Genomic DNA, 121,896 nt, shown 5'->3' with positions numbered 1-121,896 from the left:
TATTTTCCCTCTGACTGTTAAATGCTAGATGGTCATTATTTTAAGAGCAATGGTACCACCTGGGGTATCTGGGAAGACATCAATCAATATAGAAGGATGGCATTTTCTCCTTAATCCTTTGGAAACATATATATTTAAAGTGTAAATACCAACTCCATTCTCATGCCTTACTCCTTTTCTCTCCTGATAGTATCAAGATATTATAAGTTCAATTATTTTTTCAGATGGGTCTTTGCTACCCCAGAAGGGCCCCATTGCCACTTGAACTAGCCCTTCATCAGAAAAGAAAATGCTGACAATGTAGAAATAAATGATAATGTTTTATAAATATTAACACCACAAAAGATGAGAGCAATAAAACTACAGGCTGCTTTGAATTTTGTACACTGAACTCCTTTGAATTTAAGCATAATAAACTTCAGCCACTTTAATCAAAATGAATCTTAATGATTATAGCATAGTCTATATTTTTTAAAAAGTGTGTGGGTAATAGTTAAAAAAGAAACTATGGTCTCCGTGAAACATAATTTAGTTTTTTTAAAAAATAGGTTGGTCAACACTGCACATTTCTTTATTCCAGGTACTCAGAAAGATACGTAACTGAGCCAGCATTGCTATCTCGCATGAGGTTTATATCTTCACCTTCAATTAAAGGGTCCCATTGATCAAAGTTTCTCTGAAGACCTGGGAAAAAATACAAATATACACAAATTCTTTGATTACAGAACTCAAGGGATTAATGCCTAGCAATTATAAGTAGAAATACTCTTAAAATTAAAAATGGTTTCAAAAAGCTTCATGAAGAAAGTAGCATTAGGAAATTATTATCAACTGCTTTGTTGCTCTGCAGGAAGATAAGATTTAAGTAACTCAGGTTTCAGTAGACTCAATATAAAATCAATCCCAATATAAATTTTAGTCTTAGCAGATTAATATATGTTATGAGATAAAGCATATGCTACTATACTGTGAAAATATGATAGTCCATTTATTTGTAATTAAATCCTGTGATTCCAAATCCTATGATTTTATCTGCATAGGGAACTCTTCAATTTGGATACACACAATAGTGTATTATGACTATTATATGGCATAATTCAGTTTAATATGCGTGTGTGTGTTAACAGGCCACTTTACATGTATGTCAATGACTGACATGTGCAGCAATCTTAATCATGACATATAAAATTTTGTGTTGAAAACTCTCATTTTCATTTCTACATAGATTTGCTAATTCTTTCAGTTTAGATAAAAGTTGTATTTTTAAATTATAAATTAAATATCAGAGGTTTCTCAAAAAGAACTGAAACTTGAAAATAAATCACACCACCTTGATGTTAATGACTATTTTAAGAAAGAACCCATAATAGTTTCTTACCTAAATGCTTTTGCAAGAAAGCCATTGAAGCTTTGCTTGTTAGACCAATGGCTACATCTGAATTGATATCTCCTTTTAATGAGAATATGTATCCAAGTATTTTACCAGTCACAAAAGTAAAGTCAGGAAAATTCTGATGGACTGAGCCCCTGCAAGGAAAAAATGACACAGAAATGATAAGTCTAAAGTGGATATGGTTTAATGATACTGCTAGTATGTTAAGATAATATAAAGGATACTACATAAATTGTGGGTTAGCATGATTAGCTCCATGACTGACAGCATGGTATGAATGAAACCCAAATTATATCTCTGTTATCCTCAGCTAATGCATTTCATAGCCATAGTGGTCTCATAAATAAGTGCCCTTGGTTAGATGTGTGTGTGTAGTGGTACCTGTCTGTAATCTGCTGAGGGTGGTAGGTCCCGTGAGCCTTGAAATCTCTGAGCTCTACTGGGCTTAACACTTATCAAACATCTGATCAGAAATGGAGGCATAAGCAAAGCTTCTGTGCCATTCAGTAGTGGGTTAATGAGAAGAGACTACACATCTAGCCAAGGCAAAATAAGAAAAATTCAGTCTTGATAGAATGGAGGCTGGGGTGGGGGAGAGACACTGTGCTAAGTGATTTACTTCATATGATTCTCACAAAAACCATGAGAGAGAGGTGCTATTATCACCCCCAATTGAAACTGAGGAAACTGAGGTAGACAGAAGACTTACTCAGGAACACACTGCTAGAAAGTGTCTGAGGCAAAATTTAACATAGATCTTCCTGACTTCTGGCCCAGTGCTTTATTCACTGTGACATCTAACTGCTGATGGGAGACTAGGCAGCCCAAGAGAAGCAGAAATAGATAGATGATAGATAGAAGATTGGTATGATAGCTGTAGAGAGACAGATACATACATGCAAATATATATATATATATATATATATACACACACATATGTAGGTTAAGTAATAGATGCCTTTGGTCAAAAATGAGAAAATCAGGATAGTTGTATGCAAGTCTTATTTCCCTTCTGAGAAAACTCACAATGCCCTTCCCTGAAGATATTTTATGCAAGAAAATGCTGCCCTCTAAAACAATTGGAATTCAAACTGTATTATAAATCTATTCAGTGGCATCTTTACAAGCTAAATATAATGATCAAAAAGTGTGGGTAGCAAAGTATGATAAAGACTGGAATTTAGAAATATAGGTTCTAGCCATAGTCCTAGAAAGAAGGCAAATAATTAATTTCCCCTAGAAAATAATGTTCTTTCCCTTTGATATAAAATTGTATCCCAAGAGTCCATATGAGAGGATTTGTGGGGTTTTGGAGAAACCCAAAAGATAACTAGAAAGATACTGAAAAAAGGTAAGTCATTTCTAATGATCTACAATTTGGTGACCTTTTGAGAGGATGTGAAAATAAGTACCTTTTAAGTTTCTCCAAAATTTATTTCAAAGATCACCTTACCATATAAATTAAGAAGGGAAAAAATTTCCTACCTCAAAGCCTCACTTGGACCCATGAAAGACAATGCTATATCAAAATAAAATATGGATTTCCAAAAGGAAATGGGATGTGAACTGTATTTAAATATAGAATTATCTTCATCTTAGCTAAGTACCTTTCAAGTTTCTCTAAAATTTATATGATCTTTGAAATAAATTTTAGAAGGGAAAAAAAAATTTCCCGCCTCAGATCCTCATTTGGAGTCATGAAAGACAATTTTATACCAAAAGAAACTATGCTAATTAAGTTAAAGAACTGTATTTAAATATAGGATATCTTCATCCTAGAGTTGTGTATTTGATATATCAAAATGTGATGCCCTTGGGTCATCACATCATTTCATGTATTTTCTCCATGGTTTATATATGCTTTGTTACCACACTGCAGCTTGGACAGTCACCCTTGGACTGCTTGGTTAGGTGTTGGTTTGTTTCCTAGCAACACCGAGCATCCAAGCATCTAAGTTAGAGACCTCTACTCCATCCCATTCTGGAATAAGAATCTTTATATTTTGAAAATTGGCTAAGCTGTCACATGGATATCTGCTTATACTTTTACCAGTTATTGTGTATTGGTATTTCAACAAGAAATACATTGTGTCAGCCATTTATTTCTCTGTTAATCTCAATCTTACCTTCTCAGCATGCCATAGAGTCACCAAGAAATGAAGATTAAAATCAAATTGGCCCTTAAGTGTTACTCAGTACTTAGAATCGCATCCTGCCATCCTTCCTTTAAACCAACTGTTCAACTTAAAAAGGTCTATATTTCTGTGGATTATAATAAGACATTTCCTATTACAGGAATCTTTAAAGGGAAATGGTAATACTTTGACAGTATTGAGAGTACATGCCTCTTATACAAAGACAATAATGGATGTTCTCAGAAATGGTATTTCTACTTCTGTCAGGATAGTGTAACATTGTGGGAAAGTAGGAAAGAACTGAATTTGAAATCAGGATACCAGGTGTCTAGTTTTAATTCAGGCAATAATTACTATGTGATCTTGGACAGATCAATTAATCTCTCTAGGTTTCAGTTTCTTTATCAGCAAAATGAGGATGGTGGGGGAGAGGAGGGAAGAATACTTGATTTCTAAGCACCTTCTCACTTCTGAATTATTTTGTGCATTTTTCCTCCCTTCCTCCCTCCCTCCCTCCCCCCCTTCTCTACCATGTGACTTTTCATTTTATGATTCTGATGCATTAAATAGAATTTTGTGGGCTTATTTAACATTCAAATGTGTAACTATTTCATTGGGGAAAAGAGGTTTTTTAAATCTCACATCCATTTTACCTTGAAAATATAAAGTAATAAGGGCAGCTAGGTAGTGCAGTGAATAGAGGACCAGCCCTAAAGTCAGAAGGACCTGAGTTCAAATATGGTCTTGGACACTTCCTAGTTGTGTGACCCAGGGCAATTTTTCTGTCACACTTCCTTCCATATTAGCATTATTTTGCAAATTCGAAAATTATTCAGGTCTCAATCAAAGCAAAAAAAAAAAAAAAAAAAAAAAAAAAAAAGCTAGTGTAAGATGAACTAGCAAAAGAAATGGCAAAACAACCCAGTTTCTTTGCCAAGAAAATATCAAATGGGGTCATGAAGAGTTAGATGTGACTGAAAAATGACTAAAGGACACTATCTAGTTCCCTAATTTGGATATCATATAGAATAGAAATAGCATGTACAATATGCAAAATCTAATTGCACATATCATATGATTTATATTTACTTCTAAGTCTATCTAGACATTGACTTTTTTCCCAATGTCTTTTCCCATAATCAATAAAAGATGAAGTCTTAACATAAGAATCCTTCTATCACCACCACCTTATCACCAATGTATTTCAAAAATTTTTTCATTTTTTTTCTCCCATGCTTAGTTTCTTGTTATAGATCAAACAGAACTGTTTAGTTATACTTACTTGATTGTGATCATTTTTGTTTCTTTATCAGATAAGTAGAATTGTCTCATTTTCATGACATTTTCTGCAGTCTGGAATCTCTCAGAGTTGATAAAGAAGATTGGCTGGACAACTTTACTGTATAATTCTTCACTTAAAGGGTTCATCCATGCATCCAGGGCAATGGCACATCTGGGAACATTTCATTGAAAATAAAAGATCAACATGTTATACCCTTAATTGACAAGAAAGCCAGCTGAGAATTCCATCATACTACTAGTATTTGGAGACAGGGTTGATAATAGTCATTTAATGAACGACTCTGGTGTTACATTTAGCAAGATACATTATTATTTATTGTGTAAATGGGAGACAGGAGCTTGCCTCCCCCCTCCTCAGAGTAGCTCAAATCATGCTATAACTTATGTGCTTTATAATGAAGTGTTGCTGGAAGTTACAGAATTATGAATCATTAAAATTTATAGAATTCATAATTATGTATAATTATTTATAATTAATATTCATAGAAGTTGAGTGTTAGAAAGGAACCTTAGAAATCCTCTCATCCTCCTTACTTTACAAAGGACACACTGAGGCATATAGATTTTAGTGATTTGTCCAAGGATCCAGAGTGAGTAGCAGAGTTGGGGAACCCAAGTATCTTGATTCCTAGTTCACAACCATCTTCAAATGCAATTTAATAAAAGGCCTTTTCAGTGTAAAATGGGTAATTCATTGAGAAACCATTATAGAATTGAAAAATGAAAATTATTAAAAGTTATCAGAATGAGAATTCATGGATGTTGAGATGATATTGAAGGAATGGGAGTATGTTATTCAATCCACATACACTAGGTGTGCAGTTGACTCTCTGAATAGTATAGCAGAAAAGATCATGAAATTAAAATTGGAGCTATGGTCTTAACTTTGACTGAGACCTGAATTTTAGTTTTCTCATTTGCAAAATAAAGCTAACATGGAAGGAGGGTCAGACAGAAAAGCTGTGATATATTTTTGGGAGAAGAGAGACAAAAGTCATAGCTTTTCTTGGAATTCTACAGTCAAGCCTGTACTGACAACTCTAGAATTTTCTAGCCAGCATGACAGTTGCTGGAGAAGAAAGGGGTAGCTGGACTTAAATTAAGATAGTTTCCTTAACTGTCTGTTTCTCAAGTCCTTCCCTATTAAAGATATAGAACACTGGGGAGGTTTACCTTAGCTAAGGAGTATTATAAATCCTAAACTGTGTTTCAGATCACATATTAGTTGACAGTTTAACTGAGAGCCCCCAAGGAAAAGTAGTGATAGTTCAAGGTGATATAACAGGTCTAAGAAGACTTCTGAAGATGAAAAGCTGTTAACAGAAAAATCTAAGAAAAGGTCAAAAGCAGATCTGAACCTGTCCTTCCTGGTGCAGTCAGGCTAAATAAATAGAAAAGATTTTCATTATCCAATGACAGAGAAATCTAGTTGAGAAACTTACTGAAGAAAGCTACACAGTTAAACTGAGAATGATGATTGAGGATAATTGCTGACTTCCCTGCAGGGATGAGGCTTATCAATCACCGCACCTCCAATATACAGAAGGAACTGAATTGAGTTGCAGGTGTCTCTCAAGTGTTTTCCTAGGGACTAGAGGTAAAGCACCAATGAGGCAGAAAAAAATCAGAGAAATAGCCTCTCTCATGTGGGGGAGAGGTTAACAGCCAGAGCACTCCCTGTTCACAAGTGGATATTGAATTTTTCTTAAAAAGCTGATGAAAGAGCTGTAACCACAGAACCCCTACATGCGTTGTACAAGGTTAGGGGACCCCCCGAAAAAAAGAACTGATGGCCATAGAAGCTGGAAGAAGGCCAAGGAAAGCAACATTTGGAAGAAAAAAGAGAAAAGCAATGCTTCATTAGAAGCAGAGCTCAACACTTGGTGGAAATCAGTGAGTAAAGAAATTTCAAGCACATAAAAGTGCCAGTAACATTAGTGAAATATATCCATAGCTTTGCAGTTTTAGAGGTGTAAAGTGTCCCCTTCAATGCAAGTGCACTGATCATGTATGAACGTCTCATCTGTGACGCCTATAAAGGTACACTATTTACTGAGTGTGTATGTACTTGGGGGAGATGGAGTCAAAGTATACAGTGGAAAGAGGGAATGAATTGCTTTATTTGCATTGCTATGTATTTGCATTGCTATGTAAATCCCATTATTATGAACTGAATGTGATCTATCTAAATGACAGATTTTTAAAAATCACATCAAGGGATGAAGGCTCATCTCTTATAGTTTAGAAAGAATTTTGACCTGGAACCTGGAAAAAGCTACCTGGATGGAAGAATGAGGGCTTCCACGGATGCTACAAATGAAAATCCCACCTGCCATCATAGATTATAGAGTTTTGAAGGGGTCCCTTAGAGGCTAGGAAGTCCAACTCCCTCATTTTATAAATGAGAAAACTCAGGCAGAGGTAAGATAAATGACTTCCCCAAGATTGCTGAACTAGGAAGTATCTGAAGCAGAATTAGAATCTAATTCTTTTTGACTCTTAAGTCTAGTGTTTTATACCTATTATCCTTTCAACTTTAAAACCTAAAGTGTTATACAAATTCAAAATTTAAATATATTTATGAAACAAGATAAACATAATACTATACTATGTCTCACCCATCTTAGAAATTTAACTTTGTAGAACAAATAGCATAAGGATGAACTACTTCACGTATTAAAAGAGCTGAACAAATTAAGAAAAAATCCTGAATAACAGTTTTTTAGTGTGCAAAAGAATAGGGTGAATAGCACAGGATGCTTTCCATAGAGGACTCAATAAAGACTGAAGATAAAATATAAAACTTAAGGAAATCCCTTGTATTCCATAATTAAACTATTAAAAAAATTCACCATTAAAAATTACATTGTCTTCTTGCTTTATTTTCCTTACCGAAATCTGTTGTCTTCACTAAGAGATTGAATAGCTGTGGCTCCACCAAAGGAATGTCCCATTATTGCTATTTTATTTTCATCAATAGTATCCTGTGTAGAAAGTATGATAAACTCAGAGTTTTTATAAGATGTCATTTGAAGTATAGAAAAAATATGAAATGGTTTAATTATTCATATTCAAGCAGTCATCCATTCAAAAAACATTTTTCAATTAACCTGATTTCTTAGAAAAAATATATTGATGATTTGTGAGGATGCCTGATTTGTTTGTTACTTGCCTCAACATATTTAGTGATCTCCTCAGTTCTCATGAGTTAAACAATCATCTCTAAATGTATGTAAATCAGCCTTACTCTCTTTCCTAGGCTATCTTTGAAACAACATAACTCATTCTATTATACATTGATCCTACCTATTCCTCCTCCTCTCAAAAAAAAAAAACAAACCAAAAACAAAAACAAAAACAAAACAAACCAAAACCAAAAACACAGACACATTATTTTTTTCCTTTTCACATTTTGTTTATTTTTGTTGGTTATCAACCATCCATATATCAAGTTGCCCAGAGATTAGGGCACTAGATGGAAGGTGGTACTTTCAACAAACAAAGAAAACTTTATTCTCCCATCACCATATCCAAAGTTTATCAATTCTGTCTCCACATCTCTCACTTCCAATCCTTGTTCTTTACCATATTAATTCAAACTCTGTGCTCTGATTTTCTTCCCTCACTAGTTAAGTAACCCACAGGGTTTGCAATACCCCAAATACCCACATCTGGTGTCAGGAAGACTTAATGAAATCTGGCCTAAGTTAATATCTGTGTGACCTTGGGCAAATCACTTAACCCTACAGTGTTTCCTCATCTATAAAATGAGCTCATTTTAGGAAGGAAATGGTGAACCACTCCAGTCTCTTTGCCAAGAAAGCCCTAAATGGAGTCACAAAGAGTCAGACATGACTGAAAACCAAATTTTCAAATATATATCCCAGCCTCTTTGAGTTCAAGTCCAAGTTCGAGCCTTCAATTGCTTATTGGCTATTTCAATCAAAGTATCTCATTGATACAGGTGTCTCCAATATAGCTAAAATATATAGCTGAAATTATCTGAACTTACTAAAAATTTGTCAACTTCAAAATTATTTCAATTTTAAAGTTTTCTTTAATTGAAGTGATCTGAATTTATTAAAATGGAAGCTATTTGCATTTGAAAATGAAAATTAGCTGATCTTACTATAAACTGAAATTATCTTCTACTACCCTAAACTCAAATTTCCTCCTAATTTTCCTATTTTCTGTTAAAGGAGGGCACTACAGTTTTGACCATCACCAAGATTTGCAACCTTGGAGTCATCATTGAATTTTTACTTCATTTTCTCCCTTCTAATCTATCACCCTCCTTCCCATTTAATTAGTTGCCAAAACCTTAAATATCTATTAAGACCTATTACATTCTCTACATTTGTCTATATTCAAAGATTCACATCTGAACCTTGGTTCAGGGATGTCATCATTCTCACCCTGTCTTATTCTTCATCAGCTTCCAAATTTTGAGGTCCCACCAACCCTACTCTGTTCCTTCACACAGTGTCCAAATCTTGTTCCTAAAACATGAATCTGATCATGTCACTTCAGAAATCTTCACTTATTTACTACTGACGTTAGGAAAATCTTCAGCCTGGAATCCATGACCAATCAATTACAAGGTATCTTCCAACTTTCACATTTATTTCCCCCCCCTTCCCACCTTCACACAGTTTACAACACAGCCAAACTGAATTGCAAGCTATTTCCAGAATTCCATTTCCTGTCTCTGCAGTTTCATGAGCTTCCTTTCTTCACGCCTGTAAGAACACACATTCCTAATTCAATCTAGTTCAACAAATGTTTATTAGCACCTGGTATGTATAAGCACTATATAAAATACCTATTATGAAAGGCAGTGTGAAGTAATGGATAGAAAGTCTGTCTCAAAAACATTTGTTGTTGCTATTCAATCATTTTAATCATATCTGGCTCTTTGTGATCCTTTTTGGAGTTTTCTTGGCAAAGATACAGAATAGTGGTTTGCCACATCCTTCTCAAGCTTATTTTACAGATGAGGAAAATTGAGGCAAATAGGGTTAAAGAGACTTGCTGAGTATTACAATGCTAATAAGTGTCTGAGACCAGATTTGAACTCAGGAAGATGAGTCTTCCCAACTTTAGGCTTGGTATTCTGTCCATTGAGACACTTAGCTGCCCCCTCTCAAGAGAAGATTCAGATCCAAGTTTGATGCGGAATGGTTGATCCTGACCCTGAGCTGGTCACAACTTCTTAGTGCTTGTGGGTAGTTCTCTAAGATTATAAATTTCAGAAAAGACTGCTAATGCAGGTTAATAGGAGGAGTTTTGTATGCTGTGAATCTCCTTGAAAACAAGGGTTATCATTGTCTTTCTTTGTATCCCTAGTACTTAATGTACTAATACCTGACATACTATAAATGCCTGTTAACTTACTGACTCACTCACTATACCATTGAAATCACAGGTCCAATGTCTGGTTAATATGATGATAATTTATATGTATGTGATGACACTGGACTCCCTTGAGATTCCATAAACAAGACATTCACTTCATCTCTTCTCTCTGGGCATTTTCTCTGTCTGTACCCCATGCATGGAATGTTCTGATTCCCTCACCTCTCACAAATGACTTTGTTAGCTTTTTTCAGGTCTCAAAATCCCATCCTCTATAGGAAGCCTTTCCCAAACCCTCTAAATTATGCCTTCCTTCTCTTAATTATTTTCTTGTACATAGCTTCTCAGTACATATTTGTTTCCCTATTGGTCTCCCTTATCAAGTCTTAGACTCCTTTAGGACAAGACCTCAACAATTCGAAGTCTTTTGCCTTCTTTTGCTTTTCCAGTGCTTAGCGCAGTATCTGTTATATAGCAGGTACTTAATGTTTAGAGACTGATCGATTTCTTTTTTTAAAAGGAAAGTTGGCTTTATTGACTCACCTGTAGTTGCTGCAAGTTAAAGGTGGAATTCAAAACATTCTCCACTGTTTTCCCCTCATTAATATCAAGGATCAAATCAAGAGCTTTAGAGCATTCTTCTGCTCTTTGAAGTACCTGGTTATGATTATAAGAAGTATAAACATCACAATTTCACATAAACAGAAAAATATAAAAGCTTTATTTACTTGAGATGCAGAAAAAATAATGAAGCCACTAAAATGATCTTTTCTAATCATGTTTAGTTTAATGGTACAGAATACATTAGCTTTGTGGAGACTAGAAAATTATTGTCTAAAAATTGCACTTCTCAAATTAGAGTGCCTTATATACAACCTATATAAAATTGCTTATCATCAAAGGAGCAGGAAGAGGAAAAAAGAAAGAAAAATTTGGAACTCAAATATAAAATATTATCTTAATAGACTTATTTTCACATGCTAATTAGAAAAAATACAATTAGAGTGCCTGATGCAATAAATAAGAGGCATCATGGCTTATTGGAGAGAAATCAGTATGTCAAAAAAACCTGACTTCAAATCATTCCTCTGAAATAGATGGCTGTGTGGCCAATGACAAGTCACTTCACTTCTTAGTGTCCCAGAAAACTTTTTTAAGACTAAGATACAGAATTCATTGCTGATCTGTATCAAGGGAGAGAGTTATCACACATGGATGATGTCACAGGTCTGGACCTCAACCAAAAAACTCCCAAGAAGTATGATACCATCTGCCAGAATTTTGGTTACTTTTATTTATATTATTAAATGCAAATTTATAAGGAACAGTTCTGTGAATGGCCATGGAGAACAAAAAATAGAAATGGAGCTTGAATGTGGGATATTAAATTAAATTGCATGTTTTTTTGTATGACTACGTTCAGTTTTTCCATACCTGTTGGTGGCGTTGGGTGTACTCCGAGATCTCTGAATTGAGATGCTTATAGGGAAGCCAGGTCTTATTATTTCTTTGTAGAGCAAGTTCATCTTCAAAGTAAAAAGTTGCTGATGCTGATTCATCTCTATATGGGAAAAACATCATTTCATTTGCTTATTATTCTCTTCCCCTCACATGAATTTTTCTTACTTCCTTACCTCCCAACATTCTCTTGCTGTTTTTATTCTAGCCCTTTCATTCTAGTCTGTAACACTCTATTAAGAAGACTTAAATTAAAAAAAATCCTTTTAAAAGACCCTACACACCAGTCTGATGACTAGTACTTCTTCTATGCAAATATGTTAGGCAAAACAATGATTGGGGGGGGCAGGATTCAATAACAGCATAGTGACCTCATGACTGTGGAAGCACAGATCAGGGAAAGCAAGAGCTACCAATAGTAGTCATAGTGCAGAATACACCATATGATTCTATGCTGAACCAAGCTCATCTCACTTGTGATGTGCCTAACAATGGCATAGTAATAAGGTAGTAATCAAGAAGCTGAGGTATGGTTAGTGACATTGTTGAGAAACATCTCTGTGTGTGGCAGTATTATGTAGAACATGTATTTCTAAATTAGATAATAAAAATCTAAGTCCTTTCAGATTTAATAATTTTAGAGGAAAGTAACAATAACATTGATTTCTGGGTCATAGGAAATGGGTTCAAATTCTAGTGCTAATAATCAGTCTCTGAATAACTTTAGGCAGTTTAATCACCTTGACCTCAGTTTCCTCATTTGTAAAGTGTGGAAGGTTGAATTAGACTACTTTTAAGGTCCCTTTTTCAAGCCCTTTCTAGTACAATCTGATTATACTTGATATCTATCTAATAAGGAGGAGGGCAACTAGGTGACATAGTGGATAAAATGACCAGGACTCAAATCTGGCCTCAGATACTTAATAACTGTGTGACCATTTAACAGCTTTCCTGTGTTTACTCATCTGTAAAATGAGCTGAAGGAGGAAATGGTATACCATTCCAGTATCTTTGCCATGAAAATCCTAAATGCAGTTACCATGAGTTAGATACAACTGAAAACAATTGAACAACAATAACAATATAAGCAATATAATTTATATATATATATATATATGTATGTATGTATATATACATATACATATATCTGGGCATGGTTATATTTGTTTGTTTATAATTTATTATTAATATCAACATAATTGATATTAATATATTAAACACAATGTATTTATATTTATAAGTAAATTTATAATATGAATATAATTTATAATATGGTATATTTATAATTATAAGCAATATAAGAATATAATTTATATAATGCTCCAAGACTTGCAAAGAACTTTATAAATATTTTCTTCTCTAGTCTAAATCAGTGATCTTCAAGCATAATCTAATAAATTATTTTTATATTTGATTAGTAGGGTAACTAGCATTTATATAGCACTTTAGGTGTGCAAAACTTTTTGCCACCATTATTTCATTTGATCATCTCCACAAATCCTGGGTGGTAGGTGCTATGCTATCTCCATTTTATAGAGGAGGAAACTGAGGCAAGCGGAGGTTAAATGCCACAAAACTATTAAATGTCTAAATCTGAATTTGAATTCAAGTACTCCTGACTCCAAGGTCCAGCAGTCTACACACATTTTATTTATTTTTTTTTATTTTTTATTTTTTTTATTATAATTTTTTTTAAATTTTTATTTTATTTTATAATTATAACTTTTTTTTGACAGTACATATGCATGGGTAATTTTTTACAACATTATCCCTTGCACTTACTTCTATTCAGATTTTTTCCCTTCCTCCCCCAACCCCCTCCCCCAGATGGCAAGCAGTCTTATATATGTTAAATATATTACGTATAATTTAGATACAATATATGTGTGTAGAACCGAATTTTTTGTTGCACAGGAAGAAATGGATTCAGAAGGTAAAAATAACAGTTTACATTCATTTCCCAGTGTTCCTTTTCTGGATGTAGCTGGTTCTGTCCATCATTAATCAATTGGAATTGGATTAGCTCTTCTCTATGTTGAAGAAATCCACTTCCATCAGCATACATCCTCGTACAGTATCATTGTTGAAGTGTATAATGATCTTCTGGTTCTGCTCGTTCTACACACATTTTAAACCAGAGCTGAAAATTTTTCTCTAAGGTTCACTGAAAGTCAGTGGTACAGTTATAATCACCAAATATGTTTGAGTTCTTTGCATACTTGTGATCACATGAATTTTAAAAAGTTTTACACACACAAAAATCAATAAAACTTGTAAGAAAAACACACATCAAAAATGCCTTTTTGAGTTGGCTAAAAAAGAAATCCCCTACAACAAATGACATTCACACACATACCTGTGTTCTACAGCAGCAACTATAAATCCATGAGATGCCAGCTCAACTCCAAGAGCAGAATAAACTGTCCTTAAAAATAGAAAGTTGACAAATAATTACATTTGGCATAAGTATAAGAATTACTTGAAATATCAAGGCACATAGCACTGGGAATAGATACACTCTGAGGTCTCATTTAATTAAATATTTGACTTAAGGTTAAGTTGTTAGACAATCATTCTGTGATAATAATATCCAAATTATCTTTTAATACATATATATATATATGTGTGTGTGTGTGTATGTGTGTGTATGTATATATATACATACATACACACATATTATACATACATATATGTATGTATAATTGTTTATTCATTTTTCCCCATCAAAGGATATTACTATTTGCAATTCTTTCCATTGGAGATCACTCCTTTAACTGTTTGACTAAATTCACAGGGAGAAGGAGGATTGATATATCCCTTGCTATTTACTACTTCTTTCAAACTACCACCTTGTTGGGTCACTTTTTGCAAGTCCACATCTTCAGTTTATACTTCTCTCCAACATGATCTTGGTCTACTGATAGCCAGGATATTCAAGTAACTTCCAAAACATCATCATCATCATCTGACTCACTCCCCCCTTCTCTGTCCATAGCCATTATTCTTGATATCATTCCCATCCCTTACTACACCCTGGCCTAAAAGTTCCTTGGTCTCTCAATTTCTGTTTTATTTCTACCTCAGTTTAAGCAGTTGCCACTGTAGCTACATTTTCAATCATGTCATCACTGGAAAAAATTTTACATTAAGATCTTGAACTCTGAAATTACTCCTCCTTGGAACAAAACCTCCCATTCATCTGTAGAACATCCCAGCATCCTTACTTAATCTGGCTTTCTTCATTTGTAGCTCCAACCCTTTGGTTTCTTTTTATTCTCACATTGAATCAATAACCTTCTGGATTCTTTTGTAGTCTAACTCTGCCTGTGTACATTGTGCATTTCACTGCCACTTCAGCAGTGTTCTCAATGGTGTCTTAAAGAGACAGGCACAGTAGATAAGGAACTAGACAAAAATACTTGGTTCAAACATACGAGCTATATGATCCTGATCAAAGCCCTTAATCTCTCAAGAGTTCTAGGTGATTCTTCAAGACTATAAACTTCAGATAAAGTGATGATATTCATTGCAGAGCATTGTTTCTTCACCTAATAGGATTCCCTATTCAATCACCATACTTTATATCATTTTGTTTCCTAAAGTTTTCATGTTACTCAATTTGATCAATTCTTAACTCTGACTTATTCATACCATATGATTTCTTTGTCATAATTAATGATTTCTGACATTGTTAGCAAATGTAAAATCAAAAAAGGGACAATTTTCTTCACTAAAAATTTATGCTTCTAAATCTCATCTGGATTCCCTTCTATTGCTAAATATTTTAACATTAATATCTTATTGGAAGTGGAGCCGAGATGTAAAGGCAGGAGCTCGCTCCTAAACTGTAAATTCCTTTAAATAATGACTCCAAACAAATTTTAGAGCATCAGAACACTCAAGAAGATGAAGAGAACATTTTTAGCTGAAAGCAACTTAAAAGGTTAGAAGGTCTGTGACAATGTGGTGGGAGTCCACTGTGCAGTGCCAGGGCCAACCATGCCAGCACAACCATGGCCCTAGTATCAGCAAAGCAGAACACTCTGTTGCTTTAGCACACTAGATCTTCCAGCTGCAGTGGAGCAGGGACACTCCTACAAGCTCCCCAGAAGAAAAGAGTGTTTGTGGTCAGATCTCTGAAAACAGATGCACAAAACCCCTGAAACTTGGGACAATGCTCCCTCCATCCTGGAAACAGAACCTTTAACAGAGTTAAAAGCCAATTAATAGGTAGAGAAAATGAGCAGATAACAAAAAAGTTCTGACAACTGAAAGTTATTCTTAGAAACAAGATGACTTTGAAAGTCAGGTAACAACGACATTTCATGAAAGTGCAAAAGAATTGTACATTTCTGGCCAGAAGCGGGCTCTACCCTTCTAATGGAAAGAGGGAGTCCTAGATACAGAAATCGACAAGCTTTATGCTGTTAGTTTGTGGCAGTTCTCTCCCTTCAAAGAATGGATTGATCAGTTCCCTTTAGGGCTACATCATTTCTTACATCTTACTCCTAAATATTTTGTTCCCTGCCTCCCTTCCCTTCCCCCCACACCATACTTCCCATGCTCTGTTAATGCAGGGCGCGTCAGCTTATTATATCCATGAGGCTTATTAAAGCACGCTTAATAAAGAAAAGTCTTTTCCAGGTCTTTGGTCAGTTTAAAATAGCTTCTAGTCTAGACACCTTTATCAAAAATTTGGAACCAAATGAGTCTCTTCTGAAAGCTCACTGATCAGTGATATTTATTATCTTACATAACACCTTGAGGCTTGCAACATTCTGTAGAAACTTATCTGCTCATCTTTCTGCTGGGCTTATATCCCAAAGAGATCTTAAAGGAGGGAAAGGGACCTGTATGTGCAAGAATGTTTGTGGCAGCCCTCTTTGTGGTGGCCAGAAACTGGAAACTGAGTGGATGCCCATCAATTGGAGAATGGCTGAACAAAGTATGGTATATGAATATTATGGAATATTATTGTTCTGTAAGAAATGACCAGCAGGATGATTTCAGAAAGGCCTGGAGAGACTTCCATCAACTGATGCTGAGTGAGATGAGCAGGACCAGGAGATCATTATATACTTCAACAACAAGACTATACAATGATCAACTCTGATGAACGGGGGCTCTCTTCAACAATGAGATGATTCAAACCAATTCCAATTGTTCAGTAATGAAGAGAGCCATCTACACCCAGAGAGAAGACTGTGGGAACTGAGTGTGGACCACAACATAGCATCCTCACTCTGTTGTTATTTGCTTGTGTTTTCTTAGTTTTTTTTTTTTTTTGATCCAATTTTTCTTGTGCAGCAAGATAATTATATAAATATGTATACATATATTGGATTTAACGTATATTTTAACATATTTTGGACTACCTGCCATCTAGGAAAGGGGGTGGGGAGAGGAGGGGATAATTTGGAACAGAAGGCTTTACAAGGTCAATGTTGAAAAATTACCTCTGTATATGTTTTATAAATAAAAAGCTTTAAATAAAATTTTAAAAAAAGGACAGAGAAAGTTATCTCTTTAAGATTTTGGAGGAATTGAAGCTTAAACATTCTGTGGAAATTTAACTTTAGGTTGTCTCTCACATGGTGACAAGGAAAATCAAAACATATTCAGAAAATGATAAAGTCAAAGCTCTGAGACACATACAACCATAGTCTCCAAGAAATACAAGACTTGGGCTTAATCCATGGAATAGTTCAAAGGGGATTTTGAAAATCAAGAGAGATAAAGGAAAATTAGGAACATTGAGAAATACAAAAATCCAATGAGGAGAAGAATGCCTTAAAAAGCAAAATTGGCCAATTGGAAAAGGAGGTACAAAAGCTCACAGAGGAAAATAATTCCTTAAAAATAGAATTGAGCAAATTGAAGATAATGACTTTGTGAGAAATCAAGATACAATAAAGCAAACCAAAAAATAGAAAAAAATGTGAAATATCTCATTGGAAAAACAACTGACCTGAAATATATATTCAGAAGAAAGAATTTAAAAAAATCATTGACCTCTCTGAAAGTCATGATCAAAAAAAGAGCCTGGACATCATCTTTCAAGAAATTATCAAGGAAAACTGTCCTGATATTCTAGAATCAGAGGGTAAAATAGAAATTGAAAGAATCCATTGATCACCTCCTGAAAGAAATTTTGAAATTAAAACTCCCAGGAATATTATAGACACATTTTAGAATTACCAGGTGTCAAGGAGAAAATATTACAAACATCCATAAAGAAACAATTCAAATATAATGAAATCAAAGGATAATACAAAATTTAGCAGCTTCTACATCAAAGGACTGGAGGGCTTGGAATATGATATTCCAGAGAGTAATGGAGCTAGGATTACAACCAAGAATCACCTACCCAGCAAAACTAAGGATAATTCTTTAGAGGAAAAAGTGGTCATTCAATGAAATAGAGGATTTTCAAGCATTCATGATGAAGATACTAGAGCTGAATGGAATATGTGATTTTCAAATATAGGATACTGGAGAAGCATAAGGAGGTAATCAGTAAAGTGATATCATAAGAGACTTAATAAGCTTTATTAAGCTCTTTGCATTCCTGCATGAGAGAATGATATTTGTAACTTATTAAAACTTTCTCATTATTATGGCAGTTAGGAGTTGTATTTATAGGCAGAAGGTAGAGATGTGAGTTGAATATGAAGAGATATTGTTTTAAATGATGAAATTAAAGGGTGAGAGAGAAATGTACTGGGAGAAAGGGAAAGGGGGAAGTGGAATGGTACAAAGTATCTGCCATAAAAAAGAAACAAGAAAAAGTTTTTATAGGGGAGGGAAAGAGGGGGAGGAGAAAGGGAATTTATTCAATATATTATTATATATATTTATTCAATGAACCTTATCCTTATCAGAGTTTGACTCAAAGAATAAATAACATCTATACTCAATAGGAGTATAGAAATCTATCTTACCCTGCCAGAAAATAGGAGAGGAATAAGATATGCGAGGGGGAAAGGTTAGAGAAGGGAGTAGTCAGTATCAAAACACTTTTGAGGAGAGACAGGATGAAAGGAGAAAGAGAATAAATGGGAAATGCAGTTAGCAATAGGAATTGTAAAAAAAAAAAAAATCAAACCAAATTTCTTTATTTCTCAAACATAGAAGAAACTGAGTCAAATTTATAAAAATTAAGAGCCATACCCCAATTGATAAGTGCTCAAAAGATATGATATGCCCATAAATTGGGCATTTAACATAGTATGATATATGATATATATTAATAAACTATGATATATGTTCATGATAGAATATTATTGTTTTATGGGAAATGATGAGCAAGATGCTCTCAGGAAAAAAAAAAAAAACATTGGAAAGTCCTCCATGAACTCAAGAAAAGTGAAATGTATTGTATGCAAAGTAATGGCAATGTTCTGGGATGACCAGATGTAAATGACTTTCCTATTTTCATTAGTACAATCATCCACTACTGCTCTGAAAGACTTATAATGAAAAAAACCTAGCTATACTCAGAGAAAAAACTGATATCTCTGAATCCAGATTGAAGCATTCTCTCTCTCTCTCTCTCTCTCTCTCTCTCTCTCTCTCTCTCTCTCTCTCTCTCATTTTTTTTCTTGAGGGATTTCTATTTTCATTAGGGAAAGAAATCTATGTTTTCTTTCACAATTTGATTTTTATGAAAATGTTTTGCATAATTTCACATGTGGTTTCTTAATTGTAGGTGGAGATAAGGGAGAACTTAAAATTTTTAAAAAGAAATGGAAAATTTTTGTTTTAAATATAATGGGAAAATATAAAATTAAATTAACTTAAAAAGTAAAGAAATATCTTATTTATTTCCTACCTACATTTCTATAACAGCCATTCCAAATGTTTTCCATTCTCAAGTTAGCAATTCAAGCTCTGAAATTAACTAGCTATATCACTTCTTTAAAATATATAACAAATGACTATTAAGAGGAAACATCCAAGAGCATTACATATCCTACAGAAAGAAAATACTGGAGAAAGAAATGGCAAGTCATCCTAGTGTCTTTGCCAAGAAAACCCCATGGACAGGGTTGGTACGATGACATGGTCCATGCTATCATGAAGATTTGGACATGATTGAACAACAACAGAGAAAGCAAAGCATAAAAATACCTATAGCTGAAGCTGGAGAGGCTGAAGCATAGTGTAATGATTAAGAGTCAGGTTCAAGTCCTGTCCCTGATAATACACAGAGGATATACGTGTGTCACATGATTGTATGCAAGTCACTTAATCTCTTGGTAGCCAAGTAAAATAGGAAGTAGAATAAGAGGAATTCCCTTCATCAATGTATAATTACCACCTTTCTCCAAAAAATATATATTTTTAAAAAAACTAACATATGGTTTCTTTAGGTTTATAAAGATCTTCACATCCATTATCTTATTTGAAGCTTACAGTTCTCTAGAATCAAGATTTGTTGTTGATTTAAAAAAAAATTCTGATGTCCATTGGGGCTACTTTTGATTTGCCTAAAATCTATGATTCCCAGAAAATAGAACTAGCTTGGACCTCAACTCAAAAACTCAAAAATCAGTAAGTCCCCATTAAATTTTGGATAAAATACAAAGTCAGCCTGGCATTTAAGGTCTTTCTCCAAATACCATAAAATGATTCCTTATCTGCATTTCCAAGTTCATTTTATACTACTACTCTTCTTCCTAATATTCTACTCCCTCCCTGCACATTTTAGCTAAACTGTACAACAACTGTTCCTGAACTCAAGATTCCTTCTCTCACCTTGCTAAGTACCTGCTACAAGAAGTCTTCCTCAATGCACGGAATATACTGTCTTCTCAATTCTACTTTCTAGAGTCCTTGCATTCCTTCAACATTCAGGTAAGGTATAGATTTCCCTGAACATCTCCCTAATCACCCTCAAAGCTCACATTTTTTTTTTTCTGGAACCCTCTCCCCTTTTGACTTGCCGGATTTATGATACCATGTTTTTCTTAACCTAGAAAAATACCCTCCACTCTTATGACACCTTCCCCTTAGTATGAGTTCCTCCTAGAACCTCTAATTAAAGGAAATTCTCAAGCCAGCCATCCTTTACTCCTTCCCAGATTCCTCTACAGACTCAGAACTGTGACATTATTCCCCTGTGTAGGTACATTTCTCCCTTCCCTCACCCCATACCTTTATCTTTTGCTCCCCCCCTCCATGCAGAATAATTCTCTAGATGGCCCAATGGATAGAATACTGGACCTCAAAAAACTCATCTTCCTAAATTCAAATCTAATCTCAGACACTTAATAAGCTATGTGATCCTAGTAAATCACTAAACCCTGTTTTCTTCACTTTCCTCATTTATAAATTGAGCTAGAGTAGGAAAATAGCAAACCACTACCCAAAACACACACACACACACATACACACACACACACACACAAAAAAAAAAATCCAATTGGGATCATGAAGAGTTGAGCATAACTGTAAAAATGTCTGTACATGCATAAAATGTAAGCTTCTTAAGGTTAGGAACTGCCTTTCTTTATCAATTTGAATTTCAAGCACATAACACAGCACCTGGAATATAGTAAAAAACTATATATATACACCTGATACCTGATTTCATTCTCTCTTCAAAATACCTCTTTTTTATACTATTTGTTTACATTCTACATCATAATTATAGAATATGTACACCTTGAATAAAAGGACTATTATTTTTTGTCTTGATATTATTTAACTTGGAGCCCTTGAACATAACACATATTTAATAAATGTTTTATTAAATTTAATAGAGAGGACTTCATAATCAAGTGGTAAGTGATTACTGATTGGATTGGGATAGCACTGAGTTTAAGACCTTGCTGCTTTTTTATTGAGGAGAAATAAGAAAATGGTTGCTCCTAAAAGAGACCCCATTATTTGCCCAAAAGTTACCTGAATGCTCCAAGTCCATGAGAAAAAATAATCAGTGGATATTTTTCTCCATTCTTCAAAGGGGCATCCCAATTTGCAGGAGCTGTCACTGAAGCTAAAAACACAATAAAAACAGACCATAAAATGTATAGAGTTACTTTCAATTTTACTATGCAAAAGTTATCATTGACTTATTTTTTCTTTTTTTAGCAAAATTATGATCTGTGGATACTTTTTTTGTCTAAGATTAATTATAAACTTAGAAATAAGGCACTTTTCATAGACATGAAAAAGAACTGAATCTTGTATTCTTTACAGAGGTCACCTTATTAATCATTAGAATGTTTTTTTTAGTAGATTCAAAGGTGAGTTGTCATATGGAAGACTGACCATTATTTTTCTTTTTCAATGAGAATGATAGTGGGAGAAAGAGAAGGCAAAATTTTCCCAAAGCAAGACTGCTTTGCTTACCAGATTTAGCAGTGTGGATTGGGAGAGTTGCTCTAGAAACTATGTATGTGCTACAGTTATTATTTCCAAGTTTTGACCAAACCATAGAGGAAAAACCATAAAACAGAGGTCCCCTATATGTATGTTTACCATTCACAAATGTTCCTGCAACACTTCATCCTAGTATTTTTTGTATTCTTATCACAGTCTACTTCTATTGTGCTTGTTTGTATTTCTATATGCCTCATTTTATTCATGCTGTGTGTAACTTTTTAACTCTAACATTCTTGAAATAAAGGCTTCTTCATCATGGTAAGACACTATGCTTGGTACCAGAAACACATAGCCTATGCTCCATAATACTAGTTCAACTGTCTTAGTTTCTCAACTATACAATTAAAACTAATATTTACCTGAAATACTTCTCAGGATTGTCATATAGAGATTTAATGATATACTTGTAGAATACAGTATAGAGAAGGAATTAAGGAGAAGTAATGCAAAGAGATGGTGGCAAAAAAGAACTACAAGTGAATTTTTTAAATGGATTAGTGACAGCAAAGGATAAATGATGGATATCCCAAGTGGCACCAGTGATTTTTGTGGCTTTATTTCCCAATGTCAAGAAAAACTGAGGAAGATTGATAGCACACTGGCTGGACACTGTATGATAAATTTGTGGGAGTCGTTAGATCAGAATTATATTAAATATGAATAGACAGGCATGGAATGGTTGAAATCTGCATCATTGGAAGGAAACCCACTGAGATTTCAGAACTATATGAGTATTTTGAGTCATCATTGTGAAAGTGATTTTGCAAAGTCTAAAGTGCAGAAAAAGAATGTGAGATTTTAAAATTTGTATTGTTGCCTTTAAAAACATTATTTTGTCTCATGATCTCCAGAGGATTTGATCTTTATTAACTGATTTTGGATCAGACACTCAATAAGCACCTACTATGTGCCAGGCACTAAACTTTAAGATTCCTTTTGTTATAATTCTTAATGTGCTTTGGTTTCTCTTTGAGCTTTCACTCATTCTTCCATTTTTATGATCATGCTTAGTTTATCTGCTTGTGAGGTTTTTATTTAGCATTTCTCTCAAATTTTTGACCTTTTGATCTCTTTCTTGAATGGATTGCTTAACAATCCCCTCTGGGTTCTATCTTCACTCTTTGGCACTTCTGCCTTCAATGAATACACAGACTTTCTGGTCAAGATACTTCCTTGTTTTGGTAGGCTTGGGTCTTGACCATAGCAAACAAACTACAGAGGGAATAGAATGGTCTCAACTAGGCTTAGGGGTCCCCTTTTTCTAGAGCATAAATTTTTTCTCATAGCTCAGAGCATAGCCCTAGTCTTTTATACCCTCCTTCCAGCAATGTTCCTATTCCTTTGCCTGGTTGGGCAAAATCAGTGCCTGTTGCTTTTTGTCGGGTTGGAGGTACAAAATCAGATGAGTCAGTCATGGGAGATTCTTATAGTTGAACCCTAAAGTCACAGTTTTCATGTGTTCACCACACCTGGGCATAGAGTAGATGGAAATTTTTAGTATTAGAATACATCTCTGATACCTTTTATGAGTTATTTCTTTTTTAAAACTTTAGTTGGGGTCTTTTTATGTCATGTACTCACCTGTAACTATATCTAGTACATTATTTACTATTATGAAGTTTTGGAGTAATTGTTTGAAGAAAGCTATACTTCCAGATAAGTTATATACTTATTTTTGTGACTTGATAATTTCTAAAGAACTCCAAAATAAAATTTAATTTGGAAAGTATTTTTAAAGTGCTGAAGATGGCAATCAAGAGTGTGAGATCTGAGAAGGTGGTTAATATCAGCTCAACAAGAAATGCTTTGACTAGATTAGAAGGAAATGTATCAAAGGGATACTTAATAAATTTTGGAGTTAAGAAGGCCGGGTTGAAATCATGGCTCATATACATTATTGTCCCTGTATGGTCTTGTGCAAGTCATTTAATCCTTCAATGCCCAGGTAATGCTATAAGTCATACATCTAAAAAAATTGCTTATAGGCAAATCAATCAGCATGGATAAAAACAACAAATTTCTTCACTGTGAATTCCTTATACCACTGAAATCATACTTCCTGTTTCCTTCAACTCCCCAAATTAATGATAAAGTTGGGTAAAGAAAAAAGAAAGATTGTCATAGTAAAATTGGACAATATAAAAAAGATTGGATGATATTAATAACTGACATTTGCAAGTAGTGTTTTACAAACATTTTCTCATTAATCCCCCTTTTAACTTTATGGTGAACATTAATAAAAGTTTCCTAGGTCTAAGAGCTGGGAAAGAGCACAGAGAGCATATTCATTTTACATAAATTTAGTAAACTGAGGCTGGGGGAGATTGAAAAAGTCTTTGCACTAGATCACCCTGGCAATATATTTTATATCTCTACTACAAAAGTAGGAAAGCTGAAGCTCACAGAATTAGATACAAAATATCCAAGATCCTAAGTCATCTTACTTTGTCTATCACTCCACTTTACCCTATTTTCTCATGCTGCCTCTCTAATGCTAGGACAAATGTAGCTTTGATAGAGAGAAAGAAAGAAAAACTAATTTTTTTTGGCAATATTGGAATTGTATACCTGAGCTTAGTGAATGAATTTTCTTAATTCCTTAGATTGGAGTATGAATGGCAGGCTGTAGGGAAAGACCTGTTTGTCTCTCTTCCATTCTCCTCCCTTCAATTTGATACCAAAGCCTACTGTGATGCCCTCAAAATCGGAACTACAACCAAAGCCATGAATTAAGTCAGCTTTTCAGATCAGATAATAGTGCTGGCTTGGAAGTCAGAAAGACCAATATTAATATTCCATTTCTTATACAGTTTAATTCTGACACCCTTGAACTTGTGTGGGATACTCAGTTCTTTCTCAAATGAGGAAGTTCTCATTACTTAGCCCCTAAAATCCCAGACCTCTCTAGCTCTTTAATCCAATGATCCTTTCAATTTACAAGCAGATGGGAGAACTAATGTAGAAACAAAAAGAGGAGGTACCAAGGAAAGTAAAAATCAGTTAAAAGTCCATTGTCCAGTAATAGATGCCTAACTGACAAGGGTATTTTAAAAAAAATCCTTGAGTCAGCAGAGGTAAGGAAGCTCAGCTCCAATAAATCATTATGATCATAGCTTTTAAGAATTCATTTGGAAGTGATTCAGGCCAATTCCAGTAGACTTGTGATGGAGAGAGCCATCTGCATCCAGAGAAAGAACTATGGGGACTGAATGTGGATCACAATAATAGTATTTTTCACCTTTTTTTTTGTTGTTAGTATTTTCTTGTTTGTTTTTTTCTCTCATTTTTTCCCTTTTTCATCTGAATTTTCTTATGCAGCATGATAAGTGTGGAAATATGTTTAGAAGAATTGTTTAACCTATATTACTCATTGTTTAGGGAAGGGGAAAGGGAGGGAGAAAAATTTGGAACACAAGATTTTACAAGGGTGAATGCTTACAACTACTTTTTGCATTATTTTGAAAAATAAGTTATTATGAAAAAGAACTCTAACGTATAGATATTTTTAGATGTTCTCAAATCTTGGAACTTTAGAAAAGTGGAAAGAGCCCCTGACGTCCATTCTTGTGTTTGCCACTTTCTACCCATGAGAGCTTAAGAAATGATGTTTTTGAACCTCACTTTTCTCTGCTGTATAATGAAGGAGTATGAAAAAAAAGGGGGGAGGAGGTGGTCTTTCCTAATTATAAAGAAATGATCATATGAAGTACTTAGATATGACATTTTCAGTTCTGGAAACTTGCTTGCTTTTTGACTAATAGAAACTGTTGTTGACCTGATGGGTAATAAGACAGATAAGCCAGTTTTTTTCAGGCTTTCCTATATCTCTTTGGAAAGGGATGGTAGTGGAGGAGGAAAAGAAAAGTAGAAAGGGCATAAAAGGAATGTAAAACCAACAAATCCTTACCAAAGTAGTGGGTGATGAATTTGCCCATGAGCTTGTGCATTCCAAGAAAATTACTAAGACCTCGAAAATATTCTTTATTGGGGATCCAGATAGTGCTGTGATAGTCATCATCATCTTGGGAATCATAGGAAGGGTAATAGAGACGCAGTAAGCTGCCCTATAAGGGAAAGAAAGGAAGGTGCTTTTAATTAAAAAAAAAGTAGAAACCACTTAAAGCTACTGGAGGAGAAGAATATAATGCAATTAAGACTGACAAAGTATAAGAATTGTAAACAGATTTGGAAAGCCCACCAAAAATTAATTCAAAATGAAAAAAGCAAACTGAAAGAATGGAGTATGCATTGGAAATGCATTGGAATGCATGAGGAAAAGTATAGAACATCAAAGGGACAATATCAGTGTGCTGGGGACTTAGAGTGGCTAAAATGGTACCAGGATACTTCATAATAATATCTAGCATATACATAAGCTATCAGCGTAGCCATGTGGCAGGCATTGTGCTAAATGCTTTACAAATATTATCTCATTTGATACTTACAACCACCTCAGGATGTAGTCTTTTCTCCATTTTACAGTGATGAAATTGAGGCAAATAAGAGTTAAGTGACTTGCCCACACAATTACTAATCTTTGAGGAAGGATGTGAACTCAGGTCTTTCTGATTCCAGGTCTTGCACTTGTCTATCTACACTGTACCATCTAGCTGCCCCTACTTTATGCAGTCGATTTAATGTCTGTAAGTGTAGATAATGACTAATTTGTATTAATATTTAATATTAACTTTTTTTTTTTTTTTTTTTTTTTGTTTAGGTTTGTTTTATATTTTTTATTTTATATATTATTCTTACCCCCATTATTCCCCCTTCCATTGTACATTTTGCTGACCTGTTTTCTTCTTCTGAGTTTATATCTTTTTTTTTTTTTTTTTTAATTTTTTATTTTATTTTATAATTATAACATTTTTTGACAGTACATATGCATGGGTAATTTTTTACAACATTATCCCTTGCACTTACTTCTATTCAGATTTTTTCCCTTCCTCCCCCAACCCCCTCCCCCTGATGGCAAGCAGTCTTATATATGTTAAATATATTACAGTATAATTTAGATACAATATATGTGTGTAGAACCGAATTTTTTGTTGCACAGGAAGAATTGGATTCAGAAGGTAAAAATAACAGTTTACATTCATTTCCCAGTCCTTTTCTGGATGTAGCTGGTTCTGTCCATCATTAATCAATTGGAATTGGATTAGCTCTTCTCTATGTTGAAGAAATCCACTTCCATCAGCATACATCCTCGTACAGTATCATTGTTGAAGTGTATAATGATCTTCTGGTTCTGCTCGTTTCACTCAGCATCAGTTGATGTAAGTCTCTCCAAGCCTCTCTGTATTTCTCCTGTTGGTCATTTCTTATAGAACAGTAATATTCCATAACATTCATATACCATAGTTTACCCAACCATTCTCCAATTGATGGACATCCATTCATCTTCCAGCTTCTAGCCACTATGAAAAGGGCTGCCACAAACATTTTGGCACATACAGGACCCTTTCCCTTCTCTAGTAGTTCCTTGGGGTATAAGCCCAGTAGTAGTATGGCTGGGTCAAAGGGTATGCACATTTTGATAACTTTTTGGGCATAATTCCAGATTGCTCTCCAGAATGGTTGGATTCTTTCACAACTCCACCAACAATGCATCAGTGTCCCAGTTTTCCCACAGCCCCTCCAACATTCATCGTTATTTGTTCCTGTCATTTTAGCCAATCTGACAGGTGTGTAATGATACCTCAGAGTTGTCTTAATTTGCATTTCTCTGATCAATAGTGATTTGGAACACTCTTTCATATGAGTGGAAATAGTTTTAATTTCATCATCTGAAAATTGTCTGTTCATATCCTTTGACCATTTATCAATTGGAGAATGGCTTGATTTCTTATAAATTAAAGTCAATTCTCTGTATATTTTGGAGATGAGGCCTTTATCAGAACCTTTAACTGTAAAAATTTTTTCCCAATTTGTTACTTCCCTTCTAATCTTGTTTGCATTAGTTTTGTTTGTGCAGAAACTTTTTAATTTGGTGTAATCAAAATGTTCTATTTTGTGATCAATAATGGTCTCTAGTTCTCCCTTGGACACAAACTCCTTCCTCCTCCACAAGTCTGAGAGGTAAACCATCCCATGTTCCTCCAATTTATTTATGATTTCGTTCTTTATGCCTAAATCTTGGACCCATTTTGATCTAATCTTAGTATGTGGTGTTAAATGTGGGTCCATGCCTAGTTTCTGCCATACTAATTTCCAGTTTTCCCAGCAGTTTTTGTTAAATAATGAATTCTTATCCCAAAATTTGGGATCTTTGGGTTTGTCAAAGATTAGATTGCTATTTTTATTCACTATCTTGTCCTGTGAACCTAACCTATGCCACTGATCAACTAGTCTATTTCTTAGCCAATACCAAATGGTTTTGGTGACTGTTGCTTTATAATATAGCTTTAAATCAGGTACATTTAGACCACCTTCCTCTGACTTTTTTTTCATTAGTTCCCTTGCAATTCTCGACCTTTTATTCTTCCATATGAATTTTGTTGTTATTTTTTCTAGGTCATTAAAATAGTTTCTTGGGATAATATTAACTTTTTAACAAAAATATCAGGTGTTTAAAGGAAACAATCATAATGTTCAAGCTGAAAAGGGACATTGAAGGCCATATCTAGATCATTTTACAGATGAGAAAACTGAGGCTTCAGAGGGTGGTAAAAGCACTTTTGCCAAAGTCACACAGGTAGTCATTCACAAAACCAGAATTTAAATTTGTTTCGTTGACTATAGATTCAATGACCTATGCCTTAAACCAAAATCATTGGCCACTATTAGGCTTCAGACCAAGTCCCATTTGGGTCCTGATTAACTCAGATTGAATGTAAATAGCAGTCATTTCTGTTTGGGCCAAAAACCCTGAGAATCTTCCCCTCAGAGATTTATTTATTTATATATATTCCCCCCACCCTCAATTTGGACTAGATGACTAGGTGAAAGAGGAGGAATTGCTACCTAGCAGAGTCAAATTGAAACCTGTTGAAGACCTTAGTTTAAAAAAGCCAAAGTCTCCCATTGCATCTCTAGCCTTGATCCATATCTTGCCACTAGAGCCAGATGTCTCCAGAGGAGAACGTGAGGCAGATGACTTTGCACAGCCCTCCCTCACTTAAATCCAATTCACTTGCATGACATGGTATCACCTCCCAGATGTCCTGGTCTTCTTCAAGAATGAAGGACAAACAACAATGGGCTTTTCTTTGTAGTTTATCAGTCCTGAAGGATCAATGAACTAGTAAAAAGGTTACTTGATAGAAGAGTTGCAAAGTAAAACATGAATAAATTTTTCAATTCCAAGACCTTACCTTAACAGTGAAGTCGAACATCAAGTCTATGCATCCCACGGAGTAATTCCCTTTTCCTCTAGGGATCTGATGCTTGTCGTTGAACGAAGTACTCATTAGGTTCTTTATTTTATGATACCACTCTGAAAAACACACAAGCTGATTTCACTTGTCATCTGTTATATACAGCAGATCCTCTATAAGTAAGACATCTAGCCATAGTTTTGAACCCTTTATGTTTCCCCATTCCCAAACATGAAGAAAAACCTTACCAGGTTCAGAGAGGCAGAACAAAATTTAATATGAAGGCATAATTTCCTGACACTTTAAGGACATCTTTAATATGTCTCTGACTACTGCCTTGAACTATTCCCTTAATGTCCCCACCAGGCCAACCTTTTCATTAACTTCCTTTAATCTTTCCCTTCATTTCCACCAATGGGTATTCCTTCCTTTATGTGCTCAGAGACTTCACTCCACACAAATCCTAAAACGTCTCCTGTTATATTTGATTAAAACTCAAATCAAATTTAATCTCCTCCTTAAAACTCTATATACACATATACATACACTATCCCTCCATAACATGGGATGAGTGTATATAGATCTAGCTATCTATGAATCAAGGGATCAAAAGATATTTATCAAAGTGAATCCCATTATTTTACCCAACCTCCTATAGAGAACTAATTAGCCCAGTAGTATCTCACAGGGTTACAGGATCATAGATCTATTAAAAGGGAATTTAAAGGCCATTTAAGCCATCCTCTACAATCAATTCAACAGCAAATTCAATTTAAAAACCTTCAACATTCCTTAAGTAATTATCATGTGCAAGACATTGAACTCACTGCTTTGTCAGCACGTTGTGGCTAATTGTGGAGAACTATGAGGACAGAGATGTGATCATTGGTAGTTATTCCAGTTCTTTTCAGTGGAAAAATGTCCATCAACTTCCTCCACACAGGTTACCAGTTTGTGATTCATCCTTCAGGGACTCATGCCTTTCAATCTATTTTCTATAAAGCAAGAATTCATTTGGTCTGATCATTCAACAACAGTGAGCCAGATGGGTGATACCAGCACCAAGGATTGTCCTCAAATTCAGTTGTCTCAAGTTCCTGAACTTTTGGTGAAGCTCTTACTGGAGAGCTAGGTGTTCAACCTGGACACATAACTACCCCTGTAGATGAACTTAAAGAATATTCTTTATCAGGATTTTTCCTTAGAACCCTTGAAAATTTTCACTTTCTTTTGTAAGAGTAGCGTAGCTACACACTCAAGTTATTTACAATCAAAATAGCTTCCTTCCAGAGAAAATTCAAAAGGTGAAATGTCTTCATAACTTCAAATTGCCATGGCCAGTTGACTGTTAGGATACTGCTTCTCCCAGTAGTTTGGGGTCTAATAGGGCCTGGTGGCTATGCCTACACAATTCTCAACCCAAATTATGAATAGCCATGGTGACACCATACTTCAGAAAACTTCCAGCTCCCACATCTTGGTCCACGGAAATCTTAGGGAACCTATGGTTACCAAGGAGTTCTGTTTCTTCACTGGCCTCTTCTCACTAAGTGAGTAAATTGTGAGGATCCCAAATATCTCTGGCAATGGCTTTCAGAAATTCCAGTTCTAGTCAGACCTTCTGATCCTGTCCTGAGGGATTTGGAAGAGGTTTTTAAGGGAGACCCCTTGGACCTTCCGTGTTAGTCCACAGGTCCCCACGTCCTCTACTGGTAGGCAAATTTGGAAAAGGAGATCCCTCCTTGGGGCTTTAGGCCCAGGATGAAGAGGCATGTAGGCCAAAAGGGCACCTTGGCTAACCAGTGCCCATTTGGCTGCAGGAGGATCTCAGCAGCCTATAATTTTGTTTGCCCCAATGAGCTGGGGCACCGGATATCCACTGACATAATAATGCCCAACTGTTACAGTGCTGAAAATACTGTTAAGAATAACTTTCAAATCACTTCAATCTTTACTTCATAAACACTTTGCTAGCAATGTTTTTTTTTTTACACAAATTTTAGCACATGCCACATAGTTGTTAAATTTAATGTTTCATTGATTATTCTTTGGCAACCACTTGGAATTTGGTTTACTGGTTGGTTATTGACCTTTATTCTAAAGGAGGACCAAAATGACATTACTATGTGGGAGTCAAGTTACAGTGTATGCTGCTGTGACTGATCAGCCAAGACAAGTTTAGAATGCTCTACCATAGGTTGGGCACAAATAGTCCATGTGAACATATGAGTAAATTCTTTAAATTTACATAACTCACATTTCTTTTAAAGTACCTCAATTCTTCTTTGCTCCTAGAGCATAGCACCTTCTTTGATGAGATAATGCAATGCTGGGCAGTGCAATGCCAGTATCTTCCATATCATTTAATCAACTTTAAAGTTTTTTAGAGATATCTTGAAAAAGTCCTTTTATTGCTTCTTCTGACCACCACATAAGCTCTTGCCTTAGGTGAGTTCTCCATAAAAGAGTTTTATGGCAAGCATATGTTTGGCATTCAAACAATGTGACTAGTTCATTGGAATTATACTCTCTGCAGAAGAGTTTGAATGTTTGGCAATTTAATTTAAGAATGAACCTCATTGTCTGGTACCTTATCTGGCCAGGAGAGCTTCAGAATATTCCTAAGATAATTCAAATGGAAGCAATTCAGTTTCCTAGAATGGGACTGGTATACTGCAGCTTCACAGGCATACAATAATGAGGTCGGCCTAATACCTTTAGTTTGACAGTCAGTCTAATACTGTTCCTCTTCTTTTCCACACTTTCCTCTGGAGCTTCCCAAACACTGAATTAGCTCAGCATTGTGTGTGTCAAACTCATTGTCAATGAGTATACCCCTGGAAAGTATACTGCTAAGGTAAGTGAACTTATTCATAATATTCAAAAGTTCTCTATTTGCTATAACTGATGATTCTATATATGGATGGTGTGGTGCTGGCTGATGGAGTACCTGTGTTTTCTTATTAGGCCAAAATTAGGACAAGCAGGAGAGAGAATCAATCCATACTTTGTTGTATCTCAATTTCAGAGGCTGTGTTGAGTGCATAATCATCTGCAAATAAAAAAATCATGACCCAAATCTCCTCCTACTCTAGTCTTGACTTGTAAGTCTTTTCAAGTTAAATATTCTACCATCAGTATGGTAATTGACCTTGACCACATTTGTCCTCATTTAATGTGTTTGACAGCACAGTTAAAAACGTCATGCTAAAAAGCATAGGAGCAAGTACAGAGACTGAAAAATGTGAGAGCATCATCCATTATCCAGGATGCAGGAAAATATATTGATCTGCAACACTGATGAATTTCTCCAAACAACCAAATTTTTAAATAATTTTCTATAAACCTTGACAGTATCAAAGGCCTTGATTATATTGGCAAATGTTGTATACAGACATCTATTCTGTTCCTGGAATTTCCTGGAGTTGTTGGACAGCACAACTCTCTCTTAGCCCTTTCTGAAGCCATACTGGTTTTCAGGTTATCTTCCAGATGAAGAATCAGGCCATTAAGGAGAACTCTGCAAGAATCTTGCCAGAAATGACTTGAGAGTGATCTTTCACTTCTGCCCCCTGCAATTGTTATAGAGAAATATATTTCCTTTATCTTTATAGACATGGACCATAGAAGCATCCTTGAACACCTGGGAGATAATTTCCTCTTGCCATATAACCCAAAAACTTTCAGTTAGCTTTTGTTTGAGCAAAGGACCCTGCATTTTGTAAATCTGAGCTGTAATAGAATCAACAACAGGTGCTTTGCCACAAAAAAAGAGAGTAATGATTATTCTAAAACTTTTTTTCAGTTGGAAATTTGCTCAAGAGACTTCAACCTGAGGTAAACAATTAGTGGCTTCAGCATTGGTTGATGACAATCTGTTGAGAACATTATGGAAGTATTTTAGCCATTATGTGTTTATCACTAATTAAAGCAGCACCATCAGCACTGAATAGTTGAGCTGCACGATAGGTTTTGGACTCATAAATATCCTTCAAAGTATCTTTGGATTTTTACTGTCAGTAAAAAACTAAATTTCATCCACCTTCTTACTAAGCCAAGAATCCTGCATTTCTCTAAGCCCTTGCTTGTATTTTACTTATTATGGAGGTAAATGCTGCCTCTTCCTTATGGTAAAGCCTATGGGACTTCTATAACAAAAAAGGCATACCTATATAGGAACATACCAAAATCTGAAGCATCTCATGAAAACAACCCAAAGAGGAGGGATATTTGTGAGATTTTCAATCCAGATGAGTTTATAAAAGTCATTTTCTATTTTCCATGTTATTTAGTTTGGATTTAAAAAATGCAATTACCTGGTATTTTAGTATGATTTTTCCCATTTTTATTTTTTCCCAAATCTATTATCTTATCCATATATAATTCTTAATGTGGAAAATAACACTAGCATAGCCTTTCCCAAATTTCAGAGCTTGCTTATTATTTTCCATTTTTAAAATTTTATGTTTACTTGTTGCCTTCCATTTTGATATTTATGGAATCAGAATTTTAGAGGTAGAAAAGACCAAGTAATCTTAACCCCTTTATTTTATAGATGAAGAAACTAATACATCAGGTTACAAAGGAATTAAGTGGCAGTTGAATTTGAACCCAAAGTTCCTAACTCTAAATTTATCATTCATTCCATTGTACCACATTCCCCTATTTGAGTCCTTTATTTTATCATGGGGAAGGAGGATGTAACTTACAATTTTAAAGTTCCCTGGGACATTGAATGATTATATGATTTATTCAGGATCAAATGGGTAATATATGTGAGAGGCACAATTAGAATCTAAGGTTTCCCAGACACTAAATTCAGCCATCTATCCAATTTATCAGATTGTCTCACACATAATAAAGATATTCTTAGAAACTTATGAGATGCCTGTTTATTCTACATATTTGATAATTCCTTGGGCTATATATCCTATTATTTATTATGAAAAAATCACTTTCTTATTTTGTGTTTTTTGTCCCCTATCAACAAATGGGTTAATGCACCACTTATTTGTCAGTCAAGTCCAACTCTTCATGACCCCATGGACCATAGCATTCTAGGCCCTTCTTTCCTCTATTATCTTCCAAAGTCTGTCCAAGTTAGGTTTATTATTTCTACAACACTAAGTATTCATCTCATTCACTACCATTTTCTTCTTTTGTCTTCAATCTTTCCCAGGGTTTTTTTTTTCCAGTGAGTCCCTTCTTCCCTTTCAATGAATCATATATTCTCATTATATAGTGAAAATATTTAACCTTCAGCTTTAGTATTTGTTCTTTAAGTGGTCTGAATTAATTTCTGTAAGTAATGTCTGATTTGATCTCCAAGGGACTCTCAAAAGTCTTTGCAAAATCACAATTTGGAACATCAATTCTGTAGCACTCAGATTTCCTTATAGTCCATCCAAGCTTTACTTTCCTATGGAAAAAATATAGCAAACCTATGTCAGCAAGATGACACTTCTGCTTTTTAGTGTCCAAACTTTATGAGTATGGTCACTATTTGCAGTGACCTTGAGCCCAAGAATATAAAATCTGACATTACTTTTTTTTTTTGCATGAATTGAAGCAACCACTTGCCAAGTTCTTAGTTTTTGTTTTGTTATGTTAAGCTTCAAGTCAGCTTTTATACTCTCCTCTTTAACTATCATCAAGAAACTTCTTAATCTCTCTTCATTTTCTGCCAACAGAATGTTATCATTTGTATAATTAAGACTGTTAACATTTCTCTCAGCAACCTTAATTCCAGCTTTTGATTTATCCAGGCTAGTATTTTGCATGATGTACACAGAATATAAGTAAAATAAGATAACAACATATAGTCTTATCATACTCCTTTTCCAATCTTAAACCAATAAACCATGTTCTGTTCTAACTATTGATTTTTGATCTATATTCCTCCAGAGGAGTAAGATGATCTGATATTCCCATCTCTTTGAGGACTTCCCATATTTTGTTGTGATCCACACAGTCAAAGTTTTAGTGTAGTTAATGAAGTAGAAGTAGATATTTTCTGGAACAACCTTGCCTTTTTCATAATTCAGCAAATGTTGGCAATTTGATCTTTTGCTCCTTTGCTTTGTAGAAAAGTGCCCTGTTCTCTTGGTAATTCTCAGTTCACATATTGTTGAAATCTAACTTGGAGAATCTTAAGAAGAATCTTGCTGATGTGCAAAATGAGTGCAACTGTTCAGTAATTTGAACATTTTTTTGTAACTGACCTTTTTTAGAATTGGGACCTAAACTGGTCTTTCCAATCCAGTGGTCTCTACTGACTTTCCACATTTGCTGGGATAGAATGCAACACTTTAACAGCCTCATCTTTTAGGATTTTTAAGGTTGGAATTCCACTAGTCTTATTGTTACATTGTTTCCTAGAGTTCACTCGACTTCATTCTCCAGGATGTCTGGCTCTAGATCATTACTATGGTTATCAGTTATGTTAAGATGTTTCTTTTATAGTTCTTCTGTATATTCTTGGCACTCCTTAATCTCTTCCACTTCTGTTAAGTCCAAACCATTTTTGCCTTTTATCATTCCCATTTTTGCATGAAAGATTCCCTTAATATGTTTTAATATTCTTGAAGAAGTCCCTCGTATTTCTAATTTTCTGCTTTTTTTTCCTTTTAGTTGTATTGCCATTTAGGAAAATGTTTCTTTATTATTCTCTGCAATTCTGACTTCAGTTGGGTATACCTTTCCCTTTATCCTTTCTTTTTACTTTTCTTTACTTCCTTATCGTATAGTTATTTTGCTTTTTCACTTTTTCTTTGAGATGTTTTAAAATAATTTTCCTGATTATATGTGAAGATATTTTAGCACATTTTTACAAGATTTTGAGTTGCAATTTTATCCCTCCATTTTTCCTCTCCCCTATTCTGAAAATTATAGGTAATTTGATAAGTTATGCTTGTGCTATCATTGCTAACCATTTTAAAAGAAGAAACATCAAAAGAAAAAAAGAATAAAGTTAAGTGAAAAAAATATGCTTCTATCTGCATTCAAAGTCCATGTGTTCTTTTTCTGGATGTGGATAGCGCTTTCGTTCATAAGCTCTTTGTACTTATTCTGGATCACTGTGTTGCTGAGAAGAGTTGAGTCATTCATTTTTGATTATTGTATAATGTGTACAATTTTTCTGATCATTTAATTTTCCATCAGTTTGTACAAGTCTTTGTAGACTTTTTTGAAACTTGTTTATTCAACATATTATTGTACATTAGTATGCCATTATGCTTATATACAACAGTCTGTCTTGCTCTTCCCCAATTACTGGACATCTGCTCAAATCTCCACTATTTTGCTACCATGAAAAGGCCTTCTATACATATTTTTACATGGAGGTCCTTTCTCCCTTTTTATAATCATGTTGGGATACAGACTTAATAGTGGTATTGATTATGTTCAATTTTATAGCCCTTTGGAAATAGTTCCAGATTACTCTCCAGAATGATTAGATTAGTTCAGAAATCCAACAACAATGCCTCAGTGACCTAATTTTCCCACATCCTCTCCAACATTTATCATTTGTCATATTATCCAATCTGACAGATGTAAGATATTACCTCAAAATTGCTTTAATTTGCATTTCTCTAATCAAAGGTGAGTTAGAGCATTCTTTCATGTGCCTATATTTCTTTGCTTTGATTTCTTCATCTGAAAACTTTCCTGTTCATATATTTTAACCATTCATCAATTGGGGAATAGCTTGTGCTTTTCCCCTCCTTTATGATTTCTTTGGGATACAAGCCTAATAGAAACACTGCTGGATGGATCAAAGGGTATGCATAGTTTGGTAACCCTTTGGGCTCTCCAAATTGCTCTCCAGAATGGTTAAATCAGTTTATAATTCCACCAACAATGTATTTGTACCCCAGTTTTCCTGCATCCCCTCCAATATTCATTATTTTTTCTCGTCATTTTAGCTAATCTGAGGTATATAGTAGTACCACAGAGTTGTCATAACTTTTATTTCTCTGATCAATAGTGATTTAGAGCACCTTTTCATATGGTTAAAAATAGTTTCAATTTCTTCACTTGAAAATGATCTGTTCATATCTTTTGACTATTTAAAAATTAGACAATGCCTTGAATTCTTATCAATTTGAGTCAATTCTTAATATATTTTAGAAATGAGGTCTTCATCAGAACCCGCGAAAGTAAAATTTTCCGCTACTTTATTGGTTGCATTCTAATCTTGTATGCATTGGTTTTATTTGTATAAAAACTTTTAAACTTAATATAGTCAAAATTATCAATTTTTGTATCAATAATGTGCTCCAATTCTTCTTTGGCCAGAAATTCCTTCCTTCTCCACAGATTATCCTTTGTTCTTCTATTTTGCTTATAATACTACTCTTTATCTAAATCACGAACCTATTTTGATCCTATCTTGGTATATGGTGTCAGGTGTGGATCAATGCCTAGTTTCTGCTATGCTAGTTTCCAATTTTCCTACCAGGTTTGTCAAATAATGAGTTCTTATTCCAAAAGCTGGGAGTCTTTGGGTTTGTCAAACCCTAGATTACTAGTGACTGTTTTGTCCTGTAAACCTAACCTATTTCACTGATCGACTATTCTATTTCTTAGTCAGTGCCAAATGGTTTTGATGACTGCTGCTTTATAATGTAGTTTTAGGTCTAGTATAGTGTGCTTTCCCCCCCCATTAATTCCTTTGAAATTCTTGACCTTTTATTCTTCCAGATGAACTTTGTTATTATTCTTTCTAGCTCTGTAAAATTTCTTGGGAGTTTTGATCAATATAGCACTGAAAAAGTAGATTAATGTATTTTTAATTAATATTTTAAATTAAATTTTCATATTATATATACATATAAAATATATTACTGTATATAAAATATATACATTATATAAAATACAATTACTTAAAAATAAATTAATACATTTTAAAATCATTTTTATTCTATTAGTTAGATTGACTGTGTATTTCCCTCCACCTTATTTTTCCTCCTTTTGTCCTCTTTTTTCTTTCCCGTTTTCCCTCCTCAACAATATTTTGCTTCCATCTACCACCTCTCCTGGTCTACCCTCTCTTCTGTTACTGCCCACCCACACATACTTTAACTTAATCTCCACCCTTCTTACTTTCTTGTCAAGATAAAATTCTACATTCAATTGATTGTATATATAACTCTCTCTTTGAGTCAATACTGATGAAAGTAAAAGATTCAAACAATGCCCATTCCCTCTCTCCCATATTTCCACTGTAATAGATTATTTGTGCCTCCTCAGGTGAAATAATTTATTCCCTCTTACTTATACCTTCCTTCTGCATTCATTGTACTTCTCTTTCTTATCCTTTACTTATTTTTCTCTCAATTTACCTTACACCTGTACCCTTGATCTATGTGTATTCCTTTTAGCTATAATATAGTAGTACATTTATTTATTTGTTTTTTGCTGAGGCAATTGGGGTTAAATGACTTGCACAGGATTACACAGCTAGGAGATGTTAAGTGTCTGAAACCAAATTTGAACTCAGGTTCCCCTGACTTCTGGATTGGTGCTCTATCCACTGCACCACCTAGCTGCCCCAGTAGTACAATTGTTAAGCATTACAAGTATCATCTTCTCATGTAGGAATATAAACAGTTTAACTTCATTGAATCCCTTATGCTTTCTGTTCTTTTTTTTTTAACTGTTTAGTCTTCTTTTGGGTTTTAATATTGAAAATCAATTATTTTGTTCAATTCTCATCTTCTTATGAAAGCCTAAAATCTTTTTTATTTCATTGAATGATCTTTTTTTTCCTCCCTTTGAAGTATAATCCTCAATTTTGTTGAGTAGTTGATACTTGCTTGTAGTCCTAACTCCTTCAGTTTCTAGAGAATATCATGTCCTATTATTTCTGATCCTTTAAATTGCAGCTGCTAAGAACGGTGTAATCCTAACTGTGTTCCCCTGATATTTGAATTGTTTCTTTCCGACCACTTGCAATATATTTTCCTTGACCAGATAATTCTAAAACTCTCCTATAATGTTTTTTAGAGTTTTTATTTTGGAATATCTTTCCTGAGGTGATACTAGGGCAGTTTTCCTTGATAATTTCTTGAAAGAGCTGTCCATGTATACATATATTGTATTTAATTAACATATTTAACATGTATTGGTCAACCTCCATCTGGGGGAGGGGGTGGGGAACAAAGGGTTTGGCAGTTTTCAATGCTGTAAAATTACCCATGCATATATCTGGTAAATAAAAACTATAATAAAAAAAAAAAGAAAAATGTTGTCAAGTTTGTCCTTTAGATTATTTCTTCCAATAGTCCAATAATTCTGACATTGTTTCATCTGGATCTATTTTCCTTGTCAGTTGTTTTGCTCATGAAGGATGTTACATTTTCTTCCACTTTTTCATTCTTTTGAATTTGTTTGATTGACTTCTTGATATATCTCCTAGAGTCCCTTTGCCCAATTCTGACTTTGAAAGAGTTGTTTCCCTTACTCAGTTAGCATTTGAACTTCCTTTTCCACTTGTCCAATTCTACTTTTTTAAGCAATTGTATTCTTTTTCTAAGCTGTTGGTTCTTTTTTCACAATTCTCTTGCATTATTCTCATTTATTTTCCCAATTTTTCTTCTACCTTTCTTATATGACTTTAAGTCCTTTTTTCCCAAGCTCTTTAATGAGTTCTCTCTGACTTGGAATCATTTCCCATTTATTTTACTCTATAAGCTATTTTCTAGCAATGTTTCCAAATTATAGGACTTGCTTATCATTTTAAATTTTCTATCTTAATGTTTTATTGCTACCCTTCATCTTTACTGTATTCCTCTGTTCTTAAAAAAAATGAATGAAACCCAGCACAAAGGAATAATGAGGTACCAGTTTCTGCTTGATTTCAGGAGAAGATAAATAATGTTGGAATCTTATATGAAGAAAATGACAAAACGTTCTTTACTTTTAACCTATGGACACTAGCTGGATGTAGACCATTGCTAATCTTTTGATGCATTAATTTCCCAGACTGGGAAGCCCAGAAGGGCTGTTCTTGTTTATAAAGCATGTGAATTACCAGAAAGCTGTAATCCTTCAGAAGCACAAGTAGGCAGCTTCAAAAACTCCATAGTATTGGAGTTGGAGGCAGCATTCCAACAACTTTGGCACCTGAATCAGGTATATTAGGAGACAGTGTGCTGAAATTTATGAATCAGGGTTGGATGGGCCCACAGAGATAAGTTCTTATCCTACAGGCCTCAGGCAACTTTCTTTAACAACAAAGAACCTTCTGTTATAAAGCCAGGGGCCTTTCTGTCTATGGATGTTTAGTCTGACCATTCCTAAAACTATCTCTCCAGACACTCCCCTACCTACTTCCTTATCCTTGCTCCCCAACACATTCTCTTTCCCATCTCCATAGCAAAGTTTGTTGGTTGTTGTCCTTCATTCTTGAAGAAGACCAAAATGACGTCACTATTTAAAAATCAAGTTAGTATGTCTGACTCCGATCAATCAGACCAATACAAGCTCAGAATTCTCTGCCATGGTTGGACACAAATAATCCTTATGAACATTTGGAGAAACTTCTCTATCTTTGCGCATCTTGTGTTTCTTCTGAGCTAATTAAATTCCGTTTTGCTCATAGAGCACACCACTTTTTCTGGTGAGAGCACACCATGTGTCAGTGTCTCCCATGTCATGGGATCAATTCTAAACTTCTTAATAGAGACCTTGAGAATATTCTTGTGCTGCTTTTTCTGACCACCTTGTTAGTGTTTGTCATGTGTGATTCTCCATAAAATAGTCTTTTTGGCAAATGTACATTTAGCATTCGAACAATGTGGCCAGTCCAACAGTTGCACTCTCTGAAGTAGTTTGAATGCTTGGCAGTTAAGTTCAAGAAAGGACATCTTAATGGTGCAGTGAATAAAGCACTGGCCCTGAAGTCAGAAGGAACTGAGTTCAAATTTGGCCTTAGATACTTAATATAGCAAAGTAAAAAGAAGCTAAATTGATTCATATCTTTGGTGTCAAAGTTCCCCTTGAATAGCAAAACTATTTCATATGTAAATATACTGGATTTGGCATCAGAGGATCCATAATCAAATGTCATCATTTCCATCAGTTCCCTTACCTATGAAATTAAAATGTTGGCTTTACTGACAGCTCTAAATCTGTTTCCTTGTGATTCATCCATTCATTTACTAAGTAGAAAAATGTCACTATTCTAAACCCCAATTCCTCTGATCTCCCAAATGAGAACAATCTTTTAAAATCCTTATTGGAACAAGACAAATTAATAAGTAATCATTAAGTATCTAAAATGTACCATATACCATGCTAGATGCTAACAGTATAAATGCAATGAATGAAACAACCCTTTCTCACATGAAGATTACCTTATAGCTGGAAAAGACAATAAGATCACTAATTGGTTCTCCTCATAACACACAAAAAAGTTTTGGGTACAATGCAATAGAAGGCCAGAGAATACAGTAGGAGAAAGATGGAGAGGAGAAGCCTTTTAAGACATGTAAAAATGCCAATTGATTCTTTATATAGTTTTATCCTTTGTCCTGTCCTACCACTAGACTGCCTCTTTAGAGATTGAGTTACTCCTTGATACAGTACAAAACTGAAGCTACCTCAGTGGATGGTAGCTTGGTTGTATTTCTCTATGATTTCTTTTAGGATTGATGTTCCAGCATCTTTGGAGGGGGGGAACATTCATTCCAGGAATTTATTGAATTAGGGGATTCAGAGATGAAAGAGCATTAAGAAACCATCTCTAGTCTAATGATTCTTAACCTGAGGTTAACGGATTCAACCAATAAGATATTTCAGATTTCCATGAACTTGGATTGAGAAATTATAACTTTATTTTAATGTTAAGTTTATAATACTAGGTGCCCCAAAAATCTTGGTGCAGTTTTAAGCAATTTTAAACTTAGAACAATATATACAAGATATCCCAGAAGTCTTAATGAAATTTTAATACTTTGTATTTTATTATTTTTATTGACATCCTGAGTTTATTTTATACATTTAAACACATTCTGAGTAGGGATCCATAGGTTTTACCAGACTACCAAAAGAATTTATGATCCAAAACTGACCCAGTATAAATCTATTTTATAAAAATCATATATATATATATATATATATATATATATGTGTGTGTGTGTGTGTGTGTGTGTGTGTGTGTGTGTGTGTGTGTATGTGTATATATATTGCTGAGGCAGTTGGGGATAAGTGACTTGCTGACTTGCTCAGGGTCACACAGCTAGGAAGTGTTAAGTATCTGAGATAAGATTTGAACTCAGGTCTTCCTGACTTCAGGGCTGGTGCTCTATCCACTGCACCACCCAGCTGCCCCTAAAAATTCTATTTTTAATGACATGCCACGTAAAGAATATTGAGAAAGATATATTCTTAAAGTAGCTCAGCAAAATATTTGGCAGTAGAAAGGCCCCTGGTTCCAGAGTCAAAGGACCTGGACTTTATATCCTGCTTCTTATATCATTAACTCTTCTAGCCCTCAGTTTTCTCATCTGAAATTAGATCAAGAAAAAAAAAACTGAGAAAGAAAACAAAATCAAGCAAACAACAACAGAAAGAGTGAGAAGGCTATGTTGTGATCACACTCAGTTCCCACAGTCCTCTCTCTGCATGTAGATGCCTCTCTCCATCACTGAACGATTGGTACTGGTTTGAATCATCTCATTGTTGAAGAGAGCCATGTCCATCAGAATTGATAATCGTATAGTCTTGTTGTCTTATATAATGATCTCCTGGTTCTGCTCGCTTCCCAGTTTATTTCTTCCCTTTTAATCTTGTCTGAATTAATTTTGTTTGTACAAAAACTTCTTTGGTCACAAATTCTTTCCTCCTCCACAGATCTGAGAGATAAACTATCCTAAACTATTCTTTTAATTTGTTTATAATATCATTCTTTATGTTTAGATCATGAACCCATTTTGACCTTATCTTGGTGTATGGTGTTATGCGTGGATTTTTTTTTTGCTATACTAGTTTCCAATTTTCCCAGCAGTTTTTGTCAAATTGTGAATTCTTATCTCAAAAGCTGGGGTCTTTGGACAACCCCTTCCTTTTAAAGAATCAGAGGAAGCTGAGGCCTTCAGAGCTCCAGTGAACTGCCCAAGATTATGAACATAGTTAAGTGATGTCTTCTAAATTGAGACTCATATTTGAGTCCTTGTCAGCAGCTTCTTACCTGTTGATTGTATATGCTTAATTGGATCTAGATCTGGCCAGTCAAAGGGATAGACCTGCATCAAACATCCGCAGAGGCAGAAAATCACAGGCAGTTTGTATGATGTCATCTTGGAGCCTCAGCAAGTGTTGCAGCTTAACCTTTGTCAAAAATAATAATGAAAATTTAAAAATACATATGTGCAAAAGAACATTAAGTAGATAAAAAGAGCTACTAATGACTTAGTTTTATTCATTAAGGGTAAAGGATAAAGACTTTAGGTGTTAAATTATACCAAAAATTAATTATTTGGACTTTTTTTTTAGTAAGCTTAGTAAAAAAATATAAAACAATAAAATAAGGTGGAAATAAGGTGGAAACTTAATATCTAATGCACAACGTGGGATCAGGAATACTTCTTGTCTTTTTAGACAACTAAGTTTTATCTAGGATTTTGTATCTGTCTATAATTTGTGGAATATTCACATTGGGGCACCATGAACCATATTGTAATAATGTAATAATGTCCATTGCTTTTTTTTTAAAGTCTGGAACCATTTCTGTCATAAAAGCTGTCTCTTGCTCCCTGAGATCTATTTAGTGGTATGCTGGTAAATGCTTAACAACTACCATTCTGTGGGGAAAAAATGTACATAAGAGATGCACTTTTAATTTTAATCAGCTGTTTCTTGCTCAACATGACAGATATGGCCATATTGATCAGCATGATGAATATGTTTGGAAGAATTGTACATTTTTAACCCACACTGAATCACTTGCTGTGTAGGGGAAGTGGGAAGGGAAGAGGAAAGGAGAAAAACTTGGAACATAATGTTTTGTAAAGGTGAGTGTTGAAAACTATCTTTGCATGTATTTGGGAAAAGCTATTAAAATAATTTTAATCAGCATTACTAACACTTTCTCCATCACTATATTTAGTCTAGACAATCTTATTGTATTATCACATAGTCTCTTCCAGCTCTTCAAGATTCCATTTGGAGTTTTCCTGGCAATAATACTTGAAAAGTTTGCCATTTCCTTCTTTGGATGATTTTACAAATGACCACCTGAGGCAAACACAGTTAAGTGATTTGCTCATGGTCACACAGTTAGTTAGGGTCCGAGGTCAGAATTGAAGTCAAGTCCTCCTGATTTGCAGAGCCAGCATTCTATTCATTTAACTGTTTCTCTAGACCAAAAGGGAGGAACATCTAGCCAGTGGCCATTTAAGGCAATTGCAGGAGATGATGAGTTGAAAGCTAGGCACAAAAACATGACAGTGAATTCTATAAATTGATAATTCTGTATGGCCCATGAATGATGTTATAAGTATCTAAATGGCTCTTGCAGAAAAAAGGTTCCCTACCCCTGCTCTAGACAATCTACCAAACAATAAATCAAACCCTGACTTGAAGCATTTGCTATCAAGCTGGCTCTAAGCATACTCTTGGATCATCAAAATGGCACTGGGAGATAGGAAGAGTGATGATGATGATGCTTAGAATCAATATCACAAGAATTTAAATGACCACATTTCTGACTTCCAACTAACAAAAACTACTAAAAATGGAGATCTAATGCTATATTCTTTATTGTTCTGTTGGTTCGATCACTAATAACATTTCAAAGAATAATATTCTGTCTCAAAATAAACTATCTTGTTGCTGCAGGAAGGACATTTTCTCTTATGAATTTTATAATGATTTTTACAATCTTATCTTTTAAAAAAAAAGCTTCATTGATGTAGCTTGTTTTTTTTTTCAATAGTGGAATCATTTCCCCATATAATCTTATCCCCTTTTGAACAAAGAACATTTTTGCAAACCCAACCAATCTACCACATATCAATCTATTCAACTTTGGGAATGCAGGTATATTTTATTCTCCTTACTTTTAAAACCAAAATTGTTCGCTACCTCTTGATCTGTTCCTAGAGTTAGGAAGATTAAGTTGAAATCTGGCCCCACATACTTATTACCTGTGTAAGTCTGGACAAATCACTTTATTTCTCTTGACTCCATTTCGTCAATTGTAATATGGGGATAATAATAGCACCTACCTCACAGGGTTGTCATGGAAATCAAAAGACATAGCATTTCTAAAATGCTTAGCACATTGCCTAGTATATAGTAGGCACTTAATAAGTGCTTGTTCCCTTCCCCTTAACAGTATGTGTAATTTTAGATAAGCCACTTGATTTTTCTGGGAGTTAGTTTCTTCTTGATAATTGATATCATACAGATATGACTATTCAGTATAGTATCATTTATTTAAAATATTATTCTTAAATTTGAGTGTTTAGAAATTAAAATTGAATTTTATATTAAAAACTGGCATCATTATCTTTTTTATTAGCAATACATATATTAGCCCCTGAAAGTTTTCTTGTATAGATTTTTTGTCTACATTTCCTATAAAGCCATTTAGAAGATTTATCCAATATTGTACCAGAGGTCTTTTTCTTGATTTTACTTTGAAGGCATGGGCTATCTATATGTTTCCAATCTTAGTACTTGACCAGATCATATCTTCTTTTTCAATGACATCTTTTCTAATACTAAAACATTAGTATTAGTAAAAATCTTTATTGATTTTATATGGGACTTTGTAAAATACTTTGCATACATTCTTCTTATTTCATAATACTTCCTATGCAAAAGCTGGCTACCATACATCTTCCTTGGGTTACTTGTAATTTTGAATCTTTTAAGAAAATGATTGTTCCATGAGTCACAGTCTTAATGGCAACCCTGAAGAGTGTTTTAATGTCAAATTAAAATTAAAAGGTAGACTTCTATAACATTAAGCAATTTAAGGATACTGAAAGCACTATGAAAATTTGCAAATATGACTCAGATTGACTGCCTTATAAATATATTTTAAAATAATTTGATAGAATACCTATTTAGCTGCATCATACTTTGGTAATTATATAATATATATATATATATATATATATATATATATATAATATTATATATATATACATATATATGTATATATTATATAATATACTGATTCTGTGAATTTCAGCAACATTCATGTTGCTCCACATAGGCAGTGGTCTATTCAGCTTATTTTAGAATTTAGATATTTAAAGAGGCACCATTGTGCCATTGTGCATTTACATCCTTGAGGAGGCACTTGATAGAATCATTAGTACAAGGACATATACAAATTTGGAGCACTCGGAGAACTTAATATCAGTAAGGATTATAGGATCATAGATTTAGAGTTAGATAATATATTAGAAGATATTATTCAAGCTCTTTATTTTACATCCACTTGCCCAGGGTCCTATTGCTAATAAGTATCTGAGGTGTTATCAGAACCCAGGTGTTTCTTATGCTAAGTCCAACACTCTGTTTATGGTATCACGCTAACTAGATCCTTTTATATGGGCACTGTGGCTGACATTTTCCAAGACACAGATGACTTGTGCCTTCCCATTTTACACTGCAATTGATAGAAAATTTATCTTCATGGCTACATTTATTATTATTATTATTTTTCTTTTTTTATTAATTTTATAATTATAACATTTTTTATAACATTAGCCCTTGTACTCCCTTCTGTTCCGAATTTTTCCCTACTTCCCTCCACCCCCTCCTCTAGATGGCAGGCATTCCCATACATATTAAATATGTTATAGTATATCCTAGGTACAATATATATGTGCAGAACCAAATTTTGTTGTTGTGGTTGTTGTTGCAAAGGAAGAATTGTATTCGGAAGGTAAAAACAACCTGGGGAGAAAAACAAAAAATGCTAACAGTTTACATTCATTTCCCAGTGTTCCTTTTCTGGGTATAGCTGATTCTGTCCATCATGGCTACATTTGTTATTGAATCTGTTACAGTTTTAGTGTAGATATGGGAAATATCTTTTGAGGAGTAGAAGTAGAAGGATTTTTTTTCAGGCATCTAATGTTGCATTTTGATTTATTAAATGAACTTTAAAAAAATCATTATGTATTAGATTCTAATACCTTTGAGTTGACTGTATAACTATTAAAGGCAAGGCATAATTATGTTCTCTTGCTTTCCTTGAGGATATCCTCAATGCCTAAGCACTTAGCACAGTACCTGGCACAAAGGAGACTTTTAATAAAGGCTTTTTGACCTGAAAATGCTATTAGAAATCATTACAAAATTTAAAATCATGAAGACAACCAAACATCAAGAACAAGGAATATTTTTATAATAAAAAGAATACAGAATAAAAATTAACTTATAGAATAAGGTGCAAACACTATATTACATCCATGAAATTTGACAGATTAAAAAACACAATTAATAGCATCAATTAAAGAAAACATTGTTTATTGGCCATATAGGTTATTTCCAAAGTTTGCTATTACAAATAAAGGACTGATTATTTAATTTTCAATGACTTTTCCTCTTGGCACCAAAGGGCATGACCAACCTTATTTATCAACTTAAATCAATTTTTAAAATCAATTTACTCTAATCAATTTTTAAAAATCAATTATTTAGGAACACTAAAGGATCAAAAGGAGTGTCATACATTGAAATCAGAAAAAAGAAGAATGATTGCTATAATCTCCCATAAACCATTTTTCTTTACATTCAGAATCCTCTCGGGCTGTGTCAAAGCTAGTTATTTGAAATGATCTCAAAGATAATATCATAATATTCAATACTGGAATTTAGAGAATATTTATGCCATTCCATTCAATCTTTCTGTGAGTTCTATAGCTCTAGAATTTGTTTTGAGTCAAAGGTGTTTGGAGGAGTTTGGGGGAGAGCTCAAGAAGAGTCCATGCCTTCACTCCAACATCTTGGCTCAACTCATTGATCCCTTTTCTGGGATTTGGGTTTACCCGTTGCCAGAACTTGAATGTGGTTAGCATAACAAGTAACACCTTTAGATGCCAATGAGGTATCCAAGAAGGGTCTTAATTTGTTCAGCTTCTTCATCTATGTGAAATATGGACATTGATCATTTCTTAATATTCCTTCTACCTCTAAAATGCTCTCACCTTTCAAAATGGTGATGGGAGGATTTGGAGAGGCATTAAACTTGTGATATTTTTTCCAATCCAGGAAATCAGGAGTAAGTGACTTACACAGATAGTAAGTGTTTGAGACCAGGTTTAGTCCTTTAGCCACCTAGTTGCCCCACTGTTGTATTGTTTTTAATAGTAGACTTTAACTTTCCATGTTTTAATTCAAGAATCTCAGTGCTCCAAAGACTAGACCCTCTCCAGCTAATCCATAACAATAATGATGATGATAACAATAGCAATTATCATTTATATGATGCTTTAAGGTTTGCAAAGTGCTTTAGAAATATTACCTCATTTGATATTCACAACAATCCTATCTATTATCCCTGTTTTGCAAATGAGAAAACTGAGACAGACAGTGGTTGAGTGATTTTTTTCAGGTTTATGCAGCTACTAAGTGTCCTAAACTGAACTGAGGTCTTCCTTACCTCAGTCCACTGTATCACCTAGCTTACAATGAAATTTTGATTATATCTCTTGACTTAACCAGATTTCTTTGTCCTCACACTTCACTTTAAGATTCTTCACTTTTTATTAGTTCAATTGTGTCCAACTCTTTACGACCTCCATGGACCAGAGCATGCTAGGCCCTTCTATCCTCTATTATCTCTTGAATCATTGCAAATTAATATTCATTGTTCCATTATATTATCTATTTCATCTTCTGCCACCCCCTTTTCCTTTTTCCTTTAATCTTTCCAAACATTAGGGACTTTTCCACTGAATCCCATTTTGTGACCAAAGTATTTTAGCTTCATTTTCAGCATTTGACCTTTCAGTAAATAGCATGAATTAATTTATTTAAACACGGAGAGATTAGAGTGAATCTTTTTTAACATAATTAAAAAGCATAGATTCTGTGATGCTCACTTTTAGGAGAAAGAGATCACACACACACACACACACACACACACACACACACAAGCACACTCACGCCAGGAATTTAGTATAAAATATATAAAATATAAAAGCAAACATCCTGACCATATTAGCAATTTAGCTCAATTTCCTAATTCTCTACCTGCAATATTAAATAGTGAGAATTGAAGTTCTAAGTAATAATCTTCAATCTTTAAATCCTCAATTATATTTACTTTGATAAACTTAGAAGAGAAAGTGAATTCACTTACTGGAGTAAGAGCAGCAGCAACATACATTTAACACATAGTAGGGCTATTTTTCATTCTCTGTGGCAAAACTATCCATTCATAGCTTTTATAAGGCTCAGCTAAATTAAGTCTTGGCACTGAAAAGGTAAATCTTTTCATATTCTCCTTCTCTAGAAGGATAGAATAATATCTATAACCCAAAGAGGCCATTTTCTAGGCAATTGAGTAGGAGATGGAAGTCCAGGTTGAAGAGTTCCCATAATTTCCATCTGTTCATTTACTTTTCTTAAATCACTCAACATCTTCCATTTTCCAGATTTCTTTCTTACAACAAATACTGGGGAATTCCATGGACTTAGAGAAAGTTGTAAGTATCCTTGGTCAAGTTGTTCCTGTACTATATCTAATAAGGCCTGAATTTTATCACTATCTAAGGGCCACTGTTCTATCCACACTGGTGTATCAGTTTTCCATTGGATAGGAACAGGTGAAAGTGGTGGCAGGCCTTCAAAAGCAGCCCTGCCTAAAAAACCAAAGTACTCATTTTTAATCCAAATTGTTGTAAAATGTCTCTTCCCCACAGATTGATGGGGATTTTTTCAACTATAAAATGAGTAAAAACTCCTGTTTCGACTTCAAAAGTCCATCTCAAAGGGGTAGCACTAACTTCAGCTGCTATTGATCCTCCTACTCCAGATATGTAGATGCCTTAATCTTTGGCCAGTGACTGGACCAGTTGGCCCCTCCAATGACTGTATGATCTGCACCAGTGTCTGCCAATCCTTCTAATGGTATGCCATTTATATAGATAGTGAGCATAGGTCGGTCAGCTGTCACAGCTGCTGTACAGTATATTCCCGGGTTTTGTTGCTTGCAATTTAGAATCTGGGCGACTATCACCAGATTGCTTATTAGGCGTCTGGATCAACATACCTGATGCTACTACTTCTCCTGGTTGATAAGTCACACATTGTTTACCTGTGTAGTGACTGGGATATTATCTACACATTCCCCAGTTTCCCACCAATCCCACACATTCCCCCCAAGTTGTATGGATGTGTACTTGCATGTACAATTCATGTTTGTTACACCACATTGAGCCTGCACTGGCTGTGGGGAGAATCATCACTAATAGCCTGTGCTTTATTGCTATGTGCTTGTGTAATACCTCCCATGCTGATGGATTTGTGCATAACTGTTTCTAATAAAACCCTTCAGCCCAGAAACCCACCAGCAATCCCCATTTCCCTTTGGTGCTTTTCATCTCCTTTCCTGAGAAGTCAGGGACGGCATGATCACCTCCTTTTGGGGGTTCTCACCTCCCTGAGAAGTCAAGGATGGTGACCACCTGTGTTCTAAAACAAAAGAAAGTGAGAGATGTAAAGGATTGAAACTCTTGAGTTAATGCATTGAGATCAGATAATCGAGCACTTAAGGCTAATTACCAATTAGACTATAAGAATATGCTTGGACAATGACCCTTTCCACTATCCAGTGCTGGCCCAATTGTTTGGTGTATACAGAGAATTGTAGGAGGGACTAGGGGGGTGGAGTAAGACTAGCAAGAGTCACTTCTGGGCAGGAGACAAAGAGGTCCTGGAGATCCCTCATCCATCCCCTTCACTTCTACTGCTAAGACCAAGAATAAAGACCGAGGACTTTTGCTTATCCTGACTCCAGCTGATTCTAAGGTTTCCAGGGTGCTAAAGCAGTCATAACATTTCTTTTTCTTTTTTTTCCCACTGTTTTGTAAGTACATTCAGGAGGCAAAATGGTCAAGCCTACTGTGCCTGGAGGCAAAGGATCCATAGGCTGGAGAAGAACAGATTTCACCCCTCCAGGGGGTATCTCAGTTGTCCCAGCTGCATACAACTATTCTCTCCAACTGTAATCCCTTTTTCCCATCAGGTTGCTTCCTGGCTGATTGGTCATGTCTGGGTACTGAACTTCTAGGCACTCTCTTGGTATAGCATTGGCTGCCATCATGCCCCAGGCGTTTTTTGCCTGGGGCCCTGAGGCTGGGTCCCTTATCCCATTTCCCTGAATCAGTCTACATTCTGATGCCCAATGGAAGCCTCTGTTGCATTTTGGATATGGAGTATTTGGTCTTGTTCTCCCACCCTCTTTTCTCACTCTGTTTCTATGCCAACATTGAGCTTGCAGATGCCCTACTTTACCACATTGCAAGCATTGATGAGTCTCTCTGGAAACCCCTTGCCAAAACCCTGTCCTCCCATGTTGGGATCTTGGGAAGTCTGCACCATAGCCTGGCTATAAAAGGAGAATCACCATGCACTTCACCACACCCTTCATCCTCACTTAACTCCTCATGCCCTCTAATGATATTGCTATTAATCTGTTCATTGTCTTCCTCTTTTTCCTCACACTTCCTCATCTGTCTGTTCTTAAAATTTGTCTTTTTTCTATAACTTGTAGGATTCTTTAAAGCCAATTGTATTATAATATATATACATATACGTATATATATATATATATATATATATATATATATATATATATATATATATATATATATATATATATATATAGAATGTTTCCTTGAAAATTGAACGAGGACCTTTATCATTGTAGTATTCGCATAGTTGTCCTATCAGCTTCTAATTATCTGGCCCTATTTCTTCTTCCTTTAAGAACCAAGGGGACATATGTTCTAATGTACCCAAGAGTCTAGTGATCTGCAACCAAGTTATAATTAAACCTTATCCCTTGATCAATTTAAGCATGCTTTCTATAGCACCCCCTCAGCGTGGGAGTGGGGGTGGAGGTGGGGGAGAATCTTTTCCTAATATCTGCCCCATTTCAGCTAGAAAAGGTTGTTAATTTAGCCCTTAACAAAGTAAGTTCCCTGTTTGTCTATTAAAATACTCATCCTATTTCCTGGTCCCCAAGGACTTCTTCAGTGAGGGTCCTTGGTCCCATGTTGGGCACCAAATGTGATGATTGTTAGCACCCTGGATACCTTAGAATCAGCAGGAGTCAGGATAAGCAAAAGTCTTTATTCTTGTTCTCAGCAGTAGAAGTGATGAGAGTGGACAAGAAGGATCTCACCTCACCTCTTCATCTCCCGCCCAGAAGTGACTCTTGCTAGTCTCACTCCCTCCCCTAGTCCTTCCCACAATTCTCTGTATGCACCAAACGATTGGGCCAGCACAAGATATTGGGAAGGACCATTTTCCAAGCATATTCTTATAGAGTATTGTTCCATCGGTAATTAGCCTCAAGTGCTTGATTGTCCCACCTCAGTGCATTGACTCAAGAATTTCAGCTCTTTACAAAAAAGAAAGAAAAGAAAGGGACAACTAGGTGGCGCAGTGGATAGAGCACCAGCCCTGAAGTCAGGAGGACCTGAGTTCAAATGTGACCTCAGACACTTAGCACTTCCTAATTGTGTGATCCTGGGCAAGTCACTTAACCCCAATTGCCTTAGCAAAAGAAAAAAAAAAGAAAAGAAAAATACACTTCAATTGCATGGGAAGACAAGTCAGAAAGCATTTATTAAGTACCAAGTACTGTGCTAAGATAGAGCCCTAGGCTTGGGGTCCAGAAGACTCATCTTCCTGAGTTCAAATCCAGTTTCAGGTACTTACTTAGCTGTGTGACCTGAGTGAATTACTTAACTCTGTTTACCTCAGTTTCCTTATTTGTTAACGAGTTTCTTTCTAGCTAAAGAGCTAGAGAAACTATGACAAACTACCCTAATATCATTTGCCAAGAAAATCTCAAATGAAGTCAAGAAGAGTCAGATATGACTGAAAAATGACAACATGCATTGCACAGATCCCCAGGGGTAAAAAATGATTAAGAAGCAGTCCCAATCCACCAGGTCCACCAGGAGCTCACAGATTAATGAGAGAGACAACAAGCAAATCGCTATGTATAAACAAGATATAGACAGGATGAACTGGAGAGTACTTAAGGGGAAAAGCAATAGAGTAAAGTGGAAATAAAAATACTGTGCAAGAATGTAGAGGAATGGAAATTAACTTGATGGAATTATTTGGATAAGAGTTTTTCACAGTGAAATAATTGCCTAAAACTAATCTATTTTGGTATATAGTCACTGTTCTAGGTGACCTCTGCCCCATCAGCAACTTACAGAGGTCTATGTAATATATTGTTAGGAAGTTTTACCCCTGTTGTTGTAGCTTAGGAGGGACAAGTTCCTCTGGGCACAGAGAAGAGAAAGATAGAGGCCAATTAAAGAGAAAAGACCAATAAAAACAAGTAACAAGACCAAGAGGTAATTTTTGAGTAAAACAAGTAAAAGACAAAAAATTATATTTTTTGCATAGCTCCTTCAGTTCATCCCATAAGATATTACAACTATGCTGTGTCTAGTCACCCTCCTAAAATTTGTTGGCTTAAAGAATCCCTGGTGTTGAAATTTCCTCTATAGTGACTATCAACAACTCTTACATAACTAGAGAGTTGTTTGGGATGTTAAGCAACTTTCTTGTGGTCACACAGCTCCTATGTGGCTTCTCTAGTGTGAACAAGGTCCCGGCCCCCAAGGATGACAAGGCAGTGCTGGCTCACCCAGAGCAACACTGCTGTTTTTCTATGTAGGGTGGTATGGACTAAGGTGCTGTCTCTATTATCACTATTCTAACATTGCTGTAGATGATGGGAATAATTAGAGGGGCAATATACATAAAAGGAATTTTAATATCAGTAGTTTTAATAATTGCTAATAATATATACACACAATTTGTATGTATACTCATACATATCTAGTATATATACTGGATAAATATACATATACACATATATATTTACATACACATATACATACATATATTTATATATACCCAATTAGTATATCACACCAAAATAATAAATATATACACATACATAAACATATGTTTATATATACCTATTTCAATATTATTACACACAAAAATCATATACATATATATCCTAGTTAGTATTAATATACTAATAGTAGACTAATTAGTGTGATATACATACACATACACATGTATTCATATATGTTTGTATGCTAGAACCAAAGACTAAATTTATGTATTTTGGAAATAGTTTTTCAGCAAACAGGCATGAAATAAAAAGGTTTGTTAATTAAAAAAAAAAAAAGACTCACTTAACTCAACCACAATATCCCGGTTTCTAAGCATTTAAATACATTCCTCCACCTCCCTCACACACATTCATGCATGCATACATACGTATATGGTGCTTTATGCATATTATTTCATTTAATCCTCACAAAAACCCTGTGACATAAGTGCTATGATTATTATTATTTTTACTTTTTTTTTTTTTTTTTTTTTTTTTTTTTTTACAGATAAGGAAATAGGCCAAAAGAGCTTAAGTGATTTGTCCAGAGTCATACAATCATTAAGAGAAAGGATCTGAATTCATTTCTGCCTGACTCCATATTGGGCCCTCTACTGGCAGTACTATCTACCTCAAAGAAGCTCTTTATGCTTTTTCAGATATGATATATTACTTCACTATTATAAGTATCTTGTATGAACAATTGGGAAAGTTTTGCTATTCCTGTTCCTGCCCCCCTGCCCCCTACTCCCAGGTGTGGAAGCTGAGGCACTGAGAAGCTAAGTAACCTACCTATTGCTACCTATTGACTTATACCAGTAGACCCAGAATTTGAACCCATGTCTGCTAACTCTTAATCCAATCTTTTCCCTTCTAAATGCTTTTACCTTAGCCTCAGAATGGAAGTCTTGTCTCCCCCTAGTTTATTCACCTTCCTGTGCAGTTCTTCTGTTGTCCCATATTTTATGTATTGGTTAGGTAGAAAAGTGTGGTCATCCTAATTTCTGTGCCAGCAATATACCCCTCAATGGAAAGCATTTGCCAAAATCTCCTTGCAGTCAATTTCATTTGCCAAAGCAGAACTATGGATGGGCACCAAACAGAAAGGTACTGGCTATATGGAGAAGAGATGTAATATTTCTAGATGCCAAAGAAGGCCCTGACTACCAATGTTCTTTTGTCAGCAATGTAAAGTAAGGACTTCCTAAACCAGATGACATTCGCTAAAACATTTGACCTGTCAGTAAATAAAGAGGTGGCTTTTACCTGGCTGTGTAAAGGAAATTTTAAGCAATCTACTCTACAAAAGGCATCATTGCTGAGAAAGGTTTCATGTTTATCATTAGGGCTATCATTCTTCACTAACATCACTATATTGAAATCCTATTCCTTAACAAGAGTTTCTTGACTTTAACCTTTCAACTTAATGGATTTATAATTTTGTTTTACAAGCTTATTTACCAAAACATAGTTTTTATGCTATTATAAATTTCTGCTATTATAAAAACTAGAGAAAAAGTAAAAATTACTTCAACAACATTTGTTAAACACCTGCTCTATGCAAGGCACTGGACGTACAATAGTTTAAAAATATAATATCTCTGCCTCAAAGAAGTTTACATATAATGAGAGTGAGGATGGTGTAGGGAAGGACAATGGGGAATAATTAATAAGCATCTATTAAGTGACTACAGTATGACAAAGATAAAAATGCAGCAATGGGTTTAGAACAAAGAGAGGCTCAAAGACTGATAAGAAATATTTCCCAAATCAAAGTTCTAGCCAAGTTACCTAAACCCACCCCAGTAACAAAAAAAAAAAAAAAAAAAAAAAAAGTATTGGAGATAGTGCGGTACAGTGAGTTTAGAACCAGGGGGCCGAAATTATAATCCTGATTCTGCCACTGAATTCTTGGTAATCTTGGACAAGTTACTACTTGGACAAGTCTATTGGTCTCTATTTATTCTTCTATAAAAATGAAAAGATTGGATTCAGAGTTTCTTAAACTTTTTCCATTTGCAAGCCCTTTCCACCCTAGAAATGTTTACATGACCCCAAGTATGTAGGTATATAAAATAGATATACAAATCAAACATTTACTCAAAATAAATCATAAATTTGTGGGCTCATATTCAACTAAGAGACTCCACATTGGGCTATAAATTTCAGTTTAAGAAGCTGAGGATTAAACGACCCCTAAAGTCCCTTCCAACTCTAAATCTATGATTTATGATGATAACATTAGGATCCTTGCTGGCTTTAAGTTGCTGTGATTATGGAGCCTAAAGTAAAGGAATGCATTGATAAATTTATCAGGAGATTTCTCTTTAGCCAAAACTCCTATTAAATACAGATTTCAAGTAGAAAATTTCTGGGGAAGAAAGAAAGGGAGGATGGAGGGAGGGAGGGAGGGAGGGAAGGAAGGAAGGAAGGAAGGAAGGAAGGAAGGAAGGAAGGAAGGAAGGAAGGAAGGAAGGAAGGAAGGAAGGAAGGAAGGAAGGAAGGAAGGAAGGAAGGAAGGAAGGAAGGAAGGAAAGGAAGGAAGGAAGGAAGGAAGGAAGGAAGGAAGGAAGGAAGGAAGGAAGGAAGGAAAGACAGAAGGAAAGAAGGAAGGAAGGAAGGAAGGGAGGGAGGGAGGAAGGAAGGAAGGAACGAAAGGGAAGGGAGGGGAAGGAAAGGAAGGAAGGGAAGGAAAGGAAGGAAGGGAAGAAAGGGAAGGAAAGGAAGGAAGGAAAGGAAAAGAAAGAAAAGAAGGAAGAAAGGAAGGAAGGGAAGGAAGGGAAGGAAAGGAAGGAAGGAGTAAGTGAGGGAGGGAGGGAGGAAAAAAGAGAGGGAAGGAGAAACAAAGGAAAAAAGGAAGGAAGAAAGAAGAAAAGGAAGAAGGAAGGAAGAAAAGAAGAAAAGGAAGAAGGGAGAAAGGGAAAGAGGGAGGAAGAAGGAAGGAGGAAAGAAGAGTTTGAACAAGTACCCTCAAATCACTCTTTGGTAGGAGGTGTATATGGATTTTTCTAAAGCAACTTGTGTGCATGTGTGTGTGGAGGGTAAGATTATTATTATCCCTTATACATGTATAAATCATATAATATTTCAGAATGATTGCTAGGATAAATCCTAGTGACTTGAAAATTCATAGTTGAGTTGTACTATACAGAGAACTTTCACCTTTGAAGGAACACATTTAAGAATCCTATGTCTAGTAAATAAGAATTTAGCAAGCACTTACTAAATGCCAGATACTCTGCTAGGTTCTAGAACTATAAATAAGAGCAAAAATCAATCATTGTCTTAAAGACATATACATTGTAATAGGACAACACATAAAAGGAGACTGAAAGGGGAGGCGGAATAACCAGAGTCCATAGAATGAAGAATGACTGTAGATACTTTACCTTGAGACCTCTCAAGATATCCAAACTGCCTGTGCCAAGGCAAAACTGACTAGTTTTTCACTCATATCATATCCCCTCACTTTTACCCTGTTGCCACTTCAAAAATCTCCCTCTATTAACACCATTCAGTAACTTTTTTTTCATATCTTCTACCATCCATATTCATCACTCAAACAAGATTCTGATAGCTATTATCTATATTTTTCTATTTTCTTCTTTCCAAAATGACTTCAGTACCTGTTTCACCATCTTTCTTTTATCCCCCAACTCCCATCCTTACACTAAGGGAGTTCAATATACATATTGATACAACCTCAAGCATCCTAACCTCCTAATTCCTCAACTGATTTCCTATGGCCAACTCCTTCCCATCCCAACTTCAGCTACACTAAAAAATGGTTATATTTTTTATCTTATCATGGCCCACAAATCCACTATTTTCTGAGTTTAATAAACTCAGAAACTCCTTTATCTAATTACAATCTGGTAACATTCTACCACTCTCTGCTTTGCAAACCCAAAACCCTTTTTTCTTTGTCCTCTCCACTATTTCTAATCCCTTCACCCTTATGTTTTTTTTTCTCCCAAACCATGACTTCTACACTAGCTATGCTCTTCTTCTTACTTCCTCAGAAAACTAGTTCCTTGATTCCTTAGTAAGGTAGTTCAAATTTATAGTCTTCTCTTGAATCCTTTGCCCCCTCATAAAGTTGAGGACCTTGCCCTGCCAAACCTGAGTCCTAGATTATCTCCACTATCTTCTGCCTTCTTTTCTACCCATGAGATAATGAGCAAAATTGGAGGAAAAAGTATAAAACCTTATGACAATATCCACTATAAATTTCTGAACTCAAGAAGACAAGGCAATCATTTTATAGCTCCTTATTTGATTCACTATCCCATTAACCAAAGTGTCTCTTTGAAATCTTTTAACCACTCCACAAACTTCCCATAGTTCCTTCAGTTTCTTCTTTTGTAGCTGAGAATCTTTCTTCAAGAAAAAAAATAACTTGAACGCATCCATCAAGAGCACTCTTTCATCCTCCTCCTTATCTCATTTCAAGAGTTTTCTGCCCCTTTTTATTCTTTCCTTCATTTCACTTGAAGAGGTGACTCTTTTACTTGCCAAAGCAAACTCCTCTACCAAACTAGCTCTGTGACATTCCATCCCTTTTTCTATAGTAGATCCCCACCTCTGTTATCCCAATTATTTCACTTCATTTTCTCCCTGAGTAGTGATTGTTCCCCTACTGCCCATAAACACTTCATGTCTCCATCATCCTCAAATAAGCCTTACACACTTGATCCATCCATCCTTACTAGCTATCAACCTATATCTCTTCTCTTTCTTTTGGTTTAACTCTTAGAGAAAATTATAACTGGTGCTTCTACTTTTTTTTCTTTCACTTCCTTCTTAATTTTCTGGCTTCTGATTTCATAACTTAACTGGAACTGCTCACTTTAAAGTTGCTGAAATTCTCTCTTATCCTGGTCTCTTCACTTTGTTGTTTTGTTTTTGTTTTTTTTCCAAATATTAGCTAAAATCCCACCTTCTACAAAAATCCATTTCTGATTCCCACTTCCTTCTAGAGCTTTCCCTCTGTTGATTTATCTTACCCATTTTGTCTTGTGTGTTTACATATATACATACACACACTACATATATGAATATATAAATATAGAGGTGTATATATTACTTTACATATTTGCTTTCATGTTGTCTCCCATTTAGAATGTGAACTCCTTAGAAGTAGCATCTCAGTTCTTAAAATAGTTCATGGAAAGTAGATTACATTCAATAAATGCTTATCTATGTATTATAACAGTCTGACAGACAAATGGGTTGATCTGAATGATTCCTCAAAATGGTGGCTCTAGGAAGAAAGAGCTCCCCAATGGAAAAATGGAGTCACAGAGCTAGAAGAAGAAATAATGTAGAACATAGTGGCAAATTCCACAAATCACATATTTATTCAAAACATATCTGATAACTGAAAAGAAGTTAAGGCAGATTTAAATAAAATTAACACAAAAATCTCCACCCCAATAGAGTTTAACATTTAGCAAAGATATGTAGCATTTCTACTCTACTTATTTCTTGTAATCTCTCTCCCCCTTGGTTATTGTTTGGATTCTGAGGAAGGATAATATAAATAGCAATAGTTTCTCTTTTGGCCAGAAACCATGAGGATCTTCCCTTCCAGATGGCTTTTTTTTTTATCTAAAGAGGCCATTCTTTGCCTCATTTTTACCTAGCTTTAATCACTGAATGGGCTTTGCCTCAGACAACTTGAGATCTGAGAAGGACTTTAGCTTTAAAAAGCCAGGGTCTCCCACTTCATCCCATACCATTTCTAGTCTAATTTATATCTTGCCACTGGGCTCTGATAGTTCTGGAGGAGAAAGTGAGGCTGGTGACTTTGAACAGTCTTCCCTCACTTAAATTCAATTTACTTTCATTCTATGGCATCTCCCTCAAGCCATAGAACACTTCAAGATTGGAGGCCAAAAAACAAGCCTAAATGAAGACATTTTAAGGAAATGTTTCTTGGACTAGTCACTAAGAATTAAAGCAATAAATTATCACAACTCTAAAAGAGTCATGATGAAGTATACTTCTACCTCTTGGCAGAGAAATAATGTAGTAAAGGGGAATATGAGAAATACATTTTCAAACACTCTCAATATGAATTTTTTGATTATGCTTTGTTATAAGGAAAGACTTTTATTAGGAAAGTGCAGGAAAATTGTAGGTGAGGTGTGAGATATAGTGATACAAAAAGCAAAATAACAAAAGCAAAAACCCAAAAACAATCCTCAAAAGAGGAAGAAAGGAAAGCAATTAACCAGAGGAATTCAATCTGAAACTTGATCATTTGCTAGTGAAATATTGGCTATAGTTCCTATGCTTGAGAGCACAGATGTAGTTTTAGAAACCTTTCCCTGAGAGAGTTGGCCAAAAATGTAAAACAAAACAAAACAAAACAAAACAAAAAGGATGGAAATTGAAACCCATTGACCTTTAGAAGTTTAACTTCGCCTTTTTAAAATCTCTAGCACTTGACTTCATGACTCATTGAAAGAGCAAGGTCATATGATATAGGTTTAAAAAGATTGGAAATAAAGCACATGATAAAGAATTTTAAAAATATTTTGGTCACAATATTTATCCTGGAATTATAATAGTGATGTGATACAGCTCTTAAGAGAGGATAACCCCAGCACTACTTGGCTTTGGGAGTGATTGAGTTGGAAATTATGTATTTCTTCCCTTAGGATATTCTGCCCCAATTTATTCTTATCTGACCAGGATGCTAGGCCCATAAATATTGCTATCAGTTAACAGTTTGTTGGTCTGTGATAACAGGGTTTCTTATTAGCACCAATAATGCTTAAAGTTCCTGCAGGCACAAAACAAAATTGGGTCTCTGCCACTTGACTTAGTGACATTTCAGGACTAAAAGCATAATTCCAGAAAGGCTCCCCAGTGAGCTCTGCCCAGAGAACTATGGGTACTGCATCTGTGCACAGAATCAGACCCCTCCTCAACTCCATCTTTAAGCCATGAAATTAGCATATCAGTAACATGAAGCACCTGGTCTCTCTCTTAACTTTTTTCTATAAATTTACCTTCCCGCTCCTGACTCCTAACTTCTTTTGGAATTTAGTTCTTTTTAATTGGCATTACAATTATAATAAAATTTGTCCCTTGCCTCCAAAAAACAAAAATTTAAAAAAAAAAAGTGTCCTGAGATCCCTTTGGCTAGTCTAGGTCTATAACATTGAGATATTATTGCTAGTTAGAGCTAAAAAATGTCAAATCACTCCAGTGTTTTTGCCATTAAAAACCCCAGAGGGATCACACATAGTAAGATAAGAATGAAAAATTAATGAACAAGGCAAAAACTTCACTCCACTGATAATTTAGCATATGCCATTCCTAGACTCCATGTTCTTATTTTTCATAAAATTTTTTATGAAGTCATATCTCTTAGCATGGTTACTATCTTATCACTGAATCTTGGCTTTGTTTCACATAAAAAGTCATAATTATTTGATGAACAGGTTGATTTCAGAAAAACCTGGAAAGACTTACATGAACTGATGCTGAGTGAAGTGAGAAAACCCAGGAGAATACTGTATATAGTAACAGCAATGTGATAATAAACTCTGATAGATTTAGCTTTTCTCAGTAATAGTGATATAAGACAATTCCAACATACTTGAGTTGGAAAATGCCATCTGCCTCCAGAGAAAGAACTATGGAGACAATGCATCTGCATACTATTTTTATCTTCTTTTTGTTTTGTCTTGTTTTTCCCTTTCTCATAGGTTTGTCTCTTTTGTTCTGATTTTTCTTTCCCAGCATGAGTCTGGAAATCTGCAAAAATGATTGTATATGCATAATTATATCAGATTGCTTGCTGTCTTGGGGAGTGAGGAAGAGATGGAGGAAAAAAATTAGAACTCAAAATCTTATAAAAATGAATGTTGAAAACTATTTTTGCCTGTAACTGGAAAAATAAAATATCATTAAAATGAAAAAAAATATGTGGTGTCATTATCCAATAACTAACTTTATATTATCAGTCCATTATAACATTGATATACAGGATGTCCCAAAAAGTCTTAATGAAGTTTTATGTTTTAATAGTCTTAACTGTATTGTTAGACGGTACATTAGATAGCTAGGTCTGAAGTCAGGAAGACTTCTCTTCTTGAGTTCAAATACAGTCTCAGAAACTTATTAGTTGTGTGAACCTGGGCAAGTCACTGTTTGCCTCAATTTTTTCATCTGCAGATTGAACTGGAGAAATATCTTTGCCAAGAAAGCCCCAAAAGAAGTCACAAAGAGTTAGATAGAATTGAAAAAGGACTGAACAACAATAAAAACTACTGCTTTTAGGGAAAATAAAACGTCTAGCTCAGACTTCTCCCTGTGGTGAAGGTCTCTTTTCCTTCTCTCTCCTTCAGCTTTCTGGAGTCTTGGCAACAGAACTTGTTTGGTACAAGGTTTCTTTTTGGGAGTCAAACTCTGGACTTTGCAAGTAGGCAGCAGAATTCTGACTTTCACATAACCAAAGGGCCAATAGATCTGCTTCATGACTAATAGATGCTTTTTAAAAAATTATTTGACATCTTTTCACAAGTCTTTTCTGATATTACATTGTATACTCTCCCTCCCTCTTACTCCCCCTAAACTTTCCTTGTAACAAAGGAAAATAACTAGAGAAAAATAATACATAGTGAGTACATAACAATGCTTGCAATATTCTTCCCTTACTGTCCTTAGCCAAGAGGGAGGAGGTTATTTTATCTATGGCTGTTGCAATTACTCAGAATATGGTTTCCTTTTTTCATTACATTGTTGCAGTTATGGCATATACTGTTTTGAACAACCTTCTTCAAAATTTCAAATGTTCTATTATTTTCTCAGGGTGACTATTTTGTCAACAAGGATTACAAAATCTCTATTTTTTAGTAAATGTTCTTCATTCATTGCTATTATCAAGAAAATCCATGTTGCTAGAACCTGGAGACCTGCCAAAACAGATATGATGGTTTCAGAATGGGTTAATGATGATAATAAATTCCTATTTTTAAAAATAAATCTTTTTCACATTAATCTTTCTTTTGACTTTTAACCAATAATTGAAACCCTAAAAGAAACAAACAGCTGACATAATTCAAGTCACAGATAGATGACATTATTTTGATCTCTATAGTTGCAGAGGTCCCTTTCAGCTGTAAGTCAATAAATTAGAGGTTTGGTAGAGTCAATTCAAAGGAGCTCCTGAGAATCAGATGGTTCAATTTTTAGAACATCATCTAAGAAATAATCATCTACTAAAAATCGAATCTGGATTTATTGTTTTATTGAAAATGACAGGAAAATGTTAATAATATAAATTAACTTTAAAAGTGTACCATGGGACATTTCCTTGCCCTTTAGCAGAGACTAAGCTGTTAATTGTGTTCTAGCAATCCCCCTCCTGTGATCTTATGTGAAACTTAATTCATATATCCTCAGATGATTTCTATAAAAAAAAGTTTAGAACATTTCATCATGAGAGAGCAGATAAAGTATATTTACAACCTTAGCAATAACAACAAAGAACCACAGGAGGAAGCAAAAAAAAAAAAAAACACAAAATGAGAAGTTTTTCTGTTGTAGAAATAATTTGACCAAAATGAAACCAAGAAGGTTCTCTGACTCTAGATGCAAGGCTTCTGCCTTGATATCACACATACTTTGTTTTTAGTTTTCAAATACAGTATCCATGTTTGCTATTCTGTGTGCAGTTATACCTGCCCTCACCCATGGGCATGCTGGTAATTGTTTAACAGCCAGGTTCTCAAAAAAAAAAGAGAGAGAGAGAGAGAGAGAAAGAAAGAAAGAAAGAAAGAAAGAAAGAAAGAAAGAAAGAAAGAAAGAAAGAAAGAAAGAAAGAAAGAAAGAAAGAAAGAAAGAAAGAAAGAGAAAAAGAAAAAAACACTTATGTCCATAATACATTTTAATGTTTAATTTATATTATTAACATTTTCTCTATCATTTTCTCAAATCTAGACAGTCAACCAAATAATAAATCAAGCCTTCATTTGTAGCACTTTGAGATTTCAGGGATAGAACTGCTCAAGCTGAAAATTTAACAATCAGCTCTCAAACTGATTTGAGCAAACTCCTGCACACCTCTGTCCTCTACCATTACACACTACTCTGCCGCCTCTCCCTACTTTATCTAGGTCTCTAGAACATTAAATTTCTAAGGCAAGAACAATGGACAGTTCAAAGATTTTAAGACTTATAAGGCAATGCAAAAATTCCCAAGGCCAAGCATTGAACTTGTCAATCTTTCAGGTGTCAGACTGCTTCCTCATTAAGGGGGTGGAGGGGGAGAAGTGGGATTGGCATCTTTAAGTAAGTCTGAAGGCATTTCAGATGTTGGAGTTTACAAACCTTCAAGCAACTCTTTGGTGATGACAGCACAGAAAAAAATTGTAGGATGGCTTTTTTTTTTCTGGTCTTATTTGTTGTTTTGAGAGAGATAGGGAAATCATATATCACAAGTGCTCTAGCATTGCATTTCCAGATGAGGGAGAAGGAGAAGGGGAGGAGATGTCACAGGATAAATGTTTGAGAAGCCACTGCCTGGTACATTCATTACAACTAGGGACATTATCAGCAGGTTTTTTTTAAGCCCATTTTTTCAACATCAAACAGAAAAGTAAAGCACCAAGTGGGAAACAAGATGATTCACTCTTTGATACATATATACGTGCATAATAAACACACCCACAAACAAAATATATAGATATATGCACACATATATAGATGTATACACATAGCTGTATATGTGAATATATACACACATTATATGTATAGACACTAAAACACAACACATGCATCTTCTTTGCAACCTACATTTGGAAGCTAAAGGTATCATTTGCCTCTGTTGAATAATAATAATTTACCAAATGATATCCTAGGTAGGAGTTCTGTGAGCTTGTTTTTATAATGTGTGTATGTGTGCATAAACTCACACACACACAACTGTTTTAATATAATTAATATAATTGGCTTCTTTTGTAATTCTATATATATTTATCCAAGACATTTAAAAACATTATTCAAGTAGGGGTCCATGTAGGCTTTACCAGACTGTCAAAAGGGATAATGATAGAGAAAAAGTTAAAACCTTCTAAAGGTCTGGGATCGATTAAAATTCTCAAATTTTCCAACAAGACATAGTGGTAGTTTATTGACCTGCAAAGTCTGAATTTAACAGACCAAACACAGAAAGGTAGCAAAGATCCAAAGATAAGCAAGGGACAACGTAATTACCATGTACTTCTTTTGTGTGGGTGTACCTTGATTTAGGCAAGAGATATGTTTCAGAAAACCTGTAGTAAGCAGCTTTTGCAAGTTGAAATAATGTGCCAGTGGGCCTTGCTATTTAATAATATTTGCTTTTTTATAAATCAGATATATATATATGTATATATATGTATATATCTGATATTTACATATATCTAGATTGCAGTGAAATAAAAATTAGGAATGGGGGGAGGAGGAGTTTGATGAGCAAGATATCCTAACTGATCTCCATGATACAAGGAAAATAGATCTGGATATGGTGTTAGGGAGTCAGGATTCTAATCCTGCATTTGCCACTGACTCATGTTTCTTTTGTTAAATTATGTGGATGTCGGTTTATTTTTTTTTTTATCTATAAAATGTGGAGGTTGAACTAAACAACTTCTGAAGTTTCTTCCAGTCCTAAATTTGCGATCCTGTAGAATCTATGTTTCAGTGAATGTTGAACTAAAGATTATAGGACCTCAGTTCAAAATCCAGATCTGCCACTCATTATGACATTGGATAAGTTATATCACCTCTCTAGGCCTCAGTTTCCTCCTCTGTAAAAAATTTTTAAATATTCACACAGATTCTTCCTCTGTGTTTTCTCTTAAAATTGGATTGTGAGCTCTTTAGGACCAGGGACTGTCTTTATTTTCTAATTGTATTTCATATTCTTGGCACTGTACTTGTGACAAAATGAGCATTTATATATATGCTTTGCCATTCTATCCCAAATGTCCTGTCCTGATGGGCAATTTTTAAAAATCAACTATACTAGAAGTATGTTTCATGAGCTCAAGGATCATTTCCTGTTTAATCTTTCTATTGTTCTCAGAGTATAGAATGTAATTTGTTGTTTAGTCATTTCAGTCATATCTAACTCTCTGAGACCCCATTTGGAGTTTTCTTGGTAAAGATATGGGGTGGTTTGCCATTTCGTTCTATAGCTCATTTTATAAATTAGGAAACTGAGGGAAACAGGGTTAAGTGACTTGCCCAGTGTCATAAAGATAATTATCTGGATTAAGTATATTGGATTTGAACTCATGAAGATGTCTATCTGATCTTAAGCTCAGTGGCCCATCTACTGTATTTGTTAGCTGCCCCATTAGGCTATTATAAACACTTAATAGATGTGTAATTTTCCTTACCCTTAAGACTATATAAGGTAAATAGGAATCAGGGAAGACACAAGAATAAAGGATATATAGCAATGTACAAAGAATTTCTAGGCTGCTGAGAGCTTTCTAGGGCTGTATAATGTGAGCAATTGTGTGATATGTTAGGATAAAGCATGATGCTAAAGGCAAACTCATCAGTTTAATTCTTGTGTGAGCTTTGAATACTAGAATGTTAGAGCTGGATGGGACTTTAGAATTCATGCAGTCCAAATAGAAAGTGAACTAGGTTAAGTTCTTCCCAAGTTTGTGACAGGGCCAGGAAAAGACCCCAAGTCTTTTAGTGTTCTCTCCTTTAAACTTCTCAATACAGTGTCCAGCATGACTCGAGTGCTTGATTAATGTTTAATTAATTGATTAATGATAATGTTTACTGACTCAGAAGTCTTGCAAGTGGAACTAAAGGAAGAAAGTAGGGATTGTAACATAACCACATCCCCACTACCAAAAAATGAAGAAAAAGCATGAGTCCCTTTGAGTAGGGATTGGGGTGAGGGTCAGGAGGAAGGACTCATATCTCACATCTTCAAGTATAAAAAAAAATGCAATTATAAATGCCAAGCAGATGCTGAAATGATGTCAGTGACCAAGAATTACTTACCATCTCTCCTGGTTTACATATTGTGCATGCAAGCAGCAGCTGCACTAGCTCTTGAATATTAATGATTTGTTTATTCAAACATACTCACTTACATACTCATAACTTACAGAGAGGGGCAAGGCCTTCTTTACCTGTCCTTTGGACATTTCCCCTGGAAGACTGTAAGAACATCCTAACAATTCTCCCTGCTTCTGGTCTTTCTCTTTTAATACATCCTGAACATTAAACTTCTTAATGTAAAGCTGAAATCATGTCACCCCCCCACATAAAAGTTTGTGAACAACTCTTTGTGACCCCATTTGAGGTTTTCTTGGCAACAATACTGGAATAGTTTGCCATTTCCTTCTCCAGTTCATTTTACAAATGAGGAAACAGAGGCAAAAAGTGACTTGCCCAAGGTTACACAGCTGGGAAGTATCTGAGGCCAGGTTTGAACTCAGGAAGATGAGTCCTTCTGACTCAAGGCCTGCCACTCTTCTCTACTATGTGACCTAGCTTCCCTGGTTTTCCACATACTATTAAGTAAAGTTCCCATTTCTCAGTCTGGAAGAGAAAACCTTCCATACTCTTATCCTTATCTTTTATTCTGAATATATTTCTCACTTTTTTCCCTCAAGCACCAGCTAAACAAGTTGATTCAGCTTTTCTGAAGCGGTCCTTCAATTTCCTTCCTCAGTATTCATATGTACACACTTAAATTCCTTTCCTCCTTTGCATCACCCATACTTCAAGACAAAGTTCAAATGCTAACCTGTTATTTGTGGCTTTCCCTGATCTTCTATTCAAACATAATTCTTCTCTTTTTTTCAAAACCTTTTTGTATTTCTCTCATGCAGCTAGATAGCAGAGTGGAGAGTGTACTGGCTGTGAACTCAGAAAGGCCTGACTTCAAATCCAGTCTAAAACACTTAATAATGTGTAAGCTTAGGAAAAGTATTTTATGTCCACCTCAGTTCTCTTTGAAGTGTGGATAATAATACCACCTTCTTCCTAGGGTTATTGTGAGGATCAAAAAATATTTGTAAAGTTCTTTATAAACCTTTAAACACTATATAAATTTAGATATTATTTTATTTGGTACCAAACTGCCAGGTGATTGTTGTGATGGTTATTTTTCAATCATATCTGACTCTTTGTGACCCCATCTGAAGTTTTATTGGTAGAGACACTGAAGTTATTTGCCATTTCCTTCTCCAGCTTATTTTACAGATGAGAAAACTGAGGCAAACAGGTTAAGTGACTTGCCTAGAATCACATAGCTAACAAATTGAGAAATGCCCAAATCTTGTTCATCCTCCTATTAAACAATGTGCTCCCTGATGACACAGCTATGACTTTATCAGTTTTCTTTCCTTTCCTTTCCTTTTTCTCTTTTTGCTAAGGCAATTGGAGTTAAGTGACTTGCCCAGGGTCACCCAGCTAGGAAGTGTTAAGTGTCTGAGATCAGATTTGAACTCAGGTCCTCCTGAATTCAGGGCTGGTGCTCTATCCACTGCACCACCTAGCTGCCCCAAGGCAAAAATGATTTGGAACTTTATCATTTTTTTAACCATATATTCCTCTAGTGTGTAGTGTAGGGTATTGTATATAACAACAATTCTAAAAAGTATTTGTTGATTTGAAAAGATGGAGCTGAAAGGCCCCAAAGAAGACTTTATATAAGTAATTAATTCACGTAGTTTCCCCAAAATATGAATGTTTTCATTTTTTAATGATGAAATGAAGATTGCTCAGTTTAAGTCACAACAAATACAGCAGGAAAGGCCAAAAGTAATCCTTGCATTATATCCAGGCATTTGCCATCTGGAGCCTTCTGATTTCCCTATCTCTTGGGCTAACTTACTGTATGATCAGTTCTAGCACTAAGAGTGGAAATTCAGTCATTAGGAATAGAGAGCAAAATGAACAGTAGGACACAGAAAGCAGAGGGAGCCAAGATGCCCCCAAATAAGGATCCAAGTCCTCAGATTCAAGTCTACATTCAAGTCCTCAGTCACTAGAGAAATGAGGGAATACTTTCTCTGAATGATGACACCTTTTACATCTCTGGATTGTTTATATCTCTGAATAGCTGAATTGGATTCACTGGAGAGCTTCTCAGCTCTCTGCCAACTCTAGAACTATAATTCTAAGGCTTGAGAACATGACAGAGGGAAGATTCATAACTTTTTCTTCAGTGAATTCATCAATCTGAAGCTACTTTACTACAAATATTTACATGGACCAAAGGAGAAATCCATTTCAAAACTAGCCCAGGCCCTTCTTCAGCTATTCCACTCTGAAAACACAGGACTGGCTCTTAAACTTGGCATTCATAGTCTCCTTTTTAAAAAGAAATATTTTGATAGCTGCATTTAGTTTCCTTTTAATATGCTATATTTTATTTAAAAGGAAGCTAGATAGCACAGTAGATAGAGTGCCAGATGTGGAGTCAAGCAGACTAGTTCATATCTGATCTCAGACACATACTAGCTATATGATCCTGGGCAAATCATTTAACTCGGTTTGTCTTAGTTTCTCATCTGTAAAATTAGCTGGGGAAGGAAATGGCACAACATGCCAATATCTTTGTCAAAAGAACCCCAAATTGGATCACAGAGAATCATAATTTGAAATGATAACAATTACAACAAAACCCAGCAATATAATGATATTAATTTAAACAATAGGAAAAACTGAATGATTAAAGCCATGTTAAAACAGCAAACAAAGTAGTCAAAATAATGAGGAGAAGGAGGAAAAGGATAATTAATTTTTTTCATGCATTAGAGGTTTACAAAGCATGTTAACAATCATCTCATTTTATCTTTGCAGCAATCCCAGAAAAGTATTAATAGCCCCAATTTACAAATGAGAAAACTTGAGGTAAACAGTGGATAAGTGACTTGCCAAGGATCCCATAAACTTAGGTCTTCCTTACTATAGGTCTAGGGCTCTTTCCATTGTATCACTTACTTGCTGAACAGGTAATGACAATAAATAGCAATCATGGCAGGATAATAAGATCACAAATCTTAGGCTCTGTAGGCCCTTAGTGACTAAGATAATATGGATAAAAATAATAATAATGATTTTTTAAAAACAGATGTGAATCCAGGTCCTCTGTCCTTAAATTTGATGTTCTTTCCAAATTAATAATAGAGTTTTAAAAAAAGGACTTTCATACATATTTCATCTTCATGCTTGTCCTTATAGGTAGGATATAAGTTACATTAGTAACTTCATTTTACTTATGAGAAAATTGCAAAATGAAGAAGTTATTTCCCCAAAGGCACATAACAAGACAGTGAGGTGTTCTAGAATTCAAATGGTACAGTCAATATTTATGAGACTATAATGAATTTTGTTTTTTTTTCTCCTCAACTATTTAATTTATTATAGACTAAAAAGCTTGCAATCAGTTGTCCCGATTCCATAAGTTTATTATATGTGACCATTTATAAATAGAGTAAAAACTCACTCTGAGATGCTCTAGGTAACTGATCTCACATGGAAAGGCAGTAAAAGAAGGATCAGAACATAGTGTCTCCTGCTCAGTCCTCCAGATAACAAAAACTCCCTTGTTTGCTGCATACTTTTGTACTTCCTTCTTTGGAAAAGTGAGGGACCATGGGTGTGGAATATTGCATATCAGCTGTTGATGGGTTGTTTTGTTTTGTCTAACTGCTTTCTACATTTTCATCCTTTTTCTTTTTCAACCTTTATTGTGAATTTTTATTGGCTTATTAGACAAGGAAATCTGGGATAATCTGTTTATATACAAAGGTGATATAAAAACAAAAGAGACCAAAGTTTTGTTGGACTTTATATATTTGCAAGAGGGTTTTGTCTTTCCTTTCTTTCTCATTGTGGGGGGAGGAAGGTATTGATTGAAAAGAAATATTAAATTTTTTTAAGAAGCAAGAAATCAACAAAAAAAAACTTACTTTTTTTAAGCTTGCAAAATATCAGCTCTAAATAGGATGGAAATGTATGCAGCATTTATACATAGCCCTATGTGGGGCTTAATTCTGTCTACATCCTAAAAAGTCAGTCAATAGTCTTGTCACACATATTTCTATGGACTTTGTTAAAAGAGAAGCTGTGATTCTATGAAATTTTGCACCCTGACAGAACTTCTTTCCTACTTTAAATTGTTTTTTGTCTGGATCTTTCTTTGCTCCCCACCTGACTCTCCTTGTTTATCTGCTGTTACTTCTTCTATTACTAATAATAGCCAATATATTTAGCACTTTAAGATTGGCAAAGCATTTCATATATATTAACGCAATTGAATCTACAACCTTCCCAGGCAGTTGCTTTTATTGTCCTCATTTTACATATGAGGAAATTATGGTAGTGCCTTATAAAGAATCATAGTTACTGCCAGAGGGATTAAGGCATGATCTGAACTAGACTATCTTGAATACAAATCTAGGGCTCTATTCACTAGTCTAGGTTGCCTAATTTAGGTTTCTTCCCTGTAGGAGGAGTTGGAAATAAACCATCTCTGCAGTCCCTTCCAGCTTTCAGTCTATAAAGAATGGACCTATTTTACTTTGCATCTTAAGGCCTAGTACTGTATATATAGTAGACCCATAAGTATTTACTGAATGGAGAGAAACTTGACTTAAGGGAAGAAATCAAGCTGTGAACAAGAAAGAGGGTACTTGGTTTTCTCCTTTTCTTCTATAGAAAAATCCATTCCTTGGGTGTGGCAAGAAGGGAGATTTCAACCAAAGGGAAAACCAATGGATATTCCTTAGAGAGTGGGAAGTTTTTGGCTACAGCACTATGTCAGTGAGTAGAGTCAAAAATTTCATCCCCAAACAGGTTAGTACATGTTGCTGTTTTAAACGGTATTGTGTAAAAAATAGATCTGTGCTATTTCATTAGTATAAGAAAAAATAAAGTCTTGTTACTACCATCAGTAATGTCATCTTGTATACAGAGACTAGACAGCCCTTTGGGGGATCAGCTGAAGTGCCCCTACATATAGAACTGGAGAAAGAATGGAGCAGAAAGTCTAACAGAGGAGTTAGATAAAACCAACTGCCCATCAATAACCCTGCAACTTTTCCAATGCAACAGGGGAAAAAAATAAAAAGGGAAAAATAAATGTTATGAAAGGTCCAGGGTGGTTTTGCAAAGCCCGGAATTTGTGCCAAGAGCTTCAGGTGAAGTATGAAGCATTACTCCTCCCAAGCGTTGCGATATATTTTATTAAAAATAACTTTCCCTTTTGGCGTGCTGATCTTATCCTGTTCTGTCTTAAACATCTTTCATTACCTGCGTGAGCTGGCAGAAAAAAAAAAAAAAAAAAAAAAAGTAATCTGGATTTTGAGCTATGGATGGGGTTAGGGATAGGGGTATGTGGTTTTGATTGGTCCTCTTGTTCAAAATGTCAAACCGTAGGTTCAGGTTTTATGGGGTTAATAAGACTGAAAGCTCCCTTTTACTGGACGAGAGATGTAGGGTAGTTGTTTATAAAGCAGCTTCCCCGCGTAGCCCAGCTTCCTCACTTCAGCACTCTGCCTTGGATATGCCTTAGGTAAATCCTCCTCAAAAGAAGAGATTTGGGGGAGAGCGAACACTGTAGTGGGCTCTTTTTGTCCTCTGGCTCTGCCTGAGTAGTCATCCTACTATCAAAGGCTCATTCTCCCACATTTTCCTCTTTAGCACTCCCAGGCTAATCTGGGCTCCACTTCTTTGGCTCTCCCCCGCGACGAATCCCTCAAAATGGGGAGAAAGAGTCCTCGCGACAGCATTCCCCAATTCTGAACCTGCATTCACTTCTAGCTTCCACACGTCCTTCCCTCCCTCCCCGCAATTTACTTACCCCTCTGCCCAGCAGCTCCCTGGAGCAGAAGTCTCCGTACCAAACCTTGATGCCTTTTCGGCAATTTGAGAACGGAGCTGAACCAATCGGAATCTCGGCTTCTGCCGCCGCCTCCACCTCTGGATGCTATCCCGCCTCCTTTTCCTCCCTCCACTCACAGTACAGCGTCAATGGGTCTTCAGCTCTTTCGGGATGTTGAAATAGGAAAGCTTCTCTCTTCTTTGCCCAACAGGATTCAGCTCTCTTATCATTCCCTTCCTCCCCAGTATCACCCTAATAAAGGGAGGGGCAGAGGGCGGAGCCGATCTTCATCTGCCCACTCACAAACATTTGCACCCTAGCAATAGCTGGATTAATCCTGCAGCCTATACATAGACTAATCCCGAACCCAGTGCCTCATCTTTCCCTTCAGGGAACCCAGAAACCCTGATATAACCATGTGTAATGCGTGTAGAATGGGAACATGTGGACTGTCCTGTTTGGAAACTGCAAGTGAACCCAGCTGTCTAAAACGTAGAATGCTTAGAAAGACAGAAGACATGAGGGGGAAATAATGTGAAATCAGTTTCTTAAACTAGTTTCAGTGGGTAGATGAACTTGGGTGGGAAATTACACACACACACACACACACACACACACACACACACACACACACACACACATATAATATTTTTCACTAATCTCTAAAAGAAATTTAGAATTCAATTATGAATGTAAGTTTTAAACAATTATTTTGAGGAGAGGTCCTATGGCTTCTCCAGACTTCTAAAGGGGTCCATGATACCAAAAAAAGACCCCTGGGCTAAAGAGTCCCCACCTAGTTTTACCAACAAAATCTGGTTAAATAATGTCAAATACTTGATTAAATTTCTTTTTGAAATAATTTTATCCTCTCAAATATATATATATATATACATATATATGCACTATATATGTTTATATGTATATGAATTCATATACACATATTCAACTCTCATAATTTGCTCAGATCTATGTTTGTTGTATAAGTAAGGTAACTGGGTAAATTTCTCTCACCAATTTTGGAAAGCCCAAATTTAATGTCATATTACACAGCTCAGTTTAATTCAGAGTAATTTGGTTTAATTAATCTTGATTAAACTCAAATGATCATGAGGTCAGAAGCCAAATTGCAGGAAGTTAAGAAGAGAGAGATAGTTGGTCAAGAAACATTTATTGCCTACAATGTGCAGGCACCATGTTAATCTTAGGGATACAAAAAGAAGCAAAACATAATTCCTATTTTCAAGGAATCTAATGGGGAGAAACATACAAGCAAAAAATACAAAAAAGTACAAAGCAAGAAGGGGTTAGGTTAAAAGGGCTTTGATTGCCCCCCCCAAAATTATATTTGCTTTTGGAGGCAATAGGGAGTCACATGATTTTATTGAGCAAGTGTGTGTGAAGTTGGATGGGGAGGTGTCTTTTGCTTTAGGAAAATCACTTTAGTGGCTGAACAAAGGATGGATTTGAGTCAAGGAAAGACTTGAGGCTAGCAAACTCACCAACAGGCTACTCTAACAATCTAGATGTGAGGTGTTGAGGACTTGCACCAGAGTGGTAACAGTGTCAGAAGAGAGAAGGTGGTATAACAAAGAAATATTGCAAAGATAAAATTGGCAGTCCTTGGCAACAGCTTGAATATAGGAAAGGGGTTGAGAGTGAGGAGTCTAGGATAACCACTAGGTTGTGAAACTGAAGGATAGGTTATTGTTGATGAAAATGACATCAGGGAGATGATGCCATGACATGCAAGTGAATTGAATTTAAGTAAGGGATGGCTGTGCAAGGATTCCTGCCTCACTTTCCCCTCCAGAACCATGTGAGTCCAATGGCCAGATATAGATCAGGATGACTAGAGATAGTGCCAGATGCAATGGGAGACCTTGTTTTTTTTAAGTAAGGTCTTCAATAAGTCTCAATTTAACCGATGCTGCATTATTTAGTGATTAAGTCGAGGTAGCAATTGAGGGAAGAATTTCCTTGTTGGCTTGGTCTAAAAAATGGGAGGATGGTGTTGATTTCTATAGAAATAGGTAAAATAGGAAGAGTTGGGGTGGGGGAGGAAGTTTAAGGGAAAAGGAAATGAATTTGGTGGATGTACTACTGAATTTAAGATGTTTACTGGAGATCCAATTCAAGATGTCTGAAAGGCAGTTGAAGATCTGAGACTGATCATGTTCATCATAGGATGACCTTTCTACATTTACTGAGGGTTAAACAAGCTCAGAAAAGTTAGTACTTCCAAAGTCACAAAGATATCTTGTAACATATTGATTCTCATATATACTTCAAGTATTAATTGAGGGTGAAGCAGATTTTGTCATCTGAAATCTAAGAGGCTAAGAAAAATGACACCAACTATTTGTTTTCTTTTAAAAAGTAGATTATAAATAAGAGGTGACAATAATAATAATAATTTTAATTTTAAGATTTGTAATACACTTTACAACAACCCCTTAGTGAAGTAGAAAGTTGTACTATTATTCAAGTTTTATAGATGAGAGAGCTGAAGCATTGAAAAGCTTTATGACCTGTCCATGAAAATGAAAATCTCCTAAGAATTAGATGCTCTTTCGAATAAAATACATGTTAGCTTAATTAGATTTTCTTCATTTCTCTGACTAACTAGATTGAATTTGTAAAATCAGTTTGGCCCCTAACAATAGCCAACTAAAAATAAGAATATTGCAGACTACAATATAGGAAGATCTGAGATCAAATCCAATCTCATATGTGTGAGCTTTGGTAAGTTTCAATTTCTTCGATTGCAAACTGAGAATAAAATGGCACATACCTTTTAGAGTTGTTTGGAAATAATAATTATAAAGAACTTAAAAAAATGCTTATTTCCCCCCATCCTTTTAGAACAGCAATTTTAAATCTAAAGACTAAATAATAAAAATTGAATACTTTATGAGACACTTTATGAGAAAAAAGAGATAAAATCCTAAGAATAATTAATGAATAGGTACTCTGTTCCTCAATGTGCTTCACCCTTGACTAAGCTGGTACTTTAGATAGGCACCATCATGGGGGTAAAGATTTCAGACCTGCTCCATCCATAAGAATGAATTGTAGGAAGAAAGGCAAGATGGCAGAATGAGGCTAGAATTTTTTTCTGAGTTCTTCTACAACTATTTAAAAATGATACCAAACAGAATTCTGAATGGGAAAATCAAGAAAAAAAATCACAGTGAGTCATTTTCTCCAGCTCAAGGCAGCTTTGGAATACAAAAAAATAGAGGTCTGTGGTCAATTGGGAGGGAGCAGGCTTCCAGCTTCGTTCCATGGAGGTAGCAGCAGCAGCTGTGTGCTGAAGCAGTAGCACAGAGAAGTACAGTGACAATAAGAGTACTAACACTTTGTTAGAGATTCTGAGGGACTCCATCCCTACTCCATACTAGGAAAGAAGAAGAAACAGCTTTCATCTATCAGTTCTATTGCCCATTGCCCAGTTCTGGGCAGTTTAGGATGAAGAGGAGCAGTCACAGTCATAAGGAAGCAAGTGTCCTACCTAGGAAAGGATTAGAATGCAGATCAGGAAACCAGTGCTACAATAGCAGCAGAAAGACATAAAAGACAGAAGCTCAGACCAGACATTCTCTTATTCCCAGTCCTAGAAATGAGCAATGCCAAACTTTTAGTACAAAGTACAAAGTTAAGAAATAGCTTGGGAAAATAAGTAAATAACATAAAAAGAAAAGCTCCTCTTCCCTTCCCCAAAAAACTGTTGTGATGACAGGTAATTTTCAAGGCACAAACTCAGAAGAAGATGATAATTTGAAAATATTTATAAGCAAAGTTTCAAAGGAAAAGGAAAAATTAAGATTGGAGGTAGGCTAAACAAGAATTTCTAGAAGTTTTTTTTTTACTTTAAAAAAACAAAAAAAAAGAATTAATTTTAAAAAATTAGTAAAAGTGGCAGAAGGAAAACTGGGTAAAATGAATCTATGCAAGGAAATTATGAAAAGAGGATTAACAGTTCAGTAAAAAAAAAAGTCAAAAACACTCTGGAAAATTAACCAAAATTAGAATTGTCTAAATGGTAAAAAGAATACAAAAATAGTGAAGAAAACAATTCTAAACTTTGAAATGGTTAAGTGAAAGTTAAAAACTACATGAAATATCAAAAAACAAAGTAAAAAAAAAAGGAAAAAAAGAAAATATGAGTTATCTCATAGGAAAAACAACTGGCTTGGAAAATAGATTGAGGAAAAGTAATTTAAAAATGATTGGGTTACCTGAAAGTCATGAGCAAAAGAATAGTCTTGGCATCATAATTCAAGAAATTATAAAGGAAAACTTCCCACACATCTCAGAACCAAACAGCAAAGTAGAAATTGAAAGAATAACCTCCTCAAAGAGATACCAAAATGAAAACGTCCAGGAATGTGATAGTCAAGTACCAGAATTCCCAAGTTAAGTAAAAAATACTGAAAGCGGTTATAAAGAAACCATTCAAAAATCATGAAACATCAGACACTATCACAAAAGATACAGAATCTATCACTATAAAGAATTGGAGGGGTTAAAACATGATATTCCAGAAAACAAAAGATTACAATCAAGAATGACTTGCCCAGCAAAACTGAATATAATCATATAGAAGGAAAATGGATATTTAATAAAATAGAATATTTTCAAGCATCCCTGATGTAAAGACTAGATCTGAAAAGAAAATGTGAAGTTCAAATGCAAGATTCAAGAGAAGCATAAAATGGTAAACAATAATGAGACTTGGTAAGAATTTAACAGGGTTAAACTACTTACATTTCTACATGAAAAGAGTGTGGCCCAAAAGAATTGTGACATCATTAGGGCAGTTAGAAGAAATCTACTTAATCAGAGGACATGAATGTGAGTTTATTATATTGGGATTATTACAAAAAAAGAAGAATGGAAGGTGAAGAGAGATACCCTGGGAGAAGGAGAAAGGGAGAGGAAGAATAAAGGAAATTATCTCATGTAAAAGAGATGCAGAAGGAAAAGTTTACCATGGAGGGGAAAATTGAAGAAAGAATGGGCAATATTTGAACTTCACTCTCACCTAAATTGGTTCAAGAAGGGAAGTACATGTTCGTGCATGTGTGTATGTGTGTGTGTGTGTGTGTGTGTGTGTGTGTACAGCTGGGCATAGAAATTTAGCTTACCCAACAAGGAAGTAAGAGGGGAAGAAGATAAGATAAAGGGGATGGTGGTGATAAGAGGGTAGATTTAAGGGAAGTAGTGGTCCTAACTTCCCAGCTGGTGCTCTCTCTACTGTGCCACTTAGTTGCTCCTCTCAGAATATTTCTTAGTGTATAAAATAAAATATATAGCATTAGAATGGAAACCAATTATAATGAAATGAATTGTATCAGTTTTTAAGTTCATGGATCTAATGTTAAAAACTCTTGTTTTTGAGTTTGTCCAATAGTATTCATATCTGAGATATAGTACAGACAATGACAGGAAGAGGAGAGGATTGCTTTCATAAAACTCTGAAACTCCTTTATTGACTGCAAGTTTTGCATTAAAGTAAAGGCACTCCCTTTTAAAACAAAAACTTTGGACCACTGTTGCTATATGGGAGTGAGTGTGAAACATTGATATCTCTGAAGAGCTAATCACACAGTGATGAGTGATAAGTAGATAAATATCCAACAGAAAGAACTGGAGAAGTGGGTGATAATATGAACAGAAAGCAATATGTAATTTGTGAGGAGAAACAACATTGTGTGATGGATAGAAACCTGGCCTTAAAATCAGAAACACCTGGAGGAAGTTTAATCTCTGACAGATACTGACTATGTGTACTTAGGCAAGTCACTTAAGTTTTCAAAGCCCCAGACAGTTCTCTAAGATTATAAATTGCACAAAATTACTTATCTATAATGTGGACTGGGTTTTCTTAATTAGGAGTTCCTTACACAGACAAGATCACAGGCCAAGTTATAAAATTATAATAATAATTTAAACTGTTAATGAAGGAGTCAAACAAAAACTTTCAACTGTCAAAAATAGAGTACATCACAAAGAAATTATATGACAGTATAAGAGAAAATAGGCTGTCATATGGCACAAAATAGGGATGACGGTAGATATGCAGAATGCATTCCTGGTATCTTAACCTCTGGTAGAAAGCAGATAAGAGTGATAAAAGGACAAGTAAAAATGAGTTGTGGATGACTAATGTAGAAAAATGTTTAATGTGATTGCATAGGTATAACATATCAGTTTGCTTGTGATCTTGGGGAAAAGAGAAAGCAGGAAGGGAGGAATAAAATTTTGGAACTGTGAAAGTTTATTAAAAAAATGAATGTTGAAGGCTAACTTTGCATATAATTGGAAAAATAAAATAATATTTATTAAAAAAAATTTTGGTCACAAATACATTTTAGCACTCTCCACTCCCCATGGTTATTCTTTTTAGAGAATAAATTACAAAATCACTTCTGTTCCATAGCAATGTCCTAACACTTTTCTTTCAAATCTGTTGAGTCAGAGAATATTAAAAACTTAGATGGCACAACTGCCTTTTTAACACCAGAAGTAGACACACTTTCATTATCCTTGTTAAACCAATTTCCATGATTTTGGACTCTTGCCTATACAATTGATATCAGCTGGATAAATTTCAGCTTTACTGTGGGTCTTGGTACGATCCCTTCGAAGTCAAAGAAAGTCTACTTTTTCTGAAGACCTGAAGGTTTTTTATCTAAGGTTTGTTAACATGCTTTCCAGGAATCTGTTTAAGAGGAAAGGAGCAAGAAAGAAAGTATGAGGTATCAGATGTTTGGTGGTATAAGCTAAAAATTCAAAGAAGTGGAGAACTTCTCTCTAATAAGAATTAGCAAAACTCATGCATGTCCACACATTTGGAATGTTTGAATTTGGCTTAGCTTTCCATCAGGATTATTTAGCCTTCATTTGCAAACCACAAGTTCTAAATTGGCATATTTGTTAATTTATAACGTTGTGTTGTGTAATTTTTATTGCTTTTTTTTTATAATGCTCATTGTATAATGTCTATGTTAATTGTAATTTGCTAATTAATGCATGTTTGATACAAAGCTCATAAACAGAAATGGTTGCATGTGGATCTAGTTAGCAAGGAAACTCACCACTCTAAGTAGAGGAAATCCTAACAGCATGAATAGAATTAGATACTTTTGTGAAAGTACCAACTGAATTTCAGTTTGTAGCCTGTTATTATGGCTTCTTCCCTTTCCTGCTTTGGTATCTTAGTGCTTAGTTAGCATCTTTCTCAGCTCTTCATCTTGTATCTGCTGTTTTCTGCATGACACTCTCAGATTGATTGTAGTCCAGTAGATTGGTTTAAAACTTCTTCCTTATTATTTGGAGATTAGTCTTCTTTGGCTGATTCTATCCTCCTAATTGGTAGTTTGATTCTTAAAGGTCCCTACTACTCCCAAGCATGACTTCCTTTATTCTAACTATAAATTCCTGCCTTTATCTCCTGATGCTCTAGGTCCATGAAATTATAGGAAAGTCTGACCTCTCCTTTCAGTACATGAGTCTTGAACCCATAGAATTATGGGGAAGTGAGCCCTTTTCTATTGGCATATATCTGCTACAGTGATAATAATTTGTTCACTTTGGTTTCAGATGTCCTCTAAGCAAGTTTGATATAGTAGAAAGGATGTTGGATTCAGAGTCAGAGGCCCTAGGTTCAAATTTAGTTACCCCCCCCCCATTTACAACCTTTGTAACCTCAGGCAAGTCATTACTCTCTGTACCTCAGTTTCCTCAAATGTAAAACGAGAGAGTTGAATTCAGCTCTAAATTCAATGATCCTATAAACTTCAGAAACTGTAACTCTTTCAACAGCCTTTTACTAACTGCTTGCCTTTACCATATACTGAACTAAACCCTGGGTAAAGTATAAAAACAAAGTCACATCCAGTCAATTCGATCTTTATAACATCTCTCATATATACTCTAATTCTCTCCCTTGACACAGACACTCTCCTTGGTGGATGTCCTCTTCACTTCATACCTGAAGTATTGCAATAGCCTTCTGGTTGGCAATCCTGCCTAAAGTTTCTTCTCACTACAATCCATCATCCCCTCAGCTGACAAATTGATCTTTCTAAAATGCAGCCCTGATCATGTCACTTCCAGCTATCCCTAATCCCTTAGGTGACTTCCAATCACAAGCAGAATAAAATCTTGTTTTAAAGTTAAACCCTTCAACACTTGAATCTTTCCTGTCTTTCCAGTCTCCTTCCATGGGTTCTCAAACTGTGGCCTGCAGGCCACATGCAGCCTGCTGAGAACGTTAATGTGGCCTACCAGGTAATGGCAAATGGGCTGAGTGTGAGTTTTTATTTTTACTATAGTCCGGCCCTCCCACAGTCTGAGGGACAGTGAACTGGCCCCCTATTTGAGGGCTACTGCATACCTTCCATGTAGTCATCCAATGACATTGATACCTTACTGTTCCTTGAAAAAGATACTCAAACTACTTAGAGCATTGCTACTGGTTTGTCTTCTATGAGTATAATATTCTTCCTCTTTTATTTCTGCCTCCTGGTTTTCCTAGCTTCCTTCAAGTTTTGGCTAAAATTCCATCTTCTACAAGGAGCCTTTTCCATTCCTCCATAAACTTAATTGCCTTTCCCTCTAGATTTTCCCCAACTTATCCTGTATATATCTTGTTTGTACATAGTTTTTAAAATGTTATCTCCCCCTTTAACCTCTGAACCCTTCAAAAGCAGATTGTATTACCTCTTTGTATCCCTAGCTTTTAGCACACAGTCTATTGTCAAATTATTTCAATCATGTTTGATTCTTTGTCAGAACCCATTTGGGGTTCTCTTGGCAAAGGTACTAGAGTGGTTTGCCATTTCTTTCTCCAGCTCATTTTACAGATGAGGAAACTGAGGCAAATAGGATTGTGTAACTTGTCCAAGGTCACTTACCAAGGAAGTATCTGATGCTGGATTTGAAGATGAGACTTCCTATTCTGCTCTATTCACTGGGATACCTTCCTGCCTTGTGTTTTGTCTGGAACATAGAAAGTCTTTAATAAATATTATTATCAAAAGTCGCATATTAGGGATATATAGAATTGTTCTTTGCTCTGTTCTTTCTTTCTATCTCTTTGACCTCATTAGCCTTTCCTTCAGCAAACTAGATAGATCCAAGTACCATCATTACAAAGCTTTGTTTGATTGGATCTCTAGATTTGCTTGTCATAGCTTCTGTGCTGACTCTCTCATAGACTCTCCAAGAGAAGTAGAGCATGGAGTTTGAAAACAGCAGCATTTTTTCCATCTAAGCATCCTAATTCTACTGATAGAATGTTGGGTTCATAGTCAAGAGTTCAGTATTTCATTCCTCAGTCCTCTACTGAATAAATTCAAGTTCTTTTGTTCTGCAATTTTATTGAAAGAAACCTACAAAATGGAAGCAATCTTCTCCATTTTTCAGTTCACACCAGAGGATAAGAATTTATCCATTTGTACAATGATTGGCACATAGTAGGTATTTAAATCTTTATTGATAAATGAGTTAATTAGGGTGGGGGAGAGAAACTCTTTGTTTTCCATTAATACTTTATTGGAAATTCCTTAATCAGTTATTTTCTAACCTGAAAGCTTGCTAAGGAAAGAAAAAAGACAGATTCATTTTGGCACAAGGGAAAAGAGGGAAAATTCTGCAGCATGGAAAGCTAAGAGACAGTCATGGTCTTAAGATCCCAGGGGCATCTGTAACAGGGAGTGCTGACTGCAAGGATAGGAGGGCATTAAATTTCACCTACTTCACAATGCTGACCCCATCTAGAAATGCTTAAAGACAGAAAACAATCATGAAAGGCACTTTTCTCCAGGCCAACCAATCCCAAGGAGGAAACAGTTACCATGGTGCTGACCAACAAACAGGAAGATTGAAGTCCTGTGCCAGATAACAACACAGCTAAATAGGCTTTGGGAGAATTCCACTAACATTCTTTCATCCATCACCATACTCTATGCCAGGTGAGTCAAGGAAGCATCAGGGGATATTGTTAGTTTTGGTTGTGTTATTTTATCCAGTGCCTATTTTATGTTTATGGAACCCTTTGTAATTTAATTTACTTGTGTATTAATTGAAACAACTCTGACAGATAAGTGGGAAATCAAGTGCCTGTTACTTAAATTTAAAGTTAAACATATACATATGTATATGTATACTTTTACATTTTAAATATATGTATATATACATCCATACATATGTATGGATGTATATATACATATATATATGACATTGTATTTATTGTCATATTAAGTGATATTTTAATTTTTACTGACTTGCTTGCCCCACCTCTTTCTTTTTTATTCTTTGTCATGAAGCATGACACTAAGTAGGTGAGGGATATTTTTGAAAATGAAAATGATATGAAAAAATAAAAATGTATTTTTGAAAATGTAATGTGGACTAAACTTGACACCAAAGAAGAGATGAAGAGGTACATTTCCCTCCTTTTTTTCAGACCTGCATGACTACGGATGCGGAATACTGTGTATCACATCAAAGGAAAAGGAAAACAGTAGGAAATATAGGTGATATAAAAAAGAAATCCATAAATTTCATTTTGTAAAGTGTATCTGTGTGGGATATACAAGGGAGAATCTGAGATATTGATATTAAAATGTAAACTTTGCACAAATACATATACATTGTAGGCTTATAGAATATTAGATCAGGAAGATATATATATATATATATATATATATATGTATATATATATATATATATATTTTTTTTTTTTTTTTTGTATGACAAATTTTTAATTTAACCTGAAATGGTAACATTTTCTTCATCACTGTCTTAAATCCAGACTATCAACCAAACAATAATAAATTAAGTCCCAAGTTGTAGCACTTGCCCATTTCTAAGGTCAAAATGCTTGTTCTGAAATTTTATTTTATTTTATTTATTTTATTTTTATTATTTTTTTATTTTTTTATTCATTTTTCCAAATTATCCCCTCCCTCCCTCCACTCCCTCCCCCCGTTGGCAGGTAATCCCATACATTTTACATATATAACCTAGATACTATATATGTGTATAAATACCATTTTCTTGTTGCACATTAATTATTAGCTTCCGAAGGTATAAGTAACCTGGGTAGATAGACAGTAGTGCTAACAATTTACATTCGCTTCCCAGTATTCCTTCTCTGGGTATAGTTATTTCTGTCCATCATTGATCAACTGGAAGTGAGTTGGATCTTCTTTATGTTGAAGATTTCCACTTCCATCAGAATACATCCTCATACAATATTGTTGTTGAAGTGTATAGTGATCTTCTGGTTCTGCTCATTTCACTCAGCATCAGTTCATGTAAGTCTCTCCAATCCTCTCTGTATTCCTCCTGCTGGTCATTTCTTACAGAGCAATAATATTCCATAACCTTCATATACCACAATTTACCCAACTATTCTCCAATTGATGGACATCCATTCAACTTCCAGTTTCTAGCTACAACAAAAAGAGCTGCCACAAACATTTTGGCACAGACAGGTCCCTTTCCGCTCTTTAGTATTTCTTTGGGATATAATCCCAATAACAGCAATGCTGGGTCAAAGGGTATGCACAGTTTGACAACTTTTTGGGTGTAGTTCCAAATTGCTCTCCAGAATGGCTGGATTCTTTCACAACTCCACCAACAATGTATCAGTGTCCCAGTTTTCCCACATCCCCTCCAACATTCATCATTATTTGTTCCTGTCATCTTAGCCAATCTGACAGGTGTGTAGTGGTATCTCAGAGTTGTCTTAATTTGCATTTCTCTGATCAGTAGTGATTTGGAACACTTTTTCATATGAGTGGAAATAGTTTCAATTTCATCATCTGAGAATTGTCTGTTCATATCCCTTGACCATTTATCAATTGGAGAATGGTTTGATTTCCTATAAATCAGGGTCAGTTTTCTATATATTTTGGAAATGAGACCTTTGTCAGAACCTTTCCTTTTAAAAATATTTTCCCAATTTGTTACTTCCCTTCTAATCTTGTTTGCATTAGTATTGTTTGTACAGAAACTTTTTAGTTTGATGTAATCAAAATCTTCTATTTTGTGATCAATAATGATCTCTAATTCTCCTCTGGTCATAAATTCCTTCCTCCTCCACAGGTCTGAGAGGTAGACTATTCTCTGTTCCTCTAATCTATTTATGATCTCATTCTTTATGCCTAAATCATGGACCCATTTTGATCTTATCTTGGTATATGGTGTTAAGTGTGGGTCCATATCTAATTTCTGCCATACTAATTTCCAGTTTTCCCAACAGTTTCTTCTGAATAATGAATTTTTGTCCCTAATGTTGGTATCTTTGGGTTTGTCAAAGATTAGATTGCTATAGATGTACCCTTTTTTGTCCTTTGTATCTAATCTGTTCCACTGATCTACCGTTCTATTTCTTAGCCAGTACCAAATGGTTTTGGTGACTGCTGCTATATAATATAGCTTTAGATCAGGTATACTTAGACCACCTTCCTCTGACTTTTTTTTCATTAGTTCCCTTGCAATTCTCGACCTTTTATTCTTCCATATGAATTTTGTTGTTATTTTTTCTAGGTCATTAAAATAGTTTCTTGGGAGTCTGATTGGTATAGCACTAAATAAATAGATTAGTTTGGGGAGTATTGTCATCTTTATTATATTCGCTCGGCCTATCCAAGAGCACTGAATGTCTTTCCAATTATTTAAATCTGACTTTATTTTTGTGGCAAGTGATTTGTAATTTTTCTCATATAATTCCTGACTATTCTTTGGTAGATGGATTCCCAAATACTTTATACTCTCAATATTTGTTTGGAATGGAATTTCTCTTTGTATCTCTTGCTGTTGCATTTTGTTGGTGATATATAAGAATGCTGAGGATTTATGTGGATTTATTTTGTATCCTGCCACTTTGCTAAAATTCTGAATTATTTCTAATAGCTTTTTAGCAGAGTCTTTGGGGTTCTCTAAGTATACCATCATGTCATCTGCAAAGAGTGATAGTTTGATTTCCTCATTTCCTACTCTAATTCCTTGAATCTCTTTCTCGGCTCTTATTGCCGAGGCTAGCGTTTCTAGTACTATATTGAATAGTAATGGTGATAGTGGGCAACCTTGTTTCACTCCTGATCTTACTGGGAAAGGTTGCAGTTTATTTCTATTGCATATTATGCTTACTGAAGGTCTTAAATATATGCTCCTGATTATTCTAAGGAATAATCCATTTATTCCTATATTCTCAAGAGTTTTTAGTAGGAATGGATGTTGGATTTTGTCAAATGCTTTTTCTGCATCTATTGAGATGATCATATGGTTTTTATTAATTTGATTATTAATATGGTCAATTATACTAATAGTTTTCCTAATATTAAACCAGCCCTGCATTCCGATCAGGAAGATATTTAACAAACCATCTTCATTTTACAACCTCTTCATATTACAGATAAGGAAACCAAACACCAGAGATGATTTGCCCAAGCTCTCACAGATATTATGTGTCTGAGCCAGGAGTCTAGCCTCTGATTTCAAATTCATTATGCTTTCACCTTCCCTTCATTATTTTCTAGCTATGCAGCTGCAAACTTAATCAAAGTACGGAAAGACACTTTGCTCATCCATTTTCCAATTTATAGGTACAAAAAGTATTCATAATTTAGTGACCCACTGAGTATCATTCCAAATTTCATTCCAGAATTATATCTTTAATATCTCTACCAGCAATGCATGGGCCTATACACTCAAATTCTCTCAGGATAATTCAATTGTGAGGGAATATACTCTTTTTACTCACAGCTTTAGTTCGCAAGCCCCCACTTGTTTTCATTTTTATAGTAAGTTTATTTTTAATATACATTGCTTCATAAATCATGTTGAGTGGGAAAAATCTGAGAAAAGGGGAAAAATGATGGGAGAAATAAAAAAAATAGAAAAAATAAGTGAACATAGTATGTGTTGATTTACTCAGTCTCCTTAGATTTTTTTCTGGATATAGATGGCATTTTCAGTCCAACATCTATTGGGAACATTTTAGATCACTGAACCAACTGAGAATAAATAAATCTGTTGTTGATCATAGCACCTTCTTGTTGTTATTTTGTGTACAATGTATTCCTGGTTCTGCTTGTATTGCTCAGCATCACTTTGTCTAAATCTTTCCAGGCCTTTTTATAATCAGCCTGTTTATCATTTTTATAGAATAATACTATTCCATTCCCTTCATGTACCAAGCTTGTTCAGCCATTCCCCAATTAATGGGTATCTACACCTTTTCCAATTTTTTGCTACCACAAAAAGAGCTGCTATAAACATTTTTGCACATGTGGGTTCTTTTATTCCTTTATGATTTCCTTGGGATACAGACTCAATAATGGCACTGTTAGGTCAAAGGATATGCACAGTTTTATAACTCTTTGGGCGTAGTTCCTAATTTCTCTTCAGAGTGGTTGAATTGTTTCAGTGTCCCAGTTTTCCTACATCCTCTCCAACATTTATCATTTTTTCCCCCATCATCATTAGCCAATCTGAGAGCTGTGAGTTGGTACCTCAGAATTGTTTTAATTTGCATTTATCTAATCAATAATGATTTAGAGCAGTTTTCATATAACTATAAATGGCTTTAATATCATCATTTGAAAATTGTCTGTTCATATCCTTTGATCATTTATCAATTTGGGAATGATTTGTATTTTTGCAAATTTGACACACTTTTCTATATATTTTAGAAATGAGACCTTTATTAGAACTACTGCCTGTAAAGATTTTTTCCTCAGCTTTGTACTTCCCTTTTAATCTTGTTTCTATTGGTTTTGTTTTATGCAAAACCTTTTTAATTTAATGTAATCAAAGTTGTCCATTTTGCTTTTCATAATGTTCTCTAGTTTTTCTTTGGTCATAAAATCCTCCTTTCTCCAAATATCTGATAGGTAAATTATCCCTTGTTCTCCTAATTTGTTTGTGGTTATCATCCTTTATGCCCAATTCATTTACCCATTTTGATCTTATTTTAAATGGGGTGTGAGATGGAGGTCTATGTTTCTGACATATTATTTTCCAGCTTTCTCAGCAATTTTTGTCAGATATTGAGTTCTTATTCCAGAAGCTAAAGTTTAAGGATTTATCAAATACTAGATTGCTATTGCCCTTGATTACTGTGTCATGTATATCTAATCTATTCCACTGAACCATCACTCTGTTTCTTAGCCAGTACTTAATAGTTTTGATTACTACTGCTTTATAATATAATTTTAGGTTTGGTGCTGCTAAGCCACAATCCTTTGCATTTTTTTTTCATTGATTCCCTTGATATTCTTGACCTCTTGTTTTTCCAGATGAATTTTGTTATTATTTTTTCTAGTTCTATAAAATATTGTTTTGGTAGTTTGATTGGTATGGCACTGAGCAACAGATCAATTTAGGCAGAATTGTCATTTTTATTAGCTCAGCCTAGTTATGAACAATTAATATTTTTCAAGTTGTTTAGGTCTGATTTTATTTGTGTGAAAAGTGTTTTATAATTGTGTTCATATAATTCTTGGGTTTGTCTTGGCAGGTAGACCCCCAAGGATTTTATTTTGTCTACAGTAATTTTAAATGGAATTTCTCTTTCTATCTTTTGCTGATAAAGTCCCCACCATTGTATTTCAATTTGCACAACCATTATCACAATAATGATATTTATATATGTTAATCATAACCATTTATGTATTAGTAAGGCAAAAGAAATAGTAATATCATAGGTACTAACATATTAAAAGAAATGCACCAACAACAACTACTCACTTATAAACTTGAGTTAGGTCATACTCTCTCCTTGTACCCAGTACCTGTGTGTTAGCTTCTTACTAGGTGCTGAGTTGGTACTTAACAATTCTCTAGCTCAGGGTTCACACCTTTAAAAGGAGTTCTGAAAAGGAGTTTACATACCTTTAAAAGGAGCTAGTCCATTGGCTGTAGGAGTTTCCACAAGCCCCTGGGAGTACCCACAAGCCCATTCTCTGGGAGGATAAAAGAGGAGGACAGTCGGGAAGGAAGCAGTCTGAATTGGGTTAAGGACAAGACTTCCCAGGAGACCTTCAGGGAAGCTGGAGGAGATTCAGAGCCAGGATTCAGGAAGAAGGTGATTTGAGATTCTACCTTCTCTCTGGCTGGAAGCTCCAGAAGCCTCCCAAGAAACCTGCACACAGAGAGAAGGATTCACAGAGAAAAGAAACCTCCTCCCAGAGAAAGATTACAATTGAGAGACAATAGAACATTGATATTTTGGCACCAAATGTGGGGCAAGGACTTTTGCTTATCCTGACTCTGGCTGATTTTGAGTCCTTCAGAGGGAGCTAGCCTGGACCTTGACATTTTGGCACCCGAACAGGGACCAACAAAATCCTGATTCCTGTGGAAAAGCCTCCGATTCAGATCTCAGTGGAAGGGAAGTCTCTCTGACCCAAAAATAAGCTTGAGTAACAAACTTTGTTAAAGAGCTAAAGTAAAATTTCAGTGAAATGGGGCAAATTTTTAGTAAACAGCCTTCTGTTTCTGTTCAAGGAAAATATTTAGAGAGCATTGTCAAGGTTATGAAAAGCCAAGGATTGATTATAATTTTGGAGGAGATCACTGAACTTTTAAAAAATGTACAGGTCATATGTCCTTGTTTTTCTCTGGAAAAGGAATTGGATTTAGATGAGTGGGGACTGGTAGGAGAGGAACTAGGTGAACACTACAATTCCAAACCAAACTTAATTTCCAAAGATATACTTCATATGTACAACTTAATTTTAATGGCTTTAAGAAATTATATAAGTATTAGATTAAAGGAAAAGAAGAAAGAGCCAGAGGGGGAGGATCCAACTAAACTAGGTGAAAAGGATGAATCAGATAACAATGGAGTTAAGTACAATTCTGAGCAACAGGAGCATTTTCCTTCTCCTCCCTCAATAATCACCTGTGAAGCAGCCTATGTCATGATTAGAAAAAAAACATTGGTTAAGGCTAAGAGAGAAGGACAGGATGTAAGTGATTTTATACATGCATATCCTGTAATTGAAGAGATTGACTCTTTAGGTCAAAAAAAGAGAAGATATACTCCTTTAGATTTTAATAAAATTAAGGATCTGAAAAAGAGTTGTACCCTTTATGGGGCTACATCAGCTTATGTTAAAATGTTACTAGATGGTTTGTCTTATGAAATCCTAACCCCAAATGATTGGAAATCCATAGCTAGGACATGTTTAGAACCTGGACAAAACTTGTTGTGGCTTTCAGAGTTTCATGAATTATGTAGAATTCAAGTCAGACGCAATATGGAAACAGGAGTTAACACAAAATTCACTTTTGATCAACTAGCAGGTAAAGGTCAGTATGGAGAGAATTCAAAACAGATTGATTGTCCCATAACAGTGTATGAGCAAATTTCTAAGGCTGCAATAAAAGCTTGGGGTTCCCTCCCTGGACAGAAAGATCAAGGGGAGGCTTTTGCTAAAATAGAGCAAGGTCCCAATGAATCTTTTGCAGATTTTGTGGGACATTTGCAAACTGCTGTCACAAGAACTGTTGGAGAGAATGCAGCTACAGAAATAATGACCAGCTAGTTGGCTATGGAAAATGCCAATGAGATTTGCAAAAGAATTATATGGGGACTAGACAAAGATGCTCCTTTAGAGGAGATCATAAAATGCTGTGCTACAGTGAGAACAAATACCTTTTTACACTCAGACTATGATGAACATGGAAAGACAGGGTCCCTCCTGGCAAGAGACTTCTGGAGAAACTCGTCGATGTTTTCAATATGGAAAAATTGGATATCTAAGAGCTCAGTGTAGATATGGAGATAGAGTGAGAAGACAGGCTGAGAGAAGACCTCAAACCCCACGTCTAAAATGTCACAAGGGCTTCCACTGGGCCTCAGAATGCAGATTGACCCAGGGAAATGAGAGGCGGAGCCCAGCTCCAAGATATCAATCAAAAGATAGGTGGGGTATGATGGCAACTGAGGTTACACCCAAAAAGCCTTTAGAAGATCAGGGCTCTGATTTGATCAACCAGCAGAAAAGCAATCACATGGCAGAAAGGGATTATCAGATAAGTCAGCCAAAAAGCAATCAAATAGCAGAAATAGATTACACTTGGGGAGAATACAGGCCTTTTAAACCAACAGAGCAGTGTCCAGTGCAAACAGCTCCAATGTAATTGCCAGATGATGAGAAGAGATTTAGAAAGTGGTAAATAGAAGGAAATTAGATATGTTAACTGCCTAGGAAAGAGGGTTTGTTGTATTTTAATAGACAGAAGGAAACAGATGGGTGGCAACAAGCACCTGGAGAGAGACAGAAAAAGAGAAAAAGCTCAAAACAAAGGAGAAGATCTAAGAAACATCTGACACTGAAAGAGCATGGCTGATAAGGAAACTGTTAAAGAACTTTAAAACCAGCAGGAATCATTGGATTTCCTAACACAAGATGAGACTATTGTAGGACTTTAAAACTTGCAGGAATTAATGGATTTCCGGCACATGAACTAATGGACAATGGACTTATGGACATGCATAAATTCTCAATTTATGATTATTTGATCATGTTATTTGTTACACCACTTCTAGCATGTGTTATGTTACTAATAATTTATGTAATTTATGTAATTATGTGTAATATCTCCCATATTGATGGATTTATGTATACCTGTTTCAAAGTCATGACCACCCTATATTCTAAATCAAAAGAAAGGGGGAGATGTTAGGTTCTTACTAGGTGCTGAGTCGGTACTTAACAACTCTCTAGCTCAGGGTTCACACCTTTAAAAGGAGTTCTGAAAAGGAGTTTATACACCTTTAAAAGGAGCTAGTCCATTGGCTGTAGGAGTTCCCACAAGCCCCTGCGAGTACCCACAAGCCCATTCTCTGGGAGGATAAAAGAGGAGGACAGTCGGGAAGGAAGCAGTCTGAATTGGGTTAAGGACAAGACTTCCCAGGAGACCTTCAGGGAAGCTGGAGGAGATTCAGAGCCAGGATTCAGGAAGAAGGTGATTTGAGATTCTACCTTTGCTCTGGCTGGAGGAGGCACCTGAGTGAGGAAAACTCAATTAACTTAAATCTAGAACTATAAAGTTTGATGTCCTCTTTCTGTCCCAGGAACTATGCACTTTAAAGTTCCTTGGTGAATGTAGATTTTGTGTTGAATAGATGCTTCCACTTCTAAGCTAAATTTTTCAAGTTATGTTTGACTAATACCTGATTGAGAACATCTCAGAGAAGCTTGTTGTTTGGCTGATGTGGTTTTTTTTTTTTTTTTCTCTTGTCCTCCTGAGCTCAGGTCTAAAATGAGATAAACTATATTTGTCCCATAATCATACAATAGTTCTGCTGTTCACATCTCCCAATTTCTGTCCAGTATGTTTCAAATTCAGAACTACTTATCTCAGAAATTTTTGTCAAGGCAAATCCCCAGAAATAGTCTTTCAGATAATAAATTTGTTTTCTAAGGCTGAGTGCCTTTAACTAGACAACAAACCATAAAGAGATAGTACAATAAAAGTAGAGTAATGCTGCTGGAGGAATATTTCCAAAGCCTAATTTATTTATTTTACTGACACAGATGATGAACACTTATCTCTTCACTTTATTTTCTACAAAGAATTTTGTAGTTGCATTCATATTAACTTCTATATATGTCTATAAATGTCTCCCAGACATTTTATATGTTCAATTGTTATTTTGAATTCAATTTCTCTTTCTGTCCCTGATGTGTTTTGTTAGTAATATACAAAAATAATTATTATTTATTTATTTTATTTCCTGCTAGTTTTCTGAAATTACTGTTTCACCTAATTTTTACTTGAATTTCTAGAGTTCTCTAAATTGAACATTGCATTATTAACAAAAAGCAATAATTTAATTTCCTCTATCTACATGTCCCCCCATAATTATCTGCTATTATTTTTAATAGTAATTGATGTTCCTTCCACTAAATCTAAAATTGCAGGCAAAATAACTCACAGAATCCTAAAATGTTAGACATCCTAGGATCATAGATTTAGCTATGGAAGAAGCCTCTTAATATCCTTTAGTCCAACTACCTCATGTTACAAAGGAGAAAACTAAAACCCAGAAGAGTATATTTCTGGTGCAACATAGTAGAACCAGCCTTTGAACTCGCATCTTCTTTCTCCAAATACATAACACTTCTTCTGCATTAATACAAAGCTTTAATTTTACAAATGATAAAACTGAAGACCAGAGAGATGGAATGGCTTATCTATGACATCTAATGACAGTGAGTCAGTTAGTGCCAAAGCTGGGAAGAGAATGATACTAATAACTTACATTTAGAGATATTTTCAAAGTTTGAAAAGCTCTTGGAAAAAAAAAGTAATCATTTAGTGACTATCATAAATGCCTTTAAATAGGTGCTATTATTATCTCCATTTTGCATATCAGAGAAAATTGAGATGCAGAGAGTTTATGCGAACTGATCAAGGTCAATCTGAAACTAAATCATTCTGAGTCCAGCTTTAGCTGTCATGGGAATTTTTTTCCAAGTTGCTCTTTCATTTGGCAGCCAGATTATGGAAGCTTCAATACCAATCCTTTCCTATCTCTAGCATTTTTCTCTCTAATATTTTGCTTAGACTTATGATTTAGATTTAATTTTATCCAAAAGTTTTTTATTAGAGAAGCAATATACATAAACTACAAATAGCAGAATATACTAAATATAAAATATAAATATAAACTCAGCAGAGCACGAATATAGGATGCTGATGTGCCCAGGAGATATTTGAGGAAATGAATGATGCCAAAACATAGGTAGGTTCTGTTTTAGAATAAAAAAGTGCTTTTCTCCCAGCAGCATGATTCTACTTTTATTATACTATATCTTTATATTTTTATGGTTTGTTGTCTGGTTAGGTGCACCCTGTTAGAAGAGGAACTGGATATCTGAGAGAGTTTCTGTGGGTTTGCTTTGACTAAGAGTCCTGAGACTGAGTTTGAAAGGTAGTATGTAGAAAATAGGATATCGGAACAGCAGGATTTTATGATTGCGGAACAAATATAGTTTAATTTTAGACCTGAATTCAGAAAAACAAGAGAAAAAACTAATCAACTAGTCACTGAAGCATAACTTGGAACAACTTAGTTTAGCAGTAGAAGCATCTATTCAACACAAAATCTACATTCATCAAGGAACTTTTATGCAGTTCCTGAGATAGAAAGAGTATATTAGAGTTTACACTTCTAGATTTTTAAGTTAATTGGGTTTTCCTCACTTAAGTACCTCCTTGGAAGATTTCTGCACTTACAAATTCTTTGTCACAAGTACTAGATACAATGGGAGAGATGACCTAACCCAAGTTTATAAGTAGGCAGTTGTTATTGCTGCGTTGCTTTTAATATATGAGTACCTGTGGGGGCAGCTAGTTGGAGGAATGGGTAGAGCAACCAGCCCTGAAGTCAGGAGGACCTGAGTTCAAATCTGGTCTCAGACACTTAACATTTCCTAGCTGTGTGACCCTGGGCAAGTTACTTAACCCCAATTGCCTCAGCAATATATATACATACATACTTACATACATACCCGTAGTATTATTTCTTTTGCCTTACTAATATGTAAATGAATATGTTTAATCTACATATGTGTCATTATTATGAACAGTTGTTTGTGTAAATTGAAATACAATAGTGGGAGTTTGAGGGCTAAAGTTATAAGAGAGTAATTCCCCCACAATTAAACTAAGCTGAAAGAATTTGAATGTAAGTGTGTTGAGGTAGTCTTTGAGGAGGTAGTCTTTCTTTGGGAACTGAGCCCTGGCAGTATAAAGGCAGGTTGGAGTGATAGAGTCAGTGCAGAAAAGTCATTAAGTGTCCACATATACTTGTGAAAGTAAGAGAGGCACAGATTTAAATACTGTACATGTGTGACTGTTTTCTGAGCAGGAAACATCCAGAATGACTGATATGACCAAGCTTCACCAGGCTGTTTCTGTAGGAGACTACAATTTGGTAATGAAAATGCTAAATAAGGGGATTTATAATCCAAACCACAAAGATGAAGACTGGAATGACCGGACTCCACTTCACTGGGCTGCAATTAAAGGTAATGGGTCTTGTCATTGTCCATGTGCAATAGCCACATGACTTTCCTTTCTTTATAGACCATAGTGATGTGTTCTCTTTATAGATTAAAGCAATAGTCTCCCCATACAATTTGTGTATTAACTTTTGGAGTTTTAAAAAAAAAATTTTAATCCAAGGAAATGAATCTCTAATTACAAGAAAATCTTTTTTTTTTTTTTTTTTTTTTTTTTTACAAGAAAATTACAAGAAATTTTTTTTTCCCCTTTCTGAGGCTGGGGTTAAGTGACTTGCTCAGGGTCACACAGCTAGGAAGTGTTAAGTGTCTGAGACCAGATTTGAACTCTGGTCTTCCTGAACTCAAGGGTGGTGCTCTATCCACTACATCACCTAGCTGCCCCTAATTAAAAGAAAATCTTGACATTCTATCTGTGTTGTTGGAAGGAGATGAGCAAGCTCTTCTCTTCCCTCTGCAATAATGATTACTCATTACATTATAATAGCTCTTACAAGGAATGAAGGGAATAATTTTAGAGGAACTTGAGGAGACATGTGTGAATGGATACAGAAATGAAGCAAGCAGGACCAGAACAATTTTTACAATAATAATAATATCATAAAAATGAATAACTTTGAAATACTTAAGAAAGAATTGTGGAACATGCTTTCCCACATCCTAATAAAAGAGTGATAGACTCAGAATGCAGATCAGCCAATGTGGAAATTTGCTTTGCTTGAATATTCATATTTGTCACAAGGGCTTAATTTTTCTTTCTTTCTCAATTGTGGGAACAAAGAGGGAAGTGGAAAAAAAAACCTGAATTTTTTTGTTAATTAAATCAAAATTTTAATTTAAAAATTCAGTCATTTGTAACTTTATTTACAACAAAAATTGAGAACATCTTGAAAGAGATTCAAATAATAAACTAATGATTATTTTTAAATAAACTGTACTTTCAACTTTCAAATTTAATGTATACAAAAATTATGGTATTTCAAACTATTTCTTATACATTAAGACACTTATTTCTTACAATCAGCCCAATGAATTAGAGAAGAAGAGAAGGAAGAAGGATAAGAAAGAGAAGTAAGAGAAAGGGAGGAGAAGAAAAAGAATTGAAAGAAGAATTGAAAGGAAGAAAGGAGGGGAAAGAGTAGAAGGAAAGGAAAGAAAAAAGTAGTAGAGGAGGGTGGAAAGACTGACATTAAAATAAACATAATTTTGGGCAATATTTTGCTCTCATGAATTCTTAATTCTGCAAAGGAATTAGGAAAATGTTTCTTTTCATCTCTTCTTTGGGTTGGAGTATGGTCATTATGAATTTACAACATTCCCATTTAATTGTTTTGTTTTTGTATTTTCCATTTTTATTGCCATGGGCATTATGTGTATTCTTTTCCTGACTCTGCTTACTTGACTTTACATCATTTCATATGAATGCCTCTCTGTGCTTTTTATGCTTAATGTTTCTTACAAATAGTACTATTGTATTATATTCAAGTAAAACAATTTGTTTAGCTATTCTCCAATACATGAACATCTATTTTATTTCCAAGCACTGACATTTATATAATATTTTGAAATTAGCAAAATACTTTATTGACATTATTACATTTAAACTTCAAAACAACTCTGTGAAGTGAGTTCTACAGGCTTCTATATCTCCATTTCACATAAGTGGCTGTCTCTGTATATATAATGTAATTTTGGTGACTAGGAAGGCACCCTTTAAGCAAAATCTCTCCTACTACCTGCCACACTGCTGACAAAGCTACCATTAGATCTTTGGATCCTTAAAGGTTAAAGGTTGAGCTTTTTCTTCTATCTCTTTAGTGTAATCAACTAAAATATAAATTAAGGTAATAAATGTATAATACTTTTTACCCCAGTAGCTGTTATATCTAAAAACTGAGTGAGCATCAAGACATTGTGGATCTAAGGCACAGCTTCTGGGCTTCTGAAAATAAATGACAGAGGGTTGCAAACCCAAGAGATGGAAGATTTACAATTTTCAAAATTTTCTTGTGCACTGGCCCTGTTTCTCACAAAGAAGCTAAAGTGACAGTGTTACTAATAGTCAGGACTTTAATAGCTTCTTAAAAAAACATTTTGTTTATTTTAGTAAAATATTATCAAAGAAAATTATAGTGGGAATTTGGGGGTTGAGAAATTAATAGGGAGGAATTGGGCTTGGCCTGTGCAGAAGAATTTCTTAAAAATGTTTCTGATCATCCAAGCTGTAGAGAAAAGCCTCACTAACTTGTAGTTAGCTGGGATAGTCAGAATACAGAGCTATAAGATAATTAAATTCAATGTAGTAAACATTTATGGAGCCTTATCATATATAGTGATAAGAAATTTGGATTAAGTGCTTTTTCAAGCCCTGGGGCTTCTTGTCTTAGTGTCCTTAAAGATGAAATAGAGATAATAAACCTTGCTCTTGAGAAAGATGAAGGGGATTGTATCCTTGCCCTAATTTACAGGAGTCAGGGTGATTGTTGTCTTCTGCTGTCCCCTTAAGTCTACAAGGAAAACACCCCTTTCTGCTCTGTCAACATCAGTATTGGTCCTGCAGACTCTGAATAGGTTTGTGGTCCATGAGCACTACTAGTAGATCATCAGTACCTTCTGTCACAGCCGATCAGTCCCAGCTGGTTTTGGAGGATTATAAATGGAATGAGGTTAAGAATGCCAAATCCATTGTGCTCATGATCCATGTGTCCTGGAATGTTGCCTGTGCCATCAAAGATAGTAATCCAAGACCTGTTCAACATGATCAAGTGGTTAGATGACCTATTAAATGGTAACTTTCATCAAAGAGGTCCAGTCATATGGACATGGAAAGGTCCAAAGCAAGCAACTGGAATTCAACAGAGAAGGAAAATTTCACATAGGCTCTTGTTTTGGAGATGGGCTTCTATGCCTTGTCACATCCTACTTGCCTTCTTCCTCTAGGTTCTGTCTGCCACAGTCCATTATACATTGCCAGTCTTTTTCCATCACCAGTCAATTTTATCTTTGCAACATCTCTTTATCATTTCCCTTTCTCTCCTATAATATTGCCATCACTTTAGTGTAGCCCCTCATCACTGCATATCCTACTGCTGGTTAATGTCTGCTCCGAAATCAAGAGTGGTTTTTTAAAGTCAAGTGCTAATTACTCAACTATACTACCATGACAACTTTTGACAATGTTCATCAACTTCTTTCTGATAGTCTCTTTTCTCTAGGTTTTTATGAAACTACCTTTTCCTGGTTCTTCTACCTGATTGTTCCTTCTCCTTAAATGTTTTTATTTTCCAGTTATATGTAAAATTTTTCTTTTTACATTCATTTAAAAAAATTTAGTTCCAAATTCCTTTCTCCCTCCTCCCTTCCCTCTCCATGAAAAGGCAAGAAATTTGATATTTGCATTGACATGTATAGTCATGCAAGTAATATTTCCATATTACAATAGTTCCTCTTCAGTCTCATTTGCTGGGTCTTCATTTCAGTCATACCCAATAACTGTGGATGTCCCTCGAGGTTTTGTCCTAGGACATCTTTTGTTTTTTTTCTGTCATTTCATTTGGTCCTCTTATCAGCTCCCATGGATTCAATTATCTCTGTGCTAAGGAGTCTAAGATCTATGTATCCAACCAGAAACAATCTGCTCACTTTCACTATTTTATTCCAAAATACATATTGAACATCTCAATCTGAATGTCTCATAGACATTTTAATGTTAGTGTATATAACATTAAATTATTCTCCCAAGCCTTCCCCATCTTTGTAATTTTCCTTTTCCTATTGAGGACATCTCTATCTTTCCAATTATCTAGCTATCAACTTCAACTCCTCAACCCTACCCTTAAACTTACCCCTAAATAACATGGGAAACTGTGGGAAAAGCCTACATTCAGCATTATAAAGCATTATAAAATGCTTAGAACAATGTGAGTGGGATAAAGTTTATCCTTAAAGCAGAAAAAGAAAAATTAGAGTTAGATTAAGTATTGTTAAAAAATAGATGAAATTCATATTTACAGAAACATTTAATTTGTACCAAGTATTTGTTTGTCTTTAAATCTTGTTCTAAGCTATACATTTCTTTCTTATCATAGTAAGTAAAATCAATCATTTGTGCTTATTATTTTAATAAAAGAGGTATATTTTTATAGAAAAGCTTAATTTGTATCTTATACTGCGTTACATTTTGATTATCTGCACATGTAAGAAAGTTAGCTATTGCATTAATGCAGATATATCCCAAGATTTCAGGCAAACATAATAGTGATTACCTGAAATACAGGTCTGATATCTGTAGAAAGGAACAACTTTTGAAGGACAAACTTTTTAATGTTTAATTTCTGAGAGTGATGCAAAATAATATTGACATTGGAATAATTTCTTATTGGTTCAAGAGCTATTAAAAATCAGATCATATCCTCTTATAATCCAGCATATGATTTTTTGGAATTTCAGAAAGAATTCTTAGCCTTTCAGTGTGGTACTGAATAGCTAAGTTGGAACATCTGGGATTGGAGACAAAAAAAGACAATATTGTGTAAATTGTGTAATGTTCATCATAGAGATTCAATTCAAGTAAAACCTTTTATTTGGGTTTCCAGGATAGCATGAGGGTAAATGAATTAGGCATGGAATATAAGAAAAGCACATGCTGGAAAGAGAAAAAAAAAAGATTCTAAAAGATAATTTTATCCAGTTAACAACTTTGCTTAGGCCTGCCTTGTTTTCGGGGGAAAAATACATTTTCTCCAATCTGATTTTTTTCCTTCCTTTTTGTACTTATAAGGACATGTTGAAATAACAAAACTTCTAATAGCCTATGGAGCCAGACCCTGTTTGGTGACTGATGTCGGTTGGACCCCGGCACATTTTGCAGCTGAATCAGGTCGACTAGGAGTGCTCAAAATTCTCCACATGCTGCATGCTGCCATTGATGCCCCAGATTTTTTTGGAGATACTCCAAAGAGAATTGCACAGATCTACGGGCAGGAAGAATGCACGGCATTCCTAGAGAAGTGAGTTTCATTTTATTCTCAGATGTTTACTAGCAGTGTGACTCTGGGCAAATCATTTAAAATCCTTTAGGCCTAGTTTCTTCATAGGTTAAATGGATCTAATGATATCACCTATGTCACAGTGTTTTTATGAGGATCAAAAGAGATAACAAAAGTAATGAAATCGTTAATTATCATTTAAAAAGAACAGAAACTCTATTCTAATCTCAATCAGATTAGGTCTCAAATGGATTTTTATACTTTTAGCTAAAATTGTCTACCATATAACTTGATTGGTAGTTTGCTTCAAAATTACTGATAAAGTTGTATATAATATTTTCCTAGACTCAATAGTCTGTTTTATCTGAAGGTCTACAGATATTTCAGCAATTGTTCAAGACTATGCAGATGTTATTTATGATGTTATACCACACAGATATTTTTATTATTATTGAAAAAATCTCATAGGAAAACATTGTACTGAAAAGAGCTCAATATTACAAAATAGAGGCTTAAAATGGAACAAATTATGCTCAGCTGATAAACTATCTTAATGTAATAAAACATATTCTCACTAAGTTACCAGTTATAATAAATTAACAAGCTTGTTTCTACTAGCTTATCAAGGTACTAAAACTTATTTTCACTACACTGGTTGAAGAAAAAGTCCAAAGAAATATATATTCTGTAAGCATTTAAAACCATCAATTCTTTAGAGTACCAGCATTTTCAATACCCCCTAGCCTAAAATCATTTGAAAGGAAAGAAGCCTCTAGAATAGGTCCCTGGTTGTCCTATCAAAGGTTATATTAACAGATTCAATCAATCATGTGAGCTTTATCCTTGTAATAAAAACTCCATTCAATGTCAGGGACAGGTAACTCATAGTTTAAATTTCAGAAAAGAACACCAAAATTTTTTTCTTTTTCTTTCTAAGCCCCTTTTCTAGGGGCTTAGAAGAATATCAAGAAAGTTAGACAAAAAAACAAAAACACAAACACAAACAAAAACAAAAACAAAAACAAACAAACAAACAATAACAACAAAACCAGAGGTTGTCTTCCCCACAATGGGTCTTATATATTTGTGTTAATTCTTTCAATAGCTTGATTAGCTACTGTAGTAATCAGAGATATTCATTGCAAATAGTTTACCTAATTAGCTTACAATTTATTTTTTCATGTAAAATCTTTCCATTTTCATATAGTTAAATTATTTTATCTTTTGTTTTTGCCTTTATCCTTTGTCTCATATTTGGTTAAGAATTATTCCCCTAAACAGGACCCATAAAATGTTTGTAGCAGCCCTTTTTGTAGTATCAAGGAACTGGGAACCCTGTGTATGCTCATCAGTTGGGAAATGACTAATCTTTAATTATCATTTAAGAAGAGCAGAAACCCTGTTCTATTCTCAATCAGATTGGGTCTCAAATGGATTTTTATACTTTTAGCTAAAGTTGTCTACCATATAACTTGATTGGTAGTTTGCTTCAAAATTACTGATAAAGTTGTATATAATAATTTCTTAGACTCAATAGTCTGTTTTATCTGAAGGTCTACAGATATTTCAGCAATTGTTCAAGACTATATGGATGTGTAATGGAATATTATTGTTCTATAAGAAACGATCAGCAGGCTCATTTCAGAAAGGCCTAGAGAGACTTAGATGAACTATTGCTAAGTGAAGTGAGCAGGAGAACATTGTACACAACAACAACGTGATTATGTGATGATCAATTCTGATGAACCTGGTTCTTTTCAACAGTGAGGTGATTCAGGCCAATTCCAATAGACTTGAGATGAAGAGAGCCACATACAGAAAGAGAAATGTTGGAAATGAATGTGGATCATAACAGGTGTTTTTTTCCACCTTTTCTGTTGCTGTTTGCTTATCTTTTTGTTTTCTTTCTCATTTTTTCCTTTTTGATCTGATTTTTCTTGTACAGTATGATAAATGTAGAAATATGTTTAGAAGAATTGTACATGTAACATATATTGAATTACTTGCTGTCTAGGGAATGGAGATGGAGAAGGAAAGGAGAAAAATTTGGAACAAAAGGTTTTTGCAAGAGTGAATATTGAAAACTATCTTTGCATGCATTTTCAAAATAAAAAGCTATTATTTAAAAAAAGGAATTGTCCCCCTAAATGTCCACCAATTGGGGAACAGCTCGACAAACTATGGTGTGTGTTTATTATGGAATATTATTGCTCTATAAGAAATCATGAACAGAATGTTCTCAGGGGGGAAAAAATAACCTGAAAAGCCTTCCATGAACTTAAACAAAGTGAAATGTACTGTATACAAAGTAACAGCAATGTTCTGGGTTGACCAGCTGTGAGTGACTTTGCTATTCTCAATAGTACAATCATTGCAACTACTCTGAAGGATTAATGATAAAAAATCCTATCCATTCCCAGAGAAGGAAGTGGTTGTATTTGAATAGAGATTAAAGCATTCTTTCTTTATCTCTCTTTTAACTTAATTTTTCTTGAGGATTTCTAATTTTATTTGGGTGGGAGATCTATGTTTCTGTTTTTCACAACTTAAGTTTTATGGAAATGTTTTGCATAGCTTTACAAGTGATTTCTTAATTATGGATGAGGATAAGGGAGATAATCTAGAACTCAAAAATTTAAAAAACAAATGTAAAAAAATTGTTTTGAATGTAACTGAGGAAAACTATTAAATAAATAAGATACCTACTATGTTTTATTAAAAAAAATACATGTAATTGGGAAATGTCTGACAAAATAAAAAAAAATAGATTAAAAAAAAAAAAAAGAATTCCCCACCCCTACTCATGATGGTGAAAGTCACTTGATCTAATCCTTTTTCTAACTGATTTTTTAGGTGTGGTGATTTATATTGAAATTGTGCCTATATTTTAAGCTTATTGTGGTATATAGCATGACATTTGGTCTGTATTTGATTTCTGCAAAATTGCTTTCTAGTTTTCATAGTATGTGTGATAGTCTTCTGGCAGAAGGGAACAAGTATAGCTGGAAGCTAAGGATTCATTATAATGAATAATGAAAAATTGAATAGGTCACATTATGAACAAAGATGCTGAAATCCTGTAAGCAATGGGGAGTCAACAATGATTTTTGAATATGTGAACATATTAAAAATCAATTTTATAGAAAGATTGATTTGGCTCACAATGACATAAGTTGCTTGAGTACCAACTGGGTAACTGCTACTCTTGGGGTACTCCTATGTGTAGCTACTTATTATTATATAAGTCACGAGTCCCATTTACATACTTTGTATTAGCAATCAGCCAAGTGGCATAATTAGCTCAAATCAAAAGAATTTGCTAAAATTGCATAATAGGAACAAAAAGAGTACAATGGTGGTAAAGCACACATTTGAGCACCCCCTCTTCTAGAACTGACTGTCATCAAAGTCCTTTTTGTCTGGTGGATTCTTCACAAATTTCCCTTATGATCACAACAATATCTCCCTGAGTTTGGTTTTCCCACAATGTATTCCTTGTGAAGCTGTAATTGCTCTTTTTTTGCTATAAGAATTCATGCCATGCTCCTTGAAGCTGCTTTGGACTTGATTAGATTGCCTTTCTGTATCCATGAATGTTTGTAGTATGTCTTACATTCAACTGTACCTCAAACTCTTTCAAGCTGACTTTCCAACAGCTGAATGGAATTATTTTCTTCCGGGCAGGCAGGTAGTTCCACAGCCAGACACCATGGTAAATGGAGGGGGTGAGGAACAAAGAAAGTATCTTCTTCTTCCTCACAAGATGAAGTGCTAAAATGAATGGAATTACAAAAAACCAAGTATGTTAAATACATCCAATTTTAAAACCCTATCAAACAAGTTCATAGATCTTAAATTAAGAATATCTATACCTATTCTAAAATCATGTTAAGTCAAGACTTTAGGATCTATTGAACAAATAACTACCAGCATTCCATTCTTTCCACTTGGGTAAATTTTTATAATGTTCTGTTTTGTTTTGTTTGAGGATGCCTATATTTGTTTTTCACTTGGGTACTGTGTTCTTATTATACTAGAGGAAGGAAAGGGAAAAGAAATAGTATTCATATAGTATCTGGTAAATGCCAGATTCTGTGCTAAACACTTTACAGATATTATCTCATTTGATTCTCATAACAACCTTTATGGGTAGATGATATTATTATCCCCATTTTGCATTTGAGGAAACTGATGCAAAGAGAGGTTAAATGACTTGCTGAAGATCACATAACTAGGAAGTGTTTGAGGCCAGATTTGAACTCAAATCTTTCTTACTCCAGGCTTCTTTTTCCACTGCTCCATCTAGTCTGACTTATCACAGAAATCATATGCCCAGCTATATTACCCCATTTTGCCTTCAGAGGTAAGAGAGCTATAATTTCAGATGTGCTTTTGAAATGGTAAATGGCCTTCCTCTTCTCTCTTTTCTAGAGCTGAAGTTGAGTGTCAGGCCCATCGATTAATGACCCAGGAGAAGGGGCTACCATTAGACCAGAAAGATGAAGAATGGGAACTCAAGAAACAAGAACTTGAAAAGCCTTTCTCTTATCTAAATCAAAAGAAAAATAGGAAAAAGATGAAAAACTCTCAAGTTCCCTATTAGGCTCCATGTAGTCGGACTCAATGTTTGGCAAGGGAAATCACATAAATAAAGCAAGATACTCTCAAATAATTGATCCCGATCCAGTTGTTTGAAGAAAAAAAAAATCTTGTTTTTATGAAGGAATTTTTTCTTAGGAATCAGTTAGGAGTAGTGACTATTCTACTTCTCTGGTAAATTTGCATACTCTTATATAGACTGGGGTGTAAGGTTATTTCCCAGGGATGGCCTATACAAGGGCTCCCTAATAAATAGATCCTTCTGAAGGATTACTTGGAAAATCCAAAATTGGGTTGGGACGGATCTGTTATTTAATTGGCATAAAGTTCTCCCATATAATGAAATTCTCTTTTAAAAAAATTAATTAAAATTATTCATTTTGAAATTAAATGCAAAAAAGAACATTTCCATGTACACAAACAATATAAAACAACATATTTCATTTCAACCATTTACTTTTTAAAAAAACTTTAAAAATACTACATGTTATTTTCAAAGTTGTCCTGCTTTTCTGTAATTCCTTCTAAGTTTTCTTTTGTTCTCTGATATGTACTTTTTAAATTTTTTCTCTCCTCCTACCTCCCCACCTTTTTGCAGAAAAGGCTACCTTATACCATGTATATGTAAATATTTGTATGTATGTATGTATGTATGTAAATCATATTGTACATACTTCTATTTATCAGTTCTTTCTCTGAAGGTGAACAACATTTTCCTTCAGGGATCCTTTGTAGTTTATTTAAGCATTTAAAATACTCAAAAATGACTTGGTAATATTCTTAGAATTATAATGCTGTTAACAAATGTACAATATTTTCTCGGTTCTGTTCATTTCACTCTTCATTATTTCATGAGAAAACTCTACCAATTCAATTTGACATCTCCTGTGCAACTTAGTAGGCAAAAGAGTTTCCTAGGGCATTGAAAAATTGACACTTGTCACATTTATATAGCATTTGTATGGACTTGAATATACCTTTTGTTTCCAAGCCTGTTTGTATCAAATCTCAACTTGTAGATTTCCTGGCCAACCTATTAATTAGTTGTTGCCTTCTTACTCTGCTCTACTTGGGATTAAAAGCTGAGAGGAGAACTTGGTTGACAATAATATTGTCTTATCACTAGTTGTCCCCCTAATTTCTCCCATTTTCTTCTGCCTAGGTAATCATGCAATTTCATAGAGATCAACTATTGAGTATCATCATTAAATAATAAGAACTCTACTCAAGACCAAATTTCCATAATCAGTTTTGTCTTATAGACAAAGGAACCTATCAAAACTTCATAAGAAATTTTCCTAGTTTTCCTAGTCCTAATCTGTTTCACAGTCGTGTTGTGTTCAGTACCTATCTCAGTTCATCACATAAAGATGGCATTTAACGAATACTTTGGGGACTTAATTAGCCCCCCTGACAATTTATGTCAAGATAAAGGATGATAATCATGACAATAATTGGTGATCATATAACACAAGTTTGCAAAGTACTTCATGGACATTATATCATTTGAGCTTCATAACAATTTTAAGGTTGGTAATACAGATGTTATCTACATTTAACAGATGAATAAACTGAAACTTAAAAGAGGTTAACAGATGGTGCATCCTTCAAAGGAAACTAAAGGAACAGGCTGCTTAGACAATGCAACAGGTACATAGTGATACAATTAGTAGCAGCAGTATTGGTTCAGCAGAATGGTAAGCCTCCAATGACCTGCCATTAATACCAAGGTAGGTTGGTGAAATATTTTGTTGGAATAACACTAAAGAGGTTTTGCTTTTCTAATAACTGTGATCATATTTTCACTCATTTTCTATATAAAATGAAGAAATTGAATTGTTTCCCTTCTATTTTATTTCTAATATTAATTATCAATTAACATATTCTAATATAATATTTTTAATATTCTAGGATAAAATGGAGTCTAGTGACCTACTTCATCATCTCTAAGGAAAAAAAATATATTTTTTTGCTTTTTAAATGTCAAATAATTGATTTCTAGGGATTGAAGACAATGGAAAAACAGGATTTCGAGTCAGAAGACTTGGATTCATAATGGAGCCAGTGTCATACTGTATAAGTGACAACCTTTCTGGCCTTAGTTTCCTCACTTATATAACAGGAGGAGGTTGGACTAAGCCTCCAAGAACCCTTCCATTACTGAATCTATGATCATACAATTTGTATAAATTTTTCAGAGTTAGAAGATTCTAAGAGGTTAACCACAGTTCTCTTCTGTTCCATAGTTTGACTTTATGAAAATGTGGATCTATATGTCATATTATTGTGATTCCTTAGCCACAAGCCTTAGAAAAATTAGGCAAATTTTTAAAATTAATTTTTATAATTATAACATTTTTGACAGTACATATGCATAGGTAATTTTTTTTTACAAAATTATCCCTTGTACTCCCTTGTGTTCCAAATTTTTCCCCTCCTTCCCTCCACCCCCTCCCTACAATGACTCATGACCTTGACTGGGGTAAGGTTTGAGTGCAGTCCTTGTTGACTGGCAGGTGGGTTGAGAGTAGGAATGAAGTTAACCTAACATTCATTTGTCAGTTCAAAAATTTAATTTACTTTGGTCCTTAAAGGATATTGTCAGTGCTAAAGATACTGATGAGAAAGTTGATATTGTTTGTCCATTTTCAGAAGACCAATAGCAGCATAATATTATATTATGGCTCATGCGTTAATTATACAAAGTCATTGGTTTCACTTTCTATTTCAGAGTCCATTGGCAGGATAGAAGTCAAGATAAGTGATGATGGTCTGGAATTGCAGTTGTAATCTTGGCTTCTTCATTGTCTGACCAAGGTCTTGTTCAACAGATAAAGCACCAGCCCTGCAGTTAGGAACTGAGTTCAAATCCACCCTCAAATATCCAATACTTACTAGCTGTGTAATCCTGGTCAAGTCATTTAATCCTAATTGCCTCATCAAAAAAAAAAAGAAAGAAAGAAAGAAAGAAAGAAAGAAAGAAAGAAAGAAAGAAAGAAAGAAAAGAAAGAAAGAAAGAAGAAAGAAAAAGAAAAAGGAAAGAAACGATGTATGGTTGTAGAGAGTTCAGCTAGATGGCAGATGGCATATTGGCATATTGGCTAGAGCATCAGTCTTAGAATGAGAAAGACCTGAGTTTGGATCTGCCCTCAGACACTAACACTTAATTAGCAGTGTGACCCTAGGCAAGACACTTAGCACCATTTGCCTCTGAAAGACAGAGAGAGAGAGAGAGAGAGAGAGAGAGAGAGAGAGAGAGAGAGAGAGAGAGAGAGAGAGAGAAGAGAGGAAAAAAAGAAAGAAAGAAAGGAAGGAAGGAAGGAAGGAGGGAAGGAAGGAAGGAAGGAAGGAAGGAAGGAAGGAAGGAAGGAAGGAAGGAAGGAAGGAAGGAAGGAAGGAAGGAAGGAAGGAAGGAAGGAAGGAAGGAAGGAAGGAAGGAAGGAAGGAGGGAAGGAGGGAAGGAGGGAAGGAGGGAGGGAAGGAGGGAAGGAGGGAAGGAGGGAAGGAGGGAAGGAAGGAAGGAAGGAAGGAAGGAAGGAAGGAAGGAAGGAAGGAAGGAAGGAAGGAAGGAAGGAAGAAAAGAAAAGGGAAGGAGGGAGGAAAGGAAGAAGGAAGGAAGAGAGGAAGAGAGGAATGAAGGGAGGGAGGGAGGAAAGGAGGAAAGAGAAAGAAAGAAGAAAGAAAAGAAGAAAGAGAAGAAAGGATGTGGCTGCTATAACTTCTTGAGGTCACAGGTGAGAGTTGCCTGGCAGTTAGACACCAAAGGTGGATAAGCATCCCTGAAAAGAATTTGCCAAGCCCTCACACCATGGGTGCTAGTCCTCCTTGAACACTCCAGATCAGGTGTTAAGAACGCCACACCAAGGGACTCACCTGGAATGAATGCCAAGAATACCAAAACTAGATAGAGAGTACCAAAGATATATCAGCTGAAGATCTACAATAATAATTTGTGATGTGATGGTGTTTAATCTCGGCAGTGGTTTCTTTGAATTCCTTTGACTTCTTTGAAATAAATTTCTAAGACGGTACATTCTAATCATAGAAATGACCTGTAAATAATGAAGCACATAGGTGAGATTCTCACAGTTAGGCAAAAGATAAACTTTAAGGAGAAGACACTAATAGCCAGGGAGACTGGAAAAGGACTCTTGCAGGAGGGATTTAAGCTAAACTGAATTAGAACATCCTGGCTCTGCTCCTTTGGGAATCTTCTAAGTAAGTTGGCTTGGCTGCCTTATTGGGAACTGGGCTTCATTCTTACCAGAAATATTTATGGGGTTGGATGGATAAAGGAGATATGAGATGAGAGAACAATAAGGGATTGTGTCCAAGAAATAGCCCACTGGGAAGGTGCTAGAAACAGTCTTAATACCAGCGTTTTCTCTTAGTTCAAGTTTAATGTTGAGATGAAATGAGACATTCCCAAGTCATTGAACAAAAGAAAGTTTACTTTGTTATAATATGGTAAAGCTATGAAGCAATATATTGTAGCATTTTGTTTTTCTGAACATTATCCTCACCCTGTTTCTATGAGAAAATGAATCTTGAGGACAGGATATGATGAGGAACATGATGACTTCCATAATCTTCAGAAATTCATCAAATAGGAGAGGCTCTGACTGCATTTAAGGACCTTTATACCCTTAGATGACCAGAAGACTGAAAGCTGGGTAATTGATTAGGGACAGCTTTATATTCTTTTTAGGGAAAAAATCCAATTCTTTTTGAAATCCTGTAAGCACTAAGAAATTAAATAACTAGTTCAGGATTAGAGTCACACACACTTTATATAGCAGGGCTAGGACTTGAATTGGGTCTTCATGTTTTTGAAGGGCAATTAGGTGGTAGAGTACACTGATCTCCAGACCCAGTGAAGAAAACTCATCTTCCTGAGTTCAAATTTAAGCTCAAATGCATACTAGCTATGCCGTCCTGATCAAGTCTCAGCCCTATTTGCCTCAGTTTTCTTATCTGTAAAATGAGCTGGAGAAGAAAATAGCAAACTCTCTATCAAGAAAACCCCAAATGGGGCTGCAAAGAATCAGACATTACTGAAATAATTGAAAATTTTCATACAATCTCATATTGAGAGAATCTGAGTGTGTCTTTGGGAAACCCTCAGAGAATAGTTTACTACTGGCTTATTTTGTCTTCATAGACTAGGAATACTGTTCTCACTTTAAGACTAAACTCTGTTTCTAAACATATCTAATGATTTAATTGATATAAGAAACTTCAAGTGAGAAAACTCCTCTTTTCCAAAAACTCAAAACTAATATAAAACTTGTCTTAAAGAGTGGACCAGGGTATCTAGGTGGCACAATGGATAAAGTACCAGCCCTGAAATCAGGAGGACCTGAGTTCAAATCTTGACTCAGACACTTAACACTTCCTAGCTGTATGACCCTAGGCTAGTCACTTGACTTTAATTGACTCAGGGAAAAAAAAAGAAGGAAAAAAAGTAGACCTTGAGATGTTAAGAGATATTAGGAATTTTTTCTCTTTTTAAAATTAAAAAAATATATTAGGAAAGTTTTCAACCTAGGTTCCTGTAAAGTTCTGAGAAAATCTTACCTACCAGGTGGATCTTCTGACAAGAGAGTTAAAGTAACTTGAATAGCCAAACTAAAAAGAAAAGAAATATATATATATATATATATATATATATATATATTTCTTTTTATATATATATATATGTTAGTAGGCTAAGGAAGCTGATTTCTGACTCAGCTTTTTAGAGTACAGATTTGTTTTTTTAACTCTTCAGTTCCATTTACAGTATATAGTCAATTAGTAGCATTCTTTGGCAACCTAAGTAGCATCTTTCACAGGAAATAGAAGGATAGGGAAAGGGGGAGAGTGGTGCTCAGACAGAGAAAAAGTATTAGTTTGGGGAAGGACAAATGTGATGCAATTGGAAAGATTTGTTATTGGAATAAGATTCTCTATTTGCAAGAAAAAACTGAGTACAAATCCCAACTTGATTGTTCACTATTTGTGTACTCAGTTTCTCTGAATTCAAAGCCACCAACCTTTCTACAGAACAACTGTGACATTCTCTCTAGCTAGTTTGTATTAAAGGTAGATTTTGATCCCTTGTCTTCCTGACTCCAAAGTGCATACTTTTCCCATTCTGCCACATGGACTATTTCCTGAAATCTTAATACACTTTAATATAGTAGGATATTATATTCCAGTTAGGAGGAAATATGTAGATTATGTTGATGTCAGATACGTGAAGATTTTCAGGTTGAATTCAATTGTATCTTAAAGTTTCAAATGATTCTCAAAACTTGAATGTCTCACTGTTGGGGACAACAAATGTTCTAGACAATCAGTCACTGGCAAAGCTGCTGAATATTAGTTCTGTATCCTTATATTCTGATTGAATGAACACTTGAGTTCATAGGACTGGGGCAAAAGCTTATTTCTAACTATTAGTACATGGCATCATATATCTTGATGGAAGCTTAAAATTTTTGTCCGAAACTGGAAACCCATCAATTGGAGATTGGCTGAATAAATTGTGGTATATGAATATTATGGAATATTATTGTTCTGTAAGAAATGACCAGCAGGATGATTTCAGAAAGGCCTGGAGAGACTTACATGAACTGATATTTGAGTGAAATTAGCAGGATCAGGAGATCATTGTATATTTCAACAACAACACTGTATGATGATCAATTCTGATGGACGTGGCCCTCTTCAACAATAAGATGAACCAAATCAGTTCCAATAGAGCAGTAATGAACTGAACCAGCTACACAGAGTGAAAAAACTCTGGGAGATGACTATGAACCACCACATAGAATTCCCAATCCCTCTAATTTTGTCCGCCTGCATTTTTGATTTCCTTCACAGGCTAATTGTACACTATTTCAAAGTCCGATTCTTTTTGTAACAACTGTTTGGGCATGTATACATATATTGTATTTAATTTATACTTTGACATATTTAACATATATTGGCCAACCTGCCATCTGGGGGGGGAGGGAGGAGGGGAAAAATTAGAACAAAAGGTTTGGCAATTGTCAATGCTGTAAAATTATCCATGCATATATCTGGTAAATAAAAACTATTTAAAAAATTCTGTCCATATGCTTCTATGTTACTAAAAGTTTAGCTATGGTAACTGGATTTCTTTGTTACTTTCTCCCTTCCCACCCTTTTTCTCTCCCTCCCTTCCTCCCTTCCTCCATCCTTCTCTCCCTCCCTTCCTCCATCCCTCTCTCCCTCCCTTCCTTCTTCCCTCTTTTCCTTCCTTCCTTCTTTCCTTCCTTCATTCCTCTCTCCATTCTTCCTCCCTCCTCATCTTGACTTGCCTTCATCTCTCTCTTCTCTCTCCCTTTTTCCCTCTCTCCCTCCTTCTCTCTGTCTCTGTCTCTCTCTCTCTCTCCCTTCCTCCCTCCCTCTATTCTCTCTCCCTCTCTTTGTGGAGAATGGAGAGATAAGGTGAAGAACTTACAGGAATGTATGAATTATTTTTCTGTATTTTATTATTCATTATTTCTATGTGTCTGTGACCTGCATAAGTATGTTGTGTGTTCGCCAATATTTATTTAAACTTTAGATATATTTACTTGACCTGAAATGATGACATTTATCTCTATTCAATGTTATCAATATTTAGACATACTAAGTTTGAGGGGCTAATTGGGCATTTAGCTATTCTGAGCTAGACTGGAATACTGGCATAGAGATAAAGATTTGAGAGTCATCTGCATAGAGTATCAATAAAGCCAAGGGATTGAATGAGTTCATCAAGTGACTATTGTATAGAGAGAAAAGAAGAGGGCCCATGATATAGCTCTGAGGAACATCTGTGTTTAAAAAATGGATAAAGAATGAGAAGTTGAAAAAAATAACAAAATTGTAGAAGAACCACGAGAGTACAAATTATGGAATATTAGATGATATTTGTCAAGTACTTTTGCATACATTTTCTAACTTGGGCCAGGTAACAACTCTCTAACCATGATGAATGTCACCTTACATATTAATATTTTGAAGTTCAGAGAGTTAATTGACTTGATAATATATATAGATCTAGTAATTCACAAGATCATAGAGTTAGCACTGGGAGGAACCTTAGGGAGTCATTTAGTGCAGCTTTCTCATTTTACAAAATAGGAAACTGAGACTCAGAAGGGCTAAGTGCCTTGTCTAGGCAGTAATCACATAGGCAGTAATTAATAAAGCTGGAATTTTAATTGTAGACATGATGAGTATAATATACATATTATACTATAATGAGTATAATAACTTGTTAAGAGATTTTGGAGCTCCCCTTTTTACAGGAGAGCAGGACTTAGAGTAACAGAGCAAATCAACCAATTAGAAGGATTTTGGTGGACTCAGAGCTGCTTGACCCATTAATGATCATTTGTGAAGTGACCTCTAGATAAACTTGGAGATGCCTTGAACAGCTCAAGGGCAGCCTTGAGCAATAGCTATAGACTCAGGACTTTCAAAACATCTAACTCCCTGGCTTATTATATCTACAAATATTTTCTCCCTTACTTCTCTCCACTGCCCCCACTCAAAAGCTTCTAGGAGATATTATCTCATCCTTTTCTGAGAACTCTCTTCTTCTCTGTTCCCTTGTAGGATTTTCTCTCCCCCACAAGCTTTTTCTCAGACAATAAATGTTTTTAATTGATGTATCAGACTGTTTCATTTCATGTTCCTTTATAGGCCTGGAGGCCTTTGGATAACAGAATCCATATCCTTTATTTTCAAAAACAGAACTCTTTACAGTGTACTATATGCTGTTTTCAGGACTTGGTTTTATCCAAGTTTTCATAACTCTAAGTCTATGAAAATCCCTGAATCAAGGGAGAACAGAGAATAAGATAGTAGTGATCAACATTATTAAAAGCAAGAGTGCACTCAAGGAGAATGAAGAGGCAAATGGTGAACCCCTGAACCTTAGCATAACTTGGCCATACCTACACAGCATGGGAAGAAAGCTGGTAGCACCAGCCCCAGGGGATTGGCGAAGTAACTGTCACCTGTAGAGGAAATTTGGGACAATATCCCCTTTGACCTAAGAGCAGTTTTCAACCTTTAAAAATGAGCAAAAAAGCAAACAAATAAAAATAAAATAAAATTTTTAAAAAGCTCTGACCATAGGTAGCTTTTATTGAGTCAGAGAAAAACAAATCTCAAAGCCTAAGGCAAAACATCTCCAGATGAAGTCTCAAAGGGTGATATGACTTGTTTTCCAAGTCAAAAGGCTCTCTTGGAAGAATTCAAAAAGGATCTTAAAAGAGAATTAGAAGAAAAATGGAGAAAGAAAAATGAAAGCTTTGGAAATGTAAAAAGAAATTGAAGAAAATCATTCCTTAAAAATATATTTGGCAAAATGGAAAAAGAAAATAACTTAAAAACAGAATTGTTGAAATGGAAACAATAGAATTGGTGAAATGGAAAAAATCCAATGAACAAAATAATTTAGTTAAAAGTTCAATTGGCCAAATGCAAAAGGAAGTAAAAAGGCTAACTGAAGAAAATAATTCAATAAAAATAAGAATTGACCAAATGGAGGTGACTGACTCAATGAGACATTAAAAAATCAGTCAAAAAATGAAAAATATGAAAAATGTAGAAGAAAATGCAAAATCCCTCATCAGAAAAACAATTGAACTGGAAAATAAATCCAAGAGAGACATTCTAAGAATTATTGGATTACTTGAAAAACAGAATGAACAAAAGAGCCCAGACAAAATCTTTCAAGAAATCATGAATGCAAACTGGCCTGGTGTCCTAGAACCAGAAGGTAAAATAGTCAATGAAAGAATCCACCAGCTCCATACTGACCTAACCATTCAGGAGAGCAATCTGGAACTATGCCCAAAGAGCCATCAAACTGTGCATATCTTTTGAACCAGCAGTGTCTCCACTAGTCCTGTATCCCAAAGAGATCATAAAAAGGGAAAAGGACCCATATATACAAAAATGTTTGTAGCAGCCTTTTTTTGTAGTGGCAAGGAACTGGAAACTGAGTGGATGCCCAACAGTTGGAAAATGTCTAAATAACTTATGGTACATGAATGTTATGGAATATTATTGCTCTACAAGAAAGAATCAGCAGGATAATTTCAGAAAGACCTAGAGAGATTTACATGAACTGATGCAGATGAAGTGAAGAGAACCAATAGAATATTGTACATAGCAACAAGATTATATGATGATCAATTCTGTTGGATGTGGCTCTTTTTGACAGCGAGGTGATTCAGGCCTGCTTCAATGCTCTTGTGAAGGAGAGAAAGTACTGTGGGGATTGAGTGTGGATTACTATATAGTATTTTTGCTTTTTTGTTATTTTCTTTCATTTTGTTTTCTTTTTTCCCTTTTTTTGATCTGATTTTTCTTATGCAGCATAATTGTAGAAGTATGTGTGGAAAAATTGCACATGTTTTGCATATATTGAATTGCTTGCCATCACCCTCCCAGTCATAGAGAGTGGGAGGAAGAGAGAAAAATAAAACATTTGTAACACAAAATTTTACAAGGGTGAATATTGAAAGCTGTCTATGAAAATATTTTGAAAATAAAAAGATTCAAAATTTAAAAAATTAAAAAAGAAAAAAAAATATCAAGTTACCTTCTGAATGAGACACCAAAATGAAAACTCCAAGGAATATCATAGATAAATTTCAGAATTATCAAATCAAGGAAAAAATACTGCAAGCAGCCAGAAAAACGATTCAAATATTGAGAAGCCATAATCAGGATTACCCAGGACCTAGTAGCTTCCAGGATCAAAGGATCAAAGGTGTGGAATATGATATGTTATTGACCATTTAATAGGGCATAAACCCCTCAAAATCAAAAGCAGAAAGGAAGAAATAGTAAATGCATTTTTTCAGATCATGATGATAAGATAAGCAGGGATAGAGATCCTGATCTCAGATCAAGCAAAAGTAAAAATAGAATTAATTAAAAGAGATAAGGAAAGAAACTACATTTTGTTAAAAGGTACCATATATAATAAATTAATATTGTAAAGTTCTGATCGTCTCTCAGTTGTGATCCTTCTTTGGGAGGAGGTTTCTTTTCTGTATAATCTTTTCCTCTATGAGCAGGTTTCTTGGGAGGCTTCTGGAGCCTCCAGCCAGCCTCTTCTTCTTCCTGAATCCTGGCTCTGGATCTCCTCCAGCTCTTGTCCTTCCCCAGTCCAGACTGCTTGTCCAGGCCCAATGTTGCCTCTTTTATCCTCCCAGAGAATGGGCGTGGGATAATGCAAGGGCTTCTGGGAAGAAGTACTCCAACCAATGAGCTTGCTCCTCTTATCAAGTCAACCTGAGTTCTCACCTTGTAATTGTCCAGGCAACCTGAATTCTCACCTTGTCATTGTCCAGACAACCTGAGTTCTCACATAGTAATCCTAACATCTCCCCCTTTCTTTTGATTTAGAACATAGGATAGTCATGACCTTGAAACATAAATCCATCAATATGGGAGGTATTACACATAATTACATAAATTACATAAGCACATAGTAACATAATACATGCTAGAAGTATAACACAAATAACATGATCAAATAATCATAAATTGAGAATTTATAAATGTCCATAAGTCCATTGTCCATTAGTCTCATCTTGTGTTAGGAAGTCCAATGATTCCTGCTGGTTTTAAAGTTCTTTAACAGTCTTTTTATTAGCCATGCTCTTTTGGTGTAAGATGTTTCTTAGATCTTCTCCTTTATTTTGAGTTCTTTCTCTTTTTCTGTCTCTCTCTTATGGACAAAGCGAATATGACTCCTTGACACCCATCTGATTACTTCTCCTGCTGAAGAAATACAAGCAAACTCTCTCCCCCAGGCAGTTAACCTATCTGGTTTCCTTCTATTTACCACTTTTTAAATCTCTTCTCATCATCTGGCAATTATGTTGGAGTTGTTTGCACTGGACACAGCCCTGTTGGTTTAAAAGGCCTGTATTCTCCCCAAGTGTAATCCATTTTTGCAATCTGATTGCCTTTCTGTTAGGATTACTAAGTGAGAACTGAGGTTGTCTGGATAGTTACAAGGTGAGAACTCAGGTTGACTTGGTAGAAGGAGCAAGCCCATTGGCTGGGGTGGTTCTTCCCAGAAGCCCTTGCATTATCCCACGCCCATTCTCTGGGAGAATAAAAGAGAGAGCACTGTGCCTGAAGAGCAGATCGGCCTGGAGAAGGATAAGAGCTGGAGGAGATTCAGAGCCAGGATTCAAGAAGGAAGACTTTGAATTGCATCAGGCTTGACGGGGCTCTCTGCAGGAAGGGAAGTCACTTCTTTGGACAAGAGTTAACAGCAACTGCCTGGAGACAACGGTTCGTTACAGGAAGAAGAATCTGTCGGAGAGATTTGAGTAGAAGACACAGCAGATCTCTTCCCAGAGAGTGATCCGGCAGCTTCTGGAGACGACAGCTCGTTACAATTGGCGCCCAACGTGGGCGATGGAAATTCAAAGGCAGATAGCCTTCTAACCATGTTAGCCAGTAGTCCTTTATTTCAGGAAGCACAAGAATCTCATTCTAAATATCATCAGGCTGCTCGAGCTTTACGTTTACAATTTGGAATCACAAGAGAGGAAGCTAGGAGCATAGTAAAAAGCTGTACAGCTTGTCTTCCTTTCCATGCTCCTACACTCCCTCCAGGGAAGAATCCTCGTGGTTTGAGACCCAATGAAATCTGGCAAATGGATGTGACCCATTATAAATCTTTTGGTCGTCTATCTTTTATTCATGTCGTGGTAGACACCTTTTCAGGATTCACATTTGCAATGCCAGCAGCAAAAGAGACAGCCCGAGTGGTCACTGAATTCCTTATACAGGCTTTTGCAATTATGGGTGTGCCACAAGCAATAAAAACAGACAATGGACCTGCATATACGTCCAAACATTTTACACACTTTTGTGCACAGTATAAGATTTTACATACCACGGGCATACCCTTTAATCCTCAAGGGCAGGCAATAGTAGAGAGAAGAAACAGAGATATTAAGACACTCCTCCAAAAACAAAAGAAAGGGGGAGCCACAGGTAGCCCTAGGGAACTTCTAAATTTAGTTCTCTATACCATTAATTTTCTAATTTTTGACAAAGATGCACTGGCTCCAGCAGACAGGTTTTATAACCCACCAGAAGGGCAGTGTCCAGTGAGAGCATCTCCACTGTCCTTAGATAATCGCCAGGTGATGTGGAGAGATCCAGAAAGTGGTGAATGGAAGGGACCAGATAGGTTAACTGCCTGGGGGAGAGGGTTTGCTTGTATTTCTTCAGCAGGAGAAGGAATCAGATGGGTGCCAACGAGTCATATTCGCCTTATCCATCAGAGAGAGACAGAAAAAGAGAAAGACCTCAAAATAAAGGAGAAGATCTAAGAAACATCTGACACTGAAAGATCATGAATAATAAGAAGACTGTTAAAGAACTTTAAAAACCAGCAGGAATCATTGGACTTCCTCACACAAGATGAGACTAATGGACAATGGACTTATGGACATTTATAAATTTTCAATTTATGATTATTTGATTATGATTATGTTATATACTTCTAGCATGTGTTATGTTACTATGTTACTATGTGCTTATGTAATTTATGTAATTATCTGTAATACTTCCCATATTGATGGATTTATGTTTCAAGGTCATGACTGTCCTATGTTCTAAATCAAAAGAAAGGGGGAGATGTTAGGATTACTAAGTGAGAACTGAGGTTGTCTGGATAGTTACAAGGTGAGAACTCAGGTTGACTTGGTAGAAGGAGCAAGCCCATTGGCTGGGGTGGTTCTTCCCAGAAGCCCTTGCATTATCCCACGCCCATTCTCTGGGAGAATAAAAGAGAGAGCACTGTGCCTGAAGAGCAGATCGGCCTGGAGAAGGATAAGAGCTGGAGGAGATTCAGAGCCAGGATTCAAGAAGGAAGACTTTGAATTGCATCAGGCTTGACGGGGCTCTCTGCAGGAAGGGAAGTCACTTCTTTGGACAAGAGTTAACAGCAACTGCCTGGAGACAACGGTTCGTTACAGGAAGAAGAATCTGTCGGAGAGATTTGAGTAGAAGACACAGCAGATCTCTTCCCAGAGAGTGATCCGGCAGCTTCTGGAGACGACAGCTCGTTACACCTTTCGGCTGACTTATCAGATAATCCCTTTCTGCCATGTGATTGCATTTTTGCTGGTTGATCAAATCAGAGTGCTGGCCTTCTAAAGGCTCTTTGGGTGTAACATCAGCTGCCATCATGCCCCAAGTCTTTTTTGCCTGGGGCCCTGGACCTGGGCCTCTCATCCCGTTTCCCTGAATTAGTCTACACTCTGATGCCCAATGGAGTCCTCTGTTGCATTTTGGACATGGAGTTTTAGGTCTTCTTTCACCCTGTCTTCTCACTGTATCTCCATATCTACACTGAGCTCTTAGATGTCCAATTTTTCCACATTGAAAACATCGCCGAGTTTCTCTAGAAGTCCCTTGCCAGGAGGGAACCTGTCTTTCCACGTTCATCATAGTCTGGGTGTAAAAAGCATTTGTTCCCACTGTAGCACAGTGTCTTATGATCTCCTCTAAAGGAGCATCTTTGTCTAATCCCCATATAATTCTTTTGCAAATCTCATTGGCATTTTCCTTAGCCAGATGTTTGGTCATTATTTCTGTAGCTGCATTTTCTCCAATAGTTCTTTTGACAGCAGTTTGCAAATGTCCCACAAAATCTGCAAAAGGTTCATTGGGACCTTGCTGTATTTTAGTGAAAGCCTCTCTGCGATCTTTCTGTCCAGGGAGGACACCCCAAGCTTTTATTGCAACCTTAGCAATTTGTTCATATATTGTCATGGTATAATTATCTGTTCTGAATTCTCTCCATACCAACCTTCACCAGCTAAGTGCTCAAAAGTGAATTGTGTGTTAACTCCTATTTCCAAATTGCATCTGACTTGAATTTTACATAATTCATGAAATTCCGCAAGCCATAATAAATTTTCTCCAGGTTCCAGGCATGTCCTTGCTATGGATTTCCAATCATTCGGGGTTAGGACTTCATAAGACAAACCATCTAGTAACATTTTAACATAAGCTGATGTAGCCCCATAAAGGGTACAACCTTTTTTCAAATCCTTAATTTTATTCAAATCTAAAGGTGCATATCTTCTCCTTTTTTGACCTACAGAGTCCATATCTTCAATCACAGGATATGCATGTATAAAATCACTTATATCCTGTCCTTCTCTCTTAGCTTTAACCAATGCTTTTTCTAATCTTGTCATAGGCTTAGGCTGCTTCACAGACAATTCTGTTTGTGTTTCTGGCTCTTCCCCTCCTCCTTCTTCCTCCACCTCTGAAGGTGGGGTTGATGTGGGCCTGTCAATAATCTGTTCTCTAGGTAGGGTTGAAGCTTCTTCAAGAGAATCATACCCTAATTCCTCATTTAAATCCTCTTGCTCTAGGGCAAGATCTTGATCTTTCCTTTTTTCCTCACACTTCCTCCTCTGTTCATTTTTAAAACTTTTCCTTCTCTTACAACTTGCTTGATAGTTTCAGGCTAATTGAACTATGTTGTAGATATAAAATACTTCTGAAGAAATTGAACGAGGCCCATTTTTTGCATGAAATTCTTTCATTTCAAATCCCACTAGCTTCCATTTATCTACATCTATCTTTTCTTCCTCTAAGAACCAAGGGGATGTGTGTCTTAATGCAGCCAAGAGTTTAGCAATCTATACCCAGGTTACAAGTAAACTCTGCTCCTCAATTATCTTGATTATACTCTCTATAGTACCACTCCTGAATGGGGGTGGAGCTGAGGTTGCTTCTGGGGCTGGGGTTGAGTCGGCTGAGGTCAAGGGATTGTATTTAGCTAACATCTGCCCCATTTCAGCTATAAGAGATTGCTGGTTTAGCCCTTAACAAGTTAAGTTCCTTACTTATCTATTAGCTCACTCACTTAATCTTTAACAAAGTTTCCTTGTTACTCACGGTTCTGGGTCAGAGAGACTGAGATCTGGATGGGAAGCTTTTCTACTGGAATCAGGACCGTGTCTGTTCCTATTCGAGAGCCAAATTGCAAAGGTCTGGTCTATCTCCTCTTGTCAGGATAAGCAAAAGTCCTTGCCCCACGTGTGGACGTCAAATATAAAGTTCTGATCGTCTCTCAGTTGTGATCCTTCTTTGGGAGGAGGTTTCTTTTCTGTATAATCTTTTCCTCTATGAGCAGGTTTCTTGGGAGGCTTCTGGAGCCTCCAGCCAGCCTCTTCTTCTTCCTGAATCCTGGCTCTGGATCTCCTCCAGCTCTTGTCCTTCCCCAGTCCAGACTGCTTGTCCAGGCCCAATGTTGCCTCTTTTATCCTCCCAGAGAATGGGCGTGGGATAATGCAAGGGCTTCTGGGAAGAAGTACTCCAACCAATGAGCTTGCTCCTCTTATCAAGTCAACCTGAGTTCTCACCTTGTAATTGTCCAGACAACCTGAGTTCTCACTTACTTATCCTAACATAATATAAAATTAATATATGTTCCTAAACATATATGCCCCAAGTGCTATAAATACACAAATTCCTAGAGGAAAAGTTAAGAAAGCTGCAAGAAGAAATAGAAAGAAAACTATGCTAGTGGGGGATTTCAACCTTGTTCTATCAGAAACAGATAAATTGAACTACAAAATAAAAAAAAATTTAAGGAGGTAAATAGAATTTTAGAAAAGTTATGATAGATTTTCAGAGAAGATTGAATGGGGACAGAAAGAAACATAATTTTTTTCTTGGTGGTACACAAAAACTAACCATTTATTAGGGCATAAAAACCTCAAAATCAAAAGCAGAAAGGCAGAAAGAGTAAATGCATTTTTTTCAGATAGTGCAATACAAATTACATATACAAATAGATCCAAGGAAAAATAGACCAAAAAATAATTGTAAACTA

At 35.3% G+C, this 121,896-nt stretch overlaps 2 protein-coding genes across 5 annotated transcripts; one reads left to right on the top strand and one right to left on the bottom strand.

The window, feature by feature from the left end:
- Positions 1-307: 307 nt before the first annotated feature.
- On the bottom strand, positions 308-73,588 carry PLA2G7 (phospholipase A2 group VII). Of its 2 annotated transcripts, XM_074310734.1 has the most exons (12): positions 73,322-73,588; positions 43,543-43,682; positions 29,346-29,467; positions 25,940-26,096; positions 21,550-21,643; positions 14,000-14,068; positions 11,620-11,746; positions 10,729-10,842; positions 7,723-7,814; positions 4,811-4,981; positions 1,379-1,527; positions 308-684 (listed from the first exon to the last, which is right to left on the bottom strand). In XM_074310734.1, exons 2-12 carry the CDS (start codon positions 43,649-43,651, stop codon positions 572-574), a joined length of 1,317 nt encoding a protein of 438 aa, XP_074166835.1. In that variant the 5' UTR covers positions 43,652-43,682; positions 73,322-73,588; the 3' UTR covers positions 308-571. The 2 variants fall into 2 exon arrangements, with proteins under 2 accessions (XP_074166835.1, XP_074166836.1); XM_074310735.1 differs by lacking the exons at positions 43,543-43,682; positions 73,322-73,588 and adding an exon at positions 30,176-31,248.
- A 9,597-nt stretch (positions 73,589-83,185) lies between these two features.
- ANKRD66 (ankyrin repeat domain 66) lies at positions 83,186-105,066 on the top strand. Of its 3 annotated transcripts, XM_074310730.1 has the most exons (6): positions 83,186-83,325; positions 83,820-83,889; positions 95,253-95,412; positions 100,187-100,415; positions 102,159-102,249; positions 104,826-104,960. In XM_074310730.1, exons 3-5 carry the CDS (start codon positions 95,265-95,267, stop codon positions 102,244-102,246), a joined length of 465 nt encoding a protein of 154 aa, XP_074166831.1. In that variant the 5' UTR covers positions 83,186-83,325; positions 83,820-83,889; positions 95,253-95,264; the 3' UTR covers positions 102,247-102,249; positions 104,826-104,960. The 3 variants fall into 3 exon arrangements, with proteins under 3 accessions (XP_074166831.1, XP_074166830.1, XP_074166832.1); XM_074310729.1 differs by lacking the exon at positions 102,159-102,249 and having other exon boundaries at positions 104,826-105,066; XM_074310731.1 differs by lacking the exons at positions 95,253-95,412; positions 102,159-102,249 and having other exon boundaries at positions 104,826-105,066.
- The last annotated feature ends 16,830 nt before the right edge of the window (positions 105,067-121,896 follow it).

This window comes from Sminthopsis crassicaudata, chromosome 4 (assembly GCF_048593235.1).
Source record: "Sminthopsis crassicaudata isolate SCR6 chromosome 4, ASM4859323v1, whole genome shotgun sequence".
Classification (NCBI taxonomy): Eukaryota; Metazoa; Chordata; class Mammalia; order Dasyuromorphia; family Dasyuridae; genus Sminthopsis; species Sminthopsis crassicaudata.
This window is presented reverse-complemented; position numbering and strand designations above follow the sequence as displayed.

What these genes read in the sequence shown, in the direction of transcription:
- PLA2G7 (XM_074310734.1), bottom strand. Translation starts at nt 43,651, where the DNA reads ATGACATCATACAAACTGCCTGTGATTTTCTGCCTCTGCGGATGTTTG. An exon ending in ATTCATCACCCACTACTTTG is followed by an intron (nt 21,644 to 25,939) that starts GTAAGGATTTGT and finishes TTGTGTTTTTAG; the next exon opens with CTTCAGTGACAGCTCCTGCA. An exon ending in TTTCTTGCAAAAGCATTTAG is followed by an intron (nt 685 to 1,378) that starts GTAAGAAACTAT and finishes ATTTTTTCCCAG; the next exon opens with GTCTTCAGAGAAACTTTGAT.
- ANKRD66 (XM_074310729.1), top strand. Translation starts at nt 95,265, where the DNA reads ATGACTGATATGACCAAGCTTCACCAGGCTGTTTCTGTAGGAGACTAC. An exon ending in TCACTGGGCTGCAATTAAAG is followed by an intron (nt 95,413 to 100,186) that starts GTAATGGGTCTT and finishes TGTACTTATAAG; the next exon opens with GACATGTTGAAATAACAAAA. An exon ending in TGCACGGCATTCCTAGAGAA is followed by an intron (nt 100,416 to 104,825) that starts GTGAGTTTCATT and finishes TCTCTTTTCTAG; the next exon opens with AGCTGAAGTTGAGTGTCAGG.